Raw genomic sequence first — 121,896 nt, forward strand, 5'->3', positions numbered from 1 at the left:
AATCAGACCACCATGTCTTAGCGTTCATATTGTAAGAGGCTGTTCTGATCCACAAACAAGATAGGAGTAAAGTTTTAGATTTAGTTTCTAAGAGCAATACAAAGAATTTACAATGCAATACAAAACACTGAAATTATGTGTATTCAGTTCAATTTTATTTGTATAGCGCCAAATCACAACAGATGTCATCTTAAGGCACTTTACAGTGCTTAAGATTTAGGGCCTTGCAAAATATTGCTGTACACAGAATCATATAGAAAACTCAACAACCCCCTTTGAGCAAGCGCCAGGTGACAGTAGGGAGGACGAGGCTCAGGGTGGGCGGCCATCTGCCTCAACCAGTTGGGGTGATGCAAAAGAGGAGAGAGAAGAGAACAGCAGGCAACATACCAATAGAGAAGGTGGAAGATAATTGATATTCAATTAAAAATATTTAGTTGTTTGACTGACATGATGAAAGGGATGTTTCAGAGTTACAACGAAGTTTAACAAGCTTCTTCTTTTGGGTGCAATGATTCTTTAGGTACACATCAACCTCACTCAAATCCAACACAGACTAAACTTTGATAGCAGTCCATAATGACAGACATAATAAGCCACTAGAACATGTGGGTCAGCCATTAAATTGGTTGTGATGGAATGTGAACAATGCTTAGGCATATTCATGGTTTTTAGGATTTTATTGACATACAATTAAATCACAATGTGCTACATGACACTAAACACTGGATTACTATCTAGCTAATATATTTTGACATGTCACATTAGGCAAAGGTGGAAATGATAAATTGGTTTGTAAAACCTCATGTTTCATGTATTAATTTGAGGACATTTAGTCTTCTCATTGCTCCATGCAGGTTTGAAATCCCAAATCCCCATCTCAACTTTTTTGTTTTTTTGGTTTTGTCATTTCACTTTTGACAGGCAAATGGAAAATGTGCATCTTAATAATTACATCTACGGTGTATTTCCTACAAATACCTAAACAAATACAAAATATTTATTCACATTCTTACACAGGTTTTGTTATATTAACATTGAGGACTCATAATACTGATTGCAGGTGTATTGCATTTGCACACTGATTAAAAAGGATTTTACCATAATACAGTACAGTATTCCAAAACCAAACAAACGCTGAACAGCCAATATCAGACAAAAACACAATCATTAAAATGAATGTATAGTGTGTAGATTTCTGCACTCACAAAAAATGTAAACTAAGGAAAATAAAAGACATTTTCCAAAAAGAGTAAACATACTGTGTCAACAATATTCTTCACACTTAGAATACCTAACCTAATCAGTAATGTGACAGATTTATCACTATACTGTTCTAACGCCTGACCCCGTGACATCACAGGGTACAGGTATACACCTGATGTAAAGTAGATTTCTCTTTATTACAAAGTACCTTTGAATCAACACTTTTTAAGAGCTTTTCTTATCCTATGAAGAGGACAATGATTATCTCTTTGATGTTTTTGCTTCCCAAAAAAGCTATTGCATGTGAGATTTTATCTATTTAATATCATCATACGGTTTTCAACATTCATGCATTTAAATTCATGGCCGTGATAGCTCTAACACACAATGTTTTGATTAAGGGAATGTCATAGATAAAACTATAACCTCCTGACTTTTAGAACCCTCTTAATAACTTTTCAGTATACTTAAACACGTGCTGATACGGCTAAAACAGCAGATAACAGTAAATGATCAATTGTCATATTTTTTTTATGTTTATAGGACTTTGACAATGACTTGTAATGACTTAGAAAATTGAAGCAAGAGCCTATCTTCTCCTCTGTGATGACAAGTGTGAAGGGCAAAGCAGGTGATAAGTGCTGCATGATTAGGCCTACATGATGCCTGGAAAACGGCGCACTTGAGGAGTTTTTGTTTCGTTCTCTTTCAGAATACTTGTCAGAAATCAGGCTTAAGACTGTCAGATCTGTGGTTAGGAAAAGTAACTCCTGGAGCTGGAGCATTTTTCCCACCCTGTGAAATCTCCATGGATACCTTTTCAGATTAAACAAAATTTAATCAAAGTATTGAATGACATGTTATTGCATTCAGGCAGTGGCACATTTCACTAAACATGGTTTACACATTGGGTAGTTAATAAAGCACAAAGCATTCGCATTAAAATGAAAGTTAAAGGCAAACTCCCGCTGAATATAAATCTTGACCAGGAATATATCTACCAATAGAATCCATCTCTTGTAATTAAGAAAGAATGTGTGGGAAATGTGCGAGACCGGTGAGCTGGAAGTAAAAGACCTGCTCAGAAAGATGAATGCTTTTATGTAGTGAGTGAGACGGCTGGACTGGAATAATAACTTCCTCTGCCACATTATGTTAGCGCACTTCTGATAAGATCATTGGAAAAAATGGCAGCTGTTGGAAATAATGCAATTCATTCTGTGTTGCTGCGGGACACTACGGGGCCCTAAATGAAGCATGTCTTCTATTAGACCCCTAAAGAAACAAACTAATAGCCCTGGAAAGACTTGCCATTTATAATATGACTATAATTCGTATGATTCATTAAGCAGGAACAGAAAACGATAGTATACTCTGATTAAAATAGTCCTCGGGGGAAATTCTTATGTTAATTTATGCTGAAATCTCCCATTGACTAAGCAACTTGTCGTGATATTGTGTAGATTAACTCCCCAGGTCACATTGCTTTGTAGTGTCATATTGTCTCTGAATTATGTATCATAGATTAATGTTGTTTACATATGTTCAATAAGTCTGCTCATGTGCTTTTTTTTTTTCTTCTCTTTTTTTTGCCTCACAAAATGAACCCTCCTTCAAGTCAATCCTAAACTCTGTGTTTAATTTCTTATGGTGAGCGAATGGGAAAGTCCTCATAGCCTTGATAGACAAGTGTGGATATGGACAAAGTCATTTATTAAAAACAATTTAAAAGTAAGTAGATATCTGCATTTGTTAACAAGTAACCAAAACAGAAAGCACATATACAGTCAGAAGGTCATAGGGTCACTGGCAGAATGGTTAGGGCAAGTGAAAGCATTAGGGGGGCTGAGCGGCTGACTGCACGGGAGTTTTCTTGGTTTCTGATGCTTTTTCTGGTAAATATTTAATAATTAGGTAAAAAAAAGTCATTACAAAAAGGTAGAATTTGCTTTAATAAATGCACTTTAAATTTGTATAATATGATGTTTTTATTACATTTCTGAAACACCTAGGCAATGTACATACGTGATATATTCATCATAATAGGTGCAAGTTGAAGATGACGAATGCTTGTCAAGTCAGTTGTAGCTATAAATACAACATCTGTGCAGCACCTATAATTACATTTAGTACAGACCACAAAAACAACTCATCTCCTGTAGCTGGTCTGTCTTTTAGTTTTTGGCATTTCTTCATGATCCCTTTTTACTTTTTTAACCGTTACATTAGAACCTCTCTCTTCTCTCTTCAGTTTGTTTTAGGTCGTCTCCTCTGCTCAGTCACTTAAAAGCACATTTGTTTTCCTGCCACAAAGCACCTTTGTGTTTTAATGTCATATGCACCAAAGTACTTTCAATTGTTAGTTGTCTAGTGAAGTTCTGATAGACAAAGCAGAAATGAAAATCACCACTGAACTGGTCTCATAACCAAAGCATGTGTGAACATAATAGGAATTTTGCATTCCCACAAGCAGTCAAATCATATTTAGCTAAATTTATCTAAATTAATGTTTATTTATGTATTTAGCTAAATGTACGGTAAATGTAACAGAAAGAAGGGATCTTACAGGAGACACATTTTCAATCAAATGTAATGAAATCAGCATTTACCCTCTGATCTAATCATTGACAAGCCACTGATTTTCATGTATTTTTCATTTTATATTTGATCTTTTCACCATCAAGCAGGAAGTCATGGTGGATAGATCAGCCTTTGAAGCTGCTACTGGTCTTTGGAAGATCTTTAAAGAGCCATTCAGCACTACGTACTATTCGTGCCAACCTATTTTCCTACTACCTATCAATTATTTATTTAGATGAATGCAAAAGCAAATTTGTCCACAAGAATTGTTTTGATACCAGAACTCTGGAAACATTTATTATATGAGTAATAAGGTTGATTGTTGAAAATGGGGATATGCTGTTTTTTTTTTTATAGATTATTATTTTTTTTTTTTATAAACATGAGCTGTTACTTTGACCCTAATTATTTTCCAACATCATGCAATAGCTGCTGACTTCTCAACACCAACGTCCAGTGTGTTGGTTAGTGCTCCTTTAAAAGTGGACAATACCATAACCAGAGGGCTGGAGAGGAGGAAACCAATTGTCAGCAGCCGACAGCAGCAGGTTCTCAAACCTCGACAGGAAAAATGATCAGGCCTCCCACATCCCAAGTCATCTGTCTAGAGGATAATTGGTCTCTTCTTTGCCATGTTTCACCTTGCAGCTGTACACACTCTCCTTTGAGGATGATGTGTGTGTGTGTGTGTGTGTGTGTGTGTGTGTGTGTGTGTGTGTGTGTGTGTGTGTGTGTGTTCACATTTGTGATTGTATGTTCACATGTGTCTGTGGGAGAGGAGATCTAGGCAGGGGTAGCGGTGGGTCCACCTGCTCGGTCCGAGCCACAGTCCATTCATCTAACTCTATTAAGCGGCATCCTTGTGAGCAGCCTAGCTGTGGGGCTACATGAAAGTAATGCATCCCCATCAAGGCCGCGCTTTGTTAGCCAAAACATCATTTGTTAATTACCTTGCAAGTCTTGACTAGCTGTCTCATAGATTATCACTTTCCCGCTGTAAACACCATAAGGGATGCAACTGTGAAAGATCTACCTGCTACTATGTCATGGAGGACAAGGACAAAAAATCAACACAATTTTGGTTATTTTCTAAGCATGTTTCTTCTTCATCAGATTATATAAAGGGACCTTTTTGGTGTTCATTCCCTATATACAGTGTGTGTATATACCGTACAGTATAGTCCCTTCACTTAAGAAGAACTTCAATTTGTCTGTGTAGACCATTGGTTCACGTACACTTACACAGTCACACTTTTAATGGGTGATAGCTTGACAATACATTATACAATAAATACAGAAACTACCAAATTTACAAAAGAAGGTTTTTGAAAAGCCCTAAAAATATGTCTGTGACCAGAGAACACCAATGAAAGCGCAAAGGACAAGAAGTAGGAGAAAAATGATATAACAGCTAAGGATAGATCAATTGGACTTTCTCTGAGAGGAGTTACAATAAGTGGAGGAAAGGTGTTTTTATTCCATGGATGGAAGGCAATGTTCAGTCAATGACTGAAGATTGGTAGTGACTCAATTCTGGCTAGTCTCAAGGTCAATTCAGAGTGCAGTTCAGACCAGGTGGAGTGATACCACAGCAGAACAGGGACGGGAGTGCTAAGCAGACTGTATAGTGGCATGCAGAACTGCAGAAAGGCCTGAAGGTACAGTACGAGCGCAGATCTCTTGTACTGAATTGCTTGAGTCTTGAATTTGATAAGAGCAGCTGCCACATGAATTCCTGTTGCTCTCAAAAGAAAGGTGACCTTGTAAATTCATAAACCACTGAATAAAACATTCAGTTTTATCATTATTCAATTTATGTGTTATCTCACTGTTGCCCTTCATTTTAATTTATTTCAAATCACCAGGACTCGCTCCAAGCAAAAAACACAAGCTCTTTTTTCCTCCCTCCAACCTTGGTAGTTTTTGGATCAATCTCAGATCTGCAGTGCTCTTCTGGGGACTCTCTGAAATCAGGGTCATCTGAGAGTCAAGCACTCTTAAATTCAGGTCGCTTTAACCTCTCTCTGCAGGAGTGACTGCACCAACATGACAAAAAACACACGTCATCTGGGGGGCTGCCTGCTGATAAGACAAGTGCAGAAACAGAGTGACAGCTATCATATTCACTCCTGCTTCAAGGTGAATTTTGCATTGCCTTCTTGGTGCTCTCCTCTTTTTTCTCTCCTCTTCGTTTATTTAAATAAATGTCATTGGAGGTACGATTTAGAAGAGGGAGAAGTGTTACTGTTTTTCTTTTCTGGATTGCTCTTTCTGTATTTTTATTACTTTTGCTTTCATAGGAGTCTCTTCACATGATGCAGTTTTCCCAATTGCAGATGTAGCTGTACAACCTATGAAGCATTTCTTCATATGGATGTAGCTTTTCTGTGGTAGTGAACCACATTTTCCCATGCAGTTACCTCCACTAACAGAGAATCGGATCTCTTTAGAAGCCTTCCTGTCCCATCTCTCCTTGCGGCAACAGATATAGTGTGACAATGACCAGGGCTTTCACAAACAATGGAGTCCTCTTTCTGGGGCCTAAATAACTCCACCTGACACCTGACACTGAGCATGAACTCCCACCGGTAGACTCGGAGCTTTGTGACTGTGAAGTCTGACTGGGCGCTAGAGTGGCCTTAGGCACTGCAGAATTTATGGCAGGACTTGATCCAATCCCAGGTAACATAGTTGTTACACTGGAATTGTCCTTGACCAAGACACTGGGATAGGATTAAACATGGAACGTTGTTTACCAAAAGACCTCATAATGTCTACACATCTGATTTCTTTTGTTTTTGCAGTTACAACTGGGCTGTGAGGGGTAACAGTTGGAGGAGCCTAAAGGAGTGCAAGCTCATGGGCATTAGTGGTCTATGAATTAGTTAATTTAACTTCAACTACACTACAAATATCTGATAAATGTGCATTCTTGGCAGCAGGGGACTCCAAACTTTGCAGTATCATTAACCACCAAGGCAGAAGTAATTTGATCAAGGCTAATTTTGTTATTAGCTTGATTGTATCCTCTGCTTGACCAAGGCATGGTGACAGAGATAAATAGAGGTTGCATGCAGAGGGCAAGGGAAAAAAAAATGGGGGTGTGGAGGGGTGGTAATGGTGGGGGCAAATAAATTCAGTGGATCTTTCTGCTGTAACACAATATATTTCTGAACCCTGAAATCCCACAAGGTTCTCAATTTCTTTGTGCAGGAGTCTCAATTTTAAATTGGGTGCAAAGAGGACACGTTAATATTTAATTTTCTCTTAATAATATAATAGTCAAAAAATATGCACATTTACAGATATGGAGTAAAGGGATAGTAAATGTTCTTTTAGATAAGGAAGAAATATATTAAACAAGCTCAGGAGTCGTTAGGCTTTAATTACATATAAGAAAAAAAAAAAGTACACCAAAGTTTAACTTCTCACTTGATAAACTGAGAATTTCTGACCTTTTTAGTAATTTTAACTAATTTGTAAAACAAACAAAGTTCTAACGAAATGACGGCAATCACACACTTGATTGCCCCTCAGTCGCACAGCTGCTTTCGGATCTGAAAAGCTCTAGTACTTCCTCTTGTACAAGTACCTTGATACTAATCAGCCGTTTTGTAATTGAGACTGACAATCCTGCTCCGCTACATAGGATCTCTTGGTAGCCATGGAAACTGGAGAACACTCTTCATCATGAAAAGCCCACATTTCTTGATAACATCTTGACTTAACCAATCATCTGAGATGCACATAAGATGTGAAAGCCAAAAGAATTGGCCATTGTTTGTTTAAAAATCAGGAGACCATTGTTATTATTGGATTGTTTGTGAGAACAAACCGTCATTGGACATTTTTTTAGAGATTCATAAAAGTGAAATTTGGTCAGATTGATGGTGAGATTGTATGTGTAGGAAGTTTTGGAAAAGAAAGTTACATCTGTAGTAAGCAAACTTTAATAACCTGGGGTGGTTATTTTCTTGTTGTCATAAAGATTCTCCTGCACCTGTGTGTATTTCTTAATTAAAAGGTTAAAGTTGTACGTGCAACTGATAATTTATGTTGCATCTAGCCGAGGTAGAGCCAGCTTAAGCTATATACTGTTTAGTAGATTCACGTTTAGGAATGCATCAAAAATTCACTACAAGTTGTGTAAATAATGAATTAACTTGTTCTGCAAACCATACCAACAGATTTTAATTGTGGGTAGTGGAATACTATCAAACCACTGGTTTGAAAGGACCGTTGACAAAGCAGGGCTGAGCGAAGGAAGCAATGTAAGTAATGGAGCCTAACTAATTATGGCACCAATTATTCAGATGATTTAATCATTTTACTTCACATAAAATGTAATGTGTAAAATGCCGACTGCTTGCAAAGACTTGCATTTTTCTCCGAAATGCAAAAAAATCAACCTGGAACGTTGACTTTTGTTACAGAGTGGTAGTGACAGCCTGCTGGCCTAAGGGGCAGTTGGAAGGGCTGCATGCTCTCCTGAGTTCTGCCCTATACTGCTTCTGCTGCAGCCCTACATATGAAGAATGCATGAAATGTTCACAAAGCCTGCAAACCTCAAGGCATGCATTTCTTTTGCCACCTAACCTAATATGACATGTATCCCTACAGCAACGCCGATCTAATGCTGCATAATCTGACCTTTCTGACTGTTGCAATGTGGGATCCTATTTGGAATTTGGTACATTTACCTCTTGAAAGAATAAGTTCTCTTTACCAGCCTGACAATGCTAAAATTGAATTTTGGATTCTTTTGTATCCTGAAAATGACATCCGAGCTGACAGAAAGATCACAGTGAAAGCTGCAAGAGATGCATTTTCTATTTACTTCTCATGAGGTGTAACTGCTGCGTTTCTGTGTGGCAAGTAAAATGGGACTGACAGTTTTAAATACTCAGTGGAATAGGATGTCAATCTTGCGTGCGATTTATTGCAAATACTAGTTTACTGGGACACCTAATGCTCTGTTTGTTTTTAGGGGGCTGGTTTACATCTGTCACTTCCCCCTGCTAGTAAAGATGACAAGCATCACACCCCTAATAAAGACACCGTGGTTCACCCAGCAGCACATGCTGTCCTGATCTCATCTCATAGTGTTTTGTTACACACTGGCAACTCATAGAGTCTGTTAAACTATACTACATCGTATATATGTATTGTTTTGGTGTCCGTCCGTGTGGCAACATCTGCTGAGGAGCTAAGAATTTAAGTCATAAGGTAATAAAAAAAGCAGGATAATCACAGCACTAAAATTAGCTCCCCAGGAAGAAATGCATTATAACAACATAATGTGGCAGCCTGTACTCCTATTTCAGTCACTTCATTACCCCTGATGTCGATTTCTCATATTTGCTGAGACATGCGCAATTCTCCAGGGCTTGTTGTCTCAAGAAAAGCTGCATCAGCAGAAGGATCTTGTGGAAAAATCATCTGGGAGAAAGAAAAGCCACAGAAAACACATCCAGTTTCTATTTTGATTTATAGCACTTTGTAATTACAACAACCAAAGGGCTTTGCTCTGATGTGCAGATACCGTATTCAAGCAGAAGCTGATTTATTTTCTTGCCACATAGCAAAAGTTGTTATACCCTCATGTAGTTTGCTTATTGGGTTGCGTGTGCAGTATTTGTATGTGCATGCATGCAAACATTTCATTATGCAAAAGTGAACACCGAGTGAGTGCTGATGTCTGCAGGGTGGCAGAGCTGTAGGAAATAAGTACAAGCCAAAAATGTGGTTGTGATACTGCTCAGAGTTGGGTGCGAAGAAGACTGAAGGAGATGGAATTATTTTCCGTGTTAATTCAGAACTACCAATGAAACATTATAAATATGTCAACACACAGTTCTGCACCAGGGATTAAGCTACTGGAAGGTGTGTGCTGCAGTTGAACTGTATGTTTGTTTAGGGCTGTTTCTGTTTGCTCTAACCTCAATTATAGAAATAGGATGAACAAAATAATTGAAACAGTATATTGCAATACTATTGAATAACACAAAATTATGAAGTTGAAACCCTAACCATAAGTTATCATGAGTGTTATCGTCTTTGCAATAGGCTTTGTAGCAGAACTATTGTATTAGGCTGCATTTTTAGTTAGGTGTCTAAACTGCTGTGTTGTGTCATACAACAGCATTGGACAAAACAAAGACTCTCAATATCTAAACCATTTGCACGCTGTAATACATTATATGTATTCAGTTTCCATATTTTTCTGCAGGTTGGGAATTTGAACGAGTGAGAAGTTAGATGGTCTGTGTCAGCTCAGAATGGCACCCTATTAACCCACTATAAAACCTCATTAGTCAAGTCATTGGATAAAAGTAACTAAAAGTGAATAGCTATTAATTTGGAAACATTAGAGACTTAACATTTGATTCAGACTTTTACCACAGAGGCTTTAAACTTCAATTTTATGAATCATGAACTCTCCATCCACCACAATTTTCTCTAATCTGTGCTCACTGTCGTTGAACAGCATTTTTTTGTGTCAGTGTTTAAAAATCCTGTTTTAAATCATTCTTAGCACAATGTGAACTAGTTATAAAGTTAAACTCCGTTATTGTAAATTATTTCATGTAATGTAAAGAAAGTTTTTTTTTTTTTTAAGAAAGAAGTTTTCAGTTGAAAATAAAGCTATAATCAAAGTTAAACATCTATCACTCAGTTAACTTTAAATCCTTAATCTTTTTTTTCCCACTCTTTGAAAAGCCAGTAATCCTTAAACCTGGCTCGCCAGGCTGCCATGCGTCTCCGCCAGCAGCAGGTATACTTCGGTTTCCAAGCACTTGGCATCTCTCACAGGCCTCATTACAGGTTCCTCTGTGCGTTCCAGCAGTGTTCTGACAGGCTGTACTTTTTAGCCTTCAAATCAACAGGTCAGTAATGTTAGGTCTAAAACACACTTTAACATTAATCACTGCACACAGACTAGTGTGTGGGGGGAAGCATGTCAGTGTCCTTTCCCATTACTCATCTATATAAATTCCTATGATGGGGATCAGTGCAAGAAAATACTTGGAGGGATGGAATGTGCAAAGGCGATGTGAGAGGAATTACTGTGCTGACTGTCTTAACCATTAAGCAGGAAACCAAAAGAAAAAAAAACAAAAGCCATTAATACAGGAGACATTAGGGTGATACTTAAAGGGTAGCAAACTAAATGTTTTGTTCCATTTTAGCATTAGTAGTGCTGGTATTCATAGAGATTTGATATAATCATTACTGTCTTGTCAAAAACAGAACAATGTGGCTATAGAAGTGGTGCAAGATACATCTCGTGAAATTAGATGTTCCAATGTGTGATCCACTGTGAGAACTGTGACGCTGTCAACTTCATAATGCTAGTGTAATTTTCCCCCCATCAGCATAATCCCTCAAGAAGTCGATGATGTATTTGCAGCCAAAAGCCCCAGCCAGCGGCATGTGTTTGCAAGCAGTTTTAATGGAAGTTTGAAAATGATGGGTGTATTTGATTTCCAAGAGGTAAATCAAAAAGATTGCAGCATTCTGACTTCTTGTTGGATTTATTGTTCTTGTTGAGCCATTATAAACATTAATGGTTTGATGGATGTTTCCACCATTAGGCCTGTCATGATATCTACTTTTGTTGGGCAATTTATTGTCCCAGAAATAATTGAGAGAGGTGACATTATTGACATTTTAAGATCATTTTATGCCAATGAATGGGAGCTTAAGAATGACCTTTGTTCTGCGTGGTCCCTGAATGCCTCAATGCCTCCATACTGTACACTGAGACACCGTTTACATTATGCCACCAATCGTGTAGCTGGAATATACTTATAGCCATGTGAAGTTAAGTTGTTGCATACAGCACAGAGCATAGGTGTTACATTGGCAGTGGCACACGTGCTGATGCTTATGCTAACGTGCACTGCAGATTTTATCAAAAGCATGTTCCCACTATATTATATCCGTATTCGTTCAATGCACCGTAACTTCTCCATCTACTGACTTGTCATTGTTTGCCTGTTGTGTCCAGATATAGTTACTTCATGTGTCACACAGTCGAGACCAAAGGACAAAACAGTGCAACTGGCCAACAAGCTGATACCATTAATTCTTATGTAAACACAATGGGCAATATTGACATAAGTAAAAAAAAAATGTCTTATTTTAAAATCCTATGATAAGTTTAACAATGCTTGTCTTACAAGTTTTTTTTTTTACTTTTCTGTGTTTTTAAACTCCCTGATTCCCTATTTCTAAATTAATATATATATATATATATATTTTTTTATTCCTCTTTTTTTCTTCTTCCCCTCTTTTATAAATTGCAGATACTTACATTTCAAATGTAACTTACCATTAACACATTTCACACAATCGTTTCAATGACTTCTCAAATCTTTCTAACCTCCTCTCTCACTTGGTGCATTCACTCCACCATAGATCAATAAGACATCTCCAAAGTTATGCTCCTGCAGAAGAATCTGGATAAAGCCAAGCTTGTTTTAAACATTAGCTTGTGCTTGACGAATAAAGCACTAACGAGATAGTGATCAGAGAGGGCCCAACTCCAAAGGCAGCCTGCTTGCCTGGCAGCGCTTGATAATCTCTTCGTTGGTTTCACTCAGCTCCCTTTAATGTGACTTCACATAATCCTTTTTTTTACCCTCCTGATCAAGTAAACGCTTAATTATGGCTAATGAATTCCATCCAGAGCTTGGGTAAACACGTCTATCAAACAAGATCATGCTGATTTTTAACTGAAGAGAGAAGAGAAGGGTAAAAAAAAAAAAAAAAAAAACACAAAACAAAATGGGAGAGCAATCACTAACCGTGAACATTTTCCGTGCCAAAATGACTGCGGTCCCACTTAGGACTTGGAACAGAGATAGTTCTCTGTCTCTAATAGCAGTAATTTACTGCTAAAAGGAGAGAAACAACATATAGTAGAGCTTTTGGTTTGTAAAACCGAATACCCCCACAAATTAATTTCTTAACACATTATGTTTTTCAAGATAGAAAAGGATCAATCCAGTTATGCAACACACTCCTTCGATTTACAAGTTCTAATCAGTTTCAGCAAACAGCTGCACATGAATACAGGCAGAGTAATGGTAGCCACATTCTCTCTGAGCCATTTAAAATTATAGCATATTTACTGTGTATATTTTATGACCCTCCTCTATTTTACACAATACAAATGCTAGGAGTAATTTAATATATTCAGTCTGACAGCTAAGGAGTTAGTGGAGGTTCCACAATCAGACACAAGACAAGTGATCAGATGCAATCACAAACAAACCATTTAAAGTGTAGTTGTTCTGTCATGTACTGCACAATAGATGGTGTAGGAACAAAAGACGTTCAGCCTGTTAGAAAGAAATATTGAATCATAAGTTCTCAATCTCAAAGCAGAAGAACACAGCAACACTTCTGCCTCAAATCTGAGAAATTATTATTAAGCTTTTCCCAATTATTTAGCAGCACTAGGAGCAGTATTAAAGATGAAGCAAGAATATCCAGCACTTTTCCAAAATTATAGTAATACCAGTGCAGCAGCTGCTGTCATTGTAGCAAATATGGTAATACCAGTGCAGCAGCTAGCTGACAGTATGTTCCAGATTTGTTTTGGTAACACGTAGGTTTCTTGTAATAAGTAGATAAAATGACAAGGTCATCTGAGGTTGTTGAAAATATTGTTTGGGAAACTTTAACAGCACTGTCTGCCTGTATAGTTTATATGTCATTGTTTTCTGAAGCAAGACTATCCGGCACTTTCCAAAATGAGCTTGGACTTGATTTGTATTTATGAATTTGAATATACATATGTTTTTGTTAGAATTGTAGCATTTGTGAAAGGACTTCTTTGTCATTTGTCAAGCTGTCCAGGGATGGCAGGAAAGCTAAAGAAAAGGAAACTGGCACTGCTGCGTCTGTACAAATGTGGCTATTGTGGCACAAATGCACACAATTGGAAGACTTGTTACTTTTTGTACTATTAGTTGGAACCATGTTGTAAATGCAAGTTGAAAAACAGTATTTTATTATTTGAGTGTTACCCTTTTGGAAATGAACACATTTGAGATATCTAAGCAAAAACACAATAAAATGTAAAAGAATATTCACGTGATTATATGTAAAATAAAATATAGGTGTGTGTGTGTGTCTAGTTTATAGGCTAGCAAACTGCTCCATGACAAACTGATTCATGACATTATTTACTTTGAGGAGGCAACCACATTGAAGCGATTTGCCATTGTGCTACAACGGTTATGATTATGACACCATCAGTTTACAAAGCTCTTTCCTTATCTTGGCTCTGAATGTTGTTTACTGGAAGATTTGTGCAATCTACGAGACACGACTGTTTACTTTGGGTTGCCATTGTCATTCTCTACCCATGCTTGAAAGTTGGACTTGGGCAATTTGTGCCTGGCATCCTTGAAAAGGTTTCCCCTAATGAGGCTGATAGAATGACCATTCATCCACAGGGGGGCTCTTGATGTGCCACAGTTCAAATGTTAATCACCCAAGCTACTTTGGCAAATTGACAGAGCTCCATTCACTGCTTGCTCTGTGAATGTATTCTCTCTAAAAGCCACGCTTGTGTGTCTTCTGATTTCTTGATGTGGGAGTAGACACAGGGAGTCCCCCACTGACCCTGTTTTACAATCCTCAGCTTACCTCTCGCTCATTTTTTTCTGTTAACGGACAGAGTGGCGGCACACTCATCCTCTGTGGCGTGGCACTTGGGGATGCTGCTGTGGCCTGCTGACGAGGTCCCATCCGGACTCCCTCCATCATCATGTCAGCGTTCACTAGGAGTTCAGTCTCCTGAACAACAGGGTCCTGTTTACACTTACAACTCAGCTAACCTCCCTGGCCTGGATGTTTACAACCCTCTTCTTTGAATCTGGGTAACTAAACAATCTCATTCATGCCTCAAATGGACTGTACAGACTACTTGCATAAGTAGGAGTAATAAGTAATATGTTTAATTCCAACAGATAGATCATAAAAACGAGTACATAGTTATTGACATACAATTTTCTGGTATAAAAAAAATAAAAATTGTACTGACAAAAATCAATAAATTCATCAGTAATAAGTGAAACAACCCTTGTGTTTGCTTTTATTCTTGTTTTTACGTCTCTGTAACGCCAACATTTGTTACAGACACTGCTCAGATACATTTCTGTATCCACCTTTAGTCCCAGGAGTTCCTCAAGTATAAGTGTGAAACACTCAAACACCAAGTAACTGGGACAAAAATCAAATGAGCATCGCACAAATTCTGTCTGCTGTGTTGTACATACACAAACTGGCCTCCCTTCATGAACCTCAGAGGCTCCAGAGTATTTGTTTAATCTGTCGAAGTTGCGTTTCTTTATGGATTGCCCTGTTTACCTTGAACAAACAAAACCGGCTTAGGTCATAAGTTAGCCCAAGATCAAAGCCTTCCAGGTCAGGGTTATGGATTTTACCCCAGTGAGAGCAGAACAATCTATATTTATATTGCAATTCAACAGCATGACGTCCAAATGATCCAACGCTGGCCAGCTCAGAGGTTCAGTGAAGGCTGGGTACTCCATTACTGAGTGTGCAACCTGCTCATACAGATCCACACGATTACACTCTAGTAGTTTATGTCTACAGCTCATTGCTGGGCTGTGTTTAAACCCTCAGTGGTCCTAATGGCCGGAAGCAGTGCACCTCCCTTGAAACAGGTGATGAATTACAGCAAGTGTTCCATTTCCAGCTGGGAATCTGGTAGTAAATGGGCTCCTTTCTTGTCTGAGGCATTTTTGTGGCACCAAATTGAGCCAGATATCAGGTGGATTCTTGTTGTTGAGAATGATAGAGTATCTCCTACAGAAACACATAGAAATGGATTGATATTCTGCACAGAGTAATACTCAACAATGAATCCTTTCTCCTCTTGTCATGTTAGTCTGTTGTGACGAGGCTCCTCTGCAGAAGCTCAGTGTGGTAGGATGGGGATTGCTGCCATACTGCCGCTGACAGTGATGAAATAACCGTTTAACACAAGGCGACAACCAACACGTGTAGAATCATCACTTTCTCAAGGTGTGGAAGTGGCACTGTCATATTCTTAATCATAATATTCATCCCCACTCTGAGGCCGGATTAAACAGCCCATTACCCCGACTCTCATTAAAGTGCAGGGAGACACCTTTCTAGGTAGAACCCATTGTGCAGTGTGGTGTAAAATTTTCCACATGTAGTATGTCTCTAAATGGATTATGAAATCCTTTATAATTGCATTTCCGTAACGTGTCAAACACGTCAGTGACTTGGGTGTTTGCCTTTCAGAAAAGATTATTAGTATTGCGCTACAGAGGAGATCAATACTAATAATAATGATATGTAATTTGAGAGGAGATGCAGCAGATTAGTGCAGAAAGTGCTGCTCAGGGTTTGTTCCTCCACTTGCCAGTCTGTCCTCACCAACAGGAAACCACCCAAAGTTACATGTGAGTTAAGAAGGAGGTGACTCAGCTGTGTTTCCCTAAAGTGTGACATGCTGCACACTTGTACGCTCTCTGGCCTCTGAATTATATTGAGAGGAGATGTTACATTTCTCATACTGGGAAAAAGGGAGACAAGGCTTGAAACCCCTGTTTCTCAGCACTCCATACCAGCTCTGCACCTCTGCCTCCTCAGCTCCTGGTGGATTTCAGGTCTCTATCCTGGGAGCAGGCTTGTGTTTTGCAGGCCTAAAAGCTGTTGCTAATACCTGTTGCCATGTGTAAACAGTGTTTTATCCAGGATAATGCGTGCCTCCCTACACAGTCACCAGAAGTCCCCACACAAGCGCAGGGATCAGAGAGATCCCAGTAGGTCTACATCTGCCCATCATAAAAAGGTTGTGTGAACACAGTGTGACTTGGCAGTAGATGGATAACGGTAACAACAAAGAACAGTTTGGACATTCGTCAAAGATGCTGCTGTCATTGTAGCAAATATGGTAATGCCAGTGCAGCGGCTAGCTGACAGTATGTTCCAGATTTGTTTTGGAAACACATAGGTATCTTGTAATAAGTAGATAAAATGACAAGGTCGTCTGAGGTTGTTGAAAATATTGTTTGGGAAAATTTAACAACACTGTCTGCCTGTATAGTTTATATGTCATTGTTTTCTGTGTAGGATTTGTGATTTGACTATAGCTTTACACTCAGTATAAATCAATGATGGCTGTTTTAGAAAAACACCTGTTTTGAACAAAAGGTTACTGACATATTCTCAAACGCTGATGCGACCAGCTGAGATATTACTCTCCACACAACTGGAGGTAGCACTCTAAATGTAAACATTGTTAGACCTTGGGAAATAACTAAGATTTATTGCTTGACAGCATGCGTCTTCTTAACCCAGCCTCAGATATACAAGTGTCAAAAGGCAGGGTAGATAACACGCTTTAATCACTGTTGTTTACTCTACAACCCACCTCACTGGGAATGTTATACTGCTGACATAACATAGGAGGTTATCAACCAAATTATAAGAGTTCATTCAGTACTTTACGTGGGTGGAATATACATGAATAACCAAGCTGCACATGTTCAAGTTAAGTCAAGCTTGAAGCAACAGTGGTGCAGCAGTAGTGGAAGAGCATTTAAGAGAATATTAAAAATGTTTTTGTTTGCAGTTTGCATATTAGTTATAACACATGCATGCCACCCCATGAGGAGTGAAAAGAAAAATCAATACTGTAGCAGGATATAGTATATTATTACTCTCCCACACAATTTGGACATCTTGACCCTAACTATCAAGATAAATTATAATAAAATGTGTAGCTATTTAAGTCAACACAGTTGTCGGTGTACATGACATATATAAACTGTTGACCCATATGAAGACAGCTAGGCTAAAGTTGTATTGTAAATATGACTGATGGTTTTTAAGATTGTGTGAAATAATCAATATTTCTCGCCTCAGGTACAAACCAACCCTTCCGGCAGTAGCAATCCCTCATTATTTATTACATTATTAATCTGCATGCAGTGGTGTGAAAACACAGCCTCTATGATTGCAGCTTGCAACATCATTTCCTGCTACAGTTTTTTTTTTTTTTTTTTTTTTGTGACCATCATGCCCATTGTATTGTCTGCACAGCATCTTACTGCGCTGTGTCCAGGAAATATATATTTAATAATTTACTGCATCCAAATCCTGCCAGCATGATTTTCTAAAAACTTTCTTGGGAAGATTTGTTCAAGATATTATTGTTGAAATATACCACAGTATAAAAGCTGTAGCAAAATAAAAATGGGGACTATGGGAATAAAAGCTGCATGCATTTTGCAGAGCAATGCTGATCAAGTTGATTATGTGTCTAAGCTTTCTTTATGCTGCAATTTCAGCTTGATTTAATAAATAACTATATCAATTTGCCCTAAATTAGCTCTTTGTTTGTTGTTGTTTTTTTTTTTACTTCTGATTCGGGTAAACCAGAGGCTTCATTTAGTGCAGTCTGATGTTTGTCCACTTTTGAAGTACATTTTGACCTTGTGGTCCACAGTGTACCTTCAGTTCCTCTCTATGACATTTTATGTTATCAGAAACATCCAGATTTGGGTTAATGGCAACTGTTAAGCGTGTGTCGCTGCATAAGCAGATAAGATTATAGATTAGGAAAAAATGTTTTTTCCAGCTGGTGTTGAGTGACAACTGTCCATGTTTCCTAGTGGATTTCCAGCAATGAGAGCAAAGCAACAAGAAGCCACTATTTAGCAAACACTCATCAACTTGTATTCGTGAGAATAGAATTGAGAACCTTTAACTTTAAAAAAAGTAATGACTCAGTAAGTCTCTGACTTGCTTTTTATCCTCCTACAGCCCACATAGGTTATTTTGTCCGTGCCCCATCTTAACATAAGAATGGCTCATAGATTTGGCTTGGCTTGACTGTTTATTCAAAATACCCATATTTCTTTTTAAAAGTAGATTAGTTGAAACACATTTCTACCTGCATTTTATATCTGCACATATATCTATGTATATCTTTGCTGTGGAGAGATGCGGTGCACTGGAAATGCTTTCACTTAAACAAGGTCTTCTCAAGAATTACGTAAATATAGTGTTATATAGTGAGCAAAATGTGGCCCTGAGCCCCTCGCGGTTTATTAAAAATGTGCAAAAAAAAACAAAACATTTCAGTTGCTGATAATTTATCTTAAATATCTGCTAATCATATGATATCAAACTGTTATTTTAACTGGTTGATTCTTGAGCTAATTTTACTAAACAGCAGATACAGCAGTGATACTGGAGAAGCTAAAAGGAAAAAACAAGCAGCTTTCCCAAAGTTTTTACGTTCCCTCTCGGGTGCTAAAACTTTTAAGGCAAATCTGCCAGTGGGAGGAGAGGGAGGCGATGTTCTTCATGCTAGAGCTCACCTGGGAGACTGACAAGACCTTGCTTTATGGGTCTGCAATTCCCTTCATGTACAACATTTGAGTTAATAGAAGTCTTCATCCCTGACCAACCTCATCAGGAGCTTACTGCCAAGGAAATTATGGGGCTAAAAATGGCCGCACGGCAGCAGCAGGGTAACTTGGAGGAGGGGGAGAGAGGGCTGCTGAGGCAGGACAAAGGAATATCATTACAAGGTTAGATGTGATACGGATATCACAAAATAATAATCAGAGCTCAGTTCACACTCGGAGCATAGCAGGGGTGAAGCAGGCTGGATTAGCCCATTGTATTGTACAGTGGACAAACTGTAGTTCAGTCACATTACATTACAGTTACTTTGCAGCTAAAAATGTGTGTGTGAAAAAATGCTTATTACCAACATAAGAAAAAAACTATATGTTGATATATTTGTAATGCCACAAAATATTGATACCAACAAAACACATTACTTGCAAGGACAAAAGTTTAGGAAAGATCTGTGGTCTTACATATTGAAACACTGAAAAGACACATGAGACATGAGACTTAATTTAAAAATGTACATGAAACCATAATTTACATACACAGTTTGTTGTTATAATATAAATGTATGTAATGTGTATATAATTTACACACTGGAATCAGGGGGCAAACATCTGTTTGGTCCGCTGTGGATCAGTAATTACTGTAGATAGGATAGTCTGCTAATTGCAGGGTGGTGGGTTCACACTCACGTCTCACTCCTGTTCACGTGTCAACGTTAGGTTAGGATAAATACTAGACACCAAGTTATCCAGCACCTCAAAAGTCATTATGCCCCATACTGTAAGTTTTTGTATTGTTTAAAGGATTGCAGAATTGCAGGATTTGCAAGTGAAGGTAATTCACCTATCATAAACCTGTTATGAGAGGGTTAAGTCTAAATCTCTTAATTTGAGATTCTTGTATGTAGTCGTTTCTACACATACAGCACAACAAAGCAAAACCTCTGAGCAGATAAATTATGTAAGACGTACAAAGTGGCATAGTGATCTAACAGCTAAATAAAAGCCCCAGCCCCCTTTGTGTGTGGTGTCTGGGAAGTGACTGCCTAAATGAGCTTTTGGATTGATGCATTATGGGAAGGACAAGGGTAGTGCCAAAACCATGCCGTCAGTGCCACTTAGGAGGGGAAAAGCTCCAGATAAACATATGGTGTATTCAATCTTGCTAAGCCTTGGGGGCCCCAGCAATGAGCAATACAGTGAGGAGTTCCATTAAGAACCGGCTGCTTTTATTTGCACTTTATTATTGCAAATAGATGCCCTCCCCTTGTATTCCATTGTTTCACGAGTGCTCAATTTCTCTACTGATGTCCCTTTGACAAAGTACTGGTTGGGCTCTGCATTTTGATTTTTGCTCATATTTTCTTTCATTTTTTTGTTGAGTGGGAAGCCAGTACACCCATTGATCAAGTTGTCTCTGTAGAGTGGTCAAGTATGCTGCACCGTTTTCAGTCCAAAGCACCACTGCTAGACAGATATGTTTGTGTAACATATGGTAATGTTAAGCCCCGAAATCAATTATTTAGAATGAAGAGTACTAGTACATCTAAAAGCAAGTGTTCCTTTGAGTAACAGAAACATTATTTCTGTCGGGAGCACTTTAAGCAGTAAGCTGATATTTCACTCTATTGGTTCTTCAAACAGTTTCGAACCCAGCCGTGCAACCAGATTACAGATCACACGCTTTTCTAAGTTAATGTCCCAACTCTTGCTAAAGACTTTTTAAAGTGGAAGTAAACCTCTTCACATTCACTTTGACCTGTAAGGAGAGACATCTGTCATGAGTCTCGGTCAAATCGGGGCCATATGTTATGCTCTCTGACAGTCGAGTCACCCTCGTATATGGCTGGAGAACGTATTTCATTCCCCCCATGTGGACGGAATTTCTTCACTGAGCCAGCTGCAGTGTGTCAATGGATTATAAATGACACCTGCCATGTTTTCTAGAAAATAAGAAGTGATAACCCTCAACTATTCACACAGTTGTTGTTCTCCATCACAGTACTGTTTTAGGACACGGTGAAAGGTTTTCTGGAAACCTTGGCAGGTGATTGTTTGACAATAAAAACATAGTCTGTCCGTGCCACAGCTCTCCATGAGAGGAAAGAAAAAGAGTCACTATAATCGGAGTGGGAGGAAATATAAAACATCTCCAGTATCTGATTTGTAAAATATTTGTAGTGACATCCAAAATACTCGGGCACACACGTATGGTGAAGACGGTGCTGGCTGTGAGCGCTGTCATTTTTAGCTACTTTGGGAATCAGCTTGGCAGGCCTGACATGTTGCCATTCCTCAAGATGTATAACACACGCTCCAGCCAAATGAAATGTTCCCTCAAAATTGAGGTCAACTCAATAGAAATATTTGTTGTCTTGAAAATCCAACGGGAGGGAAAATATATTACAACTGTGATAACAATTGAAATATTCGTGTTAAAATAATCATTATTAGACAACAAACAGTGAAGAAGAAGCTTTTTTGTTCTGATTTTTTTACATAATTACATAAAAATCATACAGTAGATGCCAGAGATTCTAGCTCATAGAGTTTCTGCAGGAAAAAAAAACCCTTCCTTGCACATGAATGAAAAGCCCTGTGATTTGGAGGATTTGTAATGCAACATAATTTGGCTGAGCATCAGCCTTAATATTTTACTTGCTTAATCAAACTGCAAGAAAGGGTAATGCACACTACTAATTGGATTGTGTCATTTAATTCAATAATGAACAAGAGGAGGAAAAAAATAAACAAATGAGTTATCCTACTCATTTATGCAATTAATTCTGAATCATATTGTGAGTGTCAGTACAGGGAGAGTTAGTAATATTAAAAGCTTGCACTTAAAAAGCCTGTAAGAGCCCAGTACGGAGTGCAGAGAAGCACCATTGAAAAGCGCTCTGTTTGAATACTTTCACATACTCGTACAGATACAGTAATTATCAGAGAATACACAACATGCTTTTGTCAATCTGCAGTCTCTAAATATCAACTGAAGGTTTTATACTGTGTACATTTGTAACGACACCTAATGGTATAGCTACCATACCATAAATCCATTTTATTTAGATAAGGAAGCATCATCCTCAACCTGATCCATCTTGGTGGTACAGTACAACATATAGCTGTCAGGCTTCTGCCTGAAACTGACGGTGTGCAGGATCTGGGCAGCCGGAGGCTTCTTCTCCAGGGAGACCTAGGACATATGGTTGTTGTGATGCAGAGACTTGTTATTCTGCAGTAAAGGAGTCCCACAAGACCAGTTAAGTAGTAATGGCCACGTGGAATGTATTGGCGAGTCATATTTTCACAGATGCTACGTTTTGTGGCCTTTTTGAATTGATACCCTCATCAAAGAGCATAATTCCTTCAGAAAATAAAATATTTGTTGTTGCAGTTTCTGCATGGTGAGGACTTGCAGCGTTGGTTGGCGGCTGTTGTTGTTGGTGCTGGAGGCTAGTGCTCGTCTTCCAGGGGCTAATAAGACTCTGATCACATTTAGATCATCCTGATGTGGCAGTTCAACAAGCGTGTCAAAACCAGTGTTCTCATTAGAGCACGGAACATTGATTAAGATTAAAATTAAAATGCGCAACTGCACAGCGAAGCCAAAGGACCATGCCTAAGAACATCAGCAATGTTTAATGCACCAATGCAGCCCGTGTTTACTTCAAGAAACTTCAAGTTGTGCTTTGCTGGTTTTCACAAAGTTCCTCCTGGCTAATAGTTCATTACCTAAATGCTAAACTATTTTCTACATGTTAGAATTATGCTTAATGAGAAACGTATGCTCAGCCACTGCTACAGACCTTTTGATAAAAGAAGCATGTATCATTGTGGGAGATTGTAGAGAAGATGAGTGTCTATCTTCGGACATAACCAGCCAGGACATGTAGGGCCATCTTAATGCTGCAAAGAGGTGAGCGGCTTCACTTTGTCCCTGGGTTGACTGATTATGATCAGCCAGCGTCAAGCAGCTCCCAGCAGATATCAGCACATTATCTAGGTTTCGTACCGCCTCTTAATCACACCAGGCACAGAAATCCATTAGTCTCTGTCACTTTCTCCCCAACTCAGGAAGCTAGATCCCAGTCTACCATTTGAATGCGATTGTCCCTCTCTTCCTATTTTCAGATTTATATTCCATCCATCCCCCCCAAGACTTTACAAACACTGCCTTACTATTACATTTTCTGCATTTGTTGCATGCTGTGTATTTCCATTTGTGTATGGGCAGCAGTCTCTCTATCATCTCACGATTCTATCAGCGTCATCCCCCCCAAAAAAATATTTTTCCCTCATGTCTTTGCCAGGAAGATGCATAGCAAGCACAGCAGTCCTGAAGCTGCAGAACTGACAATCTTTCCAGTGTCATGTTTTAAGGCTGTAAGGGTTGTGATGTGACAACTAGATTGCATACATATCAGAAACTGAAATAGCCTTATAGAAAAACAATGTTATTGTGATTGACATTTAATTTTCCTCTTTTCCGTTTGTTTGCAAAATAATGCATCAGTAACAAATACAGTTTCAATATACACTGTATATACTGTATGTACTACAGTATATAAAGTTACAGCGTCCCACACAAACCAAACAAATGCATTTAAATATTGATCTTAAAAAAAAAAAAAACATGTGGACACAACCAATACTTTTTGTTTATGCCTCTGTGCACACTATTTTTGCTTATAGAAAAATCAATAGAGCTTGAGTTATCAAATTCAACGTGAGTTGGAAGGGAGTGCCAAAGGGGAGAGCGAGTGGCTGCAAAATCGATCCTGAGATATTGCCTTATTTATCAGGTGCCATAAATAGCATTATGATGTTTAAATATTGCTGAAGTTACAGAGAGGACAAGGAGAGGTCAGACTGCATGTTAAATTCACTTTTTTTTCCCTACTCAAATGTGTCCAGTGTCTCATCCACCTATCCAGTATCCTCTCTCCTGTAGCGAGGTGTATTTTCAAAATAGTGCAGTGTCCTCTTCATCTAATGACCTAGTAGTTCAATGCACATTATAGTGCTTCCAAATGGAACTTTGATTTTATTAGTGAAATAGAGATCATTCTTCACTTTACGATGAGGTCATCTGCAGTACATGACGGTGACAGGCCTAATGCACATGTATACATAAATGAAAGTACAGACTAAATGAAGGAGACATTTTGTGACAACATAATGAAAATTAGTTATATCAGTGACGAAGGTAAAGCAGAACCAGTTTACATAAATCAGTCCATCGATAATGGCAATACATAATTCTGTAAAGGACTGGCAGGGCTAAGTAGATTGTGTAAATGTATATACTATAAATGTATAATGAAGGTGATTAATTAACACATTAGATCATAAGTTATTACCTTAGACATTGGCTGGCAGGAAGGATGAAATGCACAATAATTGGAGCAGATTTAGGAATGTGCTTAAAGAGAAGACAGCTTGAATTGATATTAGAATCTACTTACATTGTCCCTACTTTGATTTTATATTAGACAAGATCCTCTAATTTCATATCTCACTATACGACCATGGATCCACAGCATCTGCTAAATCTGAAATCACCCTTAGTGGGTCCTACTGCAAGCAAGCCTTAGACATAACCTTGTCTAATCCTTCTACCACCTCCCTACTTGCCTCTGCATGTGAGCGATCTTGGCAGAACTACAGAGAAAAAGAGGTTCATCAGAAATTTACTTCATGTTTCGCAATGTCACAGCGAGGCCTACTCACCATTCAAGGATAAATTGTGCTCCTAGAATCTGATCTTGAAAGTAACAGGATTCAAATGGGCATATGAAAGACGCGTGTGGTGACAGCTGTTGTGTTGTTCCTTTGAAGCTAAAGCAATGTAAAGTAACTTTGCTTTAACTGCTAATTAATACATAAAATAATCTTACAGTAACCATTATAAAATTTACAATGGTAAATGCTACAACACCTAGTTAAAATACTCCTTGCTGAAAGTGGACAGTACAACTTAAAGGATTACGATTCCTACAAAAATGTCTCACAGGCCTTGTCCTGTTTCTCTCAAGTAAATATGTGCAGACATAAATATAAAAATCTTGCAGCACTTCAGCAGATGTACTGCTGGCATGCTTATGAATTGCACTAGAAGTACTTTTGGTGTGAGTTCAACGTAGACTTTCATAAAACTTGAACAGTATTCCCCAGAAAGGTGTTCCAAGTAGGCTGGCAGACGATTTGTTACTGGCAAGCAGAATTGCACCTGTTTTGTGTCTTACTGTTGCTTTATCCGAGCAAAAACGAACTGTTGGCTAAATCCATAATAGCGGGGAAGAGAGTGAGAGATCTCATTGTTACTGCTCATGTTTCTCTGACACCACAAGAGGAGTTCTTAGGCTACCGGTGCCGTGCTGCAAATGTCACCCAAATAGATGAGCTCATGGTGTCTCCAACAGCAATACAGAGAAGGGGGGCGGGCAGAGGAAGGGGTCAAGCATGCAACGATGATAGAAACCAATACCATGCAACATGATGAGACAGGAAAAAGCTTAACACTGACGTGTCAGGGTAGGAAATCGAGGATCAGAAGTATTCATCTAGATTTTGTCATCAATAACAAAGACAGAAGGTCACTATGGCCTTTCCAAACTACAGCAACAAGAGGGAAGAAAACATCTAGGTCCTCTAGAAAATTGTCCTCTGTGATGAATAATGGCAAAGGTTGTGGATTGGCCTCTGTTCATCCTTCTTATGGTCTGTCTGTGTCCATCCATCAGTAAGGAATGATCTCTCAGATGCTGCTAATCAGATTTTGAACATCTGCAAATGATAAATGTCATTGCCTTAGGAGCCCATTTTAAAAATCACACTTGACAAGTGAGGGCGTTGGCACATTTATTTATATGTCTTTGTTAGATGCCTGAGATACTTCTGATTTCATTATTCTTTTTTCATTCATCTTTAAATGTAACCATACAGTGTGTCACACAGCGGAGTTTATTAATGTATGTATGGTTGAAAACGAGGAAATACTTAATCACAAAAAGGCAAAAAGGGAGTTTTGTCATCTGTTGAATTCGTCTGGCTGTGAGGGGTGCTAAAGAGTTTGTTTACTTGTCTTAAAGTGGGTCTACATTATCCCCTTTGTAGTGAATGACGTTTTCTGTTGCCTTGTTTTGAGAAACTCATTTAGTATTGGAGTTGACCAAGTGACAGCCCTAGAGGGATTGACTCGCAACTTTCTCATTCACTGCCAATGCCGTCACTTTTCAAAATCTACTGTGTTCCCACCAATTAATGGCTCATAGTAAAGCACTGCTGCATGTTCCATAGAATATGTCTCATTATTTTGCTTGTTCGTTTACAGCAAAGCCACTGGTGGCTCAAGCTCAACAGATGAGGTCTCTCTCTCTGAGCAGCTGTTGCAGGTTATTGATGACCTCATTAGAATGCTGCCTGCAGCACAACGGCCGACTTTGAAGGACTTCCCACATGCAATGGCACAAACCATCAACAAAGCCTGTGCCACTCGCTTCGTGCCAAACAGTATTTCTGTCAAGTAAACTGTCTTTTACTTGGAGAAGTCAAAGGCAAGGAATTGGAATGCGATGAAGTTGCTGTGGGGATCCCAAGTCCTAACTTGGGAAATAACTTGAAATTTGTCCTTAAGTCATTGTTTCCAACACATTAATTCTAAACACCTTCGTTTTACCAAACACCAATACCCCTCAATTTTCATGTAATTGAACCCAGAGTTATAGAATACGCATATTTCCAAATTCAGTGCTGTGAATGGACTCGTTAATTGAATCACTCAGTAATTCCATGTTGCTGAAAGAGGTAATACACTATCCCATTTATGCTCAGCTACAGGTGTTGCCTCTTTATCTTTTATATCTGAGACACTAGCTTGCATTAACAAAGCCTCATTGAGCAATAATGCTCCATAATTAAATATGACTTTCCATTTGGCCTTACACATAAACGCAGGCAACAAGCAGCAACAAAAAGAAAGCACACTGAGGGACATTAATTGTTGTTTTCAGTGCCTACACATTATCATTTTTGTAGCTTTGTGTGGATATTAAAACCAGTCTTGCACAACGGAAGTCATCTGCCATAAATACTAAATGTGACACATGTTTTAATCATGCACTTTTTAGCTATACCGTGTGGCTTTGTTTGCATGTGCTTGTATGCACATAGTCAGTGACATAAGGTGATGTTGGTTAACTGTCTCGAACAAGGTAAACCCTGCCTATATCTGCTGCAGAAGCCACATCCAAAAAACTGATGTCACCATTCAATTGATGTGTGATTCAAATGAAAACTGTTGAATATTTAAGAAAATACTAATTGAATTGACATTTTATTGTAATGTTAAACATACACTAGAAAAACAGTTCTCTGACTTTTATACTAGATATCAGATTTTATACTTGAACCACAACATTTTCACACTGCAAAGCAGCTGTTCTTTCACTTAACCACCACATATTGGGTTAAACAAAGCACCCAGCCACCGCTTGCAATCCTACTTGAGGTGCCAAGAGCCTATGCCAAGTTCTTGCAACTGTCACTTCCTTATTTAATATTAATGAGCAGTTTAGGTTCCACAAGTTCATGCTATTACTTTTCAAACTGTTTTTGAAAAGGAGGTTTGTTTCCCAAGAGCGTGTCGTTTTTTTCTTCTTCTTCAACATTCTATTAAAGAGTAATAGAGGGAGGAAGGTGTCATGGAGGTTTTGGACTCTGCTGGCTGTTCAAATTGGCCTTCACAGCCCATAAACCTTCCTCCAGCTAGGCAGACACCCTCTTGAACCTCCTCTATTGACAGGCCATATAATGTCCTCTTACAGAAACAAGAGACTGTCTGACTTACTTTGCAGAGTTTTTATGTTTTTGACAAAGCAACGAGCCTTTGCAAAAGACATACAGTACTTGCATTTAGCACCTTGTGTAATAATATCTTGTCTGCAATAGTAAATTAGCCTCACCCCCTATAGTAAACATAAGCCTCCATTAAACTTATTATGATAATGAAGTCATTATACTGACTATGCCAATCCAGCGTAGCTGCTGCTAGCCAATACTAAAACGGTACGTAAGCACACAAAGGCTGTGCAGAGAATCCTGCAACCCCAACCACACACATTAGTCAATCTGAAGTCAAATCGTTAATAGTTTCTTTTTTTTGTAAAAATATTTTGTAGGCTTTAAGTTTTTACGCAGAGGGAGATGTTCATGGGCCAACCTCAAATAGCCTTGCTGTAGGCTGCAGTGTTATGATGACAAATAAATGCCTTATGTAACAAATCCAAACCTTAAAAACCTGATGCTTAGTGGTCATTTTATAAGATAATCTTAGCCAGGACCAGATATTTGTTGTCTAGAAAACTTGTTGTAGATGCACAGCAACTTCATATGCTGGCTTGTAAGTCTCACTCAAACACTCTCACATTTAACAAACCGCAAAGTCAACCTCAAAACGTCCAGCAACAAAACACATTTTTCAAGATTGCGTACACACTTTAGTACTAGCTGTATGGGATCAAGCTGTATTATATAGCATTAACTAACATATCAAAACATCTAGATGGGGAAATTGGAGGGGATGGGGGATTTCGGCACAACACTGGTTCAACTGCTACTACTAACATCATGTGGAGTCACATTGTTCATGCCATTGTTCATGCAATACAGTACATACTCAGCATGTGGCAGTAGAAACAAGCATTTTTTCAGCTTTAATAAGTCTCATCACTCTAATGAACAAAGTATGTTGTCTTTAATTCTGCAGCTTTCTTTTTGTTTTATAATTCTTAGTAAAGGCCAAGATGTTAGCACAAACAACTGTTTCTTTTTTATTATCAGCAGCGTGTAATTATAGTGTCATGTGCATTCTAGATTTAGCATAATAGTATGTGTATGTTTTACAGTATGTTGAAGCCTAATTTATGTGACTCACTCTCTAGAAGAGTGAGTAATACACATAAATGAAGAGTTGTACCTGGTAGAGTGCCCATTGAGTGCACAACGTGATGTTACAGTGCAAAAGCACAGTACCTCCTCGACGAAAACTACTCTAAATGTTGAAGAGTGTTATTTTATGTACACTGGAGAAAATCTCCTTTCACCCAGTTCTATATTCATATTCATGAAAGGCCTCTATTCCAGTGATTATCAGGGTCAAAGACAGAGAACAGCAAGAGCTAGTCACTAAGGCATGTCATGTCATAGGCAACATCTCTATCAGGATATTTCACCTAAAGTCAAATGGATGATTTATAATAATAGTGTGAAGATAAAGCTCCAATACTGGTACCGTCTGTGATTTCCAAAAATAGGGTCTAGGTCTGGAATAAACAAATGGATTTCTCTTGTTCCACCATTCTGCTATTTGGTGTCTCCATATACAAAATGACACATGTATCGCCAAGCTTATTGGAAGTTTGAATCTGCATGAGTATTTCCACCGTGCTAGCACTTCATTAAAGCATTATGGTGAGCTGTAATTACACACTCATTAATTGTTCATCGTTTTTATTGTTTTGGGATGGGCAGTGTTATTGACCTATTAGTCTTGAATCTAACATCTAATTTTGAATCCACAAAAGACTTTATCAGTGCCAATATCTTTTTCATATTTGATTTGTATCATTTAAATACAGCTGATGAGTCTCAATTTAGATTAGGATGCAAATTACACACAATGTTGACTCTTCCATAACTGACTATAAAATCTGCTGACAAAAAGGCATAGAAAATGATTTTTTTCTTGACTTATATTATTTTCAAATGAACAGTCATGTTCATTGCAGATTTTTGTGACATATACATTGTTTCCTGTGACATAAGCCACTCAGTTAAATGCATTAAATATAGAAAAAAACAGTAGCTAGTAGATGACATGCTGTATAATTTCTGTGAATCCTATGTGTCTGACAGCAATTTGACTGACTGACCACAAAATTTGATTTGAAAGTTTGCTTATTTTCAATGCTTTGGTCTAGAATACCCTCTGTTCTTTTATCTGATGATTTGGTGTTATCCCCCACCTATATTTTTTCCTAGGCCAGTTTTTATTCAGCTGCTTCCTTTATAGCTACATATCACTTCCTAGAGGGAATTCAGTTTTCTGGGATGATGACATTGCCTATAATAAGGTTCAGTGCGCACTGGCCCTACTATCACGCCAATCCTCCAGTGCAGCTTCAGCTAAGATGGGCTCACCCAGTGGGCCCACAGAGATGGGCATTGCATGGGTCGGGCACTCATTCACCCCAGATGGGGCGATGATGCACGTCCAACGGGCTCCGGAACATCGCCCTGGAGTGTCAAGCAGAACATTTTCAGCCCTGTCAAGGTCATCAAAAAAAAAAAAAGGAAGAAGAAAAAACAGTGTTCTGGACATGTAACATCAGAGTGAGAAAATGGCCACGAGCATGCATGAGCAACATACCGAGGCAGTCTCCATGGTGGCAAAGACATTTGAGGTCGGCTTTAGGTTGTACTCCATGCAGGACTCTACTTGCAATACAGTGAAATATATAAAAAAAAACTTCTCTCTCTTTCTTATGAGATTGAATCTCTAAAGATACTGGAAAGTCATATCGTCATTAATTGCCTTGGCTATTCACAACACAAGGAACACTATGTAGAAACACTCTAGATAAATAGTTTATGGATCTACATTAGGCTGCAACCCATTGACATTAAATGTAACGATCATAAAACAGGAAAAAGGTCCCTTTTCTTAAAAGCCACTCAATATATAACTCAACATAATTGAGCACCACTGTGTACAGCTGCCTTTAGTAGAATAAAGCTTTTCATTAAAATCTATTTAGTTACTGTATTACATCTTCAAAATAGCTAATTTAATAGTTGATATTCATTGACCTACTTTCTCACATGGTTTTCAAGATGAACATATAGTTAATCTTGAAACACGTGTAGTGTTTTTTTCAAATTCTGTTTTGTCTCACTATACACATATTGGGTTCACACTATGTTGTTTTTTACTGTCTTCCATAGCTCATACCTATTACCAGCTGTTCCTCATTCTTCACCTGTTGTTCTTCTTTGACTCTGTCCAGCTCTTAAGTTGTTGTGGGCATTACTTTCAAATCATTCCTTTATTCCACGTGGCTTTTCCCTTTTCTCACTCATCTTTTTCATATTACTCCACTCCTCCTATTCTCTCCACCCCTTATGTCTTTTCATCTGCCTGGCTCCCATTCTCCCTCAGCCCATCTCGCTCTCTTTTACATACTCCTGATGCGCTCCTGTTGGCCCCAGTCTGCCCGAAGGGATTAATTGATAGTGAGAGATAATAAATCTTCCCATTAGGCGCGAGGCCCCTGCCCATCACTCATTATGCGCCTGCTGCTTCTCAACGCCGTGGCCTGGGGTTTCCCCTGTGTTTTTTTTTTTTTCTTTTCACGCATGTCTGCCATTTCAACAGCAGCAAGGTTAATCTGTCCTTATCGCAGTCGATTGGCTACATCACGTCATGATACATACTTATTCATGCACACAAACCTGCCTTTTGATGCACGCATGTTTATTCCTCCTTTTTGGGCGATTTGCTAAACTCTGTTTCATGTGATAGACCTGAACTGAACTGCCTCAGCATGCAGGTGGTGTTGTATTCAAGTACTGTATTGTGGTGATGGATAAGGCAAATTCCCTGGGAATAGTTTAATGGTACTGAATACTTTATACTACTCTGAGACACTTTGAGATATCTTCAGATCTTCACTCTTCAAAGGTTCCAGCATGCCTTTTTTTTTACTTGCACACAGTGCTACCACATGCATTAGCCAGTTACTGACCTGTATCTTTTTTCCTACCTGCTGTAGGTGGCTATTTTCTCAGCTGTCCAAAATATATATTGTAGAGCAATATGGCAATATTATCTGTTCTGCTTTGTTTAAACTGAGTAATAACGGTAGCTGCATATACTGTTGATATTAATCATGCTTGTTACAGAAGACATTTTTTCTAAAGTCAGGATTTGTGTTGTTTACGTCTCCTTGCAGTGTGAATTCAGTCAAATAATGCTAACTGTATTTTTTATGAATTTACTCTGCCATCTTTTTTTTAAAGATGGTTTTATCACATTATAGTGAAACAACTAAAATAATCATTAGTTTAAATAAGATGACTAGTAGCATTTCAAGACACTGTCAATCAGTAGTTCAACAGGATATTAATAGTTTGTATTTTTTATTTAAAAGTTCATATAACCCATACAGCAAACTGTACAATTGAATTATTCACAGTGTGTTAAAAAGAAAATAATTCAATAGCTTGTCCATAATATTTTGCTGAATTACCCCATGGTTTACTCTGATGTTGGTTATTCTAAGGTTCTCTTAACACATACAGTTACTAGGAAAACAAAATCTTTTTGTCCCTTTTTTTTACAAAACCTTACAAAAACTATATTCATAGAAATTCTGCATGTCCACAAAGAAAACCCTGGTTGGCACCAACATATTTATCGTATTGTTTGAGAGGTTTTCTGCCAAATTATAGAAGCTGTGCAACTGAAAAGAAAGGCATACCGTTGTGACTGCTGGAAAATCAAAACTCATATCACACACTGCTAATGGAACACAAGTTATGTAGCTTACATTTTGCATTACTTTTCTCTCACATTTCATACAATTTTGTGTAAAATTACATTATTATTCACATTAATTTATATTAAAAAAAGTATGTATTCAGTAACCAAACTGACTAAATAAGTCAAATCAGAAACCCTGTTATAATTCCAATACATTTTGGATTATAATGTTTTCAATTGTTTTCACATATTACAGAAGTGAAATACAAATATACTTGGGTCTCTGAATCACCAGCATGAAAACATACAGTACACAGAGGGTGACAGTAATATTGTATAACCACAAATCAGCTGTGGTTAAGAACAGGTCCTAATTGGGTTTTCAAGAGGTCCAGTTACAGAGCACCCTATTCTAAGGGTGTCCTCTAAATTCTTAGGGAAGCTCAACAATTCCATGTTCACCATGTGGAAAAATATTAGCCATTATAAATGAACATTTACATAAAGTTTCCCATCTGAATGATGCTAATCCAATATCCCATAATATAATGTATTTCCCTTAAATAAACAAACAAGGTTTGGGGCTGTGGAACCGGGGTACAGTGAGGAAGTAGGTTAAAATAACCTCTCTAATGAAATAAATATCTATAACATTTTACTTTGAACAGAAGTCATTTATAACAGTATAAATTTAGCAAAATACATTTTCTCCTTCTGATCTTATCTACATACTCTACTTAGCAGAAGGGAATCATTAAACAGTACAGTGAGTGAGTCTCTACCAAACCAATGCTAAATGTTACAGATCGGAGTTTCTTTTAATCATAGATTTTTTTTTTTCTTAATGTATCGACAACATAAACCTCACAGAGGTTTGCTGTTTGTTCAGTTCCCAGGTGACAGCAACTCACAGACTCCTCGAATCTTCCTACGGCATGACACTTGCTGAAAATATACACTTACTCAATAGGCATTAAAGTTAACATGAACACACAAAATCATCACCTGTCTTCTGTCTGTTCTCCACATTGTCTTTCTGCAGGTTCACACACAGTCAGTGTAGAACTTCTCAGTCGATGTTGGCTTGTGATTTTCTAGTCTGAGTTAACCTCCAAATCCTCCTGTTTTCATTTTAGACATAATCCTGGCCCAGTGTGCATAATGCAAAATAAGCCTCTATATCACAATGACAAATTAAGTAACGGTTCTAAGATCTTTTCCTTTTCAGACATACTCGGGACATTCAGTGATCCTATCGCCACACGTGGATGAAGACTCGTAGTTTGATGGACATGTCACAGTTAAATAGATGTGAAAAAAATGCAATTTAGTTTTGAGATCACAGTTTCCTACTTTTTTGACTTAGTGATTTACAATTTCTTGTTAAACTAAAATCCAAACAGAAAATGCTTACTCTAACGCGCTGCATCCTATTCCATACCACCACTGCTACCGTTTGATCAGTTTACCTTGATCCATTAGAATTGATTTAAACTGATTCAAACTCAATCACATATATTCATCATTTTTCAATTCGGCAACTTTCTCCTTTATTACACGCAGCCAAATTTATGTTTTAAAAAACCACTGGATCTGGATATTTAATCATTCGTTTTTGTTTTTTGTAGCAGTGGCTGTTTTCCATTACAGTGCTCAGTTATCTGAGCTGAGGTGGTTCACAAAACTAGCACACACAATCCAGTCCTGTGCCAAATACCACTTTCTTTGGATACATATTACCCTGGAATGTTCAAAAACAGTTTCTATTCTTATTATTACTCATTAAGATCACTTGAAAGTCTTATTTAAACCACTCCAGTTTGCTTTGCATTGGACACAAAATGGGTCTTGACTAAAAGGCTAAGTGAGCAGTACCGTTTCACATTGCTCTGGGTGTAGTTCTGTTAAATGGTCAGATCTTTGGCAGTTGAACTGATGTAAAATTCAATCACGTACAAACTTATACATGTACAACACAATCCAATTGTCAATAATGGTATCTCTTGTTTTTAATATGGATATCTGCCCATTACAGCTTGTTTGCATTAATGATTTGTTACCTGTGTGTAACAATATATTTAATTACACACATTACACGACTTTGACAAACTCACATTTACTGCTGAAAAATTGTATCTTGCTATAGTTTCCCCCCCAGTGACGATACTGCAGATACTGAATGAATATTCCTACAAGTTATAAATGTCCCTGTGAACCATGTTTTCCAAACATTTTGTCTCATAACCTGCAGATTATGACCCAACGTTAGCTGTTGAAGCCTAGACAACACATCTGAGGTAACAATATTTTCTGCTGTCCAAGGCAATTCAGGAGTTTATGTAAATCAACAGGATAAAAGTAAGATTTCAGTATCATCATATTCATGTGTGACAAAACTAATGAAAACTGCTGTTCTTGTCCTCTTACTGTATGTATATCTATCATTTATTGCCATTCCTTTCAAAGCATTTCATCTTGCTTCAGTCCATATTTTCTAATAATATTCTCAGTCTTTTCACTGATGGAGGACTCCTTGAATGTTGTTTTCTTGTTTTGTTTTTTTATGTTTTTTCTTTTTTCCTTTTTTTTTCTTTTATATTTTTGATGCGCACGTAAACATCAGACTTGAAACTGATTATTTGGGCATACTGATTTCACAGAACCTTCCCCAAGTACTTCTTTTACTTCTTGTGGTTTGGAATACAGTGGTGAATGTTGTCATACCTGTGTGGCTGATGCTGCCATTTTGAGTTGCCCATGTTTTGTTAGTGTCCCCATGTCACTGTGGTTAATGGTGTATCTGGTGATCCCGTCTATGCCATTGTCTCTAGTTTCCGGCACCGACCCTGACACATTGCTCAGGAGGTTCTTGCCCTGGGGGGAACACATTGTCATGGGAACACGGGAGTCATCCCAGTGCTGCAGCTCATGCTGTCCTTTCCCGGGAGTCGTCGGTCGTTGTAGGCGTGCATGTTGATCACTGCATCCGTCTTCACCATAACTGGAGGCTGAGGCTTGTGTTTCACCCGCCTCTCGCAGGTGAAGGACAGTCTGATCTCGTCCACCATGGCACTGCACAAAGACCTCTGGGCAAAAAGGGAGGATGTGGCAAGGGGAGCAAGAAGGAGAAGAGGGGAAAGGGATGGGGGGGTAAATACCTTAGCTTTAAAATGTTCTGACAGCAGAGTGTCGGCAGTCTATAAAGAGCACAAAATGCATTAGAATATAACATTGATGTTGTGCTAATGCAGCTGCGTACATATGTGTGTGCACATGCATCTGTGGCTGTCAGCCATGTCAAATCGCATCAGCACCATCACCACATGTAGCCTGCTTATAGTTCACTGCTGTTGCTGTGTCAGTGAACAAGTATGGTGCACGAGCATGCGGCCAACTGCTCACTTAGCATGACTCAAATTAGTAATTTACAACAGTTAAGGGTTCATGCTATTCTGACATCTCCAATGACTAATAATGGATTAATTCTCCACGCTCCAATTTGCAATTATGTCTGTTAAAATAAGTAAGTGTTGTGGTGTTATAGCCAAGCACTCTTAGGGATTAGCCAAAGGCATGCAAATCCTTTTATAAAATGTTTGAACTAAAAGCCATGAATATAGCACAGCCTTGCTTTTGAAGCTATGTGGAATACATATAACAAAAAAAGATATGGTTAGAAACATCTTTGCTAAAATCAAGGGTGAAATAAACTGCAGTCCTAGTGGAGAGTAATTAAATTAGAGTTAGATTAATTTTTCTCCATCCAAATGAGGCTACAGATCACATTATGAATATATAGCAGTCTGCAAGTGATTTATCGGGACATATACCTGCTCACGTTCTGCAGTCTTCCTTAGCTTGTAGATGAATTCAGCAATTGCCACAAACACAGACAGCACCAGGCCAGATGCCAGCACAATGAATATACCACCCAGATTCTGGATACCCATGGGGCCTGTCTCACGACGCTCTTCATCCAAGCAGCTGCTCCCACTCCACCACTTCTCTTTCAGCATGTGGAGGCGCCCATCCTCCAAGATACTTAGTATTGCTATAGAGATTTTGTCCCTGTACGGGGACCCTGAAAAGCAACATAAGGCCTGTTTTACTTTGAAAGAACCACCAGCTGGATTCTGTGATAATAAGGTTCATAAACATGTTGTGACATACTGTCTGACTAGATGCTTTAAAGAAAAAATGCTGCTTCGTTGTGTAAACCCTCACTAACTTAGGAAAAAATTGAATATTTTATTACATGTGCCTCAGATGTATTCTGTGGTCAATCACGGGCCTTACCGAGGGGAGTGCCAATGCCGTAGCCTTTGCTGTCGATGATTCCTCCCACCTGTGTCAGGTTACAGTTCCTCCTAGTGATGTAATCGATAGTCGTGGACTCCATAATGAGGGCGTAGTCTGACTTCAGCACCCTCTGAATCCCATCCTCAATAGACTTAACCAGTGACGTGCTTGGCCTGCTGCTCATAAAGGCCCACATCTTCTCAAAAGTAGAAACCTTAGATTTCTGTAGGAGCATGTAAAGAACAGTTTAGAGGATGTTTAAAAATATTCAATGCTTTTACCACTGAGGAAGACTTTAGAAAGAATTTAGACATGATGATTTCGAATGCCTGATGAAAAACTGTCAAAGATGACCCATTAGTACATTAACACAATTTCGACATGTCCAGATTTTTTTATCCAGTAACGAAACAGATTTCATAGAATTAAAGGGCATTAAATTGAAGCTTTGCTTTATCTATAGTCATAAGTGCCACTGAAGCAGCAATAACAGAATGCCTGTCCATTAGTCTTGCATCAGGCTATGTGGTATTTCATGCATTTTTATATGAGGTCACATTTATACCATGTCTAATCCTAGATAATTACTGTCTAAGACTATAAGCCATATCAAATCGTGAAAGATGCCATTATGAGAAGACATCCATTATGTGTAACTATGAGGTAGCCCCTTCTAAACCTGAAATTATCGTTTATCAAGTGATTTTTTTCTTCTTATTTCCAGGAAAGAAAATGAGTTGAGAAAGGAAAACAGACCATATAGTACCTCAGTTCAGCTGATGATGATTTGTATTACAGCAAAGTCCAATTCCAAAAAGTTCTTGCAAGAAAGACGGTCTCCGTAGAGATCCAGTCTCTCTGCTAACGGTGGAAAATGGCTTGCAATCACGTCTGTTTCTTTCAACCTTTCAGCAGTAGGGGAAGGCTACTTTCCTCGGAAGCACTTGGCTTGCTTACATTGCAATTTAACAAACAACAGCTCCTCATCAGGGGTCTTTCAGGGTGATATGACAGCCTTTTGGCCTACAGTGGCTACGAACCTCTGATTAGGTTTGTAAGGCAACGTGTTTGTTTCATCAGTATCAGTAGTGTTTAGCAGAGTTAAACAGTGTTTAGATGATGTCTTCTCTTACTCTAATGGTCCATCATATCACTAAAATACTTTCTTCTTCTTTACTTACTTAAATGCTTTCTGGAGAATTGCTTTCTGTATCTAGTAGAAGTTAGCATTATACTGTATTTACAGTTTGAGGTGAGGAAGCGTATAATTGCACAATGTATTTATTCCAGTTTCATTTTATGTTGCTTAGAATAACATTATTATTATCAGTACTTTAATTTTTTCAGGTTTATGCCTTAGAAACCCTCTAGGATTTTAGACCATTCTTCCAGACAGAACTAAAAAATTCCAAAAGGTTCATAGTTTTTTGCAACTGTATGACTGAAAAGTAGCACATGAGTATGAAAAGTTATTTGGACACACCAGTCTCATCCTGATGCATTTTATTATTATTGTATTATTATTTATATTATAAAAATATAATTTTATAGCACTTGAAGAAACCAGTGAATAAGATTAGCAGATCTGAAAATGGAGTTGCTCTATTAAAGCTCCAGTCTCTCCCCTTAGTGTCTGCTCTCTGTGATGGAGGGCAGAGCTCAGCTGTTCCACACAGAGCAGACAGCAGGCAGGAGAACAGAGGAAACCCAGGTGAGGTGAGATTTTACAACTTCCACTTGACTTTTTACCACACGTGTGATAAAAGCAAGTAAAAAGCCAATAAAAAACTATTTATTGAAAGACCTGTTAAACAAGCACAAACTCTCACAATAATGTAAAGTCTGCTCTGCCCAAGGTTCCCCATCTAATTTCCTACATAGCAAATTAGTTATATGCTGACTAGTTACGTGCCTCTCAATCTATAACTAACAGCACATTAAATAGATCTGAGAACAAAAACAGACTGATTTAGGACGTCACCATAACCATTTTAGATCAAATCCATCAGTCGCGTACATCTGCAAAGTCTTTATTTACTCCCAGGTCTCCTCAGTATTTATTGTGCTTTCCTGCCTCATTGAGTCAACATTATTAGGTCTTTCTGTAAGAGCAAAGGGAGCAGAGGGCCGTCAAGCCTTTTAACGCTGAGGTAATTAGGCACCTGTGTCTCTTATTTATGACACAACAATCACAAATACCAGTTATCTGACTTTCTTTTATAGGGGTATTGAAAAGAACTTAAGGTTGATTTCTTTTCAGATGCTCATCAAGGTGAGTTACTGTAGATTTAGGTGAATCAGTTCTGCATCAGACAGTTATTGTAATATTCATGACATGCAATGCTATTATTAAGCAATTGTGTACAATTCCAAGATGCCACTGATGTTAAATGTATGAGGGATGAAATTACATAATCAAAGTTGCAGGATGAACAACAACAATGAAGAATACACTATGTATGAGCTCAACTACAAATTTTGAGGGCATAAAACTAGGGTAGACAGATGCACTGGGAGAAACTATTTTTTTCTTTCTTGCTAGGGAACATCATAAAGTTATGGACTGTCTTAAATAGAAATGTGCACTGATTTTATTTTCCTACTTAGAGAAAGTGCAACTTGGTTCTATGTGTTATTCAGTACCAGCAGCAGCATCTAAAGCAAAGCTTGAAATAATAAAATAAAGTTAAAGGCCCTGCAGGCAAACGCTGAAACTTCGGAATAATAAAATAATTATGGAGGAACACATCAAACGGTGCAGAGGAGTGCAGAAGTAGAATTTTGAGGTTTGTGATTAGTGCACTATACCTTGAAAAAGGACATGGTAGCACCATCTTTGACCACACCATACTCAATCTTGGTCTGCTTGGCAATGTCGTCGGCTGAGTCCACCGGTGAATCCATTCTCTCCACAGTGAGAAAAGCTGCTAAATTAGCTGTATAAGATGATATGATGATGAGTGTGAAGAACCACCAGATCCCACCAATGATCCTAGTCGACAGAGCTTTGGGCATCAGTTCTGAGCCTGTACGCAACACAAAGTGAGAGTGTATTAAGCAATTATCTAGATTAAATAGTACCTGCCAATACTGTAACTGAATTAAACAAATGTAGAAACATAACCACTTGCATTTTTGTTAATTAGCCTGCAAATGTTCTTGGCAGTGCTGCTGGTGTTGGTTAAGGTACACCCTCAGAGAGGAAATAGAAAATGAAGCCAGTTTGGCAGCTTAGCCAATCTCTGAGCTAATAATTCAGAAAAGGCAGACCAGACCTGTAAAACTGAATGTTGTCCAGGCTTCTACATTAGGCATCAAAACCTTACTAGGTCATGTCAGCTTTTAGCGTTCACAGACTACACAGTGATAGGTATTACTGTCAGACTTGATCATTTTACGTTGCTTTGAACTTGCATTAACAACAAAATATCCTTTAATTCAGAACATAATGTGTATCTAAAGCTTTTAATTAGGTGACAGAAAACTAGTGCAGTATTTGTTTCTTTCATTGTTATCACTTTATGTAAGATAGCTTTTCTATACAATTGGAAGATTCTCCCTAAGAGCTTGATTCCTACCCTTTAATTAGGCAGCTATTCAAAGTAATATTTATATTTAACAGCTACTTCTACTGCTTATGAACTGTCAGCTTGAAGTTAGTAGCTTAGATTTATCTTGCGAGGATTTGATCCTCTTATGTTAGTGAAACTTTTAGTGAATAGTTGGCATATGAGTTGAGCCATGCCAATCAGATAACCTATAATCAGTAAAAAACAACACATTACATTGTGGTTCAATGGATAAAATTATGTTATTTTTATGTCATGCAAATGACAACTATAATTGTTTTCCTAATATTTTTCCCATCCCATGTCTCACCAGGTTTACTGAATGTAAAAAATACCATATTTTGCACAAAAAAATGAAAAAAAAAAAAAATCAAGATATAAGCAGGCTGACAGTACACCTCAGCATGAGCCTTGACTTTGAGTGGTCCTCTGCTGAGTAATACTATGTTTACAATGGCTCACTGACTGGTGTTAAAGTTACTTTATATCTCATCTCTGACAACCTTTAAAATACCCTTGTGCTTTGTGCACTCTGTTACTTTACTGAGAAGATTTATGAGGGCAATTCTGAAGAGTAACATGCCCACAGAAGGGGGGCAGAGTGGTCAGCTCTTTAACCTCTTCTACCAAATTTGATTGGATTTGTCCTTTGTGGTTTGACAAAGACTCTACATGGTTACAAACAAGGGAAGACAGTAGCATCCCTTAATTCACTGTGACTTCAGAGAGGAAAGATCCAGATGCATTCTCTTGTTGCGCTACAAATGAAGTGAAGCAACGGGTAACTCGATTGAATTCCACACTATAAAGCGCTGTTGTCAGCAGGGAACAGTATATGGCGCTGCATCAGAACACTCTAATAAATACAAAAAGCAGATCAGTCAGATGGTGCCAAGGAAATAAAATGGTGTCAATATGCCATACATTTTCTTGAAGGTGGACTCTTAATAAAAGTGTTCTTTCAGGAAAAAAAGCCATTTCTGTAACCAAAACATCACATCCATCTCACTCAGTGTTGCACTGATCATTGACATGAATGATACAAATAACTGCCTAAGATTATATTATTAGAAAACACAAAGGTGCAAATGTCTTGTGGGATTTATGTTGGCAAAATATGAATTAAGAATTTAGTTATAATCAATCTCCCTCATATAAAAAGCTAACTGTGTTCCCTGCTTTCAATTTAGTATCAACTAACAGAGGCGTGTTTTGCTACTAACTCGCATCTAACTCTAAATAAATGTGACAATACTTATTTTACTGTATGTTTTGACATTTTGGGTACAACTAATCTTGAATAATGATTAGTTTTACTGCTGTAATGTGAATCTATCCTTTATAATAGAAATATGACATGAGGTAGGTGTCATTGTATTTGTTTAAGTAAACAACCTATTAATAATGGTTGTTGTGTTAGCTTACCATTAACAGTGATATCCAGTCACTGTACTTTATCTTGTGCATTTAGCAGTCTAAACAGGAGCAAAATTGCAAGCTACATTTTCAATTTGATGTATTATTTGTAGTACAGGTTAAAATTTCACTTAGGTTCCTCCAAAGTATTTTACTAATGGCACGATTTAAATGTAAAATGACAAACTATACAACAATGGTCTATATCATGGTTCAGCAACATTAATCTAAAAAATGTACATTTGTCATAAAGTAGTTCAAAAGTAGTGTTTGAGAGTTAATCTCTGAGTAATGTTAAAAAGTAAAGTTGATATTTGGAAATTCTTTCAGTTGAGATCTAAGAAACTGTGCTGTTGTATTTTTAACTCCTGATGGATTTATTTTCACATCCAGTCTTATGATTTATATATCAAGGCGAACACGGAGTTTAAAGGCTGTTTCCATTTGCTGTTTCAACAGTTCCCTTCTTATGCATAAATATTCAGAGTTAATACTTAATACGTTGATAATTTTTTGTCTAATTTTTAGACTTGGCACTAAGTCTTAATGCTTAATGTTTATTGGAATTGTTCCAATCTCAGTAGTCCGTTCATGTCTAATTGGATACTACAGTATATACAGTACAACAGGGGAGATCATATTAAACATGTTCTGTATATAGACACTGTGTATAGTCACTGCTGCACCACAGCATACATCTTTTAAGCGATCATGACTAGTCTCTTTTTGATAAGAGCCTATTACTTTTCCACTAATTACAGATTAGCTGGTTCAATCCCTGCCTCCTCGGATCCAGATATGTGCTGCCCATGTGTCTTTGGGCAACACACCAAGTTGCTCCTGGTGTGTGTTCCATACTTGTAAGTTGCTGCAGATGAAAACGTCTGGCTAATTACTATATTGTAATTGAATAAATGAACAGAATTATCTGCATCTAATGATGCTTTTTGAATTGTCAGTCTGGGGGAAAGCTGTTCTCTGTGGATTTAGTAGTAGTCTAAACATGATGCCCTAGAGTGTTTCACCAAACCCCCAACAGCTCACCTCAACATGAGAGGACTGGGCTTTCTCATGAGAATGATTACCTGCACTGAGGTATTCTCTCTATGGAGCTGTCAAATTAAATACCTCCCTTTCAGAGATTAAATAGTGACACTCAACAGTGAATAAATCTTGAGCTGAATTCCAAGAAGTGACAAAGTTTCTTAAGCACAGACATAATACAACCACAGATTAGCTCTTCCATAAAGAACTAAATAAAATGTATATGTAATATTTTAGGCTTAAATCTATCTTGGTAATATTATAAAAATAATAACACTGAGAATAAGATGACTGGGTATAAATTCACTCATAAATCAAACATTACTTTATATGGGGAAACCAATTTACACGAAATGATCAGACATATGTTTGTTGAGAGCAAAAGCCTACTGAGACCCCCAGTAATGCATTAGAAGTATACAAAGTGTTTGCTTTTGCACCTCCTCATATTTTGTGTTCTTTCTGTTGTCTATGACACCTCCCTCCCACAGACAAGCTGGTAGATTTTTTTTATTTTTTTTTTGGATCTCCTCAAACACGTCCATTTGCATTTTAAACATGTCAAGGAAATGGCTTCCATCTCAGCTGCTGTCACTGCGTTTGGCAGACAAGCAGGGGATGTCTGTTTATGTGACACAGACAAAATACACCTCGCTGCAGATACCGCTGTGCAGCATGTGTTACGAGGTACTGTAGCACAAATGGGTGTCACTGAAAACCAGAATCAGTGGGTGTCAATTCTAAACACAGACAAATTATGTGTTTAATATCCCTGTCAAGATATTTGATTTGGCACTACTCAATTTAAAAATTATGTCATATGCATATTTGTTCAACAAAACCTGCACAGGAACAGAGATTCTCCTTCAGTCTTCCAGTGTGAAAAAACTATACTCATAAATGAGATCTGATTAACAGCAGCTGCTTCACTAAACTACTGTAAATATGGGGAACACTGATACTAGTATTGACAGAGAACGTTGAACCAGAGTGAGAATGGTAATGGCAAACTCTCTCCTGTTTTGTTCAATAATATAGCCAACTAACTAGCTCATTTTGTTATGATTCTCTCTCCTCTCCCTCCTTCCCTCCTAGCTCTCTCCCTGCACCGGCAAATTGGCAGAGCTGGTATGCAGTTTCACAAGAGTGCTGCCGAGCTTCTGTGCTTAATGAATTGCTGAATGTGTTTGCTATCCTTACGGGCACAGATCCACTGCCGGGTCTCACTAAGCCTCCTTGATTTGTCTTGTTACATTGAGGTTAAACATTTTATTACTTGGGTCTTGTTCCTCCACAGTTGACTTCATTATGTTATTTCTAGGTTTTCATTTGCCTACCTATCCCTTTAAGGGACACCTAGCAAGTGAAAACATATTTGTTTTCCCCTGACTTTTTTTCAAAAAACACAATTAAATCTGCAGTGGGAGGGTTGGTAATACATCTTGAATCCCAAATAAATTTGACACCTGGTTTCAAAATTATTCATTTGCATTTAACAAAGTTGCAGTGACATATAGTTAGAAAGCTGCTTGTTGAAGAGTTATGAGTAAGGCATATGGATTCTGTACAGCAGGTCATATTTAGTGCAAGTAAAACAGCACTGCGAACATCACACTAGCCAGTTCTAGCATGGCTGACAGCTGGCATTTGTCAGACATGTTCCTCAACTTACCCTTTTGTCCCAGCATTGTGAAAGCTCTTGAGCAGGGCCAGCCACTGTGTTATGGGGAAATAAATGCGGCAGTGTTTTCCCTCCTAACCTGCCAAGTGCCTGACACCTACTCTTCCTTTTTTTTGAACAGCAGGTAGGTGACAACAGCCTGCCTTTGACTGAGCTCGCAGTTGTTCTTGACAAGTAAATGTCTTATGAAACAGTCACGGAATGGAAATCACGGAGCTTGTCAGTTAAAGAGGCAGAAAGTGGGAGCTAGCAGTGCACAGGAAAAGGATGGTGTGATAGTATTGTTTTTGACAGCGTTGAGGATGTGTGCGCCACTATACCTTGTTGCATTAAGGAACCGACTCCAAACCAGAAACTGTTAAGCAGGGTGAAGTTGTTCTCCACCACATCTGATCCTGGGTTACAGGGATGGGCGTCATACCATTCGTACGGGCTGAACCTGGGAACAACACAGGAAATTGTGAAGCTGTTTTTAAATCTTTGCCGGTTATGAGATCTGAAACAAAACATCTCCTCTGTATCCTTCTTGAAAGCCTTCCACATGGAGATTCTCATAAAACTGAATCATAATAGTGTTGGAGCTATTCTGAGAATCACAGCTATTTTAGAGTTACACCGTTGGTTCACAGTAACAAAACTAGTGTTGGGAGCTTTACAAAGCAGTAGAGCTGCTGTCCAGATGCAGGACAGTGCTCGGCAGTACTTAAAACACTGTTGATTGATTTTCTTTAAAGGAGCAGTTTACATGCAGTAAACACAACCTTCATGAATTATTATCTTATAAAACTGTGACAAACATGTTGTGTATGCAAACATACACAAACAATAGCAGTGATTTAGAGCTGCACATCTGTCCACGTGATGAACATTAATTGATTATCTGTCAATTGGTGCTGTGTAGTCAACCTAGAGTTGGTCTATCGGAGCCTCGTTGCTGGAAAAACGGCAAACAAATGGTAGAGCTGAAGGTTGTAGTTTTTGCGTGTGTGTTTTATTTTGATTTTCTTTTGTAGATGGATCGCATAGATCCATTAGTCCCAGTAACATGTGTGGAGTCAAAAGGTTTTATAAGCATAAAAACATTAATTTATTATCAAATGTCACGTCAAAACATTTTTAACTGGTCCTTATTTTCAGGCCTCACCTTTGGAAATGCACTGAGCTATGCCTAATGTGCTTTGTTGTGAAAGGTGACCAATGAAGCACAAAAATAAACATTTTCAGAAGGTATAAAATGCAATGTTTGAGAATTTGAGGTATGAAGGCTGCTCTTAAAGTCCCATGAAACCATAAAACATGCATTTCCCCATATCTCTGCCATTTAGTTTGACACCTGCTGAAAATGCTGTACACCTTCACTGCAGAACTCATTTTCAGATGCTGAGATAAAACATGCTAAATGTCACTACATCTACCCCTTTTGAAATGTATTTATAAAACGTAAAAAAACTTTATTCTGAGTAAAATTGGATTCCTCAGAGTGCAGATAATATCTCTATCAAATGTGGCATACATCTGTTATTCTGATGATATTGTAGAAAGTGCTAATGAGAATAAAATAAAAAATATTAAATGAGTAACTAAAAGGGTCCACAGCACTGGAATCCACTATTCTGAGGGACCAGACTACAACATAGCTTTGACTTAATTTTTATTGTTTGAAAGATGGATACATTTAATTTAGAAATAGTTTATTTCAATCAGACACTGAACAGGACTGATGGTTAATAACGAAGCGATTTGTAATGGAGTGTTTCCCCAGCCATTATTCAAGCGTTTCTTATCTTAGTTAAGCAATTAGAAATCCGAACTGATGTTCAATAAGAGGATGTTTTTACCCCATGTTGGTTTGCCTTGAAGCGTTGTTTCTTGCTTATTAAGATGACTTCTGTAAAATATACTCATGTGTTTCCATCTCACAGCGTTTATCTTAACATTTCCACTTCATGTGTCCCTAATATCATTTACAGACATCAGAGAGGCCTTGGGCAGCAGCTGTACAAATATGGTACTTCCTTCCATTTCTGCTAATGACTTCAGTCTAATTTTGTTTTATTTTAATGTTAAATTAATAGTCATGCTGAAATAATATGTGATAGTTAAAGGGCACAGAAAAAATAGGAGAGACTTGGTGCACATCCAAACTGAAAAACACACTTCCCTGTCCAAAAAAAAGTCACTGATATTTCATTGGACTAGATAGCTTTGATTACGGAACACATTTATCATGGCATTGTTTCGATAAGCTCCTGCAAGATCTTGTGTTGATGATGGAAGAGTCGAACAGCTGTCTTCTCCAGCACATCCCAAAGATTCTCAATGGGGTTAAGGTCTGAACTCTGTGGTGGCCAATCCATGTATTACAATGATGTGTCATGCTCCCTGAAACTCTCTTTCACAATTTGAGCCTTTTTACCCTGGAACAGACCAAATGAGCTTCTTCTTAAGCCAGTTTTAGTTTCAGCAATGTCCTTTGATGTTTTCTTTGCTTGATTCATGCCAATAATTTGTTAGGGTTAAATAACTTGCCAATTTAAATATAATCCTCCATGCAGTATTTACCCAATGGTCTCCTTGCTTAGTTAAATTCAGGTGGTGACTTTTGTTTTGGACGGGCAGTGTACAACTACACTGATTCAATGCTTTTCTCCCCTTGTTTTCTAAAAAGGTTGTGTTGGCAAGCACTGCCGACTGACCCTATACAAAACTCTCTGCTAGAACAGCACTTTTACTGGTCTGCCAAGAGCCGACCATTTGCATTCCCAAACATTGCATTAAATTTGAGCTTTTCTAGCCAAGTGATGAAACATGCACTGTCCATTAATGGTGCAGTGCTGCCAGTCATTAAATGATATTAATTTTCACACTTCTTTTTTTTAATCAGTTCTGTTTCATATGATTCCATTCTGGATGATTTATTTTCAGTGGCAATAGTTAAGATCACAGGTATGCGACCTAAAGACGCATCATACAGTCAGCTATAAATATGATCATTCATTAGCACATTGTTAATAATGCCTATAGCCAAAGAAATGTAAGAATATAGAAATGTCTGTGCCTCACTTGTGCCAGTTGTATACTAAACATGGAAAGTGAAGTGAAACCCAGAGTCTGTGCTATTATGGCACATAGGTATGCAGTGTCAGGAACCCCATCATTGTATACTTAGGGGGCACAAATCCTTATCTACATCAGTGCATCTGTCCAGGTTTAGAGTAATATCTTTTATGTAGGGGGCAAAGTAAATTCTGTCTGCACATCATCATCATCTTAGTTTTAAGGTGTATGCTCTTAGTCTTTTTCTACAGGCATGACTATTACAGTTCAATTTAGGTTACCTGCATGTCTTTAGACAAATAAATACAACAAACATAGCAGCATAATTATAATGGTTCACTGAAGCTTTTGAAAGGCCAAATTAAAGTGTTTTTGTATGCCTGCTATTGTTGGTAAAGCTCTGTCACCTCTGTCCAGCATTTAGATTTCCCTACTTGTGTTGAAGTAGCCCTCTAATTGTTCACTGGTCTCTGTTCAATGCTCACACGGTGTACTGTTAGAGATACAGCACTTCAGCTATCTAGGCCGGCCTCCAAAAAAACGATGCAACAATTTAAGATGATTTTGTACTTATGTGAAGCCACTCCAGAATTTGTTAGGTCTTACAACAACGAATGAGGGTAGAGGAGTGCAGCTGTTTGCTCTCAAGCCCCCGAACTCTTTTCAAATTCTGCTTTTCTAGAACTTCCTCAAGCACCACTTTGCATGAGAAGCAGCAGGAAATACTGACAATGATACTAACAGGATATTCATCATATTCGTGACCAAAAAAATTAAAAGCGAGATGCTTTTCAGCCAATCAAACAGATAATCCATACATAATAACTGTATCAGTCATTACTGCCAGGAATTTCATCAGTAATGTGAAAATGCTCATGTTCAACTATAAATAGCCGCCTGATGTAATTTTACATCAGGTGTTTATATCTTTCCCTTTTTGTCCTTTGAAATATAAGTTACCCTTTTTTTGCATCAGTAATTAGCAACATAATTTAAAGCTGCATTGGAAATTCTAAAGACATCAAACAGGAAACCAGAACTTGCACAGTGAATGGGACTTCACAACTGGAATTAAAAACTGGAGGGTTTTTTTTTCCATGGTATTCCTCCTCCTGCTGAGCTCTAGAGAGCCCATGCAGACATAACTGCCGTGATCACTACCCAGCAGCTAACACAATATAAAAAAATTGGCTGGGGTACTTGAATCTCAGCCTGCATTGATAACAGAGTAAATTACTATGTCTATTGTAAGACCTCATGAAGAAATGTGTCAAGGGCTGATAGGTTAAATAGCAGGAAACTTTTTGCACTTACCTGGCAATGACAAAAAGGACACAGCTAACACCCAGGTAGGCCAGGAGGATGTAGACCCAGATGTCGGGAGTCATGGGGTTCAGGAAGGAGAAGAAGCCATTGCTGGTGGCATTGGGTTTGCGATACAGAATACTGATGCCCATGCTCATGAAAGGTTTGGAGAAGTCAATAAACTTTTCACGCATGTAGGTGATGGTGAGAGGAGACACTGCCAAGTCTGCTCTCTGTAGGGGAAAGACAAAACATAAAGTAAACTGTTGTCATATCGCCAGTGTTCCTCTAACTAAACTAGCAGTGCGACCGAGTAGATGTGGCAATTTCTGTCAGTCAGAAAGCAGTTTATGCCATTCTCACAGTTATCCGCTTGAGTTTAGTGCTCAAAGACTCAGAGACACAAAAGCACGGATGGAGAACATATGATATGACTTTGTCGTTCCCAATATATGGTGATGTTATCCTCTTTAAGAACGATATAATGAAACGTGCCTTTTGAAAAAGATAAATAAATTCTTCTCGATTATCAGAGGCAGTTCTGTCTGTAAAGCTATTATATTTGTTAGTGTCACTAGAATGACATATAACACCATATAGCATTATGTAACAGACACAGCAGAGCATGACCGATAAATTGCAGTCAGCTCTTATGTGTATAACTCCATATTCAGAAGGTTACCATTTATATTGGCGGCCTCCACATCTCCCCTGCACCATGGCTGGACAGGAGGTTAATGAAACCAGCTGCTTGGTTCACGCTCGGATACCTCTTTCCTCCAAGAAACGACACAACGCACAAAGGGAGGCTTTCTTAACTTCCTTCATACTGAGTGGTGGGAGGGGAACATGGTTGTTCATGTAACAGTTTGCTGTATAGCAGTTTCCCCAAGCAAAATGGGATCTTGTGTTTTTTTTGTACTTTATGCAAAATAATGAGCGCTTATCCCAAAGGAACTGAAACTTACGGTTACAGAAACAGAAACCTCCAGAACATGGGAGAGTTTCCTGCTATCCACTTGTGAACTGATGTATTCTATGGCATCTTGCCTGTTTTTAAACACATTAATAAATCAGTGTTGCAATGCAATAAACAAGGGCCTGACAGAAAACATTTTCACTTTATATGTAATGCTGCTGATTACATGGCCCTGTGGTCATGGCTCCCATGGAGGCTAAATACAAAAACTGTGGCCTGTGAGGAGATTGAAAGATGGGAAAACCATTGCATCCTGCAGTGCATCAGCTGTCTCTCTTAAACTATTCAGATGTGTACATCACATACTGCTCCCTGTGTTCTCTGCTGCCAACTGCAGCTTTGAACCAACCTGCCACTCAGCCGGAAGATCAACCAGCATGCGATTCCAGACATCCCTGGGGTGGGCTAATATACATGGCGCATGTCCTTGTTCTGCTTACTGCCTAGGCACACAAACTGGGCACAGGCAAGATAACCTGATAGTGCCCTGCTGCGTGCTACATGGCTTGGTGTTATCTGGGTTTGCAGATGGTGGGCTTAGTAGTGCTTCCCTCCGGACCTTCTCACCTGATGACAGCCTGGAGGATTCACAAAGTTACAACTAACATGATGCCACACATTTTCAATCTGTGCTGTCGATATTCTCTAATATTCTGTATTCATACATGCAGTAATTACATACTGCTTACACCCAATGTTTTATCCCTTAGCAAACATTTCGCCACACCGTGCTACAGTCTAATTGCATCTAAGAGCATGCAGACACAATCCTGATATAAGAGCTGTTTAGCACATTCATTTTGTAGCATTGTGTTACTTGATTTTCTTTTTATGATCATCTCCATTTTGTTACAGTGAAAAGTGTATAATTGCAAAGACACTGTGGATAACAGACCATATATAGGGATACTGATGATACTGCTTGGCCAGTTGTATACACATTTATTAAACCTGATATTATGAAGGTGATATTTCTGTGCTTACAACATACAACAGTTCAGCTATTTTTAACTGAACCTGCATAGTCTCGCATCAAAATATACAGAGAGCTAATGATCAAGTAAACACAGTGCAGTCAAGAAGTTGTTGCTTTGCATAAGCAGCACATTGAGAGTGTGGCACCCCGGAAAAATGATTTACTCAAAGGTAGTTTGGCAGCCGGGACAGAAGTGTTTGCTGTTGTTGCAGTTGAACTTGTGCTCTTGCAGCTATGTGTCAGCCACTCAGCACTAGGTTATTCTGCTGTCTTAGATAAAAATCACATTTGTCAGTGTGCATGTAGTCAAGAGCTGCCAATCTAAAAATCCCTAGATGAACAGAAAATAGCAAAATATGTGAGTTTTACTTGGACACAATACAGTACTATACTGTAGCTTTGCATTCATACCTTAATCCACTAGACTACAAGGATGTGGGCTGGTTGTAACCTTTCAGTATATCTGTCAAAGCAAAGATTAATTGCCATGACAGAAACAAATGATGTGCTAAGCATGCTATTAACATTTTCAACACAGCATGATTAAAGTGATCATCTATTGTGACTAAATCAAGTTTAACAAGGCCTGTTGCATCATTTAGCACCTTCCACACAATGCCCTTTGGCACTGTAGTGAGTTCTGTGACTACACACAGCAAAGTAAAGGACCGTATGTTACATTATGCTAAATCGTTGCACTTGGCAGCCACATGGGGAGTAAATCACATAACAGTATCACTCATACCAAAACAAAGTAAAAGGCAAAAATACACACAGGCACCGATGAACTACAGATGAATACAGACTTCCAAATGATATTGAAACCCAAACGTTGTCCTATTAAAAATAATGTGGCTGTGTAAAATACTGTAGCTGCTCTCCTTGCCGATAGTTTTATGTTTCAGAACCATTTTCACTGTTTTCCTTGGTTTCTACAGTAGACCAGACCTTATCAAACATCATACCCTTCATAGTCCTTTTTCAAGGAAAGCCATTGATCCTGAGTAAACTATGTGTTACACTGAGGGGGCAGTGGGTTTTTAAGAGGTTGCTAGAAAGTATGAACAGATAACAACTATAACAGTAGCCATATACTTTTATCTCTCTATTGCTTTGTGTACCTCATTCATATTGTTTTATAAAAACACTTTGTATCAAATACATAAATAAAAGATAGAAATTTAGTACTCAATCCTTATTATAGTTAAGGAGAAACCAAGCTTCAGTGGTCAAGTCTCATGAAATCTATAGACATACTGGCATCTTTTCATTCCAGGGTCAGATCTCTTGAGCTTGCCATAAAGTTTATGTTTCAGGTCTGCTGAATCACGATCAGCTTATCCATACCAACAGAGGCAAGGAAGTCACTAGACCACAAAATGGAACCAGCTAAAAATCCACAAAGAAGATGTCATGCATCCTTGGTCATGTGATAAGGAGCAATAAAAGCAATAACTAACAGTATAGATTCTAATCTCCACTTCTGCTGCTATTTGCAAAGAAAATAGAACTAAAAATGTCCGATTTTGTCTGCTTTACCTTCTAGTGCTATAAACCATTTGGAGCTAGACATTGGTGTTTATACACCGAGTGTTCAACAGCTTGCTTTCACATTTAAGTGAGTCCAGAGGTCTCAATCACCAGATGCTGCATCTTCACAAAACACATCTAAACCTCATGCCACAAACACAAATTTTTTCCATTTGACTGTAAGCTCACAAAAAGACACCACCTGCACCATCTCCCTACAGACTAATACAAAGAGCGTTTTATGCTGTTTAATGATGGAGTCATGCATCTCCGTTTCGTGCCAGAATTCTCTGCCTTTACTAATCCATTTGTTCCCCTCAAGGTTATTGTTATCAACATGGATCTAGCAAAAAGCCTGGGTGGAGAAATAAAGTGCTGCAGTGCGAGTGCACCTTTCCCAACCCTTTCAGCACCAAGCCATTGACTCCTGCCATACGATTCCCTGCACTAAATGCCACTTAAGCTATTACAAGTTTTCAGCTGAGTACAGTGCTGACCCGATGGGGCTCAGGACAAAGAGAGAGCACTGACAGGGGCACTTATGAAATGCCAGGAGAGAATTGCCACCATCACTCCAATGTGGGGCTGTTTCATGGCCACTGAGGCTTTGGGTTTGACACAGACAGCTGTGATTGCCCGCTATGCCTCAGCAAGATGATTGCTGGTGTTTTCTTCTGCATCCTCGTATATGCAGTATTGCGTGGTCATCCTAGATAACGGGTCTATCCAGCTAAAGGAAGTTTTTTTTTTTTTTCATTCCCCTTGGTGAATGGCATCAGTACACCTGCAACTTTAGGCAACCTTGACATAATTGTGCCATAAATGTAATTGACAGCTTTGTTGGCTCTTTCTGACTTGTACTCAGTCTTAACTATATCACTGTCCACATGAAGGACATAACCTGCAATTCAGTTCAGTTGAATGGTTTTGTAAGTTTGTGTGGTGACGTGACACATTTTCACAGTATAGGGAGCTGCATCAGTATGGTGATGTAAAACGACTGGATTGCAATATATAGAAAAGTGTGCGTGAGAAATATGCAATTCATTCAACATCAGATGATGAAGTAGTGGCAAATACGCTCATTTGTTTTCTTCCTGAGAGTGAAGTAAAATCATTGATGCCATTTTCATGTCTGTACAATAAATATGTAGCTTAACTCAGACGTGGCACAAAAATCCTCTGGCCAGAACCTCTAAAGCTCACATCATTATATAAATGTTATACCTCATTTGTTTAATAGATCTGTCAACCAGCGTAAAATAGAAGTTTGACGTTTTTAATGGGTTATGCACAGGACTGTTGCTTAGCTGGAAGCACTAACTTTTGGGAGTTTTGGCTGGTTGCCCAGCAACTGGTAAGCTAAGCTCACTGGCTGCTACCTCCAGCTATATTTACTGCACTGACACAATAGTGCTATCAACCTTTGCATCTAACTCTTGGTACGAAAGCAAATAAGCATGTTTCCCCAAATGTCAAACTATTTATTTGAGAAAAAGGTGAAGAAGTATGAATATCATCTGAATATTTAATCTGACTGATATGAGGTGCAACTTACATGTTCAATAAGTTCCCTGATCATGCCATTCCACTGGCCCTTGTCATCCTGAGAGCCATATTTCCCATCAGGCACCAAACGGATCTCATATGTGAAGCCCAGGATGTTGGCAAGCTCTTTTAGCAAGTCGATGCAGAATCCTTCGAAACGGTCGTTCCCAACCAACGCCTTGTCAGACTTCTTAAGCATGACATATGGCTCCTCCTGCACAGACCCAAAAGATCAAATGAAAAGCAATGGTGAGGTCAGCTTTTTCAATTTGTTTCAGCACATGCACCTAATTGAAGCAAAGTGATCTGAGCCGTTGAGCTGCTGTTGCATTTAACATGCAGTGACAGCAGATTCGAGTTCAGTGTGAGGATACGGGGAGTGATAAAATATGAAAGAAGGCTGATGCTTTTCCTACACTGATGTATTAGTGAAAGAAGACCAGAGCTAATTTAACAATACAATGTAAGTAAAGATGTTTTCAATTTCAAAGCTGTAACCAGGATTTGCTATAGTGATGGTAATGCATACAGACATAATGTTTAGACTGTGCCTGCAGTGTTGAGCTAACTAAACCTACCATTTCCACTATACTGCTGTGCGTTGACCTATATAGCCAGTGCACAGGTTGGTTGATTTTTATGGTCAGGTAGCTGACACTCTTTACTGGCCTTTAATATCCTGCCTGGCTGCTCATAATTTTAGCTGTATAAAAGCTTGATTAGGAACAGAATGCCGCAGTGAAGTGGAACATGCCCACGATGTTGCCTTCATCAGTTGTCACCAACCTCAGAGGGATAGCAACTGAGCTGATGCCTGCAGTGACAATGACTAACATAGAATGGCTCATAAATGATTTCCTTTATTTAGCGCCTGTTACCATTTCCCCACCAGATGGACTCGCATTTCCCGCTGTGCATTTCAATATATGTTGGTCCATTTATGCAAAGGCTGTAATGCAACGTATTGCATCCAATAGCCAGATGTATAATTTACGAACCAGGCTCAGAAGCAGAGTAATTGATTCTCTAGTGAAGGTGACCTCTTGCTTTGTGGGTTTTTACAACTACTATAGCCTGTGTGGCACTAAGTAAAAAAGATACAGTCAAAGAGGAGAAAATGGGCAGCCACAGCAGTCTTTATTCCCTCAGGAAATTGTTTTTCATGGGGAAAAGCAGAGGTGGTCAGGGTGGAGGTGAGGGCAACAAGAATACAACTTCAAGTGGCATGTGGACTGTTACACTTCTAGTTGCTTGTAAAGATTAGTGTAAACCGTGCTAACATAAAGCAAGATATTAGTTATTTCATGAACTCTAAATAACTTAAAATGCCCTGAAAAAATGATAAAGATCTTTACTTTTCTGCTATTAAAATATGGCACTTGGACAAAACAATTAGGTTGGCGTCTTAAATAAAACGTTTTGAATAGTTGATGACAATGCATTTACAGAGCAAGTGCTAAGCTGTAAACTTTGCTCAAGTTGTCCAATTAACTTGATCAAAAAGTTTGCATGTTAAGGGAAAAAGTCATTACCATCTGTTTCTAGCCTTCCGATTCTTGCTATTCCCCAAGGTTTGGACAAATCAGAGTGTTTATACCAGTTCTACCCTCACAGTCGCAGCATGGGCGTGCATAACGGAAAGAGGAGGGAGGTGGGCCTGTGCAGAAACATTACAGGCAATGGAGTGCAAACAATTAATGTAAGGGGGAAAAACACATTAAGTGCCTTAATCTCTTTCACAAAGTTATCACTATAAAGCTGTCAGACGCCTTGTTCATGCATCACTGGAATCAGTTTGATGCAATGTCATTATACTAAGAGACGAGATTGATATTAAAGTTGGAGCTCTTTTCAGCAGTTAGGAAGTAGGCAGTTTTATGATCTTAAACTAATGATTCTCAACGAAACAGCAAATCAAGTAACGTGTCAGAAATATTTAAATGCATTTAGAAACCTTCAAAAGTACTTCAAACACAACTAAATTGTCAAACAGTGCTCCTGCTACAACATTAAATCAGCAAACGCTGGCCCTTCCTAGTGCTGTAGTTCAACATTGTACCATCTAAATCCTTGTTCTATTTCTCCTCTTTGAGAAAGCGTTAACATAGATGGCATCTGATAGGCATTAATTATGTCCCACCTTGACCTCACTTGTCATAATTATAGGTTTGTGGTCCAACATAGGCATAATGATAGTGTTTATCATGTAACTTGTGTATCTGTCCTGAAAAGGTGCAGGGAGGGAACATCTGTGTCAGCACCTCCCTGATAGCTTCACAAAGACCCTAACTTCCAGTGACAGCCTTAAGTACATGCAACTGGGGATCTCCAAATGAAAGCAGTGTGGAGCTGGGGGACCTAGTTCTTTTTGAACATGTAATTAATTCTATTCGCAAGAATAGTTAATTGTATCCCAGTGCTTCTTCCAATTCTCTTCGCTCTAGTCCGTCTCACTTAACATGATCATGATGTGACTTTAAAATATCATCTAAATCACAGATGGGATAATTGACCGTTTGCTGATCACTGGCTAAGACTGTCAAGCTTTTGATTCTCACGTGGCTTAAATGCAGTTGATAATGAACGTACTATTACTACTACTACTGTCTCCTATTCTTAGTACGTTTTTAAAGGGTACCTTCTTGATTTTAGACAGTAGTAGAGAACACTGGGCTTCTTACTTCCATCTGACACAATCAGTGGTTACTGAGTGGCAGATTTTACTACCTATAGCTAGGTAGATATTTATTTTTGTTGATAAATGCTGTCCCCATTTTTCACTTTTTAATGTTTCCACATGGCTCAATTTCAACAGAGATACATATAAAAGGGTATTAAAAATGCAACTAATTGCTACTTATATAATGCTTGTTGTGGTAAAAGAATGTGGCTAGAACATGCTAGAAATAGACTAGTATGTCTATTTCTAGTGATACATATTTCATTTAGTGTAAAGTGTGGTTGATACATTGCTTTCTACTTTGCAACATCACTCCTGGAAGAAGTTAAATATAAGATGTTATTCGAAGCTTGAATTCCGGGTTATTAGCTGCGAAAAGATCTGAGGAGACATAAAGGATAGGACATCTTTTACACCAGGCCAGACATGTGACCTACCAGGATGGTGGTGATGATGAGGGAGCGGTTAGCCAGAGAATCTGTGATGTTCATCCCTTTTCGCTTCGGCACTTCAGTGATGTTAAGACCTCCCGACGCACTCCATTTCCCCACCTGCAGAAGATGAAAAGTGTGTAGCTAAGTGTTTTGTGTCTGTTGGTGGGCCGTGACCCAGCAGACTCCTCCGCCAACCGGTCTGTCACATTAGTGCCGGGTTGAACACATTTCCGGCAGCATTAGATGATTGGCTGAGTCACCTTAATATCAGCAGGCCACGGTGTTTTGGAAAGCAAGAGATAGTTATGTGTATGTCATGAAATAAATCAAGCATGATGGGCAAATCAAAGAAACTGGAATCTTTTGATGTTTAGGCAAAATACTTAAAAGACTGAGAAAATACTGTAGATTGCAAGATTACTCAATTACTATTTCGAAAAGAAATACAAGACTAAACAACAATTCTAAACAAACAGTCATTATTAAAAATATTAAATATTGCATAAAGGGTTCAGTTGATTTGCATGATGTTACAGCATGGGGTTGCTGGTTGGACTAGATGGTGAAAGTAATTTTTCTCTGCTGTCTCAGTAAGATAAGCCAAGAGATTTGAACAAATAAAAGGAGTTACACATGCAAGAAGCCCTCAAGCAAAAAGCTCTGCATATTGTAGAGACACACTCTGGAACATATCATTAGCACAAATAGTCCTGTGGCTGTCGGTAACAATCTCTATTTGCAAGTCGAGCCCTCCACCGAACCCTCCTCCCATCTTTCCTGCTTTCTCTATCACTACAGACACAGCTTTTAATATTCACAGGGGCTTGTGCTCGAGGTGGATCCATTTAAAGGCATACAACCCCCCACAAAAAAGCATGAAAAACGCCTGTTAATGTCCTCCTTGCCTAATCCAGAGAGAGGCATATGCTCTAATTTGAAAAGCACATTAGTTACAGCTTGTCACGCAACTAAACAGGACTCCAGGAGAGAAATTTTAAAAAATATCTGAATGCTTTCCGCTTTGCAAAATTCTTTGAAATTGTACCCAATTACAATTAGCTCAATTCATTAAACATGATTAGCAAAAGACTTGATTTAAAAGTTATTTACTCATGCAACCAGACGGAGAGCATTACATTCATTTCACCCTCCTGAGCACGCTGGCATTGACTGAAAGTAGCACTCTGAGAACCTGTTCATAATTCCAGCAAAAGCTCAAACTGGGGCTAATATTCAATTACAATGGATTAGTTGGGAAAAGTCCACATCTTAACAGGCTCAAATAGTTAAAGCCGATTCCATGGATATACACGGTGAAAAAAAAAAAGAAATCCAGCAATCTGCAGCACACTGCTGGATCAACGCTAATATGCTTGAGTGAAGGATTTGTCAGACACACAATAAGAAGATGCTAATATGTCATCAAATACTTTTGCGAGATGACTGTGCTTCAACTTAATTGACCGCACGCAGGACAAGATACCAGTGTTAGGGGGGAAGAAGAATCATTGAAAGAATTGAGCTTGTAAAACCGCTGCTTTGCACAGGAGGGTTACAAGCTGAAAAGCCCCTGCTATTATATAGTCTTGAGCCTTTAGGGAGTACTTGAGGAAGTCATAATGGGACTTATCCCTATTTGATGTATTCATAATGTATGAAAGCCCTCTAGTAGAGAAAAGCTGTAATAGTCCAGAGGGTACTTTGCCTTCCAGTATAATAAAACAAGTTCTACATTATCAACCTTTTAGTTTGTTTTTTCCCTTTTTTTTTTTTTTTTTTTTTTTGTGAAGCATGTTTATACAGCTCATTACCACCAAACAGCATTTTGGGCATCACCTCAAATTATCATTAAGAGAGGCTGCAATTAACACCCTAATGTGTACCCTAATCCAATTTGCTTTATGATCCACTAACTTATGCTTATGTTGAAACAGCCAATTTGCTTCCTTGTTAGGAGGTAAATGATACTGTCAAATTTGCATTATCTGTTCCACATCAAGGGGAAAATCTGAATCGTATTTATGGAATTGAGAATCCATTGCTTTTTTTGGGGGTAAAATAATCACAGACTTTTACAAGAAGACACCCAGTGCTGCTGTTGTTTTATAGCATGCGATGATATGAAAAAAAAAAGTACCTTTTCAAGTCCATCCTCCTTCAGGCTGATGATGTCCAGGTCGAAGTCTGTGCGTAGACCAGTTGTCTTGTTGAATGACAGTCTCCCCGTCAAACCATCCCAGTGGGACTGAAAAGTAATATCTACATATGTATGTCCATATTCACAGAGCAAATTCTAGCAAAAGTCTAACTAACTACTGTACACAAACATAAGAAATACTATAATACTGGAATGTTCAAAAAAAGTATTTGGTACACATAATACAATATACTAATAAAATAAACAATCTATTAATCCTGTCAACAATCAAGGAATCACACAACACCATCTATCTTTCACTAGGAGTAAATTCATACACAGACACACAGACCTAAAGTACAAATACAAGTACACAGTCTACATTTCCTTTTTTTAATTACATTTTACATTTCAACACCTCCAACGCATTATCCCTCCAGACTATGGAGTTAATTAACAAGTACCTGCCCCTTAGTATTGTTCCTTGAAGCCTGCCACCACTATAGACATGCATAAGTAAACATAGTTTCCGCTATATATACACTTTTGCTTCTCACACGTATCCTAACAAAAGTAGTCATCTTTCTGTACTGATGAAAATCCGTCCTCTGATTATCAATGTCCTTGTATGTTTTGGTGGATCCCTAGCAGTTATATTGCATGCTTCGCCTTTTTTATGCTATTGCAAGATTTATTTTATTTTAGTTATTTACTTTCTAGTCTGTTGTGATCCTGCTGCAAAAACAGCTTTTTAATTAGCAATCCCTGTCACTTTGATTCAGTCACCGTCTGTGATGCAGACACTACATCTTTAATAGATGTAGATACAGAACAGACTAATCAATCATTTTGTGTCGAGCAGCAGCTCTTTTCTGATATTTAAAATCTAAACTGTGACAGCCCTATAGGCTATAGCTCTCTACTGTCTACTCTGTAGCTTGACAGAACTTGTAGGATGATCTAAGCTTCAAAGAGAAATGTGTGGCACACTCTTTAAACTACCCCCACCATTCACTCTGGCCAACCGTCACAGAGCCATGTTCACCTCTAATTCAGAGAGGGACGTAAATACCTCAATCACATCACACCTGAAGGGCCAATTCGACCTTCAGGACACATTGGATGCTTGTCTTGAAGCTGGTATAAATCAGGCCTGGGTGAGTTTTTATCCTATAACCTAACATCGTAGTATGTGTGAGGACAACAATGTAGTAATAGCTCACTGGCTTTAGTCATGATTATTACAACTAACATAACTGCTAATGGTGCAGCATGCTAGGATGTTTAACAATGCTCATTGTTTCAACTGACCCCAAGTACAATACACAAACTAGAGACTGTTTGTTGTGCATTGTAATAGTGTAAGCCTGTGCAGTATTGTGTTTGCACATTTGGCAGACAAGCAGAAACTGTAGCTACAACTCAGACAATAGTATTCATGATCGTATGCCAACTGGGGACATGTAGCTGAGTAATATAATGCGGTGCATTAGATTTCAGTACATTTTGCACAATATTATGGGTATTGTGAGAGTGGTTTAAAGTATATAGGAGGAAGCAAAAAGAAAAATCTGGTTTGATATTTGATTTTTGGCCAAACCACAAACTCAAAATCAGATTACATGTGTTTTCAGTTCATCCCCACCAGCTCTTTTACTTCGAATGACCTTGTTTCTCAGTCACTACATTTGTCATTTGCAATAGAAGGTAAAGAAGCAGCAGTTGTTTGTTACAGACCACATCTGTATTCACACAACAAGGTTATAATAATTGTTTTGTCATGCACAGACTTCTCATCTAACATGCCACTAAGGGCAATGCATGAAAACTATAAACCAATATGTGGTGCGGACAAAAGTCAGGTTAATGAGTGGCTGAGTGAGATGGCTTTAGCAGGTCAGAGAGAAGTGGTAGGTCACTTCCTATTCACTAAAACGAGCTGAGGAGTTGAGATAAGACAATTCAACACACCTTATTTGAATACCATTGAAGAGAATGAGCACTGTGCCATAAAGGATGACTGGACTTGGCTCTGTCAAGGATGCTGTCTGCTAACAAATGAAACCCTTGGAGAGACCACAAGCATTGGCGATGTCAAATTCCCCATCACCTACACTTTCTTGCAAAACAATGCTTATAAGGGGAAACAATAATTGTTCTCCTTTCAAAGCCCTGCTTACCCCATACTTAGCTAGGTGCTGATGATTTATTGTAGGTGTTACTCTGCATTCTCCAGTGGATGGATTCACATGAAGAGTCACATGCTCACTCTGTCCACAATGTGCACCTTGGTAAAGGTACAAGTCAGTAGATGTAGCCAGGATGTGAGAGAAGTGCTTAACCACTACTTTCTCACCTCTCATTGAAGGCACGGTGCAGTCAAGGCAATGGCAGAGTATTTATCTATCCATCCATTCAACCATTAACTGTATCCACTTATCCATGAGGGTCGCAGGAGTGCTGGAACCTATCCTAGGTGATACTGGGTGAAAGATGGGGTACAGCCACAGGTCTCCAGTCCCTCATAATGCCAACGTGACACAAAGAACTAGTCATGGTCACAGTCACACCCTAGTTCCCAGGTAACCTAACAATGTTTTTGGGAGAAAGATTTCTTTGCATTTAAAACATTTGAAACCACGCCCAATACTAATACAAACATGAATTATTTTGTTGATTGAACAAATCAACATCCAAATAGTGGCATCTCTGCACACCATTAATCTGCATAGGCTTGTTTGTGTATTCTGAAGCACTGACAGACTCTCGTGTTAGATGAAATAAGAGCAGATTACACAAATTGTGCTTTCAAAAGGTTACAGTACGTGCTTTCTGGAAAATAGGTTACGAATACAGGGAATTTATAAAGCTGACAAAAACACTGCTTTGATGTGTCTATCAAGGCTTGGTTTGCTTTGTATGTGGATATGATTGATTGGTTGGGTAAATATGAGTTTCCATATAACTGCACAGTCCTCACTCTGTTCCTATTGTCATGCTCACCACTCAATCAGTGTGTCATAATATAAATAACACTTAAATCAAATGGCATCAAAGGTGTCCCATCACCTCTTTGATGAAACTCATGAAGCGGCCTCCAAATCTCCAGGGTTTGTGGCGGTGGCACTGCAGCGAGTTTACCGTCATCTGTGGAGCGTGCTGGTATGAGACGGACACAATGTGGACTGCATCATAGGTCAGAGCTGCATCTGTCTGAAATAAGGGGTGAACATTATTTCAGCTGATGTCTATAGAAAAACAAACACTCAGGTCACCCCTTAAACCTTAAGTAATCTTCTACATCTGGTCAGTATTTAGCAAGGTGAAAAATCTACATTATGTCTTAGCAATTAATTATGTCTTAGCAATTAATTATGTCTTAGCAATTAATTATGTCTTAGCAATTAATTTCTGGCAGTATCACACAAACAGGACCAATATCTGTCTGTTTATCATCAAAACCCATACTGTTTACAGTATTAATTTATATACATCTATTTAATGTCAACATTAGCGACACAATCTGTAACTGAATTTGCTTCCAGAACAGCTGAAGGTATGCATTCAACAAGCACTGGAAGCCTTCCATAAAGATCTTTCTGTGCTGATGGCACAATAACGTTTCATCAGATTTTTTTAATAGCGCATTCATGCTATGAATATCTTGCGCTACCTTATCTGAAATGGTTTATACTGTGTTTGATATCTGGGTTTTGTGGGGCATCAGAAAGAGCCAAAGTTGCTATCATTTTTATGGTAATATATTGAGACAATTGAGCATTATGTATCATAAACCCACCATTTGAAAAAAGAATGGCTGTAAAAGATGCACCTGGTCAGAAACAATGTTTAGGGAGACAAGCATGTTCAAAGGATAATTGGTGTGAAAGGGCTGAATGAATGTTCTCTACACCATTTCATCACCCCGACTGCACGGTTGAAAGCATAAAAGATAACTCCATGGAGCTGTGCCATCAGCATGCCAGAACAGAAGCAGAAATTTTTCAGATGGTGTGGCATTTTTTCCCCCTCTTCAGTCACTGGGATTCAGGCATCTCAGCTCACTGTAGATTTAAAAGCTTTAAAGCTTTTCACTTAGATAAAATTAGAGTAAAAACATGTGCTCCACTGTATCGATGCTTAATGGTTTACTGATCTGCCGTTTAAATATATTGCATATATGTGTGCAAGCTTGACAAATTTTTCTCTGATCATGATATTTTTGCCTTCAAGAATCATAAGTAAAAAGAGTTAATAATGTTTTTTTAATTTATTTTTTATGAACAAGGACCTGTAAACATTTGATATGGTAGCAAAGGTCATAACCTTTTAAAGCAATCACATAAATTATGTATCTCTTCCATTCAAAATTCAAAACTGTGGCTGTACCTGTCACATTTTTCATTGTCATTAATACACAATTTTAGAGACAGAAATCGTGAGATTAATTGCTGATGTAAAGAGTTTACAGGTTAAAAGTATTTCTTACTAAGGACAAAAGCCATAATAGATAAGACTGACCGATTCTGTATGTAATCCCTGATGTGTCTCTATGTTAACATTTTGTCTACTGACTTTAAATGGAACAACACAGAAGTAATAAAACATACCGTCATGATACCCTCCAGCAGGCCGGAGTCAGGTTTAGGTGGTATCTGTCTTTCCATCGACCATTTCTCCACAATTGATGCAACCTGGGGATTATCCACGTTGAGGATGCGGAATCCGGTCATGTTGACCCCACAGAAGCGGTATGGCTCTAGGTCAATGGCCATCAGGTCCTTTTGAGAGACAGCAATATTGTAGGATAGATTCTCATTCAGGCTGCACAACACTGGACATTTTTTTTTAAGTATTTACCCTGAACGATTTCTCCTCACATAAAAAGAGAATGACGCAGCAGCTGATTAAACAGGTACTATATTAAGATCAAATAGAGTGAAGGAAGGAGAAATACAGTTATTTTCAAAGTCAAATCAGCAGATTTGAACATGCTGTCTGAAGCAGTGTCTGGGTAATAAATGAAATCTAAGAAGACTCAGGTGGCAGAGTGCCTTGCTTGCTCATAAATCCTTTTAGAATTGACGAACCTCTGTTGTTTGTGTACCGACATAATACTGCAACCTCAAGCTTGTAATAAAGTACTGTGTATTTTTATCTTTGTTTCAAATTAACATGACTAACATGTCTATAGGTGCACATTTTTCTTATGTGATAAGATTCAAATTATTTGTAACAGAAAAATTATTGAAGGAAAAAGAAAACAAACTCCAGTCATATTAATAATTCATCACTTGCATTCCCTTGGCAACTTGTAAGCAAAAAGCAATTCAATTTGAGCCGCGTAATTTCTGGGGCAGCCATTGTAGCTGAAGTGTGAAGTCACATGTTGACACATGTCGTGTCGGAATGGGCTAGGGGGCTTGGAAAAGACATTTGGATGAACATAGATATTTCATTAGCACCCTGTGGGGTTAGTGCTGGAGGAATGAGAGCGTGTGAGACACTAAAGAACGGTCGCCACCAGTGACTAAAATATTTCTTCTTTTCTTTTTCATTTCCCAACAGAATGCAGTAGAGCCTTGCCTTTTTTTCCAACGATGATCAAAGTAAATCACAATTGTTCTATATGACATTCAGAAACGCTCTGAAAAGTAGATCACAGGTTTACAGGTTTCTTAGCTTTGAAGCTATGAATACAAACTAACTGGGACAGAATATTTTGTAAAATGCAATTCATCTTTTGCAACATCCTTATTTCTATTAGGGCATTTTTGGGATGTCAGAGAAGCAACACGTTCCAATTATAAGTTCAATTTCTGCAGTGCTGCCTTGTACGCACATCTGTAACACAAAAAAAGCACAATCCTACAACAGCATTACACCGAAATCTTTACCCAGAGTACACGCTATATATCTCAGAGTGAATACTGAAGTGTTAGAGAAGTGGCAAACATAACAAAGTTCTCAGCTTTAGGTTCTCAAAGATAGATATAGCAAGGCGGGAGTTATGACAGACTCATTTCAAAGGACAAGGAAGTTATTACCCCATACCACTCTGCTGTTGCCTTTTCACGCTCTAATAAGTCGGCATTTCCCTCACCTCAGAAGATAAAACACAGACATCAGTGGATTCCATCAAGAGGAAATTGTATTGCCATGTATACCATGCAAGTATTCATCATTTTGGATCAAATCAAGCCGCCAGGTATAATCTTCTTAATGGTGTGTCTATCAATATGGCAGCATATTGCAGCTTTAGATAGATGCCCTATTCTGATTTTGTGAAGATATCCTGCCTTCATGAGAAAAATATTGTTGCAGAAAATTATAGCAAATAAAAGTTCTCATGTTAACCCTGAAGTGAATATTTTTCTTTTCCATTTATTTTGAAGCACTTGCCCAACCAATAAAAAAGGAGTTTGTATTTCCCTATAAAAGTAATAGACGTGTTGCACAAACATGACGCATGGCCGAACAATGTCATCGCCACACTGTCAGGCATGACAGATGACACGCATCATGCCTGGACCTCTATGTCATATCGCATTATCACAACAGACTGGCCGAGTCTGGAGAGCCGATGAGTGTGTGTGCACAAGGGAGACAGAAACAGAGACAATAACAGAGAGTGAAAGGAACAGCACAGAACATGCTGGTATTCATTCCCATTCAGTCTGCTTGTCACCAGATAGCCAGTGTCGCAGTGAAGAGCAGCAACGTCTCCCTGCAGGGTCTGCTTGTATTAGTCAGATGAGATCATTTTAGCCGAGTGAAAATTTAAACAGTCGAGATGGGAATAAAACATATGCTTTCCCAGTTTATGTTAAATGGACTTCTCCACTTTCACAAATGTTATAATGTTCAGTTTTTGTTGATTCAGCTTCATCACGAAGCCTCTAGAGGTGCTTCTGTTATTTAGCCGCCCTCCTCTGACCGACAAAATAAAATCTGTCAATGTAACACAATAAAATTCAGCAGCATCAGTAACTAGATTCTGTAAAACAGTCATGAAGCCTTCCTGTATTTGTTTTAGATCTGATAGGTGGGCCAAGAATGCTAGACCACATGCTGCATCTATGACAGCATGGTTTCATAGTACAGGAGTCCAGGTGCTGAACTGGCCTGTCTGGGGTACAGACGTTCTTATTTTTTATGTTTTCTATGTTGTATTCATCAATCTAGCTGTTAATACGGTTTGGTATTTAAAATGCTTATTCAATTAAAGAGGAATATCAGGTTAAAAATGTGTTTTAATTTTGCTAGCCGAGTTCTGTTTGTTTACATTGTGATATTTCACTTTCAAAACCACGCAAGTGTATTGAATTGTTTATGCCTAAAAGCTCACTAAGGGCCAGTTTTAGTCTTTTATGAATTAGGAAGTCACATTCAGCGTTGAATCTCAAGCTGTTGTTATTTTATGCTTCCATCTCAAAGACTTCTGTTGACTTAACTCTAAAGTGGAGTGTTTACTACAGTACACTGAAGACTATTATGCCTCCAGCTTGTCAAACAAAATTGATACTATGGACTGAATCCAAAGCCCATTGGCAATTAGCCACCATTCATCAAAAATTCAAGCGGTGGGGAGATGAGAACAAACGAGAGTCTATTTGCATTAACAAGCATAGTACATTACCAGAGTGGTGAAGATATAGTGGTAATACTCCGTCATCATCCCCATGGTCTGGGCCTGTAAGGATACAGAGATGCAGGATGAAAAAGGAAGGTGTGAATGAATGAAGGCAGGTTAGAGAAAATGGTCATTTTTGTCATGTCAGGGTGCTTTAGAACAAACAATGCTGAAGAGATGCACAAAAAGACTTTCATCAGCAGAAGAAAAGAAAAAAAAAAGCCAGGTTTTAATGAGCATATTGACTGACACGCTGTTCATTTTCTCTTATGGCTTGCTGGGATTTCTGCACCATATGTGGTCCACAGAATTACAGAACAGCAACAGTATTTGATGCATTTAAATGGTGCACATTGGCTTGGGGCAGGTGATGTTTTGTGAGCATAGAAGAGAGCCTTCAATCAAAAGAGCTCCGTAATCGTTGCCTCATATCCGAACCCTCCATCACGGTCACTTGTTTCACTCAATCTACATTCCAAGGCAACACTTTCCCATGGTGGCTTTGCTTCCTATTTAATTGTACCATCTGTTGTGAAAAAAGCCAAGGTTATTTAAATAAGATGCTATGCTTATGTGGAGGCAAATTCCCTTCCCCGTCTATAAACATCAAGCCAAATACACAACATTGAAACATTGTGTCATGGTTTGTATTGTAAGTGTGAATTTTCATTAATTAGGTTTTTTTTTCACTTGTCAAAGATAAATTTACAGTGTAATGCAATATAATTAACTTCTTCATCAACCTTTTATTTTTGTAAACCACCATATGTCCTTATTCCCACCAATAGAAGGGTCACATTTTGAAATTAAAAATGAGAACATATGACAATGAAGGGCAAAGGGAGTCTATAAAAGGCAGCAGGGACATTCTTCCCGTTTCTCCCATCCAATCTGAGAGGGAACATAACCTGACAGATGCACGCTGAGTGCAGATGAGCTTGTCAGCACGACGACAGGACAAAACGTACTATTCAGAATCACGGCATGACAAAGGAAATAGTTCAAGGGCATAATGCAGTTATTCAGAGGTGATGTTTAAACCCTTTTTAAAATACAGTTGCATCAGATCCCCCCTTTCTGCACATGCACCTGTAGTAGCAGTCAAGTCACATTGCACATTCATCTGACAGCCACTTTTTGTCTTAGATAGGAGCAACCGTTTTGTACAGCTCTAAATGGAGAAGTCAGCAATAGATGATAAAGCTTGTTTCTGCTGCATGCAAATCATGGCTGATATCCGTTCTGAACTTTTGCTTTTACTGATTTAGGTGAGTATCATACAACATTTTACTGAGACATGACACACTGCATGCTTCAGTAATGGCAGGATTTAATAGCACTACTGTCTACATTAGTTTTTATCTGTATGCTGTTTCTGGTGAACTATTTTCTATTGTTTCCTATTAATCTTTTGCTAAATAATAAGTTACATAATTTCTTATAAACCTGTTTTTTATTATTGTTGTTTATTTTCCCCCAAATGACCGACTATAATTGCCCTATTTGATCTAATTCTGTATTTTTGTAAAAATGAATTTGCACAGACCTTTTCTGCAAGGCGTTGCAACAAAGCACAATGTGTGTCACAACATCACAGCTTTCCAATTATTAGCTATTATTATACAAACCAAGAAGACCATTCACTCACAAAAATAGACCCCCCCACCCCCACCACACCAGACTGTTGTCTGCTAGTTGTCTGCTACTTGTCTCACTTTCAATGGTGGAACAAGTGGAAGTCCTCATATTTTCCTGGCCAACATTTCACTGCTACTAAATTTATTGCTGAGACGTTTTCTGCTGCTCCTTTACTCCCACCTAGTCACTGCCAAGTTCTTGACAAATCAAAGCAGCCATATTTATATGCACCACAAATTTGATAAAAAAATCAGTTGGTTTCAGTGAAAGCTATAGAAGAGGGACGCACGCTTAGATGTATCTGTCCATGCTAACTTCTGAAGGGTCGCTATTATAAAGTCTACACTACTCCCTATGCCTAGTACTAACCTGTTTGAGTATCTGTGCAGCCATGTGGTGACTGCAGTCAAAGATGATACGGAACTCCCGACTTCTCTTCATTTCTTTGAGAAGGGGTCTCGTGTCTTGGGTGTCGAGAGGAAGCTGACGGATCTTTAGCCTGATGTTGTACCTTGACGGGGCCATTATCAGCTCCTGCAGTCTTATAAGACCTGAAAATGATGAGCAGCACAAATGTTATCACACTGAAAATGCAGTGACAATGAGATAGATGGTTAAGATGGATTTTTTTGCGCTTAATTCTTTGTCTTTTGTGTAGTACTTTGCACTTGTGTATTGTGTTTGCCAGATTACTTTAACAATATGTAATAGTGTAATAGGCACTTCACCTGTGCTGTCATCGTAAACAACAGTAGCTGTTTTCCATTTGAGAAACTGCACCAGGTCCAAGATAGCATAGCTTAGTGATGAGTAATCCGGGTATAAATTGGCATAAAAGGTGTCCCGGTTGTCCATTGGGTGATGTTTCCACCGCACCTGGATGTGCGGCACTTCCAGTGCATTGCAGATGGACTGCACAGCATTTGACGATGAGCTATGTGAGGGCCCAAATATTGCAACCACACCTAAAGACAGCTGGTCACAAGCTAGAGAAGAGCAGGAGAAGAAAACTTGAAAAGAAAATCTGTGACTTTTTCAGTGCCAACAACTTCAGGATTGTAACTTTGTGAGTAAAACATCTAATGGTTGTCAAAGCGATGCATATGTTTTGTTGTTTTTTGGTCAACCAGACTCTTGCCCTCCTTCAAATAACAATCTGAGAATAAACACACAACATGGAACTCACCTTTTCTCGATGCCTCAAAGCTGTCGTAGATATTAATCCTCTGTATGTCATATGTTAATGTTGTGTTTGGCAACAAAGTCCTGTTCCGGTTAATGTTATTGACTGCAAATTTAAAGGCAAGTTCCTCCGCGCTAACAAGTGGAACACCTCCTTCCATTTGTTCGAAAATCCCACCTGGAAAAACAAAAGAGAAGGACACATAAGGTCCATGACAACTGGTCCCAAACATGATCACAGGCAACGGGAGAAAAACAGACACAATTCCAGATAGCACTACATGGAGACAAATATTGGGAAGCATTTGCACTTATGTGTAGCACTGAGGGGAGCAGTCCACATTACAGGAGGTATTACATTTACTCAACAAACACAGAGCAATCCTCTCCATTGTCAGAAAAAGCTGGAAAAAACATCCGCTTTGAAGTCTAAAGCCATAATAGATAATGGATTAAGGAGTGTGCGCCTGTCTGTTCCATCAGGCCAGCAGAATATATCTCAGGCTCTTGTCTCTCCATTAAGATGTCCTTTTATTTCACCAGAATACCACATTGGTGGAGCAGATAACTGGACCTGGACACTGGTCTCTTACATAAAATTCAAAGGAAGGTATGTTTTCCACTTTTTAGATGTACTAGACTACTGATCAAAACTTACAAAAACATGTCTATGTGCACATCAAAGTAGTATATTGATGGCAGTCTGTTTCTGGCCATCAGTCCCGCAGTATATCCACCAGTGTAGGTAAAAAACTTCAATGGTTTGTCAGATAAATAATATTCCCAATAGGTAAAAAAAGTAATTTCAATTTAGATCACTTAGAGAGCACTCTAATGGATTCATACATATATATAGACCAGTGCATTTCCTACAGATAATATATATATATATATATATATATATATATATATATAGACCAGTGCATTTCCTACAGATAGTACATACATCTGTGTTATTTCAACTTGGACATGGAGACAAAAAAAGAAAATAGCAAAAAGACCGCCTAACAAGCTGGTATGGAGTTCGACAGACGTGGGAATTCCAGAGGCAGAATGGTAGTCGGGGTCAAATGAAAAGATGCCATTTGTTGCATTATTTAAGTAATGAATACCATTAAGCAGGCGATATCTCAGCCTCTGTTGCTTTTGAGTCCGTTTTGAATCTATCTCGTGTGATAAAGTTGATGGAGTATCTCATTAAATGTGATAGTAATCTCATATTATGAGTTTTGCCTATGAGGAAACGTGGCCTGATTCTGTGTATAATGAACAACCCAGTGAAATCAGCACCATACTGCCCTATATGCACAAAAAAACTTAACTCTTCAATTAAAATTGACCTGTTAATTACATACATTGTAATTCCATTTTTACCCATGTCGTCAAAAGTACTTTATTTGGCAATATTTGACTGTTGTGTCTTTGGCATCTAACACAAAAAAATGCCACAATTTGTGTGTAATTGATAAAGTAACAAACATTACAAGTACTGTCATATTTGATACAACAATGTCCATGTGTGGCTTGACTGCAGCCTTTAAGAAGACAGATTAGACAGCTTCTTAAAAAGACGCCTGTAGGAACATCAGCTTATGGACAGACTGGCTCCTCCACCTCCACTCTCATCATATCATCCATTTCAATAACAAAGCAAAATGCCTCTGCCATCTTCTATCACTGATAAAAAATGTTCACTGGCATCAAAAGTTATAAATCTCTCTATTGAATTTTAACTTTTATGGCCACCAGCTACAGTACGTATATAGACCTTTTAAAACTTTTTTTTTTTTTGGCTGCATTGAGATCACACATTCTAAACACTAAATCACATTCTTTTTGAAGTTGCTTCTGCTGCTTGTTAAATCGAGACGGGGTGCTCTTTAGGAGTTGGCAATCAGTCCAAATCCCTATGCAGAATCCAGTACAATCAAGAGAACTAAAAGACTGTGTCTGTGTGGTGGTGTTTCCAGAGCATTTGAAAGTAACTAATTACATATAACCTAAATATCTGTAATTTAAACAGCACAAAATGATTTTTTTAATTTAGCCTGTTGTTGTGTTTTGGATTTTGCACACACACGTCCTAGCCCTCAAACCCTGCCTGGCAGCCTGGTATTATTTCACTAATCCTGGAAATTACCTGGTTGCAGAGCTGAGCTTGGAAATAGCACCTGTGACCTGCTGATGCCCCTGAACAGACCCCGAGTGCCTGGATCATCAAATCACATACCTCTGTTGCTGTGGGCAGAGTGGCAAGTCTGGAAGCCAAGCTCATCTTACTATTTATGACTCAAAACCTCACTGGATTGTGAGGGGACATGAAGCATAAACTGCTTGGTGGAATGCGTCACATTAAAATAAATGAATCCTTCCATTTCATGGGGAAATCTCATTAGAGTACATTAAGTAATTGCTGGAGTATATAGTAATGTGACTGTTAAGAGGATAAAATGTGCATTGCTCAGAAGCACTTTAACAAATTTAATAAACAGGAGGAAACCTGCTTCTTGGGAGGAAAATCCTGCAGATAATTTGCTTTGCCCTTTTCAGAATCCTGCACAAAAGATAGACTTAATGTACAAGAGCTCCATCAAATAAAGAGAGAAGCAGTTCTTCTTAGCATTGCACAGAGTTTGCTCTAATGATATATATGTATCACTATATATTAGGGATATAAATGGCAACTTCATGAAACTTCCCATTTAAACAACTACACTGGAAGCTTGTTATTGCAGTGGGCGCGTGCAAATTGAGATACATAAATTTCTGACTTGTTGTTGTGAATCTCAGTCAAAAGGCTTCAAATTAGCCTGTCTTCAACAGACAACAACACAAAAGCCTTTAATTAGTCTCTAAGGTCCTACCACAATATAGAAATCAGTCACTAATTGCAGCCGTTTCCATAATTTGTCCTTTGAGGATGTTGTGGATCAGCTGCATTCAAAAGCCACAGACGAATGTATGGGAAGATAGGATGATTCAAATTCCACTCTCAAAGTGCAATATGTACATTAAACTAGACGACCAAAAGGAAGACATGGTTAACAAGTCAGAATGCATAACGAGCACTTATTATACTTAACTTTTAATTATGCATACAGCAGGTAGAGCTTGTCAGACTACCACTGGTTGTCACTTTATCTAAGTAATTTTCTAAATTTCTCACTTAAGTTACAAATCTGCACTGCTGGATTTCCCCCCGCAGTAATGTTAACTAAAATAACAAGCCTAAGACAGACTTCTGCTGCTGATAAAGCTTATCCCGGCGGTGTTATAATGGTGCCAACGTCTATTACAACATGTGCTAAGCCTCATAGATTTGCAGGTCTAGTTAAACAAAGTAAAGGCTTCATGAAAGTACAAAGCCAGGATATGTAAGGGCAGGTAACATGGCAACTACAAGATAATAGCTTATAGAAAACAGATACAGCATTTATTATAGTATTTCTAAAAAAAGATGTCAATTACAAGTGCATCAAATGTAATTATTTCAGTAACTACATTACAAATTAATAAAATATTTAGCTAGTTTGCAAATGAAAGCCGTTGGTGATACAGCTGCAACAAGCTGTATTTCGTTCTTAAACAGAAAGTGTGGGTGTTAGGGGTCTGCAAGACCTAAAGCACCCAGCAAACACATGATGTGCCAAGTCAAAATCAGAGGTTTCACACTTCAACAGTGCATGTTCTAGCATGAAACCCCCACATTTTATGTACCAGCAAACAACGTGGGCAAACAGACAATCATAAACCCACCCTCTGCTGTTATGTAGTGGCAGACTGCCTGCAAGCTCAGTTGGTTAGGGTGGAATCATTTGGGTACCACTGAAAATACTTATTTTTAACATGCACTCTGTTTACAGACGTCAGACTTCAAAGACTGTGATCTGAGTGACAGAGTGACAGTCTGCCAAAACAAAGCACATATTAAAATAGAATGATGCCGCTGGTTGTTTTTGATATTCATTTCGTTTGATTTGATGACTTTTACCACATTATGTTAAAAGTTTTACATCATCCAGTTTAGAAGTAATATTTTTAATTTAAATTTAATGTCCTCATATCTTGCTATAGCACATGGGTAGGTATAGGTACATGTTGATTTTCTTGATTTTTTTGTTTTTTGCCATTTCCTTTTCATAACGTTTATTATCTTTGTAGAATGCAGGAAATAAATAATGTGGCTTAATTTCAAAGCTCTTGTGTGGTAAGATGAAATCATTCAAGGACATACCTATTACATTGTTTTTCAAGCTGTGATTGTCATTCAATTGTTTGGGCATACATCCAAGTTTGAAGAAGCCATATTTATTTGTAAGGTAATGAACACGTTGTGTTTAGGAGATTATGTTTCTCCCTACAACAACCAATCACGCAGCAAAACAACCGACATACACAGCTTAGCAGCCACTGTTTTAAGGAATCAGAAAGTTGTCGTTTTTTTAAATGATAAACTCCAGTCAACTTCCTAGTTTAAACAGCTGACTGCAATTTGTTTCACTCCTTTTTTTCCCCAACTGTGTGTTCAAAATAAATGCAGCATTCACAGTGTAAAAGCAAAGCAAGGTCATTTCTTGGTATCTGCACTTTCTACCGCTGAGCTAAAAACTGATACCATTGCCCTTGTGCAACAAGAAATTTGTGCAGAGGAGAGAGAAGATCAATGACCGTTTCTGTTTTGTTTGTTTTTTTTCTGCTAAGAAAAAATCTGACCTTAGGTGCAGTTATAACCAGCTTCACCAAAACAGTGAATAGATTCATTACCTCACATGCACCTCTAAACCTGAATAACCACTTCTGTTTAATTGTAAGCAAAATAAGAAACATACTGTGTAACATGTTACAATATTTTCAAAGCTTTCTGTAGAAATATATATTGTGCTGTATAGGGAACACGATAAAATTCTTATGGACAGGCAAAGAGGCATGTGGGATACATACTGTACATATTTTATTTTTACTGCCATTGTATTATACCCTGAGCTTGTTAAAACAAACTCTGTGCTGCTGGCCAAACCGATGCAGAAGCCCAAACAATGAAACTAGCTCATTATGCTCTTGGATGTGTGCTCGCCCACTGCATTTCTGAGTGTTGCTCTTTTGTACTTTCTTTTCACTGGTGGGTTTCCCAATCTCCCTGTGAATAGCTTCCTGTCTCTCCGGACGTGCAACAGCACTCAGTTTCACAATGATGGTAGCAAACAATGACCAGAACAAAGCGCACACATAAACCGCCATGAACGTTCGAAAATGCAGCCAATTTCAGGAAGAATATGTTCCTTCATAATTATGGGTAACAACACAACACTTGGGACTAACTGTAATACAATACTGAGACCAGTGGTTAGCCAATACAGCATTTCTTTTTTACCACACAGTGAGAAGAGAAAAAAAAAAAAGCAGGCAACCAGGAATCTGTTACATTTAATCAATGATAAGTATCATGAGAGGAAATTAAGGGCACTGGTTAATTAATGGTGTTTGGCAGCATGTTGGCTCATTAGTTAGCAAAGCCACCTCAGAGCGAGATGGTTCTAGGTTTTTTGTTTTGTGTTTTCACCCCCACATGTTCACTTTGGTTTCCCCCGCTGCACTGATTTTCCAAACACAAGAGAAGATCCAAAAATTATTTCGCTTTAATAGAAATAAAAGACCCCCCTATTTCACACACTTCATCTAATCACCACTAACCTCCATTTTTCAAAACACTTGGCTTTTTAGCTTGCCAAGCTCTTCATTCACGGCCTTGATCGTGTCTTCTCACTCCTCATAGCATTTTTCACACATGCTTGAGTATGGGGAAGAGCAATTTGGACTTAAATGACCAATGGAAGATTCTCTAAGTTGGTGCTTGGTTGACAAGATGAGCCTCCAGCTTCAAGCATCGTCATAGATATTCAGTTGTCTGTGGCTCCACATTGATTTTTACTGTACCATTATTCCTTGTCTACAGAATGGCCTAAAAAACTGAACATTTTAAGAAAAACTAGAGAAAAAAGGTCTTGAGGAAAATAAACTGCACATAGATGTGAATGTTTTCCTGCAGTGGATCTGTGTCCCAATGCACCAATCACCCTCTGTAACCCTAAGTAAATATAACGGAGCACAGATTCTGTTGTGCTGCAGTTTTGTTTTGCTTTTTAAATAAGTTTTTATAAATAAATTGCTTTGCTTTTGCTCAAATTGTGCTCAGGTGCATGCTGTGCATTTATAATCCTTCATATGTTTCTGTAAGTTCACTTGTGGCATTTTAAACATTTAGAGAGACACACACTTGTTTTATACACGATCCCATATTGCACACTTATTGTGAGGACATAAACCAATACACCAAGTCCAATCAGCTCTCTGTAGAGGAACATCTGTCAGGTAAGGCACTGATAATCCAATGGACACTAACAAAGCTTCAGAGGTCTTTTGAAAAGACAGAAACTGCCAGACGTACCTTTCCCAGCAGTGCTCTCTGTGAGGACTGAAGAGGCTCAAGCAAAGCCACTAAAAAGTACATAATATCTCACTTGGACTTTGACATTAAGAACTCTGAGAGCATTAGAAAGAAGATTATGCAATTTTATCAGACAAAACTTAAAACATTACAGCAGAACTCCAAGTATTATGTCAGGCAAACACCAGGTGTTGATCATCACCTGCCCAGAACCATACAGTAGCTATAATGAAGCCATTGGCTAAGAGCAACATGCTGTTTGGGCAGCAAAGATGTGTGTTTACAATATAACTGGTTATTAATTTCCATTACTTTTCAACTATCTATCAATTCAATTGAGTATATTTGCAGTTATTAAATGTTTAGCTGTGCTGATGCCTGGTGGACACATTTAATATAAATGTACTGGGTGGATATCTCAAGTGATTCCCATTTAATTCACCGTTGCTGAACCTAGACTTCACCAACTGCAGCAACCCCAGATCATAGCACTGCCCCCACAGGCTTGTACAATAGGCACTAGGCATGGTGGCTGCATCACTTCACCTGCCTCTCTTCTTACCCTGATATCCCTATCACTCTGGAACAGGGTAAATCTGGACTCAGACCACATGACCTTCTTCCATCGGACAGTTCTTAACCCAGTTTTAGTAGTTTCATCAATTTTCTTAGATGTTTTCTTTGCTTGATCCATGGCAATAACTTGACCCTTATGAAATAGATTATCATCTTTTCCCTGACCACAGGATGCGTCTTCCACCATGGTTGTTTAAGAAATGAGAAGCTACTCACTGCATCAGTTAGGGTTAAATAACTTGCTGTCAGCTCAATCATCACCTATTCAATCATCTTCCAGTGGAAGGTTCTCACCTATTTGCTTAGCTAAATCCAGGTGGTGACTTGTTTTTTGGGATGGGCAGTTTATTTTGTAAGGTCTTAAACCTTAAACAATGTAAAGTGCCTTAAAATGACTTCTGTTGTGATTTGGTGCTATATAAAAAAATTGAATTAAAAATTGATTTAAATATGTACACACCATTTCTTCTTGCAGCCTACAGTAAATCTTTCACACATACAGTCTCTGCTAAGCCGATTGGAATTAGCTTCCATTCGTCATTCAGACTGATTAATTCAGTCTTCATTGTTAATGTTAATGATGTATTTAACTTACTATTGTAACCTCCAATAACATGGCAAGTAATGGTTTTCTAAAATGCTCAGCCTCCTAGCAATCCATTATGTAGAATGACTGTTGTTATTTCTTACTTAGACAGGCTGTGCTTTATAGCACATGTATGTTTTATTGTATTTCTAAAACAGATTTATTCCAGTCACTGAAAGCATTAGTGCATCTCCATCTTATTTTACTAAATTCCAAGATCCAAAGCAAAGATACTCTCACGGATACACAATTACATATTGTTCTTCTATAGCAGTAGGAACTGTTGGACAGTGGTGAAAGATGATGCAGGATCAAGTACACTTAATATAAAGTATTTGTCCTGCAAAAGTGTCCTTGAGCAGCGCTGACCTTTCTGAAGCTTTACCATGTTAGAAACATTATAAAATAACGGCTGACCCGCACTTCAAGGGGAGCAATGCAAGCAACACGAGAAAACACTAAAATGTCAAGCATTAAAATATTTCCATCAGTGACACTGTTTTAAGTGTCACAACATTTAGACAAATGTGTCTTAATAAGCAGAGCTTCCAGTGAGAATAATATTATATATTATCATATATATTGAATTTGGGCTTCTAATGTTTGAGTCTATAATGAGAAAGGCTGTTTTAATTATGTTATTTCTCCGTGTAATTCACTGTCCACATTGAATCTCCATCGAGCCCCATCACAGCTGAGAGGCATTCTTATTTATTTCATACGATTAGTAGTACTCATGCAGCCCTATAATGTTGTGATATCTCCTCTGTCAGAGGACTGTCAGGTAACAACACATTTGTAAAATCTAATTTTATGCTCAAGTGGTTCTGCTTCTGCAATTTATCGCAGCTATCGCTCACCCTTTCTCCTGCTCACTCTTGCTCGCTTTGCCTCAGTCTCTCTCCCTCTCCAGTCTCCACCCTCTCTTCCCAGCTTAGTGAGGTGTTTTGATCTCATTATCATTCCCAAACATTCACACCGGATAATCTGTCAGGGTGGGAGCCTGTGCTCTGCACCGTACAGGGCACCCCGGTCATGATTAGGGATGTCGGGGCGTGTTTGCAATGAAAATACCTTTTTCCAAACTAGAAGTAATGGGAATATCTTTCTCCCTATATGCTATAAAAACCCGACTCTCTCATTTCGATCCTTTAGTGAAGAGAAACTACCTCGTACTCTATGAGGACAACTGTGGGACAACCCAGTGAGGAGACCAAATTGATTAGACAAACCAAGCAGCAGGACTCAGATGCCCTTTTACAAACCACAAATCCCTTTCCAGAAACATCACACAATGCACAGTGAAGCTCCATTAGACAATCCTGTTCAACAATGTGTGATACAAACAGCCACCTCCCCCTTCTGTGGCCTATTGTTATCACAGAGGTAAAAACCCACCCCATGCCAAATCCTCACCTCAACGCCAGTTCAATCAAAGGCAGTGCCAGGAAAACAGGGATCGAGACAAAGGTAACTAATGCCAGGTGGATGTGAGCGGTGCCAAGCTACCTGTGTCCATCATCATCCCCCATCTATCTCCTCACTCGCTGCCACCTTTCTTTGTTCACACACGGTGGCAGAAAATGTGCAGACCTGCAGCCTTGGCACTTTGTCACAGTGGGACACAAATATGGCCAGCAGCAGGTAAAAAGCTCCACACTGTGCATAAACAACAGCTCTGGGAGGTGCACCTTCAAATGTGTGTGTTTGTTAAAGAACGGTCTTACACAAATATAACTACAGCATACAGTTAAACATTGTATCCTTGGCAACATTTGTCAATAAGCGATTTGTTCATGACCCCAAACAAGCTTACTCACCAACTTGCAGTGGCTGCCTCCTCTTACTTTGGTTTAAAAATAAAGTGCACTACACAATCAGTAGTGTATGTTTTGCCTCGTCAAAGGGCAAAAAGTGCTTCTAAAACTACGTAACACAAAAGCTTTTTCCTAATCTCTAATAGCAGTTGCGCCTCACCTATTCCATTGGCCACATGTCTCAGCATATCTAGATATTATCTGTAGCATTAATGCAAATGTGACGATTGCACCTGTGTTTGAAAGCATTTATTTTAAAATAGTAACTCAGTCGAAACCCGCTGGCTCTCTACTGCTTTCCTACTACACTCGAAATTATGTCACTGTGTTTTCCATCAGTTAATTTTGTGCAATAATGAGCAAACACTATAACAGCATGAAATAAATGTGACAGGCCATGATTATACAGTATTTGATAGAAATAATTACAGTAAGGTTTTATAAACTAGCGTAAGCAGGCTAATTTTGCAAGTGACTGTAAGTTACAGTACAACTGAATGGTAGAGGGGTGGTGAGGGTGGAGCTTATGTAGCATGTAGCATGGCTTCTGCAGGTCAAACAGACAAAATTTCATCTAGAGGAGGAGGTATTATAGTCAAACTGAAGAAAAAAAAATTAAAAAGCCTACTGGATCCACATAATAGTCACTCTGGTTAGAATGATGATTTCTATCTAGTCTCATTTTTTCAATTATTTTTCAAGGTCTATGTATTTTTAAAACCTATTCCCTTTTTCTGTGTATTGCACATGACATCTATTAATGCTATTCATTGTTGCACAGTGTGGATACTCGAGAGTTAGACAGATCTAATATAGTGATTTGATATATAACCACTGAGTCTATCACATGTATATTATACTTTTGTGGTGTTTTATTTCACTAACCCTGTCGGAGTAATTGCCTTTTTTATCTTCTTATCAGGATTAGTGACGTCTGTTTTGTGCCCACACCCTCTATGTTGTCTAATTTCTTATTAGCTACCTTGAACTTTCTATTGCCAAGCACACTAACAGATTTTCCTTTTTTTTTTTATTTACCCTATGAGCCATTTACGTGCTCTATATGAATGGTTAGTATTGTTATGATGACTCCATCGTTATATTAACTTCTGAGAATCGTCATATTTTATTACATACGTAGGGGTTATAGTATAAGTATTGTGGATTGAATTTTGCAAGATTTTATTAAAAACCTCTTGACTGTTATTTAAGTTACAATTCATACAACTTCCCCCCCCCCCCCCGCCGCTTGTAGTTGCTGTTATTTTCTCTCTCCACGTTCCACTCACACCAACCAGTTAAAGCATATAACCACCCTGAGCCTGGTTGTGCTGAAGGTTTCTTCCGTTAAAGGGTGTTTTTCCCTCTCCACTGTCTCCTAGTGCTTGTTCAAGGGGGGGGGGGGGGGGGGGGGGGGGGGGTTGTTAGCTTCTATATAGTAACTCTACATAATAACTTGTTTTCCACATAATTCTGTAAGGTCTTAAACTCACAATGTAAAATGGCTTATGTTGTGATTTGGTGCTGATCTGAAGCTGAATTGAATCTGCAAGTGGAGATGAGTTGTTTCATTATCAAACATCAAACATAGCAATGATTTTACACCTGTGGAAAATGATCACAGTTTTATCTTTGGCCATGTTGAGGTGATGCATAGTTCATAGACACGCTTCCATGTGTGTGTGTGACTGGTCAACGCAGCACCTTGATAGACTATGTGGCGTAGAGTTGCATAAAATGTTGAACCAGATCCAACTTTGTCATTGACCCCCACTTTGTGTGATAATAGGTAGTGTCTCACTCTTACCTAAAGTTAGCACTCATTAAAATATGCAAACAAATACTTTTAAGTCACGCTTTCATTACATTTTATGTTAGACTGAGTATAATGTGATGAGTGTCAATTAAACAGCAGCACTGAAGGGGGAGTGTAATGGTCTTTTTCCTCAAGGCTTCACCATAAGAGTTTTATGTTCATAATATTTGTGTCGGGTCACATTGGGACTTCGTTTTCATTAATAGCACTTTGGAGGGACCTTTTAAATTTACTGTTGCAAACCTGTTGTAAACCAATTACCTTAACCTCGGGGTTATGGCACCACAATGGGAGGTATAGTCTATAAAGTGGAAGGTTAGATAACTAAAGTTGGCCTCAAAAAATACAAAAACATGCAGTGTAATTGACACTGATTTTGAAACTAAAGATGCAATTAATATCAAAGCCTGTGTTTATCCCTGCGAGCTGCTTCAAAGTCCGTACTAAAACGGAAAGGCATTGTTTAATTTAGGCCACCTTATTACCATGCAGTTTTGACAACCACTTAGTTGCTTTAATGCTTAACATAATTGGAACAAGAGTTTAAACTCAGCTATGTATAAAACTCTTTGACAGTGCTATTATCATCCCCCACCCATAGAAATTAGTGTCATTAGCCATGAACATAATGAAAACAGGATATAACTATCTTTTTATGATCTGTTGTTGCAATTTAAATGGCAGCAGCCACCTCTGATTGGCTTTTTGTGCAATATTCCGCAGAACTGCAACCTAAATAAAGACAGAGGCAGATATTTTAATATTTGTAATAAAACATACAGCTCGAATTTATGTTATTGAGACAAAGAGCGTCAAGCTGAGAGGTTAAAAGGAAGATAAGGGTCACCCTGGTTTTCAAAGTCATTCCAGGCACAGCTAAATATAAAGCTGTCCCACTTATTATCGGACGGACCACACATGCAAAGTTAATGTAGACAAATGAGGGGGAGGTGCAGGTCAGATCATTTGAGACACCTCTGGCTAGTTTCTGGGACAGGAGGCACTCAAATGGAAATTAACTTCACTGTGTCTGCGAAACTGTCCACATCCTCCAGAGCAACACCCGCTCGACACATCTGAATTGAACCCCTGGGCGCTCATTTTTATCCACATTTTCCACCTTTGCTGGTGGTATGAGGAGGGAGATTATTCCCCTTAGGGCATGTATTGAGGGCCATGTACTCGGGAGGATTAGCAGGGAGCACTGAGCAATGAATGTGAAGAACCAGCCAAGTGAGGACATTAACTGATTCCTTCTGAAAGAAAATCAACATTTAGAATCAAAATCCAACTTACAGCAGGTAGATATCTCGATTTTTAACACATTGTATGTAAAAGATACTATATAAAGGTCCCTAGAATGGAAAAAAAACTCATCATCTTCAAAGAGCAATCAGTCATGACTTTATGTAAATCAACATGTTTGACTGCACTGATTTGACTGACAGCCCACACAAAGCCTCTCCGAGCACACTCCACAGGCCAGTCATGTAGTTTGATGAAATGGGTAAGAAAAGATGGGTCTATATTTAAATCACACAGATATACAAGGATTTCTTTTTTTCCTTTTTGTGATCTCTTTCAAAACCTACTTGTTAAATAAATGTATCAATCTACAGCTTCCAGACACATCAGAGTTGTCCTGGAGATGATAAGACAAAACAAAAAATGATAAGAAATGAGAGATTGTGTGAGAAAACTGTTGCATACATGTGGCGTCTTGAGTGAGAGCCATTTATTCTTAGGAGTGGTGAACAAAATGCTCAGAGCTTATATTTTAGTTCTTTTTCAAACATGGTTTGACTATTGTAGGTTTATAATAAAAGCTGTCTGTTTTATCACAGAGCACAAGCATTATTCCTAAGCACTTTGCACCGTCTTTTCAAAGCCGATTAGAACACGGAGAAGGAGGCCAGCTCATCCTTGCAAAGGCAGGATATTTACATTTCAGTGCCATGTGCACTGAATTTTAATTTGGCCGCTACGAGTTAACATGCCGGCTTCCTAGCAGTTTCACACATGAGTGCTTAATGGCTTCGTTAACATCCTGAGGGACTTTCCTCATTACCTGATCTGGTCAACTCTGACAGGTGCAACGAGTCTCATCACTGATCTTTGTTCATCGTGCCAAGTTCCCTCGCACCACCGGTCGCATTGAAATCGAAATCAAAGAAACATGTGTGAGTCAAAAAGCCAAAGCGCAGAGAGAAACGTCAGTCAGTTACAAAAGGGAATAATTCTAATGAGATCAGTGCCCTTGACAAAATAAAAAAAGAGGGGGGGGGGCGACCCAAAGTTAAATGTCTAAATTATTCCTGAATTGCCTTTCTGAGTATCTTTGGACAGAGACCAAAAACACCATTAGGCCATTTTAAACAAACCCATTAAGTGTGTGTTTTATTACAGAGGCACTGATAAAGTCCTACGGCGACGCTGTGGAAAATTCTTAAGATTTTGTATTTGTTTTCTTCTATTAAATACACCACAAATACCAGATTATCAACTGCATGTGTCCTTGAGATGTACTATATTATTTATAGTTTTCAGCATCCCATTGATTTATCTCTGCCTGATATGCATGGAAACCCCCTTACAGGGCATAATACAAATTGTTGTAATGCAACAACACTTTAACAACGAGGCTTAACCTGTAGGTCATTGAAGTAATCGAGAAGCGGAGACGGTTCAGCATCCCAAAGCCTTTACTGAAACGTAGGCATCTTTCAAAGCAACTTTCCAAATGAGCACACGTCAAGGTCACGCTGTCTTATCACATCTTGTTTGCACTTTTCATAACTGGACAGATTATATTTGACTTCATTGTTATTATTCTTCAAGTGATTAGGAGAGGCACCTTAACAATAGCGCTGTCTTCTTGCCAACATCTTCTGACCACCCCACAAACTTGTTTTCTCACATCACTTCCTCCACCCTCTCTGTCTGAGTGATGGTCACACACACTGCACAGCATAAATTGTCTACACTGTTCGCTTTGATCTCTGACATGGATATGGAATCCCAGTAAAGCAGCCCCGCGTGGACTACTGACAATCAGCCGACACTTTGTTGTTGAAACAACACATAACATGTGCGCACCTTGTGAATCGCCTATACAACAGGCTGCGTATGATGTCTGATCATCCATCTGAAAAACAGAAGAAATACTGACCTGTCTGAAGTGGAATCATGATTTAGAGTCAGACCTCATACAACTTTCAGACCATAAAATTGTAGCACAGACTGACATTTTAATATAATTTGGATTTTTAAACATAAAATGTATTATTAACAAGTTATGGTTTTATAGCATTTTCAGCCCATTTTGAGTCACACTGTTGCTCAAGTACAGTTTGTACTACGGTACATGATTGGGCATTTATCATAGAGTCAGCTTTAGTCCTTTTTGTACATGAATTTTCTTCAAAGTATCACAAGGCCCTACAAGGTATCATAAAAAAAACTATCCCACCTACCGCAGAGTAATGTATGCTACCTGAGCCGACGGCATTTTCCTCTGCCAAATGAAAAGGCAAGAAATCTCAAATGAAGTGAAAAAGGACTGAGGCAAATCCATACCTCATACTAACCTCACCTTCTTGTGCAGTCAAGTCTCAGGGCTTTTATCTGGCAGGCCTAATACTATTGATGGGCTGTTGAAAAAGAACAGAAAATCCCATTGCTACAACGGTATTTTGGCTGCTTAGCATTTGTGGGAATACACAGTAGGAGCATTATGGGAGCACATTATTTATTTTGAATGAGAGGCAATTCGATACCTTGGGTCCAATGGGAGAAGCTAAAATGTGTTCCCGGTGCAAAAAAGGCGACCAAGCAGAGACTTGAGAAATCAGTCAGGGGAGAAGAGCAACCAAAGTGCTGAATTAAATAATAACAAAAAACGACAAAGCCAACAAACTCTAAAACCTCAGAGCTGACAAGTTCATTACCCGCTGAAACCACCTGGCTAACAGCTTTTCTTATGAGCCTTTTACTAATAAAAGGTTTCAAAAATAACTGCAAACGCTGCAGTTTTCTGTGTGGCCACCACAATGCTGGAGGCTAGGTGTCAAATCGAGGTCATGTTTTTAATCCCATACTTCCCCTTCTCACACTCGAGCTTTTCTTTGGCTGCTGTTACAAACAAGTGTGTTTAGTTGCATTATTTAAACTGTGGAAGTTGCAGCTTGTCCACTTCATACAAAATGCATTTTGTTGAATATGAATGAGAACTGATCCAAGGTATAATTAGAATATGTCTGACCAAAGATAGAGTAAGACTAAGATTATTTGCTTCTAAGTGGCAGGTTGAGGTTACAGAAACGCATACGTAAATGTAGATGGCACTAAAAAGGAAAAATAGACGCAGAACTATTGCCATTTGAAACAATTCAGTAGCCCAAACACAAATCTCACTATTCAACCCTGTGTTCTAAGAAATACAAACTCTGAATGCACCAAACGCGCAAGAAGCTGTTAAAACTAATGCTACAATGTTTACACCTACTTATGGCGTGGCGTTTACAGTATATCTACGTCATTTAGTTTTATAAACAAACTAAAACTGCATATAAATCCTTAACATTTGCTCTAAGGAGTCTTCCATTGAGTGCTTGTCTGAAAAACAACAGGTAAGAAAACATTGACTAGTGTTAGACCCTGATACCAACCTAAAGTTGAGTGGGAGTACATGTTTATGGAAACAGGATAGTACTGTGAGAGGTTGATCAATGTAGTTGAGTTGTGCATATTTTGTTGATGCTCTTAAAACTTGGGATCTTAGAGCTTCCAATACAGATAAAGAAAAGTGCAATGGTTTTCTTCTGCCAATCTAACACAGTATAATAAAGGCCATAAGACACAAGGTATCTACTAAATCCGCCTGGCCAATCTCAAGGGTGCTTGTGGGATCAAGAGCCCAAAGCAGCCATAAACGCCCAGTCTAAGGGGAGCCAGTAGTGTGGCATGAAGAGAAACAACCATGATACACTTGCTTCCTTAAGGACTTTCATAGCACACTAGTTTAGTTACAGTCACTCCAGTGGCAGTACTTTACAGTGAAAGCAGAGATATTGTAAAGCCAGTGAGTGGATGGGGTTAAAGGCCTATTTTGTCGTTCAAAGTAGAGACTGAAATGCTAAGATATCTGAAGAAACTTAAATATGAAGCGCTGTACCTTGTCCATAATATCCAGTTACAGTTTTCTGAGGGGTGCATTGCAGGCAGCAGAAAATCCAGTTGTACAGCTGCATAAGTGTGGCGCATCCTAGAGACCAGATTGCAAACATCAAGAGAACCTCGCTGTCAACTTTTTAGAGGACACCGCGTTAAATCATTTTGGGTGTCTGGAGGAACAGTTCGTGAGTCATTATATGTGATGCATAATGTTTCAGGCACTGTCATAAACCGTTAACGGATTTAATTAAAAAGTATGTAATCATACTGTGGTCTACTCCTGGGCCAACATCATGTTTTTTATATAACCTGTATTCAAATAGGGACAGTCAGTTGAAATCAAGTCATCACTTGGTAATGCCCTTGCAAGTGCATAGAGTGTCACCAGTGACTCATGAAATATGTTACTCCGATCACAGGTTACATCCACACCATCAATCCTCAAGATTAATTTGGCTTGGGAGATTAGTTATTCAATAATTCATTGGGTAATATTTGCCTGCAAATTAATCCTTATTCAATGTGACAAGGAGAATTAAATGATTGCTTACTAGGTAATTTGGAGATAATTATTCTTCTTTCAAGCTATGGTGGGAAATATACAGGGTTTATTTTGTTTCTGCCAGGTGTTGTTGAGACAAAAAAACTCGTCTGTATGCATGTCCCAAAAGATAAAAATCTCTAAGTTTAGACCAGAGCATATGGAAATGATGCATGTGCTCTAGATGTTGTTTGTCTCCCTAGAAGAGATTTATGATTGGTATGTTACATGGGATATTAAATGATCATGCTACACTCTATGTTGCCATGTTTTGTTTTTTTTCAGTAAGTTTGTTGGACTTTATTATAGTAAACAGGGAGGAAACTTTTACCTTTTTCCCCCATTTAAACCTTAAGAGATATAAAGCAATTAAGCCTGCTCAGCACCCACCTTGTACTCCTTCTGGTGACCCACATTTAGCCTTAATATCTGTTGTGAACGTACAGCATGTAATTTGATACCAGCAGCAGATTTTATGTGCCTTTGAGAGTATTCGTGCAAACAAAATGAAGACAGGAAAAATTCACAGGTCAGCATTCGCTTCACACACACACAGATTCATTACATATTCAACATTGTTGTACAAATCAAAGAGAAATTGATTCGGAGATGTAACATAGCTGGAAAAGAGTTAACACTTAATCCTTGCAGCAGTCGTCTTGGAGAATAAACAATATTGCATTCTCAAGACTAACAAAGTGCTATTTTACACTGAAGTAGCAGCTGTGCTTGAATTTTATTCAAACTGAAGGTCAATTTGATTAAGAGAAAAGTTGGACAGGAATTAATTCATGTGAGGCTGTTAACTGCAGAGCGAACTCTAATTATACAAGCCTATAGAATGGAAACAGAAACACTTCAATGAAGTGACCTCAAAGGCTGTTTTTCATTCACTGCGTTTTCCAATACAGTTGAAAGACTGAGAGAGTTATTGCACCAGGTCACTACAATTACTAATGAACAACAGAGTTGTACGCTGACATTTTAAAAGTGCAACTTGAAACCTACAAAGCTCACCCTAGGAACACGGAGAGCGGTTGGATTTATTACCTTAAGTGAAATGGAAAAGTATGAAGACTAACACATCTGAATGTCAGTTTCACAAACAACCCACTGATGGGGAAAAAAACAAAATAAAACAGGATATCAGAAACAGTTGGAGTGATATGGCCCTCTCTGCACAGAAACAAGTATATCCTTTTTACACACACCTGCTGTCTACCTGTCAAAAGCCTTCAACATGCTGCTGGCTCCCCTCCCTCACTGCCAGCCCCCGTCACTAGTCGAGCCTATTCACAATTGCAGGCCCCCTATTGCGGTCTGTCAGATGCCAGCCTCAGACATAGTGCACCACTGCGCTGGAGTCTCCAGAGCTAACTGTCACTTATTTTTTTCCTGTGCTCCTCATGAGGGAAGGCAGTGAAGAGCACAGAAACACACATGGGGAGGAAAGATATGGCCAAAGCCGTCAGCTGGTGCAGGAAATCATGAAGGCATGCACATGTTGGAAGGCATGTTACATTAGTATTGTCAGTGATGTTACAACAGTACGTACCAGTATGCTAAGGGAGAATTTAAAACCAAAGACGCCTGTGTGTTACACATATTAACCTGATCTTAGACTCATAGCATTAGATATACAAATATTAAAGCTTCCACAAGTCTTAAAGGGATCAAATGACTATGTGTAGTGTTGAAGGTGTTGCTCATATTGATAAACAGAGAGATTTATCATCAGACTGTGCAGTTTTCCTGAGGTCTCTGCAGCATTTCACCATCTTTTCATTCTTTTCTGTGTTTGTTCAATCTCATTGCTCTAATAAACTCCATTTCCAGCCACAGTACACATGTGTTTTGCAGTAAAAAATGCTCTGGTAAATCCACTGTACACTACGCTACCCGACACCAAACACTACTCAAAGAGAGCGAGGGAGTAAATGCGTACGCCTCCTTACACTCAGTCTCAGGTCCGAATAAAGCACATACAGATTCTTATTTGCTTTTATTTTCTCTGTCTCCCCTCTATACTGAGTCATCCACTGACAGTGCAGATCAGGAAAAGGAGGAATGAGCTGCTCACAGCCACACAGAGTGACGCAGAGAGATAAGGTTTAACTTGAGTCGCCCACTATGCCTATTACATGCAACAAAATCCTCCTCTAATGGCAACAGTGTAAGCAATTTGTCAAAACACCTGTTAAATAAGCAGAACACAAACTTGCACACAAACACAAATTATGCCCAAGGTCAACTTGCCAAAGTCTCTTTTTTCACCCCAGAACCAGTGTTTATGTTTACTCAGTCATACAGTTCTCATTATGTAGATTTGATATATATGTAGCTAACATTTTTAATATTGTTAATATATATTCAGTATTTGCACAATAAATTGACTATATGTGATGTATAAAATGGCCAAACAAGGGGCATAAGACTTTCTGCTTGCAGGTTGAGACTATAATGAACAGTCCAAAACAAATAAATAAATCAGCTTAAAAAAAAAAAAGTTGACTTTCAACATTACTATTTCCTTGTTATTTACATCATTCTGTATCATCTTTGTGTTAAACCAAATGTTGAGGATATCAACATATTACGTTGTACCTGGACATGGTTTAGTTCTAGTTTTACACGACCTTGTTCTAATGTAATGCATAACAATAGTAGACAGTCAATGTCAATCTGATTATTTTATATGATTTTTGAAATTGATATTCCATGTGTGTTACCTCAGTGGTGTACTGTAATATTGATTTTAACTGTAATACCCCCCCTTGACATACAATACAATATACTGCCATACATTCTGAGCATCAGCATCACTCCCCATCTTCAGGCCCTCTTGTATTTTCTCCCCTCATACCCAGCACTTGAGGTGATGCTTTTGTTGTACATGATATTGGGCAAGTACAGCCCAGCTGAGTTAATCTGTTTTCTGCATCAGTGACTTGCAACAAGTCCACTCTCTTTTTCATTAAGTGACTGAGGGATCCTGGAGGCTGAGCAGAGCAGAGAGCAGAGCTGCTGTCAAAATGCCCTGCCCAACCATCACACACATTAGCAGGCATCCATTCTGAGAAATAACAGGGCTTGCTTCTGTGCCTGTAAACACACACACACACACACACACACACACAGTATCATACACCGTCTCTCTTGTATGGTTGCAACATGTTTGCATTATAACTTTTCCACAGCAGAAGAATCCAGTTTCAATTCTTTCCCAAACTATGCCCTGTATAAGAAAAGACCTATCAAATTAAGTATCCTGAGGCAAAAGGCAGTCTTTCTTTGTTTTCGACTCTTTCTTGGTTAGAAAACTATTGTTTACAGCTTCTTCTCTTCCATAAGCTAGAGAAAAAGAACAGGAGGGATCAGCGTCCCCGGCCACGAGGTGCCACCATCTCTTCTCTCCATCTGTCTGCCCACTCTTCCGGGGGCTAATTATCCTAATCCCTTGAATCCAGAATGTGGGCTGGTGGCATGTGCCTGAGTCCCAGGATGCTAACGTTTTGCCTCCCAGTTAAAATGTGGAAATTAATTACCGCCTGCCCTGCTGCCAGTGGGAGGAGGAAGAGGAGCGGCAACCGCAGGAAGGCCTGTCCCTGGCAGGTGTGGGAGGGTGCTAGGGACTTCTCTTATGAGCCGGATGTAGGGGCCATGACTGCAGCTCAGTTTGTTTAACACTGTGTGGTATCACTGAAGCCCTGTTTGGAGTCTCTTTGGGCTTCTCATACTGTTGACTCCACTAAGCTGCACAGAAAATTATTTATTTGTTTAAAATCACAACAGAAAACAGAAACAGAATAAAGTATTCAACTATTATTGCCAGTTATTTAACCTTATAAACTGTTCATGTTAATAAGGTTAAATGGGTATTTGCTTATATTTAGACAAACATAGTTGGTGCTCCGAGTTTTGAATGTTGTAACTAACTTCATGTGACCATGTTTTTAAGTTTTGTATCTTGGTGAGACTTTTAAATTAGTATTATATAAGCATCTATAGCATGTACAGGCACACCCACCATCAGTTAAAAGGCACCATGCATAACACCCACCAAGAGTTGTGAAGTTAGTAGATGTTATTTATGTAGGTCCAAATACAATCTTCTTTAAAAGGTTGGAGAAATATATATAACTTGCATGTCTAGTATCTTTGTTTGCATTTCTTCACACATACATGCTAGAGCATGTAACGCCTTATTCTAGTTTTATTTGGTGTGACTGTGTATAAAGCACAAACATTTTTTTTTCATGGAAGAATACGTAGTGATATTCATCTCTAATGCAGAATGTACAGGGAAGTCTATTTTATTAAACATTAAGCTGTGCAGCCATGAAGGAAAAACGTCATCTTATTTTATCATCATGAGACAAACATAATAACTAATGTATGGCATATGTTTTCATTATTACCTTAACACAAATGAGTGACTAAAAAAATATCCTGTGAGACATGCGAAAGCTTGCACTCCAAAACACCCATGTGGGCAAATGACACAGACATACTCTGTCATGCTTCTACTTTGCCAAGGGAAACGAGGTGAAAAATGCCACTATTAAAATGATATTCATAGTTGAGAAATTACAGTTTTTGCCATCCACCAAATCACGCTCGGCTTTTCTCTGGGGGGGAAAACTCTCATTAACATAAGTACTGGTCTTGAAAATGAAGTGCCTGAAATGATGCCAGTATACTAGAATTTGCAAAAATAGTGAGCAATATAGTTCGGTTGACATTTGCTCCGCTATTGTGCCCTAGTCCTGTCTGCTAAACACAGCAAAGCTTTGCACCTTTGTACATATCAGTGGAAAAAGTAATGGAAGTGTTTTCTCACATGGACACAATCAGCTTTTGATCACCACCCTCACATGCCTGGCCAAAAACACGCCAGCATGATGTTGCTGTAGATCCACAAGTAGCCAGTATGTCCCCAACATAGCACACTTGGGGAGGAACATGTGAGTCATGTGGAACAGAGTCAGGAAATGTCACATGACTACATTTACAGTGTTTTTAATCTAAGGTGGACACCTGGCCAGGCCAAGTTACTAGCCAGGCATCACAGAAAGTCTTATCAAGATATCTAACATCATTTTAGGAGTTTACCAGTGATGCCTGAATGCACCCTTTGTATTTCGTTTTGCTTTGGCCAATGTGATGCAGTGTTCACGTTCTTTAAATCTCAAAAACCTGTAATATGGTGAAATCCCTTTGCATAACTGCCCAAATAAAGATGTATATTTTTAGAAATGTTTATGTGATTTTAGAACTTTTCATTAATGAATTTAGTGGCAGACTAACCGTGTGAGAGAGTGGAGTACAAAGTGAAGTGGTGGGAAAATTACATTTGCATTTTATGATGTCGACAGCTTCCAATGCCATTAAGTACAAATAAATATTTCTAAAATATAATTTAGTTCCACAGACATCTGAGAGAAATAATACAGTATGTAGTAGTGCAGCTCATGACTGAATCAACCCATAGATGTACATGTGGTTCCATTGTTGTGAAGGACCCTCGTCCAGCCTATTCACATTTTCTCTGGCCTTGTGTGAAAGATTGTCAGGAAGTACATTTTATTTGATGCAATACGTGCCTGACCTGTGTGCCAGGTAGGTAATGGGGGTCATCAGTGAGCAGGTTGCTACAGAGATAATCAAATACCTGGAGGTGCTACGAGAGTGTACGGTGTCAGTGGTGGCATGCTCTTTCCTTCCCAAACAATGCTCTTTTTCTAAAGGCGAGACAGCTGGCTAAGTCCACACTGAGCCTACATTGCTCATTTACTGAAACCATTTCAGCAGAGACAGGGATCTCACTGGAATGAATTGACACATGTTATATATATATATATATATAGATAGATTATATATATAGATAGATAGACAGACAGACAGACAGACAGACAGACAGCATGTATGAATCATTGCAAAAATAATTATTGGTCAAAGGCCTAATTCTAACCCTTAGGGCACCTATTTTATCACGTCTATTTATCATTCCATAGTTGAGAATACAGCTGACTGACAGCAACTGGATAAACTGGAACACCGGTTATCTTTGTGCCAATCTACATTATATAGACAACTGGAAAAATGTACTGTCTTAGTGTAAATGTATATTGCTTAACAACTCAATACATGTATATTGATCTCATATACAGAGTGTGTTCTATCTATTGTAATTTAAACAAGAATCCGATTCAGCATTTTGTAATTCTCCATCTTAAAGCAGTGATAAGCAACCATGTGACAGGGAATTGCTGGGTGTGCAGGTTTCCATTCCAACCAAACACAGGGTGATTTCACTGATTAGCGTGCCTTCTAGCTGACAGAAGGAACTAGTTAGTGTAATCACCTGCTGTACTGCAGCACACGGTCTCCCATCGCTGCTTTAAATCAAAGCAACTTTGTTTCTCCCTGAAACAGTGCTAGCTAAGTTGATTACAGCATCTAATGACCTTGATAGTGTGATGAGTGGGCCTGTGTGCATTCATGGCTTTTAGCATACTGCTGGAATCTTAACAATGCACTTGACTTCCAGAGATGTGCTCCCACCTTCACATATCCTCATTAGGAACCCTTTGCTGATCATTAGCACCTTAAGTGCTTTAATTGATAGTCATCTCTCACAGATGACTTTCCCATTATTTGCTGACTATGCCCTGCACTTGTTAGCCTTACAATTCTCCACTCTCAAACCTTTCACCCCGACTATACTGCACACTAATCCATTGAAATGTCCCTTATCATTCCTCAGAATCTATTCTATTCTACGTGATAGTGCTGTGCGACGTGGTAGGCAATTTGTTTAACTATTTCCACACACTGCGGCGTGTGATGCCTCTGATGGTGCGTGTCATTTTGAAGGTTAGCCAATTAGATGATATTTTGGGGTTTGGTTCCATCAATGAGAGCAGTAGAGTGAGTGAGAAATGACACTAGGTGACTGCTACAGTCACAGCCCTCATCACTTTCCCTCTCTTTCGCCTTATTAACCTCTCCCTGACCACAACCATCCATCTTCCGCTTTCTTCACCGTCATCTACATCATCTGTTGCTGTGGCTTCCATCCATCTTCCTCAGAATCTCTGCTGTGCTGCCATGTTATCTACATCCGTGAAGTAAGTCCTTTATGCTGCTTCACTAATTACTAATAGTCTTACAATACAGATCCCACACTTCACTATGAGACTACATTAAAAAACATTCATCCAAGCTGTATACTATACTATACCATATATATAGTTTCCTTTGGCTGAAGCAAAGGGCATCCCCATGTTCTATAATAAACTCACAGATCTAACTAGTGCAAAAGCACAACTCCAGTATGTCCCCAGCAGGCAGGCCAAAAATAGAGGGAATAAAAAAATATTACTTGTTAAAACAGAAACTCTGCCACACTACATTTTTCATGACCTTACATTATCGCCAAAGACTTAACCTGATATTCTTCATATTGAATACTCATAAAGTGTATTTTTAAGTCAGGGGCCTTATTATAGATTTGCTCCTAATTCATACAGGAGACTAAAGTAACATTTGCTATTGCCTACATTTGAGCATCTGAGGAAGCAGCACTTAAATTTCAGTTTTTGCTAAGCTGTTATGATGTAGATCTATTTATTAATCACTACCAAATCTTGGTAAACGTAGAAAATCTTGTAGGGACATGTTTATGCAAATGTTATATCTACTCACAAATAAATGAACTGACATCAAGAGCAAGCTCTTTTTCAACAGCAGCAGGAATTTGGCAGTCAGTGTCTGACCTCCAGGCACGCTAACAGGCTAACGATACGCTAATGTGTCCCATCACGCCAGATTTGCCAGGAGGGGATTCTTTTTGTTGGGCATCATACTGCTGGTGGATTTCAGATGGGCACTGTATAATGAAGCGCGCCTTTCTTCCTGGCTCATAAAAGATACAAGGGGTAGTCCTGCTGAGAGTCATTAGGAGGGCCATTTACACTGTGCTTTTCTTATTCTCACACTTTTTTGTAGTCTTTGAAGAGAGCCACAAGGCTATGCAGACATCGTGAAAATGAAACGTGAGATGGCACCGGCTGAAAGCAGCTCTCGTGAAAGACTACTAAACAGCTGTTCCGTTTTAGCAATTATTACCAAAACCAGATTTAGAGGTCAATGCGTACAGAGTAACCAAATAATTAAATAAATGAAATACTTACAAAACAAACCAAAAAAATAAATAAATAATGTGCCCAGCTTGAGCGGGAGAAAAACTGTAGTTTGGCGTGCATTTGCAGAGCATGAAAAACAAATTAGCATGGTGTGATGCAAGCGAGTGGGGGAAATCACATACCATTTTCTGCCTCCTCTCTCTGGCTTTCCTATTACTATTCCATCTACAAATTGAATCCAAGGCTGATTTGAATTGCACCACTGTATAACCTCTTATTTATTCATTGCTTTTCTCTCCCCTACATACTATTAAATCTAATAATTCTTTTTTTCGGTACAGCAGCCACCACAAACTGAACACCAGAGTGATTCCACGCTTCCCAGTGCATGCTGACATGAAAATCGGCCACGTACTTATTAACTACATTGTTTGCATCTTGGACCCTATTTGGCCATAATTTTCCATTATACTGATGCATTCTGGCCAAAATGTTGCTTTGCAATCGGAAATACCTGCTTCTTGGCCTGTTGCTCTGCCTGTAGTACAAATTTAAGGTGATGGTGATATGGAGCATCACATTTGCTGTATATCACATTAACAATATGCTATGCATATTGCATGCAACTAATTTTTCAATAAAAAACAAGAGGAGATAAGAATGCCTATCAGGAAAGGTGTGGAAATAAAAGCAGCGTTTAAAAAAAGTGGACTTTGCCAGGATTTGTGTTTTAACAACCTACGCTGCCAGTGGAAGCTTGTAATTAAAGTTTAATACCTTATTTGAAGATAGTTTTGATTCTGTTGAACCAGAATGTTAATAAGCAGCACTGTGCAGTCCCACACTGACAGGTAATTACTACATTACAGTGATACATCTAAAATCTGTCCACTGTTTACTCTGTGCTTGCCCTCTCTTTACCCTGTATGCTATCCTTGACAAGAAAATTATGAAAGGGGCTAAACCAGGCAGTGCTGAGGTGTATGTGTTCTATGTGTGTGGTGATGGTATTAAATTTGGCTGTGATATTTGCCACTACAGAACCAATCAAGTCCTTATAATGGATGACTTGTCTCATATTCATCATGGCATGATGTGATGGAATATAGCCTGGAAAACACAAATGTCTTAGCTAAGTGTGTGTGTGTGTGTGTGTGTGTGTGTGTCTGTGTGTGTGTGTGTGTGTGTTTAGAAGAAGGGAGAATGAAGAACGAAGAGTGTATTTTAAAGTGTGAATTTTGAAGAAGTTTCACTTCACATCAACACACTCTATGATCAGTGCTGATTGTGAACTTGGTAAGAAACTTCCAGTCTCCCTTTTTCAATTAAACACTGTCAAAGAGGATGACAACCATGAGGTGATATGAGAGCAAATGTAATGCATACCCCTTTGATAATTAAGGAGAAACTAGAATGAAGTGCAGGGACACTTTTTTCTCGTGCATTTGAACAAACTTTGCTCTGCTTACATTTGAAGAGACAATGACTTTACTCTGGCAGAAATATAATTGAAGGTCAATTCTCACTATGTGTTAGGTGGAGATAAACAGAGTGAAACAGTGAGTGTAATTAGACTTTAATGATAAATATGTTCAAATGATAATCTTTACACTCAGCTGGATATGAGAAGAATCACAATGTACCAGAAGGATTTAAACTAAAAGAGCCTGCAAGGGATGGTGAATCGCACTTTTAAAAATATTATTAACCTGTAACCACAATGCTGACTTCCTGCTCCTGAACCATATTTTCCTGACCTGAAGTGAGCACACATTCAGTGGGCGATATCTTAACTCTCAGGACAAGTTAATCACAATGACCACATGCCAACAGCAAACCCAGCTTATTCCATGTTGCTCCAAAGAGGTTACAAAATGGAAATGTTGTGTGGGAAACGGTACATAGGGCAACATAGGTGCAGCAACATTGACCTTTTGCACTGGCAGCAGGTCATCATCACCAACATTTCTGTTGTGTGATAACTGCAATTATTTACAGCATCTGCCTGGTGTGTCTTCAGTTCTGCGGTCTGATCCACTGACTGTCATGACTCTCTGTGAAGAAGAGATGTTCTGGGATTATTCACATATTCATAGATGATTCTTCTTTTGAAAATAGAATACAATGCATCATATCCGTTATTGTCTTTTCTACGTGACTTGAGAGGCTCACAACAACTACAGGCTAGGGAAACACCCATCATGCCTCTCTTTTAGCAACCTTTACCCGTGGAATATACACCGGCACAAGCAGAGGCTTTGTTTCAGACGGATCATCTATTCAGTCCCACTGCAAGCACCATAACCAACACCAATCACCAATAAAAGATATGTTTTACAAGCATGATTGCTTACATGAGAATAGGTTTTCCCTTTACAAATGCTTTTAACACAATCAATTAACCCAATATGAGAAGCTCGGTTGCTCTATTCCCTAGATTCACCACCAACACCTCCAACCAATATTGCACTGCCAGGGTTTCAGTGAAAAACAAAAAAACAGAAATAGAAAATAAGAAATTGTCTAAAAAAATCTCCACTCTCAATATGCACTACTTCTACACTATGTACGTATCAATGAAATAGCCCATGCATACAACTAGAGTACAACAATATATATATTTTTTTTGTTTATAAGATAACTCCATAGGACACCACTAATGTGGACTGCAGCTATTCTTTGTGACCAACTATTTAATGGCATCGTATGGTTAAGCATCTATTAATTCTAATTGATTCTAAAAGCCACAACTAGATTCTCAAGTTAAATGATCTGAGAACGCAGCACTGACAGACTTCCTGTCACAACGCTGATCTTCTTTTTTTTTTTAGGGAGAAAATACAAAATAACATGTCTTCCCAGACACAAACATGCTCACAGGCATCCAGCTACATCTTGTCAACAAAATGACACGCCTTACTTTGAACTGAAGTGAGTGTATCTGTCTCCAGCAGTGACACATTACCAGGGAGGTGTGAAGCTTTACGAGGTATTACATATTATTCAGCCCATGAAAGAATACATTGCGGCTGGACAGTGGACTCAGAATTTATTGAATTGCAACACTTAGTGGAAAAACTCACATAATTAAAGTACAAATACTACAGTAGGTGTTTGGATGTACATATAGCACGTACAGATTAAAGAATCAGAGCAGGAAATATTGAGATTTTGAATCAAACATTTTTTAAATGAAGTCAAGTGATGCCTCTTGCATTGCTTAACAGTTTCAGTTTGCATCGATTGTTATTTTCTCTAGCATTTATTTAAACCAAAAAAATTATTTAAAGCTAAAACCACATTTATTTTAATAAGACCATTTGACATAAAGATATGTTAGTATTTTGTGACCATATCCCAAACAAAATTCACTAATCCACGTGAACAATCAGTGACTTGATTTCTAGAGGAAGCACACTTGAGGTCCAACATGTCACAGATTGTTGTATCCTTATTCATATGGGCATTAATTAATCTTCAGTTCAAAAGAGGAATATTATCAGCAGCAGAATCTACATCTATGGCTTCTTTGTTTAGGTGCATTAAAAAGCCCTATTATTTAATCTACATTTCCTAGATGGAAACCAATTCTTAATACCCAGTATTATTTAAAACACTGATGTCATACAGCTCTATGCATTTTTCTCTTTTGTCCTGGTTTCTGACAGGGATAAAGTACAAAAGTCATCACTTGTTTTAAATGTAATTGCATTTCTCTTGTGTTTTTCACTTCTATCTTTCAACCTAATTGTGATTAAAATACAAGAACAGAAAGTATTCAAATTCCACAGTCACTCCATACCAATACACAATACTAACACTTACTGTGTTCATTATCCTTCTGTTGCACATTCAGACAGACACCTGAGAAGAGGTGGTATAAAACAACATGCCATTTTTACCCTGTTACGGCACTCTTCACGGACCCTTGACAAAGCTAATATTTTCTCTGAGGCTTCCACTGTGACACAACACGAACACCTTGACTCATTTCTTGACAGAACAAACGTGTAATGTTATGACAAGCCACTCATCTGCTACAGCCCTCTACTTCTTATGTAAATACATGTGCTCAATATGATGATGGAATTACTTTTCAATACAATGGCACATCGCTGGCAAGGAAAAGTCTATCATCCTGTTCAGGGTTGATACCGAGTCCTATTTCATTTGAGAGCTGTGACAGTACACTCTCTACCAAAGCAAGAGGAAGGAAAAAAGTCATGTTTTATGCCCAAAGTCTAGTAAATAAGAATCAGGTGAAATCACTGAAACTGTAAAGCACTGTAGATTGAAGATTATACATGGAAGAGAAAGAAAAAGCTAGTGCAGGATTGACACTTCGAAGACCATGCTTTAACATGGCATGAGGGACATAAAGATAAGAGATAAAAGAAAGAACAGACACCGAGTGTGGGCATGAACAATCCTGTCATTGCTATCACCACTTCTTTGGTAGAAAATAAGATCAGCTGTCATGCATTTAACTGTAACTGTACACAGTGGGCGAGTTATCACACAAAACAAAGAGGCTGTCTTTTACATTTAAAATCTTACTCCATACGTGCTGTGTGTGCTTTAAACATGAGTAATGGCGGCTAGTAGCCAAAACAACAGAGAGAGATGTAATTTCATGTGTCTTAGCACAATAAAAAGCAGCTAATGGTCTGGAGAGACTGGAGATCAACTGTCTGGTGTATGGAAACGCTTTATATCTATGTGTGGAATTAGCAGACCTGCTAGACCTTTTTACCGTTACACTGAGCCAAGACACAGAAGAAAGGTCCGGTCTTTTGCATTTGAGGATACTAGAACCATTAGAGGCCATTATGCTGTTATTTTGAGGAGCTGCAAAGCTGCATCCTGCTCCTTCAATGCTTGCATCCTGAACTAGAGGTCTTCACTGCTCCACTCAGCTCGAGACCCAACCTGCCACCCCAGTCAAATCGGGTCTTCTTTTAGTCTCCCGGGTCTTTGTTTCAGTATGTCCAGGACCAGATTGGATCTGAGTGAAAACTGCAAGTTGTCAACTTATGACATTGTATGTTACAAGGGAAGCAAGGGAAATGTGAAGCGAGGAGCAAGGAAAAGGGAAATGGAGGTGTTTTTTGCACCTTGTATGAAACAAGTTCAAGGTAAAATGAGTACAAAGAGGGAAAACCAACTTACATATCAACATATCAGTGGTGTCAGTGTGTTCACTCTTTTTTGATTCAATCGCACTTTAGATTGGATCTAAATTTTTGCAGGTCCATTTGGGTCGAGTCTGGCTGTGCTTGTCAAGCACTGTCTCTGTATTTTTTTTTTGTTTTCTTATTAATTTATTCACATAGGGTTGGGGTCAGCTTTCAACAGGTCTGTTTGGGTCCATTAGGAACTATAGGGATCTCAGTGTTGAACTACCTGGCTGCCAGAACTCAAATGGTCAGGTGGACTGTTATACCTCCAAACACCACTATCCTCAACACAGGTTTCACCCAGAGTTTGCCTATAGCTTCCTGGCATATTTCATGTTCAAAAGTGACTCTGTACTCAGAAACATCCCCAACTCTATCATAGAGTTTGCTGATGACACAGCAGCAATAGGACCATTTAACAACAATGATAGATGGTTGCAAATCTCAGGAAGAAAGAGCAGAAGAACTACACACCACAGATAATTTGATGGACACTTTATGGAAAGAGGATCTTCATGTATCTGGGAGTCCACACACTTTTTCATTGACATCTTGACAAGAGAGGCATTGTCTTGATCATCCGAGACACAGCTGAAGTCCAATAGTCTTATGCTGGAGGAAGCACCCTAACAGAGTGTGCCATCAAATCTCCTGGAAAATTCTATACTCATGACTGTACAGAGTCACACACAGTCAAGTTCCATACTGTCAGATCTACTTCTCATACTCTGCCAGACACACATTAGAAGAAGTTGAACAAGAACTATCAGAATTATGAAGCATACTCACCACCTCAGCAATAGATATTCCAGCTTCTGCACTGAAAAGCCTGTGTAGCCTCAAGTCCAATAAGAAGAAAGCTGCTTTCTCAGGCCATAGGATTGTGGACTCTAGCCTCAGTATGTCTTCAGCATGGTCTAGCACAATCCTAAATGATGCACTGGACATTTGCGTATAACCCTCAAGCACATACAGAATAGTATTCTTCATTTTATAGTTTTACAAGTAAATATAATTTTATATGTTGAAAATGCATAATTAATCCTGTAATTTTATTTTTCACATTGGACCTTTGAGACAACCTTACGTTTGTGTATGTGACAATTAAGCTTTTGAATACTTGAATCTATTACACACATTTTGGGTCCTAACCCATAGCTGTCCAATGCAGAGTGAAAGTCTGTTTCTAATTAATGTCAGCTAGAGTATCACGGATGGATCACCTTTAAGAAATTCAAGTGTCACCAGAGGCAGATGCCAAGACATAAAAATAATGAATACAGTCTATGATTTGATGAGTTCCACACCTCAGGCAGTTCACCCACATAAGCTATATGAATCAATAACCTGGGCCAGAGCCCTCAGAGTTCTCTGTTCTGACTGCTTTAACTTTCAATCATGTCTACCAACTAAATGATTACAAATGCCACGATGGCAATTCTTCTCCAATTGCCTTACTAAAAAAGACATTACACTAGACCCATTTGCGGCTACTGGTGCTGGCAGACAGACATAAATGTTGTCCCACATTTCTGCAGTCACCAATTCAGTTTAACCTTGATTACATACAATTCAAGATGCTTTAGTACAACTTTCATTTTAAACATTTTAAAAATCGTAGCATACCATGCACCAGATATCTGGTACATATACCAGATATAACATTTTATAACATATCTTTAATGTGGAATCATGTCAAGTGTGTATATTATGAAAAACAACTAGAAAAGTTGAGTGGTGCATTCTCTGACACGATGAGACACCGGACACTATTGCAGAATGGGGGACAATTATGAAGCACTGTGCAATCAAAGGGGTTCCTGACAGGCTGAGCAAAGTCTGATGAGCCAGTGTGTCACTCCGGAGCTCCAGGGCTCCACAGCTAATCAACCACCAAGGAGGGGCTGGAGGGGCGTGATCACTCAAGCCCTCCATCACCATGCGGGGATGAAGGCAATCACCAGCCCATTTCCATGTGCTGTTATTCCCACCCCCTACCTTCAACTCTGAAATCAAGGTGCACAGATGACCAGGGAAGCACTAGATGGAGGCAAAGATGACTGGTGGGTGCAATCAAATGAAGTGTTTAAAAAAAAAAAAAGAGAGAGAGAGAGCAATGAAAGACAAAGAAAGGAAAAAACTTTTGGTTCTGTAAGCGGTTTATTCAAGTCATTTAATATCTTTAAATATTCAAATGGATTGGGAACATGAGGGAACGTACTCAATGAGGCTCAATTGCTTTCCAACCAGCAGCTCATAAGATCTCAGTGATTGGGCTTGCAAATTGAAATGTAAGTTTTGTAATGCAGTGCATTGAGGAAACAGAAGTGATACAGGTCAAGAAAGGTGAGAGAAGGGGGTTCTCATTTTTCTCTGGCAAGAGATTAACACAACGAGCATATATTAGCAGGGTCAAATCTTCTGTCTGGTAAGAAAAGAAGAAGACCAAGTGAATGGAACCTAAACAAAAGCTTATCATTTACCCTCTTAGAAAGAACATGGCTTCAAATAAATGGATATTTCTTTGCTCAAGGAAAGGATGAGGAGGAATAGAAGAAGGACACAACAAAGGGGGAAGAGAGGGCTCCTCTATCACATTATCTATAATTTGAAACAAAAATAAAAGGACTGACAGGCCGGCAGCTTTATGGTGCTCACACTTCAGAGATACACCACAGCACATAATTGGAGGTAATATCTCCTCTTGTCCTCCGCTTTAGGCTTGACAGTGGCTATAGAGCCCCCCTATACTAAGCGGCTCAACTTGCACACACACATCAGGGTCATCCTGTTAGCCTGTAATTCTTAAGCAGAATATTGACTAAGCAAGTACGGTCTCTGGTCTGTTTTGGATGGAAATCATTACTGAAATGCAGCTTGCAAACTCTGCTGATTGGCCTCTGACCTCCTACATTGGAATTAAATCAGTTGTTAAATCACATTTTCTGATTTTCTCCATACGCCACACAACGGGGAGAAGGTATTTACATCTGAATGTTAAATTCTTACAGTATAATTCTCCCTGTTCAGACTTTTTAAAGTCTTTATGCTGGCTGCTGTATTATATAAAGTCTCTACTTTCATATATATACAGTATATATAAGATTTAATTATTATACCTTTTGGCAACTAATTGTCTCTTCAATAAGTTGTCTAATTTGTCTCAGTTCTAAATTGTTTCATAGTTTTTTTTATTTTTAGGACACTAAAATGTATAAGTCAAATTACATTTTTAATGTAATTTTTAATAATGGCTGACATCATTAAGTTTTGATCATCAGTTTTTTTATATGAACACATACATTTGAATGTAGCAGGTAATGAATCAAATGAAAATCTAAACATATATTCTGTTGATTTAATGATTTAATTTCAACCCAATGATGAATTCATTCATTTTCTACATACAGTGTTTTGTGCCCTGTGCCCTCCATGGTATAAGAATAAGGTAACCACATTTAAAGTAATTACTCCTCCTTCAGACAGGCAATTCATACTGTATGTGAACACTGCAGAAGGAGTCTGAGCAGGGCTTTAACTGAGCATTAATTCTGTGATGCCAGCATGAGGCCAATTATTTTAAATGTGGTCAATGTTCTGATGGTTATAAATTTCTCCAAGTACCAATCAAGCTAACAAAAGCTCTTGTAAATGGGAACTACACCAAAAGGCAAGTCTACATAAATAGACTTGAATTTTGATTGTTTAATCCAAATGGAGTGTAAGTCAGAGGTTTAAGGGCACAGTGATGGTATGATAGGATTTTCCACTAATAGAAACCCTACTCCCACTTACTGAATTTCTAATGGACCTTTCCAGACATTTAGAAAATTGACATTTCTAAATTGTGTTGCCTCCTAAATGATCTTAATAGATTTGTAAGTCTAGATATGTAATCACAGAAAATAGCTTTTTTGTTGGTTGTTTTGCAGAAGTTGGTTATTTTTGCATTTGGTGTTTGATTTTGGCATGACGACCATTTTGTGACCTGACATATTCATTACAAAATAACTCAGAGTGTGCTACACATTCTACAACAGTACAGTTGCACAGATTTAAGTAGAAAAGTGAAAAGAAAGTATGTAAAAAAGAAAATTGTTTTAAAGACATTTTTTAGCATTTTTGACTAAAATGGCAGACAAGAAGGACATGCATTGTTTGCTTTACCAATAGAAATAATCATCCTAATACACTGCAGATGTCTCATTAAATTTGCATATGATTATTGCAGCATTACTTCAATTGATCCTTTTCATCAAACCAGATAATACTTGCTGATTGCAGACTATTTTGGTGCAGGCGAATTTCATGGTATTATGTTCAGTCTTGGTGAAAAGCAATTAGGAACACAGCTCATAGTTTGCCCAGTTTTATTCAGAAATTAGCCAGCTTTCACAGAATTAATTCTCCTTTATTTCTCCAGATCAGTAACAACACTACTCTGGGTTTAAGGGGTTAAAATAGTTGGGCCTTAAAGATGGATTTTCTTCTGTGTAGGTGTGTTGCATTTTCTTTTTCTCTCTAAACTTTGTCTGCAACTGAATTTTGTTGTATGTATTCTGATCAACTACCATAAAAAATAATGTGGAAAAGGAAAGGTGGCAGTGAGAGACAAGCAAAAACCTTTAGGATGTCACACAAATTAATAATATTAATATATAAATATTATAAACCTACCAAATCTTATATATAGCAAATGTATACCCTGAATTAGGGTTAATATGTTAAAAAGATGAATGGTGAGCTGTTATACATATATAATTCCATAAGTATACAGTATAGCTTAATAAACCCTAATAATTCAGTTTAAAGTAATGCTGGGTGCAATTTTAGTTTACAAACTACACATCAACACATGAGACTGATCACAAAGAGAAGGAAAAAACTCTTGAGGCTGAATGTGAAAAAACAAACACTTGAGACTGGAAATATGATTCAGGCACAAAACAATCAGAAGCGTAACCGTGTATTAAGTCTTGAGAAGGAACAAAAAATAAATAAATAAAACAGCAGATAGATGAAGGACTAATTAGGCTGTAGTTCTAGTTTACCAGCTACCTGAGCTTTGTTACTATGACAGCCATCTTTCTCCCTCGTCTCTCAAACTCATCTGAAATTGTCAGAACCTTCAGGACAGTTACCTTTTCTGGCTTTATATTAAAGGCCATAATTCATACAAGCATCACTAATAGCTTTACTGAAATGTACTGCCAGCCTCAATCCACCCACCATCTCTCCTCCTTTCTCCTTCCCTGTCAATGATAATCTGTCTTATTCCATATATCTGAAGCCGGTCACATGCAGACAAGCTGTCTTCAGATGAGTCACGGGGGAACATTTTGTGGTTAACCACACTGCTCTCTGAGGCCAACCTGGACAGTAGATCGGCACTGGTAAAACATTCGCTGAGACAGAGGAGGCCATCCCAGATTGTCTTGCTTGCACACATTGTGAGTGCTCTGGGTATTAGGTGTGTTAACTAAATTGACATTGGCTTCCAACCTCCTGGCTATCCATCAGTGGAGGGATGCGCACAGGGGCTAGAAAGGCAACCCCCAAGTCTTATGGACTTCCTGCAGTAGTCCTCGCATTTTTTACAGCTGGAATGAAAAGGAAAGGGAAGAAGAAAAGATGTAAAGGAAAGGATCTCTGTTTCCCCCCTGATATTTTTGGTGATAGCTATTCATTTGTAGTGGTTTTGGCCTGAAGAGGTTTGTCTTATCTGTTCCTTCTCTTTCTCTCTGTGGGGAAAATAGAGGGTGAGTCTTCTCTAGCCTACTCTCTCACAGTTGATTAGTAACTCCTGCTCTACCCCTATGCTCCAGGGATTCTATGCCAGCTCCCCTTATACATCCCCTTGTCATGCACACACTCACACTTCCACTCTTTTTCTCCTCTCTCCTAAACACGCACTCAAGCACACACATCTCCCTACAGTCATGGAACAGCAATTTGAGGGAATCGCACAACCAAGACCTGACATTTGCAATGCACCTATAACAATGAGAGCTTGATTAAAAGGGCAGAATGAAACCGTGTCACCGTGCTTTCATTGTCCTTAGCCCAAGTTAAATAGGATTTAAACCTGTGCATTGCAGCTGATACCTCCACTGTCAAATCCTGATTACTTTAAAACAGTGAAAAGAAAAGGTCTTGGTATTGTAATGCATGTGTGTAACTGTATGCAACTCAGGTGTCAGAGGTGACCAAGTTTACACAGAGCTTCTGGGAACAGATAAGGAAGACGGTAACATAGGGAGGGAAAGCAAAGCTAAAACTGCTCTGGTGAATGCCACTGTGTTTGAAAGGCACAGGAAAAAAGCAGAGTTTTATCTGGCTTGGGGCAACACACAAAAGGCACCAGCATTGCAACGTGGCGGGTTTTAAAATTGGGATCAAAAGGTTCAAACTAATTAACAAGCTAAATAAGAGTCCCCTAGCTTCATCTATGTAACCACCCTTGCTCTTTCTTCCTCCCTCTGTCTCTTTAGCTGCACTACTTTGTACGTCCAAGGCATGTGTGGTTTGCCAACATATACAGTGTGCCTTGAAAAGTGAAGACAAATTGCTCCCCAGGCTGAAATGTAAAAAATAATCACCAAATTACCGCCAACAAGATCATTCTAATTAACTATGTTATATTGCTGGCATGACCCTGAGAGCAAAAATGCCCCATGATCAAGCGTTTGTCTCAAACAGTTTTGATGTTATTCGACTTTTCCAGCAGAGCCCCGAGGAGGGCTGAGATGGGAGAGTCAAATGGAAAGGACAAGGGCACATAATAAAGACAAATGGCTAGAGCATGAAATTTGATTCATTGCCCTGGTAGAGAAACATTCACAGGGAAATAGCCAACCCTGACATGCCACCAATTTCAAAACACTGTCAAACCCAAAAAGCATGTCTTACTATAATGATGTTAAGTTTCTTAAGGGACAGCAGGGGAAATGTGAACCAAATCAATCCGACTGTTTCTGATGGATGTTTCTGCATATGAATCTAGAGATGTTTAAAAAGTCGCCTCACCAAAATTAGAAAAGGAAGTGTTATTTCAGTACCTCCACTGCTATCAAGCCATGCAGATAAATTTGGTTTTATTCGTACTGTTCTTTTAGTATTTATTTTAAGATGTTTCTGTCTTTAATGTCTCTATGGCCTTTACCTCGGCCATTTCAAAAGAAAACATATTCCAACCAGCACAACAAGGAGCAAGTCATCCCTTCAATTCAGTCTAAGAAAGGTGGGTCAGCTTCAAGGCAGTGGAAGAGCTTATATAAAAACCCAGTAAAACCAATATTTTCTGCAGGGGTTTATAGAACTAATAGTAGATAAGAATGTTTTTCATTGTGGTAATTTGTGGGTGAAATTGCCCTTTAAAACACATCTTCCACCCCCAAATGGTTTCAGTTTGCATAATCTGCACAATTATACATTAAATCCATACAACAGTGAAGTGGCCTCCTCACTTTTTGAATAAAAAAAGATTAAATTTATAGCTATGAAGAACTCTGCACCTTATTTATTTGAATAGGCATCAGAAGCATATGCCCGTAGCAGACCTTTCACTGCAGAGCACCCACTTGGTAGTGTGATATGAAAACACCATCTGGTGTGTGAGCAGCGGCTACTGGGCTAAGCTAACTGGGGCTAGATAGGGCCCTGCTGTGTCACAGGATTATCTTACTGGTTGGTAGATCCACTCTATTAGCCCCTAGTGGCTTGGGTTATTGGATGATCATTATTATGTGTGACTGAACAAGGAGCTAAGTACCTGCACTTCTCTGACGCAGTTAAGTGTTGTTAGTGATCGCACACATTATGGGCACATTTCGGGGTATTAGGCATTTATTACACCTTATCTGGGACATTAACACACATTTAATGCAGCCTTACTTGGACTCGGTGTGTTTAATACATGTTGACTGGTTGTACCAATTTAACTGTAAAACGAGCACTACAGGAATGACAGACTATGGCGTGCCTGCAGCACATATTTGTTAGTGGAAGTAGAATGTTCCTTTCTAATGCATTTACTCAAAATCACAGGCGAGTACAAAAGACAGCACATTCAGAGACGGGCCCTGTGCTCAACAAAATGAACATCTGCCGTTTCTCATCAGCGAGATTGAAGCTAATGACGAGCCGCGAGTGTGCTGACAGAGAGAATGGAATTGGATTGTGTACAAGAGGCCCAGTGAGACCAGACATATGTTTTGGAAAATGTTGTGGATGGAGCATGGGTTTATATAGCGTGTGTGGAAACTAAGACACAGATGCCCGACAGTGGGAGAAACAGAAAATAGGTGTCAGCTAATTCTTGTGCAGTTTGTTTGTCCATCCATGTTTGTAGAAGTGGATGAAGGGGAGCATGTTAGTCCAGGTAAAACAGCCTTCATAGTCCCCCCCCCCCCCTTCAATCTTTGTTTTCACTAACAGATAATGGAATTACACATCAAAAAGGTTGTGCCCGTATCCAGCTCTTCTGTGACCTCTACCAACCTTTGTTCATATTCATCACGACAAGTCTCCGGCCCCACGCTTACAGCAGCAGGCTTCTTCCTGCTTCCTCTCTATGTCTAGGGACAGATTAAATTTAGATGAAAATGAAATATTCATCTCCACTCCACTGATGGCCATCATAATTTTATACAACTTTTAATGCAACAGCTCCTTATTGTTCTTTGTCATCACCAAACAGCTCTTTTTTTAATGTCCTTGTGACCAACCATAACATCCGCCTGTGGGTAATTCTCAATACAAACACCTCTTTGGGTTTTACTTTGTTAAAGCCAGAATAGCAAAGTACCATTACAGCTTTTTGCGGTCTCTTGAAATATGCCTGAGTCATTTCAGATGAGACATTTGCACAAACCCCGATGAGGAGGATCTCAGGGAGCATGCGAGTGGAGAGTACACTCTCTGTAGCTCGCTGGAAGACTTAATCACATGAAAACTTCTCGGTCTCTCTCAGCTGCTGGTGCGAGGATAAAGACAAGCCTCTGAAGTGGCTGTGTGTTTTTAGAGACTTCAACCAGAAGTGGTGACCACAGACTCGATTTATCCCAGTGAAGCTTCTGAGTGGTCACACTGCATAAAGCTTCAAGTGCTGCACATTTGTCAGCTTATATTTAAATGTTCGAGCCGTTTCGCACACGGTAATTAAATCTGGAGTCATGGCTGCCCAAAACATTTTTGGGAAGCTAAATGAAAAATGCATACGACTAGGTGTTGTAGGGGCAGAGCGAGGAGCTAAGAAAATGAAATCAACATCAAATCACGAGAGAAATTGATTAACTGGCACTGATTAAGTGCTTTAAGTATTAGGTAGATAAAGTAATTGATTATTCAATAAATCCCTGTCAGACAGTGAATAACCTCACAGAGAAAAAGAGAGACAACAAATGATGAATTAGTTTCATCAATCCACAGACGGAAGAGACAACGTATGATAATATGTCATTAATGTGCACTTCAACAATAGATATATAAATGTATTCCAATAATAAATGTACATCTAATCAAATTTCCAAATTGGCAAATCCCTATCTGATGCAGGAGAAAGCAATGCATGTAGGGAAATTAATTGCTCCCACTAAACCCAAGCACAAAAAGCAACATCATATACCATTAAATCATTGTTCTACTACTGTAAAACATGTTATATTTTCATGTTGGCAAACATACGGATTACTGTGTCTACCAGAAAGAAAAATCAAATCCACATGGCTGAGCACATTTGTATTTATTTTAGCAGCACTGCATTAAGAGCTGAAATGGTTACTAGATGAGATTCGAGATTGCAAAACATGTCAGGAAGGAGGAAAAAAAAAGATGAAAGACAGGCAGAGAGAAACTAAAGAGAAGCACAGCGTGTAAGAGGACAAATACAGGAGGAGTAGTCTTTTATTCCCTCCAACAAATAAAAGCTGTAGAATGAGACGGAGCGACCATCTGGCCTCAACTTTGAGTAAAGCACTGTAAGAGCACTAAAATCAATGGCAACAACTCTACCTTGGATGCCCACCATTACCCAGATGGTGTACTTGGAGAACTGCACAGGCCACCTAACCAACAGCAGACACAGCACAGACAGAGAGTGCCATGCTCAAATACCACCGCCCACTTTGATGATTTTCACTGGTTTGTTCGTGTTAGTAGCCAGAGCTGAGGAGCGCCGTTAGCCACCATGCATGGGCTATGAGAGAGCCCTCTGTTGGTTTTAGCAGGGTGGCTGTGACACAGTGCACACACCCACTTGCACATCAAGTACCAAATAACAAAAAAGGAGGGGAAAAAGGTCCAATACACACCCCCTGAAAACAGCACTCATCCCTAAACAAATAGAGTGTGAATCTAACAACCTCTTTTACACAACACTACAATGTCTGCAACAATACACTCACTGCATATTTTATGCACACCCTCCAGCGCATCCTCTATTAAAACAGATGAAATTAGAATTTTATAAATACAATTATGTACGATGTTAATATCGATATGATGTTATTTTTCCACAAACGTGTTTTTAACTGGGGAAAAACTAAAATGGTTACACACATGGTTGCTGTACACATCCTCAATTCAAAAGATCACATAAACACAAGTGACTTTTGGCATTGAGGCAAATTCAGCAACCTTTTCTTGTATGTTCCTTTTGCAGCTTGTCAGAATACAATTTCAGGAACACACACACGTGCACGCACACACAAACTGCTCCTGCACCACAAGCAATGATAGATTCTATAAAAAGCAATAGTGCGACTGTAGCACATTTCAAGGTAAATTTGTCTCAGCACTTTGACATTTTTAAAAACAAAGCCTGTCAAGTCTATTTCAGGTCTTCATTTGAGCTGCTGCCACACCTAAAAAAAAAAAGGGAAACATGTCCCTTTGACCAAACAATTTCAGTTCAGATCAGTACAAAGGCAGCTTAAAGGATTTATGCATTTTCTAAGACATTGCCAAACTCCATATACAGCAGCGTCAGAGAAGTCATGGCACTTCAAAGTGCAGCAGACAATCACAGGGACATGCTGGGCCTGCCAAATAGCTGCATATGATGCTAAGCAGTAAACATAATTGCACAGCGTTAGACTCTGTGCTGTGCATTTCTCTTGTAGCTCTTTTTTTAAATTCTTTTATTTTAATTTCCACATTTCTATAAATCATTAGGAAGGTTTCGTTCAAAGTTACAGAGCTGTGCGATGCAGTTATACATCATCCTGCTGCAGTCTAATAACTTTAATTTGAATTAATTTAGCTTTTCATTGACCACCCACTGAGCTTGACAGGAACTATGAATTACAAAATCAGAAGGGGATGTTGGTGATTTGTATATGTCACACAAGAGCGATCTGGTTTGAAAAAGGCCATTTACTAGAATATGGAATAAGTCATCTTTTAGTAACATTCATCCACTTTCACCCATCATTTATACCTCGAAGACAAAAAGCCCCATGCCATTAAGATGCTCTCACACTCCCTGCCTGTCCTCCGGCTGTTGTAGTGCTATGTTAATGTGGGCCAATGCCATTTTGAGTAATTGTACTCCATGGCACTCCGCCAAATGTCAAAAACGATTTGCCTTGTGACAAAAACCGTATTGATCTTCATTCTGTTCCTGTCTCTTGGCGGCGCAAAATGTTTCATCGCGCTGCCAGGACCCGAATGACAATTCTCACATTGTTTCTCAGTGAGTGATTGGAAAAAGACAACGCCAGCACAAACCCCTCTATTTGTGACTCACAGTACCAGACCGGGGGGGAGAACACATGATTACACTGTGCAAAGCAACAGTGGCCAGAATTGGACTCATTTGTTTATTGTGTTTGTTTGGGTTCAACTACTCGGCTCATTTAAGATGAGATAAGATGTCAACTTCTCTGACGCTGTTTGAAACTTTCTGATGTGTGATTCCTCACTGGACACTGTAGCTTTTTAATTGAACAGACTGTGTTTTAAAAAAAACTTAACTTCCAGAAGGCATGGCACTGAGCCCGAACTGAGCCGGTGACTCAACGTGCTGGCTGAAGAAAATGGAACAGACAAAACAGAGTGCATAGAGGTCACAGTAACCCTCAGCGCTTCGTTGCATGGTCTCTGAGTGGAGACGGCACCCCTCGATTTGACAGGGAATAGTCTGTTATAATGCACTGGTCTCCTGTTGCTTACTGGTTGCAGCCCTTTTAAATAAAAATGACAATTCCCACACGAGCGGAGAGAGGTGAACGCCAAATGAAATGGACTGCTCCTCCGCTCCGACAACTCACCGCTGCCGCCGTGAACGCACGGACGAGGACCCGCATGGAAATGAGCTGAACAGAGAGCAACTTTCAAGGTTACAATAGGAGCGTGTGCGTGCGTGAGTGTGTGTGTGTGTGTGTGTGTGTCCATGTAAACAACTTACCTATTCGAATAACATGAGGCATCCCGTGAGAATAATGAATCCAAAAGATACATGCAATCAGCGATGTCCAGTATTCCCAAATCGCACTCCGGGGGAACAGCCAAGTATTTCGCATGGTTGTAAAGTCGCGGGATCCACTTTTTTAAAATTCCAGAGACGACTCAGAATGGCTCATCAAAACTGAATTCGACGGAACATGTATGGGTTTTGGTGTCTGCGACAAATTTCTGCTCATGGTACTTGGTGCAACATTCTCCCAGTTTTTCTTTTTTTGTGTTTGTTTCTGTTACTCACAAGTCTGAGAGTGGCTCGATCAGGATGAAGCTCCCAGACCCTCACAGGCTGATCAGTGATACACCTGCGAACCCAAGCTGCTACAATTAGCCTGCAGGAGTCTCTGTATCCCCTCCTACCGTCGATGCTCTCTGTCTATTGGCAAGTACCACGGCAACAGCCCAGCCGGACTCACGCACCGCTGTGGAAGAAGAGGAACTGCGCCTGCGGAACTTTGGGTCGCCGCGAACACTTTTGTCGCCCTAAAGACAGAGAAATCGTTACAAGACCAGTGCCGAGAAATCTGAACGCGCTGCGGAGATGTGAGAAATGCTGGCTGCAGTTTAATCACTCCAGTCCCTCATTCCAGTCATGCCAACAGTTCGTGTAACACTGAGATACTTTGTGAACGTGGAAAACCACTCTCCGCGACGCTCCTCTCCAGTTGCGCACGGTGGTAACGCGACGTTGCTTATTGAAGAACGTCCAGATATGTCCAGAAAGGCTCTTTGTTACACAGTGTTCATTTAAAAAAGCTTCCAGTTTGTTCTGGATGGAAAGGTTGTGCAGAGAGCCGTGCCTCTGCGTGCGTCTGACGACCCTCCTTTTCCACGGTGCCACTAGAGGCACGCGTCGTTACGCATACTTGTCAACTGTGTCCAAGAGGTGAGAGCCACCTGGATGGTCACCTACTGTAGTTCGCTGCTTTTGCAGTTGCAGTTCACACATGAATTGTTTCGCGTTATTGTGTTTACACTTTATATCATAGATTAATAATTGTGTATGTTTGTGTTTTCACAAATGGCGGCGATGCATTTTTTTGTTTTGTGTTTCATAGAGATGAAAAATACTTTTTCCTCCCTCACCACCCCTACAGCACTCTGAATGGGATGGATTTTTTTCCACGAGGGAAATAAGTGTCAGCTGACGATTGGTCCATTGACAAAGCAGCCTTCTTATCGGTGTTATTTAAGACATTCTGTCTGTGTCAATGAGTACATTAAACCCCTATAACTGCTTGCTGCCTCTCTGGCTGTTCATTTTTCATGCCTTGCAAAGAGCCGTCATATAGAAACTGCAGGTTACACATACAGTCACACAGAGGGAGTGCTGCTCAAGTCTCACTCACCACTGCAGGGGACGAGATGAAATCGGCTTGAAACTGTAGAACTGCTGTTTATTTTTTGCTTATTTCAGTGAGTGTATTCTGCTTTGTTGTTTAAAACAGATAACCAAAACTTCAAAAGGTTTGTTTGAAAGTGTGGAAAGCTTAAAGATTAATTTTTAATTCTCTTTTTCAAAAATACTTATTGGTTAAGTAATTATATTTTAGATCTATAATAATAATAATATACTAACCTCAAGATACAAACACGTTTTTATTTTTGTGGAAACATATAAACACATTTTACACCACAAATACAAAGCTGATGCTTCACCTCTGAAACTCTAATATGACAACACCACAAATTGCAGTTTTACATTAAAGATTTGCAGTTATTAAGCATACTCTGACAAATGCACTACTACACTTTTTGTGCTTAATAGAACAGTGTTGATGAGATGCTGCTGTGGCTCATTGGTTTTATTTTTCTGTTCGAAATGGGGAAGAGGAATAAACTGTGCATCAGGGGCCATGCAAGCAGGAACAAGCCAGACTGACTGCCACTGCATATTCATGTCTCCCAGAGCAGATTTATCGCCTCTTGGCACAATGTAAGGACTATCAATGTGAGTTATGTGGCCCAGCTCTCGCATTATCGAGATTCATTGACTTACTGCTCTTTCAAATACAAAATGTACACAGCTCTAGCAAACAACGCATTCTGGGTCTATGGGTGCCCTCTATAGAGAGATGGTGGTCTGTGCTCTCAATCACCTGAGCTGATAACTGGAGGCAGTCGGGCCCTGGAGCAGCACAGTTCTCCACTGTGTCACACAGAGAGGAAATGTGAAGCTTCATGCAGCTATCAGTTTTGTCCCCCTGTCACTCCCTGTCATTGTAAGAAGTGCCATATGTTATAATGTCTCCTGCCATTATCACAAGTCAGAACGATAGGATTTAAAATATACAGTTACAGTTGCCTTAGGTTATCCTATCCTTGGTCTGAAAAGTAATAACACCAGCTGTCAGGTACATGTTGTGCACAGTACAATACTTGAGTAAATGTACTTAATTACTTTTCATCAATTTATAAAATAAACTAATTAAACCAGTAGCTCAGCATCATGGATCATTCTAAAAAAACAACTGCCATGACGTGAAAACCTCGGACTACCCTTTTGACTTGATCGACAGGTAAATAGCGTTATTTGATACGGGTTGTAAAAATGTCTTAATATTATATCTGATGTGCGTGTGCAAGGCTGTGTTGAAGCAAAAACCTGAAGTGTAAAAGGGACACAGAAGCGCACTGAGGACTTCAATAATAACATCTAACCACAGATGAAATAAGTCAGCCCAGTGTCTACTTTGAGTAAATTAAAAAGCCATTTAAGTTGACACTTTTTAAGCATGTCACACATCCATAAACGACAGCACAGTCAGCTCTATTTTTTCCCCTGTGAAATGATTGCTGTTGCATTTACAACCAGCCAGCGATCAATGCCTTGTCTGGCAAGTTGGTCATAACTAATGGCTCAAGAAACAACAAGTCTCCATTGTAAAAGAGACATTGACAAGAGGTGTACTTGACTGATTGATCAGCGTGTTTTTTTTTTGTGTGTGTGTGTGTTTTTTTTTTTTGTTTTTTTTTTGAAGAGAGGAGAAAGAGGACAATCAATTTCCACAGAGCCTTTCAAAGCTTTCTTATAAAGCTATGATTGGATGAGGGAGATTTGCAATCCAAGATTGTTCATAATTATTTGGAGAAATTGCTGCACTTCGATTGGGCCTCCAAAATGAATCGTGAAACATTTTCATCATTGATTTTGCTTCTTTTTTTTTTTTTTTTCTTGAAGAAAAACATAAAGAACTCTGCCACCAGACTGAACATGATGCTGAAGATCGAACATCTCCCCTCAACAACAGGTCAATAGGAACCCATCTCTAAGTCTAATGCACTTATAAATTAGATGCCTTTTTTCAAATACCTTTGATAGAAATCACTTTCCTATGAAGAAGCTTTAACTTTGTTAAAAGATTAAAACATATATAATCATTGTTTTATTAAAAACTTTTTAAGCTATGAGCGACCTCTAGGGAACCTTTGGAATCATATTCCAATATTTCTTTTTTCATTTTGAGTGGAATAAAACAACTAGGAAGTCTGTCATAGATTTTATTCTCTTGTGAAGGACCTATATCTTAGAATTCAAACATTTTAAAAAACATTTTAAATATTGCTGCAGGGTCACATCTCTCTGATTTGTCCGAATCACTCACGTGACAGCGTTCGTGTCGGTTCCATTACGCCAGGTCTACAATGCTCGTACAGTTTTTGTGGGAAAACACAGATAATTAAATGTTAATTTACCTTCTTCAACTGTACTATGGCAATATAGTGGCTCAGCTGACAAATTGAATGCTTGCTACAGCCTCATGCTCCTGTGATTCAAGGCACGGTGTCTTGTGCAGACAAGGTTATGAGGAATAGGCCCAATTCTGGTGCTGATTGCAGCTTTTACTGGAGCTCTAGTCTGCTCCACCTTCGAGTTAGAGACTGCTCAAGATGTATGAACTGCTGCGTTGTGTGTCGTGTGTTGAGGAGAAGAGAGACAATCACAACCCTCATCATTCGTCCAGACAGTCTGTGAGATGGGAAATGACTGCTAGCAGGGTTCAGCTATTGGTTCTAAACAGGAAAGGTACAGAGTAATAATAGATTCCTGACCGGCATGAATTAGAAATTGAGTTATTAGTGGTATCATCTTTATCATCTGCAGAATCTACCTTCAATAACGACTTAATGTCATTTGAAAATTATGAAGTAGTTTGTTCTCATGTATAGAGGGAAAAAAATCCCAGCAGTCGCAGTTTCATGACCTTTAAATCAACACCTCTATATTTGGAGTACGTGAACAGACGGTTACAAAGATGCTTCTGTCAGTCCGTCAAAAAAACCAACTATCCTCTACTATATATGACAAAATCCAGAGTTGTTCGGCTCTCAAGTTGCTGGTCCTCCATGTTCAAGGAGACCTTTAAGGTTAAGGAGGCAAACAGGGGAATTAAAGCTACACTTCTGCTGGAGAACCTATAGAGTGCAATCAAGGAGTGATTAATTTTCTCGCGAAACCCTCCATGATTATACTTGACCCTGTGTGCGTCACATGCATCACCTGTCCCGACCTACACTCAGACTGTCATCACAATGCACTCACAAATAGGATGTTGTTTTTGTCCTACACTGAGGTCAAACTATTTGCATAGTTATTGTCGCGCTTTGGATATGTTGTTTTCCCTTCTTCAGTCTATTCAATAATTTGCACTTTTGTTGGCATTTCTGAAACTTGTAAATTCAGTTTTGTTTTGTTTATTGAGATTATCCGTTAACAGTAACGTGACATTTAGATCTTTGGAACCCGTTCAACGATTACTAAAGCAAAAAAAAAAAAGAAGAAGAAGAAATAAATTCAGTGAACAATTCTTTAAACTTGAGACTTAGCCAACAATCTGTCTCTCTCCATTAACACACACACACATTATTGTGGTAAACTAATCAACAGGTTGCAACGTTTTTAACATTTCTTGCACAAGAAACTCTTTGATCTCTCATGTTCACTCTCGGTGTCTCCCAGGAACCTGTACTATACGGGTTTTCACTCTAAACTGGGTGAAGAGCATTACGGATAATACATAAGGTTGTCTGTGTCTTATCCTGACGATGGATCAGTTCACCAAAGGGACATGGCAAAAAAGATTTTCTGTTTAGGAGGACGTGGAATTGATTTTGGACTGTAGACAAGTTAGTTTGGAGTGAGGGTCCACTTTAGAGTTTGAGGAATATTTCTGTGCGTGTGTGTGTAAATGCAGTATTACACCAAGTCTTAGTAAGTATTAAGATTCCTGAGCATTTTTCATCCTCCTGGGTTTCAGAGAGAGGCTGAAAGAGGAAGTGATGTGAGCTGTACGACCCAAAAACAGACAGCGAGGCACAATGCACAATGTGTCTTTCTAAAAACAGAGAGGGTACATCATTTGCAAACAGCACAGGCATGGACATCTGCAACTAACAATAATTGTAACTAGTAATTACTCTGCTGATTACTTTCTTGATTAATTGGTTAATTGCTTTGTTTATAAAATAGAAAACAGTGGACAATGCATCTCACAGTTTCCCAGTTGCATCAAGTGGCATCTCTAACAGCCTTGTTTTGACTGGGCAGTAATGTGAAAATATACTGAGCATCAGTGAGATATTGCTGAATAAAACTATGTGTACAGTGATACTCTTTGAAAGCTGGCACAGTGGGAATCTGTGTATAAACATATGGCTAATTATGGATTTTTGGTTTAGAACTATAAAAAAAAGCTTCAGCATCCTTAAAGTGTGTTTACTGTCTCCAGAGAGTTTGTTCAGTGCTTCAAAGTCAGGCAGAGTGAGAGGCCAGTATCAAGACATGCCTTGCAAATACTCCAGCAGTACCCGCTACCCACAAGGCTCTGTTTCAGAGGTTATCCTCATTCCTCACTCAGTTCACTCGAGTGGCCTATCTGTCAGTGACGGAGAAGGAGCAGCGGTGACAGCCACGGTACGATTAGACGCTATGTCAGCTAATGTTGTGCAGGCAGTTGAACGGGGCCAGGCTTTGTTGTTGTTTACATAACATTTGCCCATCATTAGGCTTGGCAAGGCTGGCTTCCTACTCTTTTTATATTAATTAAAATGAATATACAGTAAAGACTGCACGTGTGGCTCCCAGCCAGAATTTTGAAGTAAGACTCAATTAACCTGAATGACCCTGTCTAACGCAAACAATGAGATATTAATTATATGCGGCATCCAACCCAGACAAGCTCAGTGGCTTCAAAAGTACATTATAAATGGCTTAGAAAGCATTTCCACCTTGTTTTCATTTTGCGTCTGCTAAATCAATGGTCTATTTAAAAATCTGCAGCAGCATAAAATGGGTGTCATGAAAGCACAGGTGTGGGCTCAGGGGCCATGTGAGCTCAGGGAGCCATCGGGTTTTGTGTGTGATTATACACTCGCTGGTAATTCATTGATTTAACTTTAATGTTAGTCACACATGCTCTCCTCAAATCATTCAAGACGTCAATGGACGTAAAATCTTTCTCTGCTGTGTCTATGTGTCACAAGAGGGACGTTGAGGTTCATCCCATTTGATGTCAGCGTTATTATGGTGGATTAAGCAAAAAAATAACAAAAGACAGGTGCTGGAAATGTGTTCTTTCGGTCAATGTACACTGCACCATGCTGACTTCATCAAATGTGACATTGTGCACGATTTGACATAACACTTGGTAATAGTGGTTAAATCATCATCTCAGACAGGCCACACAAGTTTGTAGCTTGCACACTTTGTGTTGTTGTGTATATCTGTGTGTGTGTGTGTGTGTGTGTGTGTGTGTGTGTGTGTGTGTGTGTGTATCTGCATGAATAAACAGGTCCCACCCCGACACACGCTTTCAGACAACCTGTGAAAGGAAGTGTTAATTTGAAACGTGTTTGAATTTGTGCACAATACAGTGATCTAGAGACTTTCATGTTATCACATTGGCAGTTATGAGTAATTGCACCCTGCAGCAGTCCCTACCCCTGGACAACTTTTAATTATGTTACAAAGTGCACATGCTCTCCTGCATTAATGTCTCAGCTGGAGTCTTGAATGATTACGTTCACTCTGGTGTTTTATAGTTCCCTAAATCATGAGAACATGTTTATTGATCTTAGGAGATAAACTCGCACTGTTGGTGCATTTGTTGGGGTGAATCAGGGCTTATTCTTTGTGTTATGTGTGATAAGGAATTACAAAATGTTGTGTTGCGAAGTCGTGGAATACTTACAGAAGCTGACAGGCAGCAGGGGAGCCGCAGTCCTTTATTTGAAGAAACAGAATAGCCGAGATGGCGGCTGACAACATGAATGGGTGAATTCACTGTAACTTATTCCTTGGGCACAGTGGATCATTCATGTCTTGTATGGTTTATGCCTAGAACATCTCTCCCAGTGGAGATGGATGTGTGTGTGCGCTGTCCATCATCGTAGCACCAGATGAGTGTGAAGTGAAGCACACACCGACCAGCAGCATGTCACTCACAGTTTCATGATGGGCAAGTCAGTCTTGTCACACTCGAGTCAAGGAACACATCAAGGCTGTGATTACTTTGACTGCTTTACAACCAGTTTTGACCAATGCATCAAGCTCTAAAACCAAAAATGTGTATCATTATTTTAACACTGCAGACAAATAATCTAGGTATATTTTTCATATTTAAAAACATGCAGTGTTCTCACAGGAACCAGTTTTATTTTACAGCTCCCATTGTGAAACATATAAAGGCCAGTTTTTGTTTAATTAGATCATTTAATACTTTTAGTAGATGGTATAAATAATGCAAATAATGTAAAGAACTAACTGAAATGTTTGCAGTATTTTACATTTTCATAATGTCCTAAAAGTTACATCATAACTATATAAAATGAATAATCATAGTCTAGAAATAGTGTGTGTGTTTCTCTGTGTGTGTTACAGTCACCGTGAAGACATAATTCATGGAATATTTATTAGATATTTACATAATGATGATTGTAAAGCATGGTTTTGTTTAGGTACTGTAAAACATTTACTGTTTAATGCATGACTACTTATTACTGCATATATTAATTACATTGGAAAATGACGACCAGAGCTGCTGAAGTAATCACTGACTGGATTAAGAAAAAAATCATGGGAGACAGAGGTTATTTGGAAATGTGCTCTTTCAAACAATGTAGACCACACCACGCTGGCTTAATCAAAGATCTTGTACATGGATAATCGCTACAAGTGAACCCTGTCTGGCTGACATTTGCATATATTGAGTTACAGGAGTCAGTTTCACTCAGAGTCTATCTGGTGGATCACTGCTTGTGATGCTATCGCCGTGAAGCTGCAAACATCAAAAGCATTTTTGTCACATCATGTTTCACACATCAGTGTGGTCAGTTTGAGCCTAATTCTGTTTAATTGAGGGCAGGGACGCGATTCGAAAGCAATTGCAGTCATACTAATTTTGTTGAATTGGATGTTTAAAATATCACTGCTATAAATATTAGTTTGAAAGTGAAAATCTGTAATTGGCTTGAAACCATTTGACCAAATTAAGCAAAAGTCTTGTGCTTATTAGTCCCGTCTGTTGCTTCCAAGACAGTGGTTTCTAACCTGGAGATCAGGACTTCCACTGCAGATCGACAGATACATTTAAGCAGTCACAAAATGATTGGCAGGAGAAAAATGCAGAAAGGAAAGTATATTTCTGTCTCGCTCTTTATCTTTTCAGACTTTCCTCTAATCTTTGCCCGACTGGGTGGAAACAGAATTGAATCTTAACTTCTGAGGCCAAGAAGAGGAGACAGAGGTTTGTCCAAACACACTGCTGGTGTCCTCGTGGTGGTACTAATGAACAAGCTTGTTGTTTTCCAATTACAATTAACCTTTCTGATTAAAAAAAAAAACCTCTATTTTTAGAAAGCTAAAAGAATTGAAACATTTATATATTTGATAAAGAAACAAATTAAAGCCTGGACTGAGGAAAAGTAAGAGTATGAGGGGCAGATCAGTGGCTTAGCAGTGACATGGATTTATCTCTTAAATAATTTGCTCTGTAGAGACAAAATAGTAGCTCAATATCAGTAGATTACCAAAAGAAATTCTGACCAAAGTTTGTTTGATACTTAACGTTAAACATGCTGCTGAATGTAAAATTATTATGAGAGAAAACTGCCAGACAACGTTATCTTATTTTAGATTTTCTTCATCTCAAAGGACTAAAACAAAATAAAATTAGTGGCAACAGGGCATGTTCAGCTTACCATTGTCATTCCACTCTCGCTCAGCACATCACTTCAGTTTATTTGTTCCAGAAGGTCATTTGTTCCAGAAGATCATGTCGTG

At 38.8% G+C, this 121,896-nt stretch overlaps 1 protein-coding gene across 1 annotated transcript; it reads right to left on the reverse strand.

The window, feature by feature from the left end:
* Positions 1 to 35,532: 35,532 nt before the first annotated feature.
* On the reverse strand, positions 35,533 to 112,872 carry LOC113168910 (glutamate receptor ionotropic, kainate 3). Its single transcript, XM_026369979.1, has 16 exons — positions 112,564 to 112,872; positions 69,885 to 70,058; positions 69,427 to 69,684; positions 69,068 to 69,249; positions 67,067 to 67,120; positions 64,038 to 64,208; positions 62,497 to 62,640; positions 59,428 to 59,535; positions 57,294 to 57,407; positions 54,187 to 54,390; positions 49,153 to 49,376; positions 45,102 to 45,220; positions 39,880 to 40,097; positions 37,069 to 37,294; positions 36,603 to 36,853; positions 35,533 to 35,858 (listed from the first exon to the last, which is right to left on the reverse strand). The coding sequence occupies exons 1-16, from the start codon at positions 112,676 to 112,678 to the stop codon at positions 35,664 to 35,666; spliced, it is 2,757 nt and encodes a 918-aa protein (XP_026225764.1). The 5' UTR covers positions 112,679 to 112,872; the 3' UTR covers positions 35,533 to 35,663.
* Positions 112,873 to 121,896: the final 9,024 nt, after the last annotated feature.

The sequence above is a fragment of the Anabas testudineus genome, chromosome 16 (genome assembly GCF_900324465.2).
Source record: "Anabas testudineus chromosome 16, fAnaTes1.2, whole genome shotgun sequence".
NCBI lineage: Eukaryota > Metazoa > Chordata > Actinopteri > Anabantiformes > Anabantidae > Anabas > Anabas testudineus.

Excerpts from the sequence above, each read along its gene's own strand:
- LOC113168910 (XM_026369979.1), bottom strand. The coding sequence starts at position 112,678 with ATGCGAAATACTTGGCTGTTCCCCCGGAGTGCGATTTGGGAATACTGG. Across the intron at positions 69,685-69,884 it reads CTTTGAGGCATCGAGAAAAG|CTTGTGACCAGCTGTCTTTA; the intron begins GTGAGTTCCATG and ends GCTCTTCTCTAG. Across the intron at positions 45,221-49,152 it reads GTCCTTTTTGTCATTGCCAG|GTTCAGCCCGTACGAATGGT; the intron begins GTAAGTGCAAAA and ends TGTTGTTCCCAG.